The sequence below is a fragment of the Gorilla gorilla genome, chromosome 16 (assembly GCF_029281585.2).
Source record: "Gorilla gorilla gorilla isolate KB3781 chromosome 16, NHGRI_mGorGor1-v2.1_pri, whole genome shotgun sequence".
In the NCBI taxonomy this organism is placed as follows: domain Eukaryota; kingdom Metazoa; phylum Chordata; class Mammalia; order Primates; family Hominidae; genus Gorilla; species Gorilla gorilla.
This window is the reverse complement of record NC_073240.2, coordinates 73,482,553-73,601,061: the sequence shown is the minus strand read 5'-3', so window position 1 is coordinate 73,601,061 and position 118,509 is coordinate 73,482,553. Positions and strand designations below refer to the sequence as shown.

At 43.8% G+C, this 118,509-nt stretch overlaps 3 protein-coding genes and 1 long non-coding RNA gene across 14 annotated transcripts; 2 read left to right on the top strand and 2 right to left on the bottom strand.

Moving 5' to 3' along the window:
- Window positions 1-6,712: 6,712 nt before the first annotated feature.
- Window positions 6,713-12,616, top strand: LOC134757261 (uncharacterized). The gene is made up of 2 exons (XR_010131027.1): window positions 6,713-7,245; window positions 12,361-12,616. It is a non-coding gene; the product is annotated as an uncharacterized lncRNA (long non-coding RNA).
- Window positions 11,437-63,449, bottom strand: BBS4 (Bardet-Biedl syndrome 4). 7 transcript variants are annotated; one of them, XM_004056450.5, is made up of 16 exons: window positions 63,363-63,449; window positions 54,388-54,439; window positions 40,139-40,218; window positions 37,562-37,625; window positions 34,468-34,579; window positions 33,021-33,093; window positions 27,001-27,054; window positions 25,196-25,323; window positions 21,912-21,966; window positions 20,212-20,280; window positions 18,450-18,602; window positions 18,181-18,352; window positions 14,728-14,797; window positions 13,948-14,089; window positions 12,956-13,157; window positions 11,437-12,438 (listed from the first exon to the last, which is right to left on the bottom strand). In XM_004056450.5, exons 1-16 carry the CDS (start codon window positions 63,384-63,386, stop codon window positions 12,329-12,331), a joined length of 1,560 nt encoding a protein of 519 aa, XP_004056498.3. In that variant the 5' UTR covers window positions 63,387-63,449; the 3' UTR covers window positions 11,437-12,328. The 7 variants fall into 7 exon arrangements, with proteins under 7 accessions (XP_004056498.3, XP_004056499.3, XP_018866718.3 ...); XM_004056451.5 differs by having other exon boundaries at window positions 63,050-63,407; XM_019011173.4 differs by lacking the exon at window positions 63,363-63,449 and adding an exon at window positions 45,447-45,504 and having other exon boundaries at window positions 54,388-54,423.
- On the top strand, window positions 63,350-73,915 carry HIGD2B (HIG1 hypoxia inducible domain family member 2B). Of its 5 annotated transcripts, none has more exons than XR_004067390.3 (4): window positions 63,504-63,795; window positions 66,341-66,440; window positions 69,504-69,682; window positions 73,532-73,915. XR_004067390.3 is itself a non-coding variant. In XM_031002296.3 (4 exons), the coding sequence occupies exon 4, from the start codon at window positions 73,325-73,327 to the stop codon at window positions 73,643-73,645; it is 321 nt and encodes a 106-aa protein (XP_030858156.2). In that variant the 5' UTR covers window positions 63,504-63,795; window positions 66,341-66,440; window positions 69,504-69,682; window positions 73,312-73,324; the 3' UTR covers window positions 73,646-73,915. The 5 variants fall into 5 exon arrangements, 4 of the variants coding, with proteins under 4 accessions (XP_018866725.3, XP_030858156.2, XP_055219687.2 ...); XM_031002296.3 differs by having other exon boundaries at window positions 73,312-73,915; XM_019011180.4 differs by lacking the exons at window positions 63,504-63,795; window positions 66,341-66,440 and adding an exon at window positions 63,350-63,492 and having other exon boundaries at window positions 73,312-73,915.
- Window positions 73,916-83,232: 9,317 nt separating this feature from the next.
- Window positions 83,233-96,426, bottom strand: LOC101133389 (golgin subfamily A member 6C). The gene is given in 19 exon segments (XM_063698689.1): window positions 83,233-83,447; window positions 84,906-85,059; window positions 85,148-85,251; window positions 85,335-85,437; window positions 85,999-86,090; window positions 86,523-86,598; window positions 87,932-88,000; window positions 88,277-88,574; window positions 88,576-88,825; window positions 89,226-89,313; window positions 89,506-89,613; window positions 89,722-89,808; window positions 90,838-90,944; window positions 91,041-91,124; window positions 91,225-91,273; window positions 91,535-91,573; window positions 92,431-92,511; window positions 94,433-94,552; window positions 96,242-96,426. Coding segments are annotated over 19 exon segments (2,208 nt in total). The 5' UTR covers window positions 96,326-96,426.
- Window positions 96,427-118,509: the final 22,083 nt, after the last annotated feature.

The following is a 118,509-nucleotide window of genomic DNA, read 5'->3' as shown; positions in this document are numbered from 1 at the left end:
AACAGACAATTTCCTGGGTCTCTTTAGAACTATTTTAAATCACTGAAAAGCTACTTGTAATAATTTAACATTTTGTTTTCTTGTCTTTTTTTTTCTAAGGTGAAAATGTTTATATAGTGAAACTGCACAAATTTTAAGTGTGCCATTTGGTAAATTTGTTTTTGTGTTTTTGTTTTTGAGACAGAGTCTCGCTCTGTCGCCCAGGCTGGAGTACAATGGTGCAATCCCAGCTCATTGCAACCTCCACCTCCTGGGTTCAAGTGATTCAACTGCCTCAGCCTCCGGAGTAGCTGGGATTACAGGCACCTGCCACCACGCCCAGCTAAGTTTTTTGTATTACTAATAGAGATGGGGTTTCACCAGGTTACCCAGACTGGTCTTGAACTCCTGACCTCAGGTGATCCAGCCGCCTCGGCCTCCCAAAGTGCTAGGATTACAGGCATGAGCCACCACACCTGGCCTTTTTGTTTTTGAGACATAGAGTCTCGCTCTGTCACCCAGGCTGGAGTGCAGTGGCTCAGTCTCGGCTCACTGTAAATTCCACCTCCCAGGTTCAAGCGATTCTCCTGCCTCAGCCGCCCTAGTAGCTGGGATTACAGGTGCCTGCCACTAGACCCAGCTAATTTTTGTATTTTTTGTAGAGATGGGGTTTTACCATGTTGGCCAGGCTGGTCTCGAACTCCTGACCTCCGGTGATCTGACCGCCTTGGCCTCCCAAAGTGTTGGGATTACAGGCGTGAGCCACCACGCCCAGCCAGGTAAGTTTTGACAAATGCATATGCTTACCTAACCCAACTGGCTACCAAGATTCAAAATGGGCCAGGCGCGGTCTCTACTAAAAATACAAAAATTAGCTGGGTGTGGTGGTGGGTGCCTGTAATCCCAGCTACTGGGGAGGCTGAGACAAGAGAACTGCTTGAGCCCATGGGGCAGAGGTTGGAGTGAGCCAAGATCATGCACTTCTGCCTGGGCAACACAGCCAACTCTGTCTCAAAAAAAAAAAAAAAAAAAAAAGATTCAGAATGGACAGCCCCAAGCACATTGTCTGAGTTAGTCTTGATCTGCAAGGAGCAGCAAAAATGAAAAGTCTCCATCACCCTAGATAGTTCCTTCATGCCACTTCCAAGTCATCCCCACCGCATACCTCAAGCCCCAGAACAACCAGTTATTTTCCACCAGAAATCAGTTTTGCCTGTTTTCAGAATGCAACTTAAAAATGGAGCCATTCAGTATTTAGTCCTTTGTATAGAGCTTCTTCCATTTAGCATAGTATTTTTTAGAGTAATCCATGTTGCATGTAGTTGGTTGCTTTTTATAGCTAGATAGTACTCCACTGTGAGTACAGAGCATTCCACTTTGGAATTATTATGAATAAAGCTGCTGTCAACAAGTGTTTGTGTAGATGTACTGTCATTTCTCTTGGGTAAAGGCCTATAGGAGGGAAATGCTGGGTGAAAGGCCTTTTTTCCAAAATGGTTGGACCATTTACACTCCCTAAAACAGCATATGACATTTGTGGTTGCTTTTCTTCCCCACAACCATCTGGAGTTGTCATTGTTTAATTTTACCCATTTTGACAGGTATACAGTGGTATTTCAGCATGGATTCAATTTGTATTTCCCTAATGACATATGAGCACTTTTTCATGTGCTTATTGACTATTCATATATCTTTCTTTGTGAAGTGTCCAAATCTTTTGCCTTTTTCTCCCCCAGTTGAGATGTTTGCTTTGTGTATGTTGTTTGGGTTGTTAGGTTTTTTTGAGTAATAAGAGTTGCATCCAAAATATTTTGGATACAAGTCCTTTGTCAGATATGTTTTGTACTTTCTCCAAGTCTGTGGCTTGATATCCTTTTTCTTAATGTCTTAATGTTCTTCTCTATGCCCAAAGAAATATTGGACCATGCCTATGTCACAAATATAGTCTCACTTTGTATATAAAATGTGTAAGTTTTTATCATGTACAGCATGTTTTGAAATATGTATATATTACCTTTACAATAGCTGTAGGTATATAGCTATATTGAGCTAATTATGCATTGTCTCAGTTTTTTGTGGTGAGAACACTTGAAATCTTCTGTTGGCAATTTTCAATAACTTTTTCTTCTTTAAATTCTTTTGTATTGTATTTTTATATACTAGCAAATTTTCAATAATACATTAAGTAGAGTCACCGTGTTGTACATCTCCCCATCCCCTGCCCCTAGATTGCTTTTCCGTACAGCTATCCAGTCGTTCCAGTAACATTGGTTGAAAAGACTTTTCCCATTGCATTGCTTTGGTACCTTTATCAAAAATCAAATGACTGTATAACTGTAAGGTCTATGTATGCACTCACTTCTGTTTTATTGCTCTATTTGTCTGTCTATATGCCAGTGCTACATGAGCACTATTATAGTAAGTCTTGAAGTAAGGCAGTGTAAGTCTTCCAATTTTGGTTTTTTTCCATGATTGCTTTACATGTTCTTGGTCCTTTGTGTTTCCATAACATTTTAGAGCCAGCTTGTCAAGTCAATTTCTACCCCAAAACCTGCTGGGATTATGATAGGATCTATAGATGAATTTCGGAAGAATTTTTATCTTAACAGTGTTTAGTCGTACAATGCATGAACATGATATATATTTCTATAATGGCCTTCTGTTTCACACCAGTGCTTTTGCCGTTTTCAGAGTAGAGGTCTTACGTGTAGTCTGTTAAATTCCTAAGTATTTCATATCAATAGTATTTGACACTTTTGTGATTTTTTTATTTTCAAAATTGTTCCTTGTATATAAAAATACAATTGATTTTTGTACATTTACTGTATCTTGTGACCCTGCCAAATCCACTTGGGTGTAGTCACTTTTATTTTAATAATTTATTTTTAGGATTCCTTAGGATCTTCTACATAATCATGTCATCTGTAAAGAGTTTTATTTCTTCCTTTCTAGTCTTTATGCCTTTTTATTTCTTGCCTTATTGCACTGGCCAGAACTCTAGTCCAGTATAATGCTGAATAGAAGTGGTAAGAGCAAACATCTTTGCCTTGGTCCTGATCTTAGGGGCAAAGTAGTCAATATTTCACTAAATATGATATCCATTGCATTTTTTTCTCATGGATGCCCTTCATCAGGTTGAAGATGTTCCCATCTATTCTTTATTTGCTGAGAATTTTTATGATTTTGTTTTGTTTTTACTTTCTCAGGGGCTGAGAAGGGTATTGAAGTTTTAGGTTCATAGCAAAATTGAGAGGAAATACAGACACTTGCCATATACCAGCTGCCCCAACACATGCATAGCCTCTTCCCTCCCTATCAACATCTCCCACAAGAACATGTAAAGCAAACATCTCCCACATTTGTTACAACTGATGAATATATACGGACACATCTTTATCACCCAAAGTCCATAATTTACTTTTGGCTTCAGTCTTGTACATTCTGTGGCTTTGGACAGAGTCTCACTCTGTCACCCAGGCTGGAGCACAGTGGCACAATCTTGACTCACTGCAACTTCCATCTCCCGGGTTCAAGCCATTCTCCTGCCTCAGCCTCCTGAGTAACTGGAATTACAGGTGTGCGCCACCATGCCCGGCTAATTTTTGTATTTTTAGTAGAGACAGGGTTTTGCCACGTTGGCCCGGCTGGTCTGAAACTCCTGACCTCAGGTGATCTGCCCACCTCAGCCTCCCAAAGTGCTGGGATTACAGGCATGAGCCACCACACCTGGCCTGGACAAATATATTAATATAACAACATGCATCCACCACTATGGTATCATACAGGGTAATTTCACTGCCCTAACAACCCTCTGTGCTCTGTTCATCCTTCCCTCCCCACTAACGCCTGGCAACCACTGATCCGTTTGCTGTCTTATAGTTTTGCCTTTTCCAGAAGGCCATATTGTTGGAATCATGTGGGATGCAGCCATTTCAAATTGGTTCCTTTCTATAGTAATACGCACTTCAGTTTCCTACATGTCTTTTCATGGCTCATTTCTTTTTAGAATTTAGTAGTAGTCTTTTATCTGGATGTACCACAGTTTATTCATTCACCTATTGAAGGACATTTTGGTTGCCTCCAGGTTTTGGCAACTGTGAATAAAGCTGCTGTAAACATCCATGTGCAGGTTTTTGTGTGGACATACATTTCTAACTCCTTTGGGTAAACAGGAGTGTGATTGCTGAGTTCTAACATTAAAAGTATGTTTAGTTTTGTAAGAAGCTGCCAAACTGTCTTCCAAAGCGGTTATACTATTTTGCATTCCCAACATCGATAAATGACAGTCCATTGCTCAATATCCTCACCAGCATCTGGTGGTGTCAGTGTTCTGGATTTGGGCATTCTAATAGGTGTGTAGTGGTATCTCATTTTAATTTGCATTTCTCTGATGATATACGATGTGGAACATTTTTAAATATGTTTATTTGCCATCTGTGTATCTTTGGTGAGGTGAGGGGTTTTGGTCCATTTTCTAGTCAGGTTGGTTTTTTTGCTTTTAAGTCAGTTTCGCTGTTGCCCAGACTGGTGTGCAATGGTGCAATCTCCACTCACTGCAACCTCTGCCTCCTGGGTTCCAGCAATTCTTCTGCCTCAGCCTCCCAAGTAGCTGAGATTACAGGCATCATGCCTGGCTAATTTTTGTGTTTTTAGTAGAGACGTGGTTTCGCCACGTTGGCCAGGCTGGTCTCCAACTCCTGACCTCAAGAGATCCGCCCGCCTTAGCCTCCCAAAGTGCTGGGATTGCAGGCGTGAGCCATCGCGCCCAGCCTCAGGTTGTATTCTTAATGTAGAGTTTTTGAAGTTATTTGTATATTTTATGTAACAGTCCTTTATCATTTAAGAAACATGATGGGTTTTTTGTGTTTGTGTGTTTTAAGACAGGCTCTCGCTCCATCATCCAGGCTGGAGTGCAGTGACATGATCACAGATCATGGCTCAGTGCAGCCTCAACCTCTCAGGCTCAAGCGAGCCTCCTGCCTCAGCCTCTCAAGTAACTAGGATCACAAGATGTGCCACTACGCCCAGCTAATTTTTCTTTTAAATTTTTTTTGTAGGGATGGGGTCTCACCATGTTGCCTGGGCTGGTTTTGAACTCCTGGCTTCAAGTGATTCTTCTGCCTCCACCCCTCAAAGTACTGGGAATACAGGGGTGAGCCACCATGCCTGGCTATACTGGCTTTTTAAAAATTTATTTTTTTCTAGCTTGAGCAACAAAGTGAGACCCCCATCTCTTAAACAAAATTAGCTGGGCATGGTGGCGCATGCCTGTGATCCCGGCTACTTGGGAGTCTGAGGCAGGAGGAACACTTGAGTCCAGGACTTCGAGGGTGCAGTGAGCTGTTTGAACCACTGCACTCCAGGCTGGGCAACAGTGAGTCCTTATCTAAAAAAAAAAAAAAAATTATTAGGTGTGGTGGCTCATGCCTGTAATCCCAGCACTTTGGGAGGCCAAGGCAGGTGGATCACTTGAAGCCAGGAATTCGAGACCAGCCTGGCAAACATGGCGAAACTGCCCCCCCTCCCCTCCCCCAGAAAAAATACAGAAATTAGCTGGGCCTGATGGCTAACACCTGTAGTCCCAGCTACTCGGGATGCTGAGGTGGGAGAATCACTTGAACCCAGGAGACAGAGGTTGCAGTGAGCTGAGGTTGCACCACTGCACTCTGGCCTGCGCAACAGAGCAAGACTGTCTCAAAAAAAAAAAAAATTGCTTTTTTTCTGTTTCTACTAAAATCATGACTTTTCTCTTTTGTTAATGCATGTGAGTACTTTGGTTTTCAATAATGAACCAAGCTTAGGGTCCTGGGATAACTCCAACTTGGTCATGATTTACATATTCACCTTTTTATATATTGCTGGATTGATTCGCTAATATTCTGTTGAGGATTTTTGTACCTATGTTCATACAGGGTAATAGTCTATAGTTTTGTTGTTTTGTAATGTCTTTGGTCCAGTTTTGACATCAGGGTTATTGCTAGCCTGATATAAACAAGTTAAGTTCTCGCTCCTATTTTCTGCAAATTTTTGTAAGGTTGAATTTATTTTGCCCCATAAATGTTTGACAGAATTTACCAGTATAATCATCTGAGCCAGGAGTCTGCTTTCAAGGATTACTTTTGATTTACAAATTGTTTCTTTAGTAGGACTTAAGATTTTACATTTCATCTTGTTTCTGTTTTTGTTTTTTTTTTGTTTTTTTTTTTTTTTGAGACGAAGTCTTGCTCTGTCGCCCAGGCTGGAGTGCAGTGGCACGATCTTGGCTCACTGCAACCTCCGCCTCCCGGGTTCAAGCGATTCTCCTGCCTCAGCCTCTTGAGTAGCTGGGACTACAGGCGTGTGCCACTATGCCAGGCAGTATGTTGTATTTTTCAAAGATTTTTGTCTATTGCATTTGTCAGGTTTATTGTCATAAAACTGTTCATAACATTCCCTTTTTCATGTCTGCAGAATCTGTAATGTTATACCCGCTTTCATTCCTGATACTGGTAATTTGTCTTTTTCTTGATCAGTTTAGCTGGGGATTTTTTTTTTTTTCTTTTTCAGGAGAGAGGGTCTCATTCCATTGCCCAGGCTGGAGTGCAGTGGCACAATCGTGGCTCACTGCAGCCTCAATCTCCAGGGTTCGAGCAATCCTCCCACCTCAACCTCCCAAGTAGCTGGGACCACAGGTATGTGACACCGTGCCCTGCTAACTTATTCTTTATTTTTTAAATTATTTTGGAGAGACGTAGGTCTCACTATGTTACCCAGGCTGGTCTTGAACTCCTGGGCTCAAGCAATACTCCCCCTCCCAAAGTGCTGGGGTTACAGGCATGAGCTACCCACCGCACTCAGCTCTTTGTAGGGATTTATCATAAATTTTTTTTCCATAGAATTTGGGGCTTCTCAAATTTTTCTTTAATACTCGTTTGTTCCTTCTACTTACTTTGGGTTTATTTTTCTCTGCTTTTTCTAGCTTAAGGTGGAAACCTGTATCACTGATTTTCTCCTTTCTTCTGATAGAAGCATTTACAATTCTAAGTTTCCCTCTAAGCACTGCTTTTAGCTGAATCCTACACATTTTGTTTTCATTATCATTTAGTTCAAAGTATTTTTTTTCTTTTTTTCCCTTGATTTATGAGTTGCTGTGTGTGTGTAAGAGACAAGGTCACCCTCTGTTGTTCAGGCTGGAGTGCAGTGGTGCCATCATAGCTCACTGCAGCCTCAAACTCCTGGGCTCAAGCAATCCTGCTCCCTCAGCCTCCTGACTTGCTGGGACTACAGGTATGCACCAACACACCTGGCTAATTTTCATATTTTTAATAGAGATAGGGTTTCACCATGTTAGCCAGGGTGGTCTCAAACTCCTGGCCTCAAGTGATCTGCCTGCCTTGGCCTCCCAAAGTGCTGGGACTGCAGGCATGAGCCACAATTTCTTTACTCACTCATCAGTTGATGGGCACTTGGGCTGGTTCCATATTTTTGCAATTGCAAACTGTGCTGCTATAAACAAGCATGTGCAAGTATCTTTTTCATATAATGATTTATTTTCCTCTGGGTAAGATATCCAGGGGTGGTATTGCTGAATCAGGTGGTAGAACTACTTTTAGTTAAGGAATCTTCACAGTTTTCCATAGTGGTTATACTAGTTTACTTTCCCACCAACAGTGTGAAAGTGTTTCCTTTTCACCACATCCATGCCAACATCTATATTTTGATTTTTTGACTATGGCCATTCTTGTGGCAGTAAGGTGGTATCACATTGTGCTTATGATGTGCATTTCCCTGATCTTTAGCAATGTTGAGCATTTTTTCACATTTCTTGGCCATTTGTATATCTTTTGAGAATTGTCTGTTCATGTCCTTAGCCCACTTTTTGATGGGATTTTTTTTTTTTTTTTTTTTTTTTTGCTGATTTGAGTTCCTTGTAGATTCTGGATATTAGTCCTTCATCAGATGTATAGATTGCAGAAATTTTCTCCTACTCTGTGGGTTGTCTGTTTAGTCTGCTGATTATTTATTTTGTTGTGCAGAAGCTTTTTAGTTTAATTAAGTCCCATCTATTTATCTTTGTTTTTGTTTCGTTTGCTTTTGGGTTCTTTAGTCATGAAGTCTTTGCCTAGGCCAATGTCGAGAAGGATTTTTTTCAGTGTTATCTTCTAGAATTTTATGGTTTCAGGTCTTAGATTTAAGTGTTTGATCCATCTTGAGTTGATTTTTGTATAAGATGAGAGATGAGGATCCAGTTTCATTCTTCTATTTGTGGCTTGCCAATTATCCCAGCACCATTTGTTGAATAGGGTGTCCTTTCCCCACTTTTTTGTTTGCTTGCCGAAGATCAGTTGACTGTAAGTATTTGGTTTTATTTATGGGTTCTCTATTCTGTTCCATTGCTCTATATGCCTGATTTTATGCCAGTACCACACTGTTTTGGTGACTATGGCCTTGTAGTATAGTTCGAAGTCAGATAATGTGATGCCTCCAGATTTGTTCTTTTTACTTAGTCTTGCTTTGGCTATGCGGGCCCTTTTTTGGTTTCATATGAATTTTAGAATTGTTTTTTTCTAATTCTGTGAAGAATGATTTTGGTATTTTGATGGGAATTGCATTGAACCTCTAGATTGCTTTTGGCAGTATGGTCATTTTCACAATATTGATTCTACCCATACATGAGCATGGGATGTATTTCCATTTGTTTGCGTCATCTATGATTTCTTTCAGTGATGTTTTGTAGTTTTCCTTGTAGAGGTCTTTTACCTCCTTGGTTCAGTATATTCCTAAGTTTTTTTTTGTTTGTTTTTTGTTTTTTTGCAGCTATTGTAAAAGGGGTTGGGTTCTTGATTTCTCAGCTTGGTTGCTGTTGGCTATTATAGCAGGGCTACTGATTTATGTACTTTAATTTTGTATCCTGAAACTTTGCTGAATTGATTTACCAGTTCTAGGAGCTTTCTGGATGAGTCTTTAAGGTTTTCTAGGTATACAATCATGTCATCAGCAAACAGCGACAGTTTTACTTCTTCTTTACTGATCTGGATGCCCTTTCTTTCTCTTGTCTGATTGCTCTGGCTAGGACCATGTTCAGCTTTTCACAAACTATTTAGGATTCATTTTGTGTCCCACTACATAAAATATTAAAACCTTGCAACCATATATGCTTTATAGTTGTCATGTTATTTATGTATGTTCAGCCTCACACTGTGATATTTTTTCTTTGAACAATCATATGTATTTTTTTAAAGTTAAACCGAGAGAGTATTTTATATTTACCACTTGTTTACATTTGTTATTTGTGAAAGGATTGGTCCAACATGAACTACTAAGTCATTATCAGACAATAATGAATTTTCCTTGAAAACAAAAATCATTGCAGTGACACACTCCAAAGTGGTTTACTGTCTTTGGAATGCACAGTTTTGCCCAATATTATTCAGCAAGAAGGATACTTTTTTCTCATTGCTAGTTCATACTTCTACTTTCCTGCCTCTCTCTTTTAGTTTTCTAAAACCACATCCATAGCTGTGATTATGTTCTTGGTTTCATTTTCCTAATTCTGTTACAAATTCTGATGACATGAGCAACCAACCCCCATACTAGAAGTTAGAATTAGCTCCTATCTCACCAGAGTGAAAGAAAAATTGCAAATTCACATGCCCAAAAGACTGACCCTGCACACCCTAGTAGAGTTTATTTTTAAAAGAAAATCTAAGTCAAATTAATGTGGAAAGCATTGCTTCTTTACTGCTATCCCTGCAAGCAAAGCACCATCTTGCCCCCAAATGTGGAAAAACTCAAAAGCTCTGCTCTTGCATTCTCTGTTTCCACCATGCTATACTTAAAAAAGACTACCTTTTTACCCTTCTCTCCCCAAATATTAGAAGTTTCTCAGATCAGAGTAATGAATACAGTTCTGTCCTCTGAAAACCTCTTCCCTCTACATCAAAGCTTTCTGAAATAAAAGTAGTCCAATATCTACTCATTCAGTCTTCAAGTCCTTAAGTTTCTGTTGCCACCACTGCTTCATCAAAGATACATCACTGCTTGATGATTGATGGTTAAGAGCAAGAGCTCTGCATCCAGACCTGGATTAAAATCCTGGTCCTGCCACTTACCTTTGAAAATTTGTTTTGTCTCTCCTAACCTCAGCTTTCTCTTCTATAAAATGGGGATAACAGTACCTCTCTGTTGGAAGTGTTCAATGAGGCTGACCATTCTCTTCCCAAACCTTTCTTCGTTGGCTTCCCATAATACCACTCTCCTGGGTTTTTTTCTTGTATCATATGCTTTTTTGTGGGCTCTTCTGCTTCTCCCTCTAAATATTTATTTTCTTTCATTTGGTTGCCTGTCGTCTTATTCCTAGCTTTCCGTGGATGACTCCTTTCAAAACTATGGTTTTGATGATTCCTCAAATCTAAATTACTCTTGAATCTTAAAAAATTTTTTTTTGAGATGGGGTCTTGCTTTGTTTCCCAGGCTGGAGTGCAGTGGCATGATCATAGCTTACTGCCACCTCAAATTCCTAGGCTCAAGTGATCCTCTTGCCTCAGTCTCCCAAATAGCTGAAACTACAGGTGCGCACAACCACGCCTGGCTTTTTAATTTTTTGTAGACATGAGGTCTGAGCCATCTTGCCCAGGCCAGTCTCCAACTCCTGGGTTCAAGTGATCCTCTGGCTTTGGCCTCCCAAAGTGCTGGGATTACACGTGTGAGCCACCGTATCTGGCCTACTCCTGAATCTTTATCTTCAAACCAGGTTTCATTCCTGAAATCCAGCTATTCAGGTATCTGATGGATATCATCATTAGATATCTTAAACATCTAAAACTAGATTCCACAACCAACCCTCAACCCTAGTCCAATATTCCTTTACTCTCCCTGGTTATCTAAGCCCTGAAATGGGTACCCAATTATTAACCTGCCACATCCAATCAATCCCCAATTCCTGTGATATTAGCTCCTAAATCTCTCTTCCTCTTTTTTCACTAAGACTTTTCCAGTTTCAGAAAGTAACTAACTAGACCATTTCATTCTAATATACTAGACTCCGTGCTGATGTAGAAGTGTTCTCAATTGTTCAGGGTACAAATCTACGTTTGCCACATACCACCAGCTGAATGACAAAGGCATCACTTCTGATACTTTTTGACATACAAGAAATGAAGGGGGTCCTGCTCAGTTAGCTGCTTCTTCAATGTCAAAACAGACCCTGTAATAAAATAAGGAACTCCAACCGGTTTGGTAGTAGGTCAGTTTTCTATCTATCTATCTTTAAATTATGTATCTATCTATCTGTCTTTAAATTATGGTGATTAAAGGGCACTTTCAGTGCAAAATGGGGACTGGCCCTCAGTAAGCAAATTGCTGGCTTATCATGCATCAGGGTTGCTGCAGAGGCCATGCCTGTACCAAGCACGAACTTGGCCTTGAGGTTCCTCCTCCAATTTCAAAATAGGCACAGGTAAGGGAAGACCATGATCATAGGTTCTTTTAGGTTTTTATTATGATCTCTTGTTTTTATACCTGAATAACAATTTTCCCCAAAGGAATGATGATATGTAATCTTTATTCTAAAAAGGACACATAGTGTATTGATAGCATCTGGTCAGTGGTTATCAATCACTGACTATCTTCAATAACAATTACTCATCTAAGAAACTCTTCCTTTTTTCTTTAAAATCGTTGGTGCTGATCCAGACAAGCCCTGGGCTGCTGCTCCTCATACTGATTGATAGGATCTAGCTTCTAGACTGACCCCTCTCAAGAACAAAATACAGGGAGGGACTTGTTCTGGATTCTGTTTGGGCAAATGCAGCTGCAGTACTCAGCAGGCTGGGCCTCAACTTCCAGGGCTTTTGTTTTTTTTCTTTTAAATGTATACTATTAAAGTTGGATTATTAATCTAATATTTGTGTTTGCCTTGGGGACTAATAAACCTCACAACCTGAGGATCACCTCAGTTAAACCAAGGCTTTGTCATCACAGAGCTACTCAGCAGAGGTCTGTCTCAGCTGTTCCTTGAACTAAGGAAAGAGTCAGTCAGCTAGGAGAGAAAAGTCCTTTTGAAAGCAGACAGCATCATGTACCTTGCTGACTCAGCTACATACATAAAGCCTCAAGCCTTGCTGCCAGTTCTTAAAGGAACTGTGTTCTCTTTTCACTTTTCCTGGCTTATGGGGCAGTAGAGGGTTTCCGACCTCAAATGCCAATACCAGGTAGGTAGAAGGACCTTAGGCTCAACTGCTGGCTCCTCGTAATCATAACACACACTGTATTCTGTGGTGGGTGCCACTCTGCCTATGTCACGTCACCTTTCCTAATCCAGCACATCCTCGCCCAAGAAAACCCTATTTTGGGGTCATTCATTCTATTCTTATTTCTCTCTCATTTGTTCTGATGTTTCAGTTGGACTTGATTCCACCGCAGGCTCTGGCTCCAGAGGAAGAGATGGGGGCTTTGTGAACTGGGATGTTCCTCCAGCACCTAGTAACAAAATAAAAACTTGAATCCTCATGTTCCACAATTTCAGAAGAAATCATTCTTTTTTGCTGTTAGAGTTCAAGAGGAAACCCCATATTTTCTGGAACCAGTGGGACTGACCCATTAGCTATAAGGGAAGACTATAACTGAGAAATAAAGCAACAGTCAAGTTTGCCTTCAATGAGTCACTGAAAAATATTTAATTACGTGTCAACTTCTGATAAAGCAGTAAAAATTAAACATTGCATAACAGGATATACTTAATAACATATTGCTAAAATTGGAAAGACCAGTGTATAGACCATCCAACTAAGTCTGTGAGTAGCTGTTACCTACGACATAGCTCGCCTTAAGGAAACAAGTGCCAATTTAGCCACCCTGTGTTTTTTTTTCTCCCCTTGTGGCCAATACTACGTTGGACATATGAGTCTGAAGAGAACCTCACTGAAAGCTATAATCTCTTTGCTGACACATGTGGCTTGTACCTGCCAGATCTTCATGGAGCTCTGTATGGTCCTACCTGAGGGGAGCGTTCTGTATGCAGCTGCTGAAGACATTGCCTGTCCTAGAGCTTGATTAGAGCCCAGAGGCTGCTGGAAACTGGCAGGTTTGCTGGTTGAAGTGGTCTGGTGCTTTGATTTGGGATCTTTAACTGGTTTGGTCCAGACCAGTGCCTCCCCAACCTGGAGAGCAGCTCCCAACTTCTGAGCCATCTCCACCATCTTGTGTCCACAAAGGAAGTAAAAGAATCAAAAGCATGACTGTCAGAGACAAGCCAACCCGGTCTTTGGTCTTCGAGCTGGGGTTTTAGCTGAAATAGTGTCTGGTCGTACTAGCAGTTGAGGCAGGAAGTACTTATCAAACAGTAGAGAATACAGATTGCCTTTACTGGATGGCACGGTGGTTCACATAGGATCTCAAAACCCAACAATTCAAGCCTGGTGCATTACTGGGCCAAACAGTGCATTTCCTACAACAAGTGAAATAGGGCTGGGCACGTGATCACGAGGTCAAGAGATCGAGACCATCCTGGCCAACATGGTGAAACCCCATCTCTACTAAAAATACAAAAATTAGCTGGGCGTGGTGGCACGCACCTGTAGTCCCAGCTACTTGGAAGGCTGAGGCAGGAGAATTGCTTGAACCCGGGAGGCGGAGGTTGCAGTGAACTGAGATTGCGCCATTGCACTCCAGCCTGGGCAACAGAGCGAGATTCCGTCTCAAAAAAAAAAAAAAAAAAGTGGAATAGAAGGAAGCTACAGACAGACACAGACCTCAACTTTGATGAGTTGAATTAGCAATAACAACTCAGTAAGCCTGAATTTCCTTTTATTATTATCCTAGGAAAGTTTTTCTCAGGCTGTTATTAATTGATGAACTCATGCTGCTAGGAACATCAAAGCCAGAACAGCCATGAACGTGTAATACCTTGGATTTGAATGATTTGGGCTTGATTTTTAAAAGTCTCCCGAGAGCTTACTTATGACTCTTGGGAGCTAATAAAAGACATACCTCAGAGTCAAATTCCAGAGAGCTATTGTCCTTGAGTAGGCTGACTTTCTTCTCCATCTCCTGATATTGGGCCAGGGCGTTCTTCTTCTCGCCCTGGTTGTACAGCAGCACAGCATAATTCAGGTTTACTAAAGGGTTACACCTGTGGCAGACAGAGATTCTATAGAGCTGGGGGCTCTGCAACAAATGGTCATTTAGAGATCCTTCTCATTACACAAAAACAAAACAAAACTGGTTAAGTAGAGATTTCTCCATTATGCAACAAGGTAGGTACATACGTGCTAAGCAGACCTGTGGAGAAGAATCAAGGAGTTAATGGCCTAACAAGCAAAGCTGGTATTGGGACCAAATCTGGCATCTCAGCCCTCAACAGAGACTACCTAGGCCAGGGTTGAAAAAGGGATCTCTACCCTGCTGTCTAGAAGATGCCAGCGGAGTAAATCCTGGAAGAGTCAAGTTTTATCTTGAATTAAACAGCCCAGAGTCCCATCTGATAATCCAGCTAGCCCATAGCTATCAGCAACCCAAGCCCACTGCCAGTTCTGACATTCTCTAGCCTCCTGATTACTCAGTTTAGGACTGGAAACATTTTCTCAGAGTGTCAATTCCTGCTGAGCCACCACATACTTAGGAGACACATCCCTCCACACTGAGGTCTGCTATGTACTAATGCCATAGAGGAACAGCTGGGCTGACACAGGCAGCACCAATGCTATGGCACCACCTCATGGCTTTGGAGAGTCCAACCCCCGCCAGTACCATTCTCAACAAAGCGCATACTTATCCAGGTGGACTGCTTCTGCGTAGGCTCTCTTGGCATTCTCTATATCTTCCAGATTAGTCAGAGCCACTGCAACAAAGAAAGCACTGCAGCTGGAGAGCTCAGCTTAGAAGACAAAAGGAGTATTAAAGACTACCCCCAAAGTAAACTTCACCCTGTCAGCTCATGGCACCAGAGTTTACTAAGTCAGCTTAGATACCTGGTGCTATCTTCAACCATCTCTTCTACAGTCAATCAGTTGCCAGGTTCTATGCATCCTTTTTTTGCAGTTTCTTTTCTGACACTGCCCTTGTTCAGGCCCAAGTAGTTTCAGGCTTTCCATTTATTCCCCAGTGTCAAAGTCCCCACCTGCCTCCATTCCACTTTCCACAGCGCTGCCAGGTATCTCACTGCCTTACAAATCTGACCACATTACCATCCTACTTAGGAATCCTCACTGGCCCCCCACATCTATAACCATGATCTTTACACTTTCATTTAGCAGTAAAACACTCCCCCCACTTTTTAAAATCAGTATTTCCTTGACACCTAATATATAAAACAAAAACAGCTGCTCTGGAAGCCCTGCCCATTCCACCTCCCCACCAGCTATGCACTCACTCCTACCAGGCACCTAAGAGGAGATCTAGGAAAACAGCTGGACAAACATGGCCTCTAAGATAAAGTCCTTGCCCTGTACGCATGACCTCCATAATCTGACCCCAGAATATCTTTCCTGGCTCATCTCCCATCATATTCTCTAACACTAACCCCCACTAACAGCAAGGGACACTGCAGTTTCATGGCTGCATGCCTTTCTTCACAGTGGCTCCTCAGCCATTCTGTGCTATTCCATTCTAGCTTGTTCAGGATCCAGTTTGAATGCCATCTCTACTTTGTAAAGTTAGCATCGCTGTTATCTCTTACATCATGGCTGTTTACATTTCTATGTTCCATTAGAACCCAGCTATCTAAAGAAACTATCAACACAGTAAACAGACAACGTACAAAATGGGAGAAAATATTTGCAAATCATGCAGGTCTAATATCCAGGATCTATAAGGAACTTAAGCAAATTTACAAGACGAATACAATCCCATTAAAGTGGGCAAAGGACATAAACAGACACTTCAAAAGAAGACATACATGCAGCCAACAAGCATATGAAAAACTCAGTATCACTGATTAGAGAAATGCAAATTGAAACCACAGTGAGATAACCATCTCACACCAGTCAAAATGGCTATTATTAAAAACTCAAAATATAACATCCTGGTGAGGCTGCAGAGAAAAGGGAATGCTTATACACTGTTGATGGGAGTGTAAATTAGTTCAACCATTGTGGAAAGCAATGTGGCAATTCCCCAAAGAGCTAAAAATACAACTACCCTTCGACCCAGCAATCCCATTACTGGGTATATGCCCAAAGGAATATAAATCGTTCTGCCATAAAGACACATGCATGTGTGTGTTCAATGCAGCACTATTCACAATAGCAAAGATGTGAAATCAACCTAAATGCCCATCAATGGTAGACTGGATAAACAAAATGTAAATGTACACCATGGAATACGACACAGCCATACAAAAGAACAAGATTGTGTCCTTTGCAGCAACATAGATGGAGCTGGAGGCCACCATCCTTAGCAAATTAATAAAGGATAGAAAACCAAATCCTGCATGTTCTCACTATAAGAGCTAAATGATGAAACCACATGGAGACACAGAGGGAAACAGACACTGGAGCTTACTGGAGGAGGGGGAGGGCCAGAAAAAAATAACTATTGGGTACTAGGCTTAGTACCTGGGTGATGAAATAATCTGTACAACTAATCCCCATGACACACATGTGCCTGTGTAACAGGATGCACATGTACCCCTGAACCTAAAATAAAATTTAAAAAAAGAGAGAGATGGAGTCTCACTGTGTTGCCCAGGCTGTACTCCCAACTCCTGGGCTTAAGCAAACTTCCTGCTTTAGCCTCCCAAGTAGCCAGCACTACAGGTATGTACCATCACACCCCACTTTAGCCTTTTGATTCTGATGTTTTGACATCTGGGGCCTTACTGACCCTGGGGAGACTGTCCCTCCCACAGTCAGCTAATTCCTAGATATAACCCCTACAAGAGTGCCTTCTGTATGCAGACCAACCAATCCAGTGTTCATATTCTTAACTGCGTCCTTTACTGGGCCCTGACACTGGGCCAATATTCCCTAGTCCTAGTCACCCGAGGGTCAGGTACCAGACACCTAGAGACAGCCCTATAGCCCAGAGCCCACTGAAATTATCAAACTGGCCAATCCCCAACCTGGTTAACCTGCTTTCCCGGTCTTGCCCCAGGGAGGGCATTTCTACCCATGAAAACTACAATAAAGAATTGTGCCCACATTTACCCCTTGCTCCCTCTACCTCCTGATTGACCTGGTGCTTCCCCATGTGGCCCTGCATGGTGTAGCATGCCCTCCTTCTCAGGAATTGTAACAGACTATCTTTCCAGTGGCAGATGTCTTCTGATGTGTTGCCCATACCATATCTGAATAATAATAAAGCCTATGTTTTTTTTTTTAAAGTTATGTTTGTATTCAGGCAACCCTCAAATAACCACAATTGCTTTTGCAAGCTTTCTCTTTTAAATAAGAACCCACAGTAATGAACAAAAAGCCACTGGAAGACGACTGCCAAATGAGGACATGGAAATCTGCTTTGGGTCTTACATTTAGTAAGTAAACGTATATGGAGAAAAAAATTCCTAGGAAGACTAGTCAGTACTTTAAAATGGTTGTGCATAATTGTTAAAGTGTTTGATTAATTTTAACTTATTTTTATGATCAATTTTAGTATTTACATGGCATAAAATGGAGTTTCAGGAAAAGAATGGCATTCTATATAACATGCTCAGAAGAGATAAGGGTTTCAACATAAGGTAGCTTGACTTGGAAGTATCACCTAGGGGCCAATTATAGTAACAACAATATTGATAATAATAGACCAATTATATAACCACAGTAAAACCAACAGTTTTCAAAAATCAGTATTTCAACAAAACCAGTATTATTAATTGAGTGCTTAATCATGCAATCCTCACATCAGCCCTAGGTACATATAATAAGTAGTAGAGGCAGGACCCTACCTAAAACCCAAGCTCTTAACACTTGCTGTCTGGAACTTAGTTGGACTCAATATATACATAAATGAATTGTCAAGGCAAGAGGAAAAAATTGGTAAAAGGTGAACTAGGGATGATCTTTATTTAACCTGTTGGTCTCTGAGTGAAACTCCCCCAAGTTAGAAACAACCAAGTTCTTTTGTCATCTTTTTCTATTTCTTCAAGCTCCAGGACAGTAGTCCAGATTCCTATAGGATCTCTAAGGGAATGGCTCCTATGAGACAGCCACTGATCTTCTATGATTCTAATCCATTTTTCCCTCATTACAGATGGCAGAGAGAGTTTTCCACATAAATGTTTCTTACCTGCCAAGAGCATGTAGAGCTCCCCCATCTTTGGCTGGAAGTTGATGGCCGCACTGAGAAAATGAAAAGCTGATGCATACTGCTGCATGGTCAAATGGACAAGGCCCAAATTATACAGAATCTTCCAATCGAAGGGTGCCAAGTAGTTGGCTCGTTTCAGGCAGCTGATGGCCTATGAGAGAGAAGGGGCACTCAATGAGAAGGGCAAGCTAAACAGACCCAATAACCACATGTAGAAATGCAAACAAAGAACATGAGGGGATACTCACCGCCACATATTTCTTCTTGCCAAAGAAACACATTCCAATGTTATTCCAGAGTGGAGGACTTTCTGGAACAGCACAAGCCACAACTCTGTATTTGGTGAGGGCAACATCAAAGTCCCCGTGGGTCTGCATCATGCTGCCTGCTGCCAAGATGGCCTGAAAACATGGCACAGAGAAAGTCATTCAGTCATTCCCAAAAGGCTGTAGCAGTGAGGCAGCTTTCCTGAGTCTATACTCAGCAGGCCCATCAGCATAGATGGGACTGGAAAATTTCTTCCAGGGACATAAATATATCCAACCTATTGGGACAAATGTTCCTGAGGAATGTCCTTGCACCCTACACTGTGGCTCTCTGGCACAGCACAAAAAAAAAAAAAAAAAATGTTACTTGCTTTACCCATCTGTTTCCTACTTCTAGCCAGGAAAGTCAGTATTTCAGAATGAATACCAGAGCCCTTTAAGTAAAAACTTCTTTTAATCTGTTCTCTGCAGCCCCTATTTGGTATACCAAGTGTTCTAGATACCTGAAATACACCTGTATGTGGCTACTTAAGGTAAATTTCTTTCTACCATAGAACAGAGGGTGAGTCAGCTTTAGGCTTCATCAGCCCAGCCCTTTCATTTCTCTAAGGAAAGGTATCAAGGTGGGAGCTGACAGGCTAATGTTACTTCCTAAATCAGAATTCAGTTTGTATCCTTTAATAAACAGCTTGTCTTGCTGCATCTCCTCAATGATGTTCATCCATTTGATGCTATTCCTTCTCATTCCCAAAGTCACATCTAGAAAAATGTTGTAATATCAAATCATTAGGACTCTAGAAGTCATTTCAACATAATTATTGTTTCTTTTTAGAGACAGGGTCTCACTCTGTCACCCAGGCTGAAGTACAGTGGTGCCATCATAGCCCACTGTAGCCTCAAACTCCTGGGCTCAAGTGATCTTCCCTCTTCCACCTTCCGAGTGGCTAGGACTACAGGTGTGTGCCACCATGCCTGGATAATTTTTTTTGTAGAAATGGGTCTCACTATGTTGCCCAGCCTGGTCTTGAACTCCTGGCCTCAAGTGATCCTCCTGCCTTAGCATTCCAAAGTGCTGGGATTACAGGCATAAGCCACCATGCCCAGCAGATTGATTGATTGATTGATTGATTGATTGTTTTTTTTTTTTTTTGAGACGGAGTCTCGCTCTGTCACCCAGGCTGGAGTGCAGTGGCGCGCGATCTCAGCTCACTGCAAGCTCTGCCTCCCGGGTTCACGCCATTCTCCTGCCTCAGCCTCCCGAGGAGCTGGGACTACAGGCGCCCGCCACCACGCCCGGCTAATTTTTTTGTATTTTTAGTAGAGACGGGGTTTCACTGTGTTAGCCAGGATGGTCTCAATCTCCTGACCTCGTGATCTGCCCGCCTCAGCCTCCCAAAGTGCTGGGATTACAGGCGTGAGCCACCACGCCGGGCCGCAGATTTATTTTTGACAATAGTTGTGGAGGCATTGCTAATTTCCTAAGTAACACATAAGCTTTACTAGCACTATGATCTGCCTTCTGCAGGGGTTACACGTCTATTATAACAAATGTGCACTTTTAGAAGATAAGTAGAGCATACTTGACACTATTTTCAAATAAGAAGAGCCACCTTTTATTTATATTTTTTCTGTTTCTCAGGTATCCAAATTTAAGAAGCTATTCCTGTGCTTTCCAGGGTCAGATCACCTCTAGGAGCAGTGGGACCGTCTATATGAAGGCCAGAGCCTTCACAGCCTGTAATACCTTGTAGTTGGTAGGGTCATAAGTCAGTGCATTGCCAAGATGTTCAAATGCCTTCTGGTAAATGCCGAGCTTGGAAAAAAAGCAAACAAGACAATTTACATCAGCAAGGAGATGGCAGTTAAAAGAGTCTGGCCAGACCAGGCGTGGTGGCTAATGCCTATAATCCCAGCACTTTGGGAGGCTAAGGTGGGTGGATCACCTGAGGTCAGGAGTTCGAGACCAGCCTGACCAACATGGAGAAACCCCATCTCTACTAAAAATACAAAATTACCCAGACATGGTGGCACATGCCTGTAATCCCAGCTACTTGGGAGGCTGAGGCAGAAGAATCGCTTGAACCCAGGAGGCAGAGTTTGCAGTGAGCCGAGATCACGCCATTGCACTCCAGCCTAGGCAAAAAGAGTGAAACTCCGTCTCCAAAAAAAAAAAAAAAAAAAGTCTGGCCAACCTCACCCAGAACAGAAATGCTCTGGCTTTTTTCAGTTCTCTTGACTTTAAAAAAAAAAAAAAAAAAAAAAAAAAAAAAAAAAAAAGCAGCTACAGTTACCAGATAATAAAGAAAGAAAACTAAAAATCCCAGTCATGGTTTTCCTTCTATTTTTGTTAATTTGTCACCTGATAAGGTCAAAGTATCTATTTGATAAGAACCATCTCTGCCACACTAGTACTGTTCCACATTAATGCCTCTTGGCAGGAAATGAGCTGGGTATCCTCATCTCCCGTGGAGCCAACCTCCCAAGCCAAAGCCCAGGAAGACCCAGGGTTAAGCTCCTGATTCCTTTTAAAGAAAAATGAAATAGACATAAAGGCCACCACAGAGGCAGGGCTGGAGGCAGAATCAGCTGACCAAGGAACTTGGCAAATGTGTATATTGGGGAAGGGGGAAAAGCCCCTTGGATACCTGGGCCCTGGGTCCTCAGTCAGAGAATCAATGGAGCTAAAAGAATCCCATTCACATTCAGGAATGTTGAGGGGACAGAAAACTTCTTATTCTAGATAAAAGTATACTTTGCCTTCTCTCTTTCCAATAGGACTCTGGCTGGGAAGAAAGATCAAAAGAAATGGCTTTGCCCCAAAGCCCTAAGTGCTCACTTGTATCTGTTTCTCTCCTCACAACAAAATAACAGCCTCCAAGACCAGAGTTATTTCTCATATATGCTTTTTCCTGGATAGCAAAAGAATTTTTTTTTTTTTTCTGAGACAGGATCTGGCTCTGTCACCCAGGATGGAGGGCAGTGACTCAATCTCAGCTCACTGCAACCTCTGCCTTCCGAGTTCAAGCAATCTTCCCATCACAGCCTCCCAAGTAGCTGGGACTACAGAAGCATGCCACCATGCCTGGCTAATTTTTGTATTTTTTGTAGAGACAGGGTCTCACTATGTTACCCAGGCTGGTCTCCAACTCCTGAGCTCAAGCGATCCACCAGCCTCAGCCTCCCAAATTGCTGGGATTACAGGCATGAGACCACACCCAGCCTAGATAAGAATTATAATTGCACTAGGCTAAAACAGAATTGCTTCCAATTTAAATGCAGAAAATTAATTCCTTTAGCAAAGAGTATCAAATAGAGAGAGTGTAGTTCATGAACTTTATATGACCTTTAGTAAAATAAATATCAGAATGCAGGAAAACCACCATACACACAAACCCAAAACCATTTCTAACATCAGTGCATGAATGAGTACAGAGTTTTCATTACCTGTAAGTAGAGTAATCCTAAAGTTGTAAGAAGCTCTGTATTTTCTGGTGAGAACCTGCAACATAGAGATGCTCAGAGGGAAACAAGATGTAGATGAGAAACACGGAGACACATGCACGGTAATATGCCCTCGTGCAATACTTGACAGACCCCACTGAGCCTCTTCCTCCCCGTGGAAATACCTGAAGGCAATTTGGGAATTGCCATCAAAAGTAGATCATCTCAACCCTGGTGATAAGGAGAACTGCTCAGCAAGAAAAATGAGGCTTAGAATTCAGATTCCTTTCTTAGGGTAAAAGTCCTAAGAAAGAACCTATAGAATGTTGCATGACTGTCTTGGTCACACTGATAAAATTAAAGAACAATGCTTTATAAACCAAGTCAGCCTAGAACACACACAGTTTCACCAGTCCTCTCTTGTGGGATTTTTTTTCTATTCTCATTGTGCTCACAATGCCAGGCAGCATAATTTTCTATGTAATTTAGGATCCCAAGGCCCCTAATGCTGTTCTCTCCACTTAAACAAAGAGCTATACCAAGTAGCCAAACTAAACAAAATAAGGAAGATACATACCAATCCTAGGAAAGAAGGTGCTACTGACCTTTGGGAGTAAACACTGATGTAAGTAAAATACTCACATCAGGGATTGCCTGCTCAATCCCTCACTAGTATTTGTCTTTGTCACAAAACCAAGGCAACACTGAGTTGAGATGATCTGACCATAGGATCATCAGACAGTTTCAACAGTAAAACACCAAAGGGCTATGAACAATGTCTTCTGCTTCTAAGGAATGATATAGGGCACTGATTACCTATAGGAAGACCTGAACCAGAAGATGCAAAGCCCCAGCCAGGGGAGGCCTGAGCTGACCAAAAAGAGCTTTCTCAATTCAACTGGGAATCCGCCTTTCACTTTCTGCCATAATAAACAACCACTTTGATCACTTCCCTCCCCAAAGCCAGGTAACTTCTGTAATTCTAGCAATATCGGCTTCCCCACTACAACATGACTACTCTCTTCAAAGCAGTAGGTCATGAACAATGGTCTCTATCTTCTCAGTAAGGCTTCAGATTTTAGCTGTCCACATTTCTCCCTTAGGAAATTTAGTGACCAAAGTCCTTGATCAGTTACTGGAAGAATGTTCCCCTTGGGATTTATGTATGCTATTCTCAAAGAGCTAACCTCTAGAAGGCAGGGGTCAGGGATCAGGGCTACTACCTAGCACCACAGAGGCACTGAACATGTTACATGGCTCCTTACTACTTGCCCAAATATACAGCCTCTTGATGACAAAAGTCTCTTCTGTAGCTTAACAAACCAAGTGATTTTTCTGTTTTAGACACAAAATATGGTTGAAGAAAATTCAGAAAGCAGTGCTGTGACTGATATAACCAGAAAATTTACTACCATGGTAGAAGACAAAGATGATTAACAAATTAATAGAAATCTAAGTTTAGTTCAGAATCTAATTATTAGGAATAATAAGCCTTGAACCACAGACCAGACATTCTATTAAGGGACCAAACAAATGAGACAAAGCATTTTGCTATAGCTATCCCATTTAAAAGAAACAACACAAGGCCAGGCACAGTGGTTCACGCCTGCAATCCCAGCACTATGGGAGACCAAGGCAAGCAGATCACTTGAGGCCAGGAATTCGAGACCAGCCTGACCAACATGGTGAAACCCTGTCTCTGCTAAAAATACAAAAATTAGCCAGGGGTGGTGGCGTGCTCGTGCAGTCCCAGCTACTCAGGAGGCTGAGGCATGAGAATCGCTTGAACCCAGGAGGCAGAGGTTGCAGTGAGCCGAGATCGCGCCACTGCACTCACCCCTGGGCGACAGAGCGAGACTGTTGAAATAAATGAAAGAAAGGAAAGAAAGGAAGGAAGAAAGGAAGAAAAGAAAGAAAGAAAGAGAGAGAGAGAAAGAAAGAAAGAAAGAAAGAAAGAAAGAAAGAAAGAAAGAAAGAAAGAAAGAGAAAGAAAGATGGGAATGGGAGGGAGGGAAAGGAAGGAAAGAAAAGAGAGAAAAAGGAAGGAAGGGAGAGAGGGAGGGGAAAGGGGAAGGGAGATGGGAAAAGGGGAAAGGGGGAAGGGAAAGGAGGAAGGGGAAAGGGGGAAGGGGGATGGGGAAAGGGCGACGGGGAAAGGGGGATGGGGAAAGGGGGATGGGGAAAGAGGGATGGGGGAAGAGGGAAGGAGGAAGGGGAAGAGGAAGGGGGAAGGGGGAAAGGGAAAGGGGGAAGAGAAAAGGGGGAAGGGAAAACGGGGAAGGGGAAGGGAAAATGGGGAAGGGGGGAAAAAAGATACTGGTCTCATGCTAATAAGGCCAAATGTTTTGTTTTGTTTTGTTTTGTTTTTTACTGAATCAGGAGATTTCTGTCCCTAATAATATCTCTGAAAACAGAAGATCTGTTATTAACATATGATACCAAAATGGCAGACTGTCGGCCAACTCTTAAATCTGTTATTTCCTTCTTCTTGAGTGCATGTCTGCCCACCTCCCTTGTAACTATCATGTAGTTTTGAACCATGGAATGTAAACAGGAATGATGTGTGCAATTTCTGGGTCATTTAAAACTTATTACCAAGGCCAGGTGCAGTGGCTCACACCTGTAATTCCAGCACTTTGGAAGGCTTAGGCAGGAGGATCGCTTGAGCCCAGAAGTTTAAGACCAGCCTGGGCAACACAGCAAGACCCTGTCAACACAAACAGTTTTTTTTAAAATTAGCTGGGCATGGTGGCACATGCCTGTAGTCCCAACTACTTGGGAGGCTGAGGTAGGAAGATCGCTTTAGCCCAAGAGGTTGAGGCTGCAGTGAGCTGTGTTCTCCACTGCACTCCAGCCTGAGTGATGGTGTAAGATCATGTCTCTCTCTCTCTCTATATATATACAGCCAGATGCTTATTCCATGCTTAGCTTCCCAAACCATCTCCTTCCACCACAGCCTGGATGTGGATGTTACATTCAGCATCAACCATGCAGGTAAAGACAACAGCCTAAGGAATGGTGAGTTAATAAGGAAGAAACCTGGATCCCTGGCTGACCTTGTAGAATAGAGCTGCCCAGCTAACCTAAAGCAGCAGTCATCCTTATAGGTAAGAAAGAAACACAGTCTACCTTATTGAAGCCACTGGGAGCTCTTAAACTTCAGCTTAACCTTTAACTCATACAGTAAGTAATTAATCAAACATATTCACTCTTTTAGGCTTGGGAGTTCACATATCCACTCAATTTTTTTAGTTTCTCCCTGTTTTAAAGGAAACAGATACACTTACTCCACTGCTTTCTTGTAGACTTCAATGGCCTTGTCCAAGTCTCCCTCCAGCAAGTGGATCTTCCCCAGCATTATATAAGTCAGATCGTGCCTATTAAGATTCAGGGCATTGTGCAACTGGTCTTGTGCCTGACAAGTTTGACAAAATAAAGAAAACCAAATCACTACCACTGAACGAACTATACCTTTATATGGCTAATGTAAAGACACTTTCTGCTGTATTGACATAGGAACATCACATTTCAGCAAACAGCCCCCACTACCCAAAGACCAAAACATACCAAAACTGTCCTTGTTGAAAAGACAGCTGGCAACATGGGATATCTGCTTCTGGAGCCACTTTGAAGAATTTATACAAGACGATTCATCTTTCTGAATGTTTTCTGCCCGATATTCACACCTATGACTCATACTTCATAAGTCAAAAGGGCCATCATAGTACAGTGTAGAGTACTACACTAAACTAAATCCCAGCTGTAACACTGACCAAGTGCACAACCTTCCCTATGGTGGGCCCAGATTTCCCCACCAATGTGATGATAAATGAATAAATAGATTGTTCTCATTTATTCACCCAACTGCTTTCTGTTCTAGATGCTAAATATATTTGAGTTTATAAAACCAACTCCTTGCTCTGGAGGAGCTTACCTTCTCCTAGTAAACAAAAGGGCTTTGTTTAGTCATTCACAGATTCAACAAGCATTTATATAAATGCCAGGTATTGTATTTGCCTAGCCTGTTAGCTGTACAGTAAAATCTAAATATATTTCTTCTCAGCACAGATCCAACCAAAGACAAATCCTTCTTTTCCCCTGACTCAGAATAATCCTGTGAATAGAAATGTGCCTGTTTGAAATTGTCTCTGAAGAGAAAAATCTCCTAACCAAGTATATAAAACTATAGATCCATCTACAAAACCTAAGGGGCCCACTAAATGTATTTTATGTATATATATTGTTATCTCAGGAGAAAAGTTACTTTTACACCCCAACTGCTAATCTGCATATTTTTTTTCACACCAGTGTGGGATACTAGTTACACCAGTCTGCAAATTGACACAAACTAAACATTGTCAAATGGGTACTAACCAATTCAGATTCTCAGTCCTGGTGGCATTGGAGAAAGGAGAATAAAACTTCACAATCACTAACTGTGAGCTCTATGAAGGAAACTACCCAACGCTCTCATCACTAAGTTTTAGAGCTCTCAGTAATTTTGTCTACTCCTCAATTATGATATATACTTTTTCTTACCTGAGTACCAAATTTGAGGTAAGCTCAACTTGTCTTCTCTGATATAGGAGTCTATAGCTTAATCACAGTGAAATATAAATTCTCATCATGGAAAATAACTAAAAAATTAAAACTGAAAACTCAGAAATCAGATCCACTTAAAATTTAAAATTTATTTTCAATGACCCTAAAAACTAAGTTGCCGTCAGGGCATGGAGATAGCTCACATGGTCATGATCACACCTTTAAGACTTAAGGGTCCACTTTTTGATATGTATGTTTTATTAAGCATCTGTTTCTAAACTGGGAAATTTAACTGGAGGTAGAGAAAAAGAAGAAAGGAGAAAAACTGCCATTCCCTCATATTTCTAGAACTTTCCATGTTCTTATTACAAGCAGAAAACAACAGATGAATAACGACAAGTGAGAAAACAGAAAAAAATGTATAAAGGTACTTTCAATTTTCAGTTCCAAAAACCTCTGCAAGCACTAGGGATAATACCAAATGAGCAATGTAACAACTTCTGCAACAAGTGCACCCTCAGTGAAATCTATCACCACTTCTATAAATTACCTTGTTGAACTGCTTCAGGTATATGTAGCAAACTCCTAGGTTATGGCTGATCTCCTAGGCTCATAAAAAAGAAGGAAAACAACTCAGGTGTAATTCCACAGTAAGTATTAGAGTGAAACAACAGACATCTAGAGATTGTTATTGCTCGGCAAGGTTCAAACTTTAAACTATGCATTACAGTCAGCTTTTTATTAGAGTTCACACTCAAATATATTTAACTGTTAAAAATAAGTTCCTCAATATAAAAAAATGCAGATTATAAGAAATAAAAGCAGAATAAACAGGTGATCTTCCTGGATCTATGGGGAACCCTGGGGCACATACCCAGCCCATCCCCATACCTTTTTTCTTTAAGAGTTGCCCATCACCCATACCCTTTGCTCCTTCTTCTCAGGAGAGACTACCCACAGCCCCTGCTGAGAGGGCTGCTAGCCACACATTTCCGCCCTTAAGGCAACACAGTTGGATAGTGACACCTGACTCAACTGAAGTCCTTTCCCTAGGAATCTAGAATTGGAAGAGAACTAGTTAGTTACAAGTACTAAATTTACTAGGTGATGTGGACTTGAGGACTGACAGCGCCACCTGGAGTCTGCTGTGATGGAATACATGTAATTGGAGCCATCTGCAGAAGTCTAGAGCTGACATGGGAAAACTATGGTCCATGGGCCAAATCCATTCCCTGCCCTTTTTTATAAGTACAGATTCATTGGAACACAGACACAACTATTGTTTTTGTATGGCTCTTTTGCATCAGAACTGCAGAGTTAAGTCGTTGCAACAGAGTCTGTATGAAGCTATACAAATTAAAATATTTATTAACTGGCCCTTTACAAAAAAAGTTTGCCAACCTTTGATCTACAGAAAGAAAAGATGAAGCAGAAAAGGCAGAGTAGCTACCTTGGATGCTGATGCGTTCCAGTTCTGCTTCACTAAAAGACCAACCTGCATCTCTTGATACTGTTTTATGGACTCTCAAATTCCTTTATAATAAACCTCCCTTTATTTAAGGTAGCTTTGGAAAAGGAGAAAGCAAGGGTAAGGAAAATGCTCTTGGGAAACATAGTAAGAATTACCCTATTAGTAGTGGAGATGTGTCCCCGTCTGAGGAAACACGGACCCCCAGGCTCAGAGATAACAACTGATTTAATGTTTTCCAAGTCTCCAAAAATAGTAAAAACAACAAAACAGCAACCATTGGTTGAGCACCTACTAACATCAGGCTTTATGCCAGATGTTTTCATATACGTTACTTTAATTTTCAGCAAACCTGCAACATAGTTATAATCTTTCCAATTTTACAGATAAGGATATTGAAGCTCAGAGAGGTTGAGTAGATTACCTAACTTAAGACAGAGAGTATTGGGATTTTTTTTCTTTTTTAGTTCTATATCCTACGGAGAATTTCAATCACACGTAAGTGCAGACAGAATTAGGTACTAATCATCCTGTCCCAACAACCATCCAATCCACACCCCATCTACTCCCACAACTTTTGTAAGCAAATAACAGCCCAACGTTTTATCCACAAATGTTTCCGTATGTATTTCTAAAAGATAAGGCCTTTTTCTTAAACCTACCCACATCGTCATACTCGAAAAAAAGTAGTGACTGCTTGATATTAGATATTCAATTACGTTAAAATTTCCAATTATCTCACAAATGCCGCACATTTAAAAATTTTTTTTATTCAATCACAAATCATGTCCATATTATAGAACACTGGGATTTGAACTCAGGCCTGCTTCCAAAACTTGTATACTGCCAACTTTGTCATGCTATAAGAATGCATGCATGGAGAGAGACAAGGCAGAAATAAAGCCTTTCTTGTCCTTTAAATGTCCTGCTCTGCAGTAGGAATTGTCAAGGTAGGTAAGTAAATAGATGTCCTGAAGGCTAACCTCTGACCTTTTAAAATCTTTGACATAGATAGTTGAGAAGGCAGCAATATACCTTTAACAAACTAACTGCAAAAGAAATTTGGAAAGGGCAACAGAACAAATCAGAGTCAAATCCTATCTTTCAGGAGGTAAGGGAATCCAGCAGACATCCTGCAAAGGCAGTTGGTACAGTGGAAAAGATCACAGTCTTAAGACGAGGAATCTTAGATCATCCTAGATCACAGGTCTGAATTCCAGTTCTGGCTCAGCAACTACCTCACTGTAGCAACTTCCATCTTCCAAAGCCTTAGCTTCCTCACTTGTCAATGGGGGAAATTCTCCCTACTTAACAGAACTGTTCCAAAAGTCAACTAAGATAATGGCAGGAGGAATTACTATTCCCCTGTTGCAGCAAGACTGTGGAATACCCTGATGAGTCCAAGAAAGTAGGACTACAAGGTTGTTTCTTTTTTTTTTTTTTTTTTTTCTTTTTTTGAGACAGGGTCTTGCTCTGCTTTCCATGCTGAAGTGCAGTGACACAATCACAGTTCACCGCATCACTGCAGCCTCAACCTCCCGGGCTAACGTGATCCTCCTACCTTGGCCTCTAGAATAGCTACTAGGACTACAGGTGCACACGACCACTAATTTTTATTTTTTTTTCTAGAAACCGGGTCTCTATGTTGCCCAGGCTGGTCTCAGACTCCTGGGCTCAAGTGATCCTCCCCACTCAGCATCCTTTTAAAGTGCTGGTATTACAGGTATGAGCCACCATGCTCCAGCTACTATAAGGTTTTCTACAGGTACTTATGAAATATGTAGGGTAGGTAAGGGCTGTTAATAAAAGTAAAATTCAAAATCATTAAAATATTCTAAAAAGAAAATAAAAATGCCATGAAGGGGAAAATTTTAAAGAAAAATTTTAAAGTTAAAAAAAAAAAAAAGGTGGTGGCTCACACCTGTAGTCTCAGCACTTTGGGAGGCCAAGGTGGGCGGATCATGACGTCAGGAGTTCGAGACCAGCCTGACCAACATGGTGAAACCCCATCTCTACTAAAAATACAAAAATTAGCTGGGCATGGTGGTGGGTGCCTATAAATCCCAGCTACTCAGGAGGCTGAGGGAGGAGAATCGCTTAAACCCAGGAGGCAGAGGTTGCAGTGAGCCAAGATTGAGCCACTGCACTCTAGCCTAGGTGACAGAATGAGACTCTGTCTCAAAAAAAAAAAAAAAAAAAAAAAGAATGGCTGTTTTGTGAATGATCACATCTACTAGTAACAATGGGATGGTTATCCCAAGTGAGTCAGTAATACCAAATGAGCTCTTTCAACCAACTGGATAGATTAAGAAATACGTTCCATTCCCCCTGTGACCCTGAGCTCTCCTGCTTTACCTCTTCCCTATCTCCCTCTATGGGTTCTCTTCTTCTGCTCAGTCCTTCAAAATTGCTTTTTGATGGCTCACACCTGTAATCCCAGCACTCTGGGAAGTTAAAGCAGGAGGATCACTTGAGGACAGGAGCTTGAGACCAGCCTGGGCAACATGAGACCTCATTTCCACAAAATAAATTTAGCCAGGCATGGTGGCTTGCACCTGTAGCCCCAGCTACTCAGGAGGCAGAGGCAGGAGGATCACTTGAGCCCAGGAGTTGGAGGTTACAGTAAGCTATGATCACCCCACTATACTCCAGCCTAGGCAACCTTGTCTCTTAAAAAAAAAAAAAAAAAAAAAAAAGTTTAGAAAGTAAAAAACTGCTAGCATCCAGGGATGTTCCAGGGATTTATTGGTGGGCCCTGGCTCCTCCCTGGCCTGTATGGTGACCATTTGTGGCACTGGCCACCCCCATGATCCTGGCCCCCATAGAGAGTGCAGGGCTTCCTCCCTGCATTAAAGCAGTAACTTTTCCTGTGCTGTCTCAAACAGACAAAAAAAAAGTAAAAAACTCTTTTTTTCCAGGGTCCCATCCTCAGCTCATTGCAGGGTAATGTCAACCAATCTAATGGTTTCAATTACCACCTTTATGTTGCTGACTCCAGAATTCACATCTCTACTCCAAAACACTTGAGTTTCAGATTTCTATATCCAACCCTACTGGACACATCTCAATTTAGATATCCCCTCAGAACCTAAAACTTATCATATCCAAAATCCTCTGAAAGACAGGATTTAACTCTGATTTCTTACCATCACCTTCTTCCAAAACTTGCTCTTCTTCCTTCATTTCCTATTCTAGTTGAGTATCTTATAATCCAACAGTCCATCTTTGCATCTCCAGGGCATAGACCAGTGCTTGGCATATAGCAGACATACTCATTTTTTGAAAAACCGACTGAATGAAAAGTACATGAATTTTTCTTCATCTGTAGTTTCACTCTGGCTGTTAGCTATAACATACTCCATGGCATAAAGACTCAACTCAATCTTCCGACGTACAGAAGAAAAGCAACTGACAAATTGAACACACTTCAAAAATAATAGTGCCCCGTAAGAACTGCAAAGGAAATCCATGCTAATTCTCTGTACTAATAAATCTAGTTCTTCACTCACAGATATGAATGTCTCTCTGAGAATCACCAAATACTTGAAAAATACCAACAGCATAAAATAGAAGAACCAAAATGCAGAGAGGAAGAAAAAGATAATTCTGAGAAGCAGAAAAGAACTTCAAGAATCAGAGACATTGAAGAAAAGACAAGATTTTTGGAAATTAAAAATACAATAAAAGGAAATGAAATAAAAAATATTGGATGGATAGGGTATATAACAGAATACAAATAGCTAAAAACAAAAATGATGATATGGAAGATAAGACTGAATACATGTCCTGAACATATAATAAAATGACAAGGAGGGTCAGGCGTGGTGTCTCACACCTATAATCCCAACACTTTGGGAGGACAAGGCAGGTGAATCACCTGAGGTCAGGAGTTGGAGATCAGCCTAGCCAACATGGTGAAACCCCGTCTCTACCAAAAATACAAAAATTAGCCGGGCATGGTGGCAGGCGCCTGTAATCCCAGCTACTCGGGAGGCTGAGACAGGAGAATCACTTGAACCTGGAAGAAAGAGGTTGCAGTGAGCCGAGATCACGCCACTGCACTCCAGCCTGGGCGACAGAGTGAGCCTCTGTAACCCCCCCATCACACACAAAAAAAAGGACACAGAGGTAGAAAATGAGAGGCAAGTTAAGAGTTGTAGAGAATAGTTAGAGAACATGTCTCATAGAGAATGGAAAACAGTGTGGCAGATGCTGCTAGTTATCTACTTGCCTACTTGCTACCTACTCTTCTCTTTTTCCTTACTAAAAGAACCCTAATTTTGTTTAGAGTGGCAGTGTGACCAGATTAAAAACGACATTTAACCAGCCTTCCTTATAGAAGGGGAGCTGATATGACATAAGTGGAAGTCTGTGGGGGACTTCTGGGAAAGTTGTGCTTTCCCAGTACAGGCTCTGTCCTTTTCTCCTTGTTGCTTTCTCTTTCTCCCTCCCTAGAATGCAGATATGATGCTGGATGCAGCAGTCTTCTTGTAACCATGAGGAAAAACTCTCAGTCTTGACATCCTAGGACCACCAAATCAATGCCAGCAACTACTTACCTGGACATCTTGTTTCATGAGAATTAAAAAAAAACGAATTTGTAAAGCCAATGTTTAGTCAAATTTTCTGTTGCATTTACACACAATCCTCAATTGATACAAAGAGAAGGGGAGGGGAAAAATAAAGAACTACTCAAAGGCCCTGACCCAAAGAAAGGCAAGGGTCTTCAGAATGAAAGAGTCAACTGAATGTCACACAGATGGGGATGGGAAAAAGACATGAAACACAACTAGATGCCTATTGCTGATACTGTGGAATTCCAATGATGAAAAAAATACCCAAAGCTTCTAGGGGTCATCAACAAGAATCAGACTGGTAAGAGACTGCTCGTCAGCAAACTGCTAGAAAATCATGCAGCAATACCTGCAAAGTTATGAGGAAACATGGTTTTTGATCCTATACTTATACAAATCATGAATTAAGTATGAGGTTAAAATCAAGACATTTTTGGAATATAAGAATTCAGAAATAAGACAGCCAGATGATAAATGGAACTATTAGCAAGTTTACTAATAAGAAAGAACTGAAAGTTCTCTACTTACCCAATCTTTCTGGTTGAGTTTAGCTGCTTCATTATATACTTCAATGGCAGCTTTATGTTTTCCCAAAAGAAATCTGTAAAAGATATGTTTTCCATAATTATTACCTCAAAATTCTTAGAAGACTAACCCTACTAGTCCCACATTTTACTCATATTTCATCGAGCAGAGAATTCTAGAAGCCTTTTCTCTATGAGGTGGTTGTGCTGGTTTGGTCAGTGAAGCTGCTATACACTAACAGCAGAAGCTCTCTTAGTAGGGATTGCACTGGCAGCTGTTCCAAGGCCTTGGTCTCATTCTATACCAATTTTAGTGAAAGTCTTGTGGAATTTTTCTTCTACAATGTACTATAAATGCAGACCAAAAAAGAAATAAGCCTAATGATATATCATGTTAAGCAGTAACTACCATCATTTATCATCACCCATTAGGGACACGTCCTTTCCTTCCAAGACTAAGTCTCTTTCCTTGATATTGGATCCTGAGTTTAGAGAGAAACAGGGAAAACCAAGCTCTATGCAAAAACAACACAGGTGTGAATGGCAATGTGGCTAAGAAAGGGGAGATAGGAACTCCATGGAACAAAGGACTGAAAAGGGAGTACCTAGTAGTTTATAAACACTTGAGATTCTTTCCATCTAGGAATCTTTAGGACATTCACTCAACAAATAGAGATGCTCCTCAACTTATGATGGGGTTACATCCCAGTAAACCCATTGTAAATTGAAAATACTGTAATTCAAAAATGCATGTAATACATCTACTCTACCAGACATCATAGATAGCCTAGCCTATCTTAAGCATGCTCAGAACACTTACTCTGTTCCATGGAGTTCCTATCTCCACTTTCTTAACTACATTTGCTGACAGTTAGGCAAAACCATCTAACACAATGCCAACTTTATAATAAAATGCTGAATATCTCATGTAATTTACTGAATACTATACTGAAAATGAAAAACGGAATGGCTGTATGGATACTTGAAGTACAGTTTCTACTGAATACGTAACAATTTTACATCATTGTAAAGTTGAAAAATTATATAAGTTGAACCATCAGAAGTCAGGAACTCTCTGTCCTTACTAAAAACTTACTGTGTGACAAATACTAAGTGTTAGAAGAGTAGATGAGAAAAATTCCAAGGATTGCCAATAAGTTTAGAAGACTTAGGGTACAAGGTGTCTCTATTTACATGATAAACAATATCGGTCCCCCATCAAACTAGAATGCACAGTGTTTAAAATGCTTAGTTCCTTAACACTAGTTATCTCATTTTCTCAAATATCAAACTTAATCCATGCTCTTCAGAGTGAATCCCACTGTACCTATTAAACCATTCCCCACTTGTGTATCAGGCTGATGCAGCTGCCAGTAGCAGGCTGGACCTAGGAATGCATTTTACACTGTTCTCTGTGAGTGCCCTAGGGCCTCCAGGTTGCCAATACTCACAAAGATCTGGCCACCTGCTTGAGGTTATCAGCACTCTGAGGACTAAGAACTGCACATGTCTGGAAGAGTTCTAGGGATTCTTGGATATTTCCTTCTAGGCGAAATATCAATGCTGCCAAGAAACAGAAAATACAAAAAAAAGTAAAACCATGTTCTGGGAAGAATGGAGCCTGGGGTCAGAAAAATTGGAGAAGAGAAAACTGGGAAACCACATCGAGTAAATCCTTTGGACAACTGTATCCTTAAAACAATCAGATATGGCTTTGGACAGGCTGAAACAACAACCCAAACTGCTGACAAGCTCAACTGTCTTTTAGCAAGGTAGCTCAAACCTACCTACTTCTCTCTCTACTCCCAGGATCCATCACATAGATAATCAGTTCCTTTGCAAATTATCACACAAACTCTTCACATTAACAACATTTTGGGGCTTCCCCATCAGATGCTTCATTTATCATAATTTACTTCCAACTGATAGTTTTCAGAGCGAACCCCCAAATGGGGCAAATGAAATCAATACCTCAAATTCAACATGGAGATTCTGGCAAAGGATACAGTAACATTTAAGACTTCAGTTGTCAGTGTAACAACCAATTAGAACCAGAGGTTTTTCCTAGGCCTATGTTTTCAGAAGAATTTATCAGGCACTGAAAGTCTGATACTTGTGACATTGGGAATAAGAGCATTTTTTGCCATGATGTCCTAAATTTGTCAATATCTTAACAATTATGTCAGAAAATTATATGTTAATCTGAAGACTACAAATGCAATGAATGGTAAACAAAACCATTCATTTACACCCAAGAGTCAAAAAGAAAGTTCCTGGAAAAACTAAGAATGCTACTTATGCCACTAAAGAGGAAAATTTAAGTCAGTTGGCCAGGTGCAGTGGTTCATGCCTGTAATCCCAGCACTTTGGGAGGCCGAGGCAGGTGGATCACCTGAGGTCAGGAGTTCGAGACCAGCCTGGCCAACATGGCAAAACCTCATCTCTACTAAAAATACAAAAACTAGCTGGACATGATGGCATGTGCCTGTAATCCCAGCTAATAGGGGGGCTGAGGCAGGAGGATCGCTTGAACCTGGAAGGCAGAGGTTGCAGTGAGCTGGGATCGCGCCACTGCACTCCAGCCTGGGCAACACAGCAAGACTCCGTCTCAAAAAAAAAAAAAAAAAAAAGTAAGTGAGTGGTCCTTATCGGTTTCTAATGAGCTGAATTTATGCTCTGCTTTATCTTGTTTATTTCTAGGCTTCTTCCCCTCATCCAGATTCACCTTACAGAAATCCTCAAGCTCTTCTTCATCTCTTTTAGCTTGATTACAAGCAATCCTTCCAAAAGCATCTTTTGGCCCTGAAATCACTGTATTAGGCAGGAATCCTAAGCATCCATTCCAAAAAACACTAGCCAGAAACTAAAAAATGGGTAATCATAGCAATTTTTTAACATTACTAGTCATTTCTGAAGTCAAATCCAACACAGTAATTATATTCAGATTCCATAAAAAGATTAATACTGAATAAAACCTTTCTGGAACATTTAAACTCATGCACCTGTAATGACATTTTGGTCGACAGCTGTATAAATGATGATGATCACTTAAGATTATAATGAAGAGGAAAAATTCTTATCGCCCAGTGACGTCATAGCAATCAAAACAGTGCAATGCATTACTTACCTATCTGTAGTGATGCTGGTATAAACAAACCTACTGTGCTGCCAGTCACATAGAAGTACACCATATACAATTACATATATATAGAACTTAATACTTGATAATAAATGACTATATTACTGGTTTATGTATTTACTACGCTATACATTTTAATCTTTATTTTAGAGTGTACTCCTTCCACTTACTAAAAAAAAGAATAACTGCCTCAGGCAGATCCTTCAGGAGGTATTCCAGAAGGTATTCCTATTGTTATAGGAGATGACAGCTCCATGTATGTTATTGCCACTGAAGACCTTCCATAAGGAGGTGGAAGACAGTGATATTTATAATCTTGACTCAGTGTAGGCCTAGACCAGTGCGTGCGTGTGTGTGTGTGTGTGTGTGTCACAAAGACCTTAGATGGGTCACAAAGCTCTGAATGCCAAAAAAGACAGCAAGGACACATTCCGCATGTTAGTACTACCACTGTAGTAGTGTGTGTTTCTTAGTTTTTAACAAAAAAAGTTTAAAAGTAAAAAAATAAAAAGTTTTAAGAATAGCATAAAGGGCCGGGTGTCATAGCTCATGCCTATAATCCCAGCACTTTGAGAGGCTGAGGCAGGAGAACTGCTTGAGCCCAGGAGTTCAAGACCAGCCTGGGCAACAAAGTGAGGCTCTGTCTCTCTACCAAAAAAAAAAGAAAGAAAAAGAAAAAAGCTTATAGAATAAGGACCTAAAGAAACTATTTTTGTACAAATGTACAATGTTGTTGTGTGTTTTAAGTATTACCCCAAAAGAGCCAAAAAGTTTTAAAGTTTATAAAGTAAAAAGTTACAGTAAGCTAAAGTTAATTTATCATCGTAGAAAAAATATTTTTAAATAAATTTAGTGTAGGCTAAGTGTACAGTGTTTATAAAGTCTACATTAGTATACAACATAAAGTCTACATTAGTATACAATAATGTCCTAGACCTTCACATTCACTCACCACTAACTCACCCAGAGCAACTTCCAGTCCATCCATGGTAAGTACTCTATACAGGTATACTATTTTTTATCTTTTATACCATATTTTTACAGTACCTTTTCTATGTTTAGATACACTTACCACACTGTTTTACAACTGCCTACAGTATTCGGTATAACACCTGCTCATACAGGTTTGTAGTCTGGGAGCAACAGACTATATCATGTGTATAGTACACTATATCTATGCCTAAGTGTATAGTACACTATATCATCCATCTATGTTTGTGTAAGTACACTCCATGTAATGTTCACACAATGACAAAATTGCCTAACAACACATTTCTTAGAACATACCTCCATCGTTAAGTGGTGCATGACTGTACTTGAACTTGTTTCTTCAATTGCCTGCTCTTTTTCAAGAACCTAGGAAAAGTGTATTTCTCTAGCAAGAAGACAAGAAGTATGTGTCTTACCTTGGACATAGATAGCATATTCACACAATCCCTGAGTCTCCTGAAGCTGTTCTTTGATAACAGCCTGAAAGAGGGAGAAAAATGCTTCTGAGCAGTGGTTAAGTTTCTTCAGGTGTCTTTAAGAAAAAGTGGACATGGACAGGCCAGGTGCGGTGGCTCATGCTTGTAATCCCAAAACTTTGGGAGACCAAGGCAGGCAGATTATGAGGTCAGGAGTTCAAGATCAGCCTAACCAATATGGTAAAACCCCATCTCTACTAAAAATACAAAAATTAGCCGGGCAGTAGTGGTGCATGCCTGTAATCCCAGCTACTCAGGAGGCTGAGGAAGGAGAATCGCTTGAACCCAGGAGGCGGAGGTTGCAGTGAGCCAAGATAGCGCCACTGCACTCCAGCCTGGGCAACAGAGTGAGACTCTGTCTGAAAAAAAAAAAAAAAAAAAAAACAAATAGTAATGAAAAAGCAGACGTGGACAAGAATCATATGTAAAAAAACCTAGAGTATTAATAATGCCTAGTAAAGTACTAGTTCATTCAGTTTCTTAAAATTTCAACTCCCTTGTTATGATTACTTCTTCTAGAACAGGGATTTGCAAACTACAGGGCTTACAGGCCCTGTATATTTTTGTACAGCTCTCAAGCTAACAGTGGTTTTTATATTTCTAAAGGGTTATAAAAAATAAGATAACAAACATGATGTAGAGACTGTATGTGGCCTACAAACCCTAAAATATTGTTGGCCCATTACAGAAAAAGTTTGCCAACCCCTGTCTAAAATCTAACTAGGCAAGCTAAGAAAAGTGTGAAAAGATTTCCAAGTATTATCACAGATGAAAAAGAAAGAGAACCTTTCAAGCTTCATACTGGTGGCCAGGCGCGGTGGCTCACGCATGTAATCCCAGCACTTTGGGTGGCCGAAGCGGGCAGATCACCTGAGGTCGGGAGTTTGAGACCAGTCTGACCAACATGGAAAAACCCCATCTCTACTAAAAACACAAAAAATCAGCCAGGCGTGGTGGCACATGCCTGTAATCCCAGCTACTCAGGAGGCTGAGGCAGGACAATCGCTTGAACCCAGGAGGCGGAGGTTGTGGTGAGCCAAGGTCATGCCATTGCACTCCACCCTTGGCGACAAGAGCAAAACTCCATCTCAAAAAAAAAAAAAAAAAAAAAAAAAAAAAAAAAAGATTCATACTGGTATCTGCCTTCGGATCAGTGGTGTCAAAAAAAACTGGTATGGGCCGGGTGCAGTGGCTCACGCCTGTAATCCCAGCACTTTGGGAGGCTGAGGCAGGTGGATTACAAGGTCAGCAGTTTGAGACCAGCCTGACCAACATGGTGAAACTCCATCTCTACTAAAAATACAAAAAAAAAAAAAAATTAGTTGGGCGTGGTGGCGGGCACCTGTAATCCCAGCGACTTGGGAGGCTGAGGCAGGAGAATCACTTGAAACTGGAAAGCGGGGGTTGCAGTGAGCCAAGATTGCGCCACTGCACTCTAGCCTGGACAATAAGAGCAAAACTCTATTTACTGGGCAATAAGAGCAAAACTCTATTTTAAAAAAAAAAAAAAATGGTATGAATCTTTGTCATACCAGTATGAATTAGTTCTGTGCATTGCCATAGGTATAAATGCCATGGGTATAAATTAAAAACCTTAGATGGGTCACAAAGCTCTGGATACCAAAAAAGATGACACCAAGGATACATTCTGCATGTTAGTACTACCACTGTCTGCCTGCAAGTTTGTAACACATATGGTATGTCACCAAAGATACAGAGAAAGGGAAATACAAATGGTTTTTAAATATACACATGATGATCAACCTTGCAGTAAGAGAGAAATTAAAAAATAAAACTCAGGGCTGGGCACGGTGGCTCACGCCTGTAATCCCAGCACTTGGGAGGCCAAGGCGGGCAGCACAAGGTCAGGAGTTCGAGACCAGCCTGGCCAATATGGTGAAACCCCATCTCTACTAAAAATACAAAAAATTAGCTGGGCATGGTGACACTCATCTGTAGTCCCAGCTACTGGGGAGGCTGAGGCAGAAGAATTGCTTGAACCTGGGAGGCAAATGCTGCAATGAGCCAAGATCATGCCACTGCACTCCAGCCTAGGTGACAGTGAGACTCCATCTCAAAAAAAAAAAAAAAAAAGAACTCGACAAAATACCATTTTTCATCTATCCAAAGATAAAAAAGTTAGTATGCTGAGTTGAACATCTGCCTCCACCAGAAGACCAACATGTCCAAGAGAGTTGTTTGCTCTTGACATGAGAAGACACATGGAACACACCTAAACCTGACCCACAGCCTGCAGTCAAACCCAGCGAACCCATAGCTGATCTGAAAGCCCATGAGCAATTAATAAATATTTGTTTGTTGGGGTCCACTGAAATATTGAGGTTGTATGTTAAACATCACTACCATAGCAAAAGATAACCAGTGTATGAAGTATGGGGAAGAAGGAATTCATGTTTTATCACTGAGATATAAACTGCCACACTCTGTTTAGCAGGCACTGTTAGTTGCCTACCCAACATCCCGCCTCTCATTTTTATTATTATGGCAATTTCTTACCTTGCAGGCTTCATAATCTTTCCGGATATAATGAAGATGAATCAACCAGTTCTGCTTCTCCAAAATAGGAAACTCTGGAGCTAGGTAGCATATTTTGACAAAACAAACAACACAGTCATTAGATTTTCTCCTTTAGCACTGTCCTCATGTCTAAACTAACCATAAACATACTGCAATATCACATTAAAATTTTGATGCTACTGACTACAAGAATATATTATAGTGCATCAAAAATTTATAGACTATTAAACTAAGATACTTGTTCTACTACTACATGTTGAATACATATCTTGAGTTTTTGAAGCTTGTAATATCAGTTTCTCATCAAATAATGACTGGGACTGAAAAACATAAAATCATCCTTTGTCTCTTCTCAATCTCTCCTTCCCTGGTTATAGAAGGTGAACAGAAAGACTTTCTAAAGGAGATTGCAGGAATGTCACTAAGGAAATATATCAGGGGAACCTGCCCCCCCAATATTGCAACGTAGGTTCTTTCTATTTTCCACAAGTGTCGGCCGGCTGAGAAATAAGAGTACAAAGAGAGGAATTTCACAGCTGGGCCTCACATATATATCGGTAGGACCGTGATGCCCACCTGAGCTGCAAAATAAGCAAGTGTTTATTAAGGATTTCAAAAGGGGAGGGGGCCTAAGAACAGTGAGTAGGTCACAAAGATCACATGCCTCAAAGGGCAAAAAGGAGAATAAAGATCACATGCTTCTGAGGAAACAGGACAAGGGCAAAATCAGAAACTCCTGATAAGGGTCCAACAAAGATCACAAGGCAAAAGCAAAATTACTGATAAGAGTCTATGTTCAGCGGTGCACAAACTGTCTTGATAAACATCTTAAACAACAGAAAACAGGGTTTGAGAGCAGAGAACTGATCTGACCTCAAATTTACCAGGGTGGGGTTTTTTCCCCACCCTAATAAGCCTGAGGGTACTGCAGGAGACCAGGGTGTATTTCAGTCCTTATGTCAACAGCATAAGACAGACACGCCCTATAGACCTCCCCCCCAGGAATGCATTCCTTCTCCAGAGTATTATTAAAATTCCTTGCCAGGAAAAGAATTTAGCGATATCTTCCCTACTTGCATGTCCGTTTATAGGCTCTCTGCAAAGAAGAAAAATATGGCTCTATTTTGCCCAACCCCACAGGCAGTCAGACCTTATGGTTGTCTTCCCTTGTTCCCTAAAATCGCTGTTACTCTGTTCAAGGTGCACTGATTTCATATTGTTCAAACACACATTTTACAATCAATTTGTACAGTTAACACAATTATAGTGGCCCTGAGGTGAGGTACATCCTCAGCTTATGAAGATAACAGGATTAAGAGATTAAAGTAAGACAGGTGTAAGAAATTATAAGAATATTATTTGGGAACTGATAAGCGTCCATGAAATCATCACAATTTACGTTCCTCTGCCACAGCTCCAGCCGGTCCCTCCGTTTGGGGCCCCTGACTTCCCGCAACAGAAATATACATATGAGTTAATATCACTTCTGGCCAGGTGCAGTGGCTCACGCCTGTAATCCCAGCACTTTGGGAGGCCAAGGCGGGCAGATCACGAGGTCAGGAGATCGAGACCATCCTAGCAAACATGGTGAAACCCTGTCTCTACTAAAAATACAAAAAATTAGCTGGGCGTGGTAGCCCGCACCTGTAGTCCCAGCTACTTGGGAGGCTGAGGCAGGAGCATCACTTGAACCTGGGAGAAGGAGGTTACAGTGAGCCGAGATCGCGCCACTGCACTCCAGCCTGGTGAAAGAGTGAGACTCCGTCTCAAAAAAAAAAAAAAAAAAAATCACATCTGATGATCAGAGTACCACAAATATTTTAAATAGTTAAACACAATCTTTAGAAATAGCTCAAATGAGAACATTATGCTGTTGCCCAGAAATGAGAAGTCAACGATGAAAAAATCTAGTTGAGTCATTGAAAATGGCTCACAATACAGAAACCATAAAATGAGTTACCTGGCCACTGAAATCAGAAGTTTAAAATATGGTCAAATTCATTAAGAAATTACTTTTCTGTGGTAACAAGGAGTAGAAAGATCCAAATTAACCTAAGAATAGTGAAGATCTCAAGGAGGGAAGAGGGAAGAACAGAATTATGAAAAGACAGAAAGGAGACTTCAACTCTTTAATGCTTATTTCTCAAAAAAATAAAAAGCTTTAAAGTAAACATGACTAAATGTTTTTTTTATTAAGCCTAGCCAGTGAGTACATGTGTGTTTATATTATTTTTTGGGAATTTTAATATGTTGGAGACAGTCCTTTTTAAAAATGGAAAAGAGGCCAGATGTGGTGGCTCATGCCTATAATCCCAGCACTTTGGGAGACCGAGGAGGGCAGATCATTTGAGTCCAGGAGTTTGAGGTCAGCCTGGACAACATGGTGAAACCCCATCTCTACAAAAAAATACAAAAGTTAGCAGGGTGTGGTGGCGCATGCCTGACATCCCAGCTACTAGGGAGGCTTAGGCACCAGAATCACTTGAACCTGGTGCGGGGAGGTTGCAGTGAGCCGAGATCATGACACTGTACTCCAGCCTGGGCCAAAGAGCAAGATTCTGTCTCCAAAAAAAAAAAAAAGAAAGAAAAAAGGAAAAGAAAGGGAAGAGCATGGGGAAGAGAGGAAAATGACTGTAATCCATTTCTTGATGTTCTGCAACCTAAGGAGAAACAACCTAAAGAAAACCAAAAAACTTCTATGTCCATAATATGACAGGAAGAAAAAAAAAGCTTACTGTGACTCAGAGTTAATGTTGCCTGAACACAAAAATTAAAAGGTACAACCAGACACACTGGCTCACAACTGTAATCCCAGCGCTTTGGGAGGCTGAGGCAGGAGGATCGGTTGAGCCCAGAAATTTGATACCAGCCTGGGCAATACAGCAGGACCCTCATTTCAACAAAAAATTTAATTTTTTTTAAAAAATAAAAAAGAAGTAATGCTGCTCGTTGCTATCCAAGAATAGGGATTATCAATGGAATCTGTAAGAAGAAATTATAACAGAAAGTATGGATATGACTTTACATGCCAGGAACAAGAAAAAAAGTAAAATTTTAAGCAACTGACTCTTCATTTTCTGACTAACACATTTTCTTAGTAGAACCACCCTTCTAGTCGTCGGGGCTGATCTGAAATTCTTCTAAGACTTGTGTTTCCTTTCTTTTCTTCCCCTAGGCCTCACCAATGACCAGACCTTAGCCATTCACATTCTACTTAACCACTTCCAGAATCAAATCTCCTTTGAAAAAGCCACACGAGTCACCAAGCTTAAAGACATGTGAGTGTGTTAACTGCATAAAGTGCACCGTCATAAATAGTTCCAGGGTCCGGGGGCGGTGACTCACGCCTGTAATCCTAGCATTTTGGGAGGTCCACGCAGGTGGATCATGAGGTCAGGAGATCGAAACAATCCTGGCTAACACAATGAAACCAAGTCTCTACTAAAAATACAAAAAATTAGCCGGGAGTGGTGGCGGGCACCTATAATCCCAGCTACTCGGGAGGCTGAGGCAGAAGAATCGCTTGAACCCAGGAGGCAGGGGTTGCAGTGAGCCAAGATCACACCACTGCACTCCAGCCTGGGCGACAGAGCGAGACTCCATCTCAAAAATAAGTAAATAAATAAATAGTTCTGGGACAAGTAGCTTACTAAGTAATCTTGGACCAAGTCTCAACTGCATGACCCAGTCCTCTGTCACCTATCTACTAAAGGGAAAGAGTAAAAGAGAATGAGGCACTGAACCCTTTTGAGTTTATACTAAGTATTACAAACCTTAGATACTTAGTATAATATCACTAAGTAGTCTAAAAGAAAATTTATAAAATGTTAATTTTCAAGTCTTAGCTGTTATTAAAATCTCACAATAAAAGACAATCAGGGCTAGCTATAGTGGTTTACGCCTGTAACCCCAGCACTTTGGGAGGCCCAGGTGGACGGATCACTTGAGTCCAGCAGTTCAAGGCCAGCCTGGACAAACCCCACCTCTACAAAAAATACAAAAAAATTAGCCAGGAGTGGAGGCACAAGCCTGTAGTCCCAGCTACTCAGGAGGCTGAGTTAGGAGGATTGCTTGAGCCTGGGAGGCAGAGGTTGCAATGAACCATGATTGTGCACTGCACTCCAACCTGGGTGACAGAGTGAGACCCAGTCTCAAAAAAAAAAAAAAAAAAAAAGGACAAGCCACGTTTTGTGTTTCTTGAGTGAAAGCTGGAGAAAAAAGTGTTCAATTTGTAAGGTAGCTCAAGAACCCAAACGCTCATTAAATGGAACTCTAGGGATTAGAAAAAGGAAAATCCACCAAATCCAGTGCTGAAGGCCATTTCACACTCTTGGAGATGTAGCTGTCCGAAAGCTAATTTTCGTTCCATCAAATATTTTAGAGAACATTTCAGTGTACACAACTGTCCTATTACCAAATGTGTGACCTGGGAAATTTATAGTTTCCTCATCTGTAAAACCAAGACTCATTCATTCAACCAATATTCGCTGGGTACCTACCATGTTCCAGGCACTGTTCTAGGCACTGGGAATACAGCAGTGAACAAAACTGACTCCCTGATTTCATGGAGCTTATAATTGAGGGCAGGGGCTACTACCACACAGGACAGATAATAAAGTATGTTACACTTATGAGTGATATTTTTCTATGGAGAAAAATAAAGCAGGAAAGAGAAACAGTGCCGGGTGGGGGGTTTTACTTTTAAATAGAAGGGTCAGGAAATAAAATACTCATTCTCATAAAGTTGTGAGTATCGAATTACCTAATATATAAAGAGGTTCAAATAGTGCCTGGTACATAGTAGGCCTTAAAGAAATGTTACCTATTATTGTTGCTGTGTTTTTGCATTTTGTTTTGGTTTTGGTTTTTTTTTTTTTTTTTTTTTTTTTGAGATGGAGTCGAGTTCTGTCATAAAGGCCGGAGTGCAGTGGCGCGATCTTAGCTCACTGCAATCTCCACCTCCCAGATTCAAATGATTCTTATGACTCAGCCTACTGAGTAGCTGGGATTACAGGCACATGCCACTATGCTCAGCTAATTTTTGCATTTTTAGTAGAAATGGTGTTTTGCCATGTCCGCCAGGCTGGTCTTGAACTCCTGACCTCAAGTGATCCACCTGCCTCAGTCTCCCAAAGTGCTGGGATTACAGGTGTGGGCCACTGTGCTGGGCCTGTTGCTGTTATTTTTATTACCATTATTATCTACTTATCATCAAAGATGAAGGAATTCTGGATACCTCAGAAATCCCTAGAATCTATGAATCCTGAATTTACAATTAGAATTTTACCTGTAAATATATAAGTTGAATTTCTGGTATTCCAAATCATTGCTCACTCCAACTCCTCCTAAAAATGGAGATACTGGTTCTTATATGCTTTCACAGGTATTATGAGAATTACTAGTTGAAAGATCCTCCACAAAACATAAGCATGTAAATGCAGAGTAGAGTCTCCCCTATTTTGCAATAAAGCACAGTGATCATCTCCAATGCTACATTTCAGGAGCCTATGTTACCACAGAGGTCAGGTAGCCAGCTGACGAGATGAAGACAAGGTAATGGCTTTTAGTAAGTTATAAAAAAGACCTCATTCATATCCCAGTTGCCACACTACCCCTCCACCATCACCAAGACAGTGGGGGCAGAAGGCTGGCAACCTAGCAACAATACTCCCTTGCCACTTCTCTTGCCCCATTCTACTCTTTTGTAACATCTCTTCCCCTTCTTTCTCCCTTTAAGGATGCATCTGACATATTTTAAACAATTCCAGAAGTGAATAAACATGACAACTCAAGAATTCTCCCCTGTAGTTTGCCCTAGGTGCTAAATTCTCTTAGAAGAATTTCAAATTCTGCTTAGGCTCAAAAATCAAACCTTTACATGACACTTTGATTAATGCTAGGGATAGTATGCTAGCTATATAAGTACTAAGCAGAAAATTATTATGGTTCAGATTTTTCGTTGAAAAATTTACTAAATAACTAAGGCTTTTGTAAATACATTGCAAGTAAAGCCTTTAAAAAAAAAACTCATCAAAGAAAGGATTTCTTCCAGGACTAGCAGACATGTAGCACATAAAAGTTTTCACATGCAGAATTTCAATCTTGATTCAATACCAGCCTTCTATGGGGCCTAGGGCAAGTTATTTCACTTCTCTGGGCCTCCATTTATCCCCCCTATAATTTTCACCCGAAAATCCAAAGAATCTGAAAATAGTCATTCAATAAATGTTAATTTCCTCATGCCAAACAGGAATTATAACACTTTTCTACCTCAATAGGATATTTGGGGTATCAAAAGAGATAACAAATCTTGAAAAGAATATAAATGTAAGACATTTTCATTACTATCATTTTGAGCCCTGTATCAGTCAAAGGCTAACAAAACACCACTTGAGGATTTGAAACACAAGGACTTTAATGCAGAGAACAGGCAGTGGAAGAAATGAGAGGCCCAACAGGGAATGGTGAGACAAATCAGAAGTCTGCATGAGCAAAAAACCACTACAACTCTGAGGCCTGAAGGTCGGGGAGGGAAGCCCTGTCTTCTCTTTCCTCTTGCCTTCTAATCTCCTGCCAGTTCCTCCACTTGCTAATCCAGCCAGAAACTGCTGACACGGAAGCCTGGGAAGAAAAGGAGGCTGCAAGAGTCAGCTCCTCACTATACCAAAAAGAGAAGAGAAGGCAAGGAATGGATCTGAGGGCGAACAGACCCAGGATCAAGAGAAACATCTACTCTGTTCAGGTACATAAATGATGATGAAGGAAGAGGAAGAGACTGGGCTGAATCAGTATTGACTCAAGAATACATGCTAGAAGCTGGCCTTTAATTTTTTAATTATATTGCTGCTATTCAGTTTGTTTGCTTCTCATTAGCTTGAAATGAGGAAGAAAAAAGTCATATAAAAGATTAGCTAATTATGGTTTTACCTTATAGCTTAGATTATTTTATTTCCTCAAAGCAAAATTTAACAATTATATCCTTCTTAAGGGTGTGTGTGCATGTATCTCAAAGTTTTTCTCTCTTATTATTCCACTGAATATTCACATAAGGCCAGTGAGTTATGCAATTCAGAGAACATTCTCACATTATAAAGGAGGAAATTAAGGCCCTAAAGGTTAAGTAAATTGTCCACATTCAACAAGTAGTTAATGGAAGAGGCAGGACTATAACCCAGGTCTCCAAGGTGACCCATTAAACCAAGTTTCTGCCCAATCATAAAGGATTTTCTAATATTACAATGTAAATGTTTGGGCTGTCAATTAGACATAACTGAGCAACGCAACATTAATGATTTTAAAGCGGCCAGGCACAGTGGCTCACGCCTGTAATCCCAGCACTTTGGGAGGCCGAGGCAGGCAGATCACGAGGTCAAGAGATTGAGACCATCCTGGCCAACATGGTGAAACCCCATCTCTATTAAAAATACAAAAAAAAAAAAAAAATTAGCTGGGCCTGGTGGCACACACCTGTAGTCCCAGCTACTTGGGAGGCTGAGGCAGGAGAATTGCTTGAACCCGGGAGGCAAAGGTTGTGGTGAGCGGAAATCGCACCACTGCACTCCAGCCTGGCGACAGAGCAAGACTCCGTCTCAAAAAAATAATAATGATTTTAAAGCTTTTCTATTATTTTTTTTTAAAACCAGTGCTTTTCATATATCAAAGTAGGAAGACTTTCAAATGATTTTTAAAAATAACTAGTTGGTTTTCTTAAAAATACATACTTACAGTAAAACAAAATTCAAAGGGCACATAGGATACTAAACAAAAGACCCATTCCATTCCTATCCCTTACCAGAGGTGAAGCATTTCTTGAGTATTTTCAAGGAATTTCTATGCAAATATAAGCATATGAGCAAGTGTGTGCGTGTGTTTGTACACCTTTATTTTACACATGGGGATTATATTAACCGCATTTTAAAAATTGCTTGCTAGTATTTACTGAGCCTAAATATATCCTTCCTGGTGACCCTGAAAATCCTAAGTATGTATGTGTACCAAAAAACATGTACAAGACTCTTCATGGTGGCATTATTCATAATACATCACAATAAAAATATCCCAAATGTTCATCAAGTATAAAATGAATAGACTTAGGTAGAGCCCCATAATGGAATATATATAACAAGGAAGAAAACAACCAACCACTACTACATGCAACAACATAAATGAATCTCACAAACATAATTCTGAGCAAAGAAGTTAGATATTAAAAAGTACACACTGCATGATTCCATTTACATTAAATTCAAAAGCAGGCAAAACTGATCTAGAAGATAGAAGTTAAATACAAGTTACTACCTTTGGGAGGGGTGGTTAATGACTGGTAGGGAATAAGGAGGCGGCCTGGAGGGCACTGATAATATTCTATACCTTAATCCAGATGGCGATTACATGGGTATGTTTACTTTGTAAAAATTCACTGCACAGTACAATTATGATTTATGTATGTACTTTTCTGTATATATATTTCAATAGAAAGATATCAAAAATTACTGATTGAGCCAAATTAGACATTTTCTAAAACCAAAAAATTAATTTCTACAATATTAATGCAGAAAAGGGAGGGGACACACAACTCAGTCTGGGGTAAAGATCAAGATTTCCTAGACAAGACAGAGAAGGCATTAATAACAAAAGAAAAATAATAGTAAATTGGCCTTCATCAAAATTAAAACTTTTGATCATCAAAAGATACCTTAATAAAATGAAAGTAGTAAAACACAGGCTGGGGGGAAATATTTACCACATATATAACAGACAAAGGACTTACATTCAGAATATATTAAGAAGTCTCACAAATCAATAATAAGGAAAAATGAAATTTAAAAATAGGCAAAAAACTTGAGCAGGCACTACACAAAAGATATGACCAATAAGTATATGAAAAGGTGTTCAACATCACTAGTCATTAGTGTAATGCAAATTAAAATCACAATAAAACACAATACACCCACCAGCAAGTCTAATATGAAAAAGACTGATAGTAACAAATGTTGGCAAGAATGTAGCCAAACAGAATCCTCACACGTTGCTGGCGGTAGGGTAAAATTGTACAACCACTTTGGAAAATACTTTGGCAGTTTATTATAAAGTTAAAACAAACAGTTCACATATGACCAAGCAATTCCACTCCCTAGGCACTTATTCAAGTGAAAACTTGCACACACATGCACACACAAAAAAAAAACCAGTAAATAAATGTTCAGGCCGGGTGCAGTGGCTCATGCCTGTAATCCCAGCACTATGGGAGGCTGAGGCGGGCGGATCATGAGGTAAGGAATTCAAGACCAGCCTGGCTAATATGGTGAAATCCCGTCTCTACTAAAAATACAAAAATTAGCCGGGCATGGTGGCACACACCTATAGTCCCAGCTACTCAGGAGGCTGAAGCTGAAGAATCGATTGAACCCGGGAGGCGGAGGTTACAGTGAGCTGAGATCGCACCACTGCACTCCAGCCTGGGCAATAAAGCGAGACTCCATCTCTAAACAAATAAATGTTCATAGAAACTTTCACAGTACTCAAAAACTGGAAACATTGCAAATACTCACTAACAGGAGAATGGACAAACGGTGGTATATTCATGCAACTGAATACTAAACAGCATTTTTTAAATAAAAGAACTACTGATACATATAACAACATGGATGAATCTCCAAAACAACATGTTGTATGAAAACTGCCAAAAGCTAAATAGTAGATACTGTATGGCTCCCTTTGTGTGAAGTTCAAGCACAACTTATAGGAAAGTTCAAAATCAATTTATACAGGCAGAAATCAGAATGGTGGTTGCATCTGGTGAAGTGAAGCAGAAGACTTACTGGAAAAAGGCATGAGGAAACTTTCTAAGTGATAAAAATGTTTAATTTGATCTGATGATTACAGGAATATAAATATGTACATGAGTATACATATCTGTCAAAATTCAAGTGTGTACTTCAGATTTAAAGATTTACTAGCATTGAAATTAGAAATAATAGGGAAAAATTAGATATATACTACCTTCCATTTAAATTAGAAATTAACATTGTTCCTCAAAAATCAAACAGAATTGGGCCAGGCACGGTGGCTCACACCTGTAATCCCAGAACTTTGGGAGGCTTTGGGGTGGATCATGAAGTCAGGAGCTCGATACCAGTCTGGCCAACATAGTGAAACCCCGTTTCTACTAAAAAGACAAAAAATTTGCCAGGCATGGTGGTGGGCACCTGTAATACCAGCTACATGGGAAGCTGAGGCAAGAGAATCACTTGAACCTGGGAGGCAGAGGTTGCAGTGGAAAAAAAAAAAAAAAATGCTTAGCTCATCAATTTAATCAGTGGAGCGGTGGAGCAAAAGCCAGATTACAATAGACAAATAGACTCAGAGGTGAGGATACCAAGACAAGTAAGATAAACTATTCTTTCAGAAAGCTAATCAATGAAAGTCATTCACTATCACAGTAGAAATAGTGAGATTTGGTAACTACTTATCAAAGACTGTGACAGTGGTTTCATGTAGACTTTAGGGTGAATTAGGTAACAACTAAATTACCTTGTAACTCTATAATTCTGTATACACAAGAACCAAAATTAGCAAAAGGAAAAGATTAATGAAGTGAAGAGCATGTACAGCATCTACAAAATCAAAATCACGTCTGAGAACCAAATATATACACAGTAATTAGTCTGTAGAATAAATTATTATATACAGTACAGGAAATGACATTTCTAGAATATCTACAAAATTCCTCGTTTCTACAACTTTTAAATTCTTTAAGAATTACTGACATATAAAGACTCTAAGGAAAACAACCCAAATGCCCATCAACAAACAGATAAACAAAATGTGATATATACATACACTAGAATATTATTCAGCCTTAAAAAGTAATGAAATTCTGACACATGCTACAACATCAATGAATCTTGAAAATGCTGAGTGGAATAAGCCAGACAGAAAAGGGCAAATATTGTATGATTCACCTTACATGAAAAACCTAGAATAGTCAAATTCATAGATACAGAAAATAGAATGGAGATTACCAGGATCTGGGGAGGCAAGGGGATGTGGAGATTTATTGTTTAATGGGTACAGTGTTTCTGTTTGGAATGATGAAACACTTCTAGAAATGGACAGTGGTGATGGCTGCACAACTTTGTAAATGTACTTAATGCCACTGACTTACACACTTAAAAATGGTAAATTTTATATATATTTTACAATAATAAATTATTCTATTAAACAATTAGTCTAAAACCAGATATCAAGCTGAGATCAGGTTTTTTACATAGTGAGTATGTTGTCTCAGGTTGTGGACAAAACTCATCCTCAGCTATGGCCACCCCAAAATGGGTAAAGTTTTCAATGAAGACTCCTTTAAGGAAGAAAATAGACTCAAGCAGTAAATCAGTTCGCTCACCTCAATGATGGGTAAGATCTTCAGCTGAAAGCCAGAAGAAAGTCACCTAAGGTTGCATCATGGGGCAAAAGGAAGAGGACTTCAGTAGCCTCATGTAGCATATTATTTTCTCAGAACCACCAAGTAGTTCTGATCAACAATTTCATTGCCTGTTCTTGAAAAAGTCCTGATATATTTGGACAAAAATACCAAACAGAAATCTATTTATCCCTTCCACCGTTGGCAGTCATCACCCTCAAAACTAAAGAGTCAAACTTTGAGAGAATATGGACCTCTCAAGCTGAGGAGGAAAGGGTGAGGGAGAGGCACAACATCCCTTCTCAGTCAAAATGCCTCCAATTGCTACTTGTTCAAATAACGTCTCTCAGCTTGCTAATCCAACTTCTGTGTGAATTCTTTATGCACTTACCAACTTTCTGCCTTCTATTTCCAAGTATTACACTACTTAACCAGAGCAGTGGTTCTCAAGTGGGAACAATTTTGCCCCAGAAGGAATAACTGGCAACATCTGGAGACACTTTTGGTTGTTACAATTAAGTGCTACTGTCATCCACCAGGTAGAAGCCAGGGATGTTGTTAACCATCCGACAATATACAGGACAACTCCAACAAAGATTTATCTTGCTCAAAATATCATTCATGCCAAAGCTGAAAAAACCTGAACTAGAGGTTTAAAAAAAAGTCTAAGGATTTCACAGGAAAATGTGACAGCTTTTTATTCAAAGTACTACTTTTTTAATTTGTTAAAGTCCCGTTAATACTTAAGGATGATAGTTCTTCTGTTTTCTTAATACTTCCCTATATTGGGCTGGATGCAGTGGCTCATGCCTGTAATCCCAGTACTTTGGGGGGCCAAAGCAGGTGGATCACTTGAGGTCAGGAGTTCAAGACCAGCCTCGCCAACGTGGTGAAACCCCATCTGTACTAAAAATAAAAAAATTAGCCAGGCATGGTGGTTCATGCCGATAATCCCAGCTACTTGGGAGGCTGAGACAGCAGAATCACTTGAACCCAGGAGGTGGAGGTTGCAGTGAGCCGAGACTGCACCACTGCACTCCAGCCTGGGTGACAGAGCAAGCCTCCGCCTCAAAAACAAACAAACCAACAAACATTATATGAGGTTTAAAAGCCACTGAAAAATTTACATAACCCAGGTGCAATAGCTCATGCCTGTAATGCCAGTACTTCAGGAGGCCGAAGATGGAGTATCACTTGAAGCCAGGAGTTCAAAACCAGCCTGGGCAACAGAGCCAGACCCCCATTTCTACAAAAAAAAAAATATAAAAATTAGCCAGGCATGGCGGCATGCACCTGTAGACCCAGCTACTGGGGAAAACCATTTGAACCCAGGAGTTTCAGGTTGCAGTGAGCTATAATCACACCACTGCACTCTAGCTTGGGTGACACAGCGAGACCCTCTCTCTCAAAATAATAATAATGTATGATTCCATTTATTTGGCATTCCAAGAAAGGCAAAACTAGGAAGAAAGAAACAGATTAATGGCTGCCAGCAACTGGGAATGGAAGAAGTGGTTTACTACAAAGTAAAGGTGACTTTTGGGGGAGTAATTAAACTTTTATAACTTGATTATGGTGCTACTAGTGGTTACATGGCTAGTTTCATTTGTCGAAACTCAGAATTTGTACTAAAAAAAGGGAATTTTACTCTACGAAAATTATATGTTGATACCATTCAAAGACTGGCCAAAGCAAAACTAAAATAGCTAAATAAATAACTAAAACTAAAATATTATCAGGCAAAGTAGACTTCAAACAAGGAATATTATCAGAAATTGAAGAGGAATATTACATAATGACAAACGGATCAATTTGCCAAGAAATCAGACAATCCTAAATGTATATGCATCCAACAACAGATCTTCAAAATACACAAATCAAAAATTGATAGAACTGAAAGTAGAAACAAATCCACAATTACATTTGCACACTTCAACACTCTTCTATCACCCTTCCAATCAGTAACTACATCAGTAAGAATATGAATATCTGTAATTGTAAGTATATACAGAACACTATCAACCAACTTGACCTAATTGACATTTACAGAATGCTACATCCTACAAGAGCAGAATACACATTCTTTCCAAGTGTACATGGGACATGCACCAACACAGGCCACATTGTGGGCCATAAAACAAACCATATAAAGAATGTTCTCTACCCACAATAGAATTAAACTAGAAACCAACAAAGCAAAAAGATACCTGGAACTTCACAGAGTGGTTTTTCCAGAAGCAGAAAATTAGTACACACTTACGTAATAATCAAACCCCATTTAAATAATTTCCAGGTCAAACCAACCTCCTAATATCTAATAACTCTATTAAATAAAAGCTAGATGTGACAGAACATTTAGACTATTACTTCTTTTCCCAACACTCATTTTGAAATAATATAGAATAGATAAAAGAATCAACAAGAGAGAGAAATCTGGCCAGGCGCGGCGGCTCACGCCTGTAATCCCAACACTTTGGGAGGCCAAGGTGGGCAGATCACCTGAGGTCAGGAGTTCGAGACCAGCCTGGCAAACACAGTGAAACCTCATCTCTACTAAAACACAAAAGTTAGCCAGGTGTGGTGGCGTGCACCTGTAATCCCAGCTACTCGAGAGGCTGAGGCAGGAGAATTGCTTGAGCCCCAGAGGCAAAGGTTGCAGTGAGCCGAGACTGTGCTACTGCACTCCAGCCTGGGTGACAGTGAGACTCTGCCTCCAAAAAAATAAATAAATAAATAAATAAATAAATAAATAAATAAAAGAGAAATCTGTCTGTGCAAACATACACATACAATGAAACTGCATACAGACCTTTTTTCTGCCGGGGTTTTTGAGACTCAGTAGATACAGGAAATTGAGTTCTCTGAAATGAAATAAGTAGTCTATATTGAAGCACCACAATACAAACTTGCTAACTTAAAGAAGCATCCAAATAACAAGAATAATCAGTAGCTCACCAATTATGCAATTAATCCATTAAATCCATATTGTGATAGAGTTATTTTAAATGTGGTTTAAAAAACAAACGTCAAGTCATACTTTTGCTATCCAAACTATTAACAACGTATAATGCATATTTATAATATTTACAATGTGCATTTTTAATGTATAATTATAGTATATAGTAAAATGTGCATAAGAAATATACTCAGTTCTTAAACACCTCATATGAGTATTATACTTGATGCCATACTTCTCAGCAGCCAAACCAAAAAAGTGATCACTGTTTGATAAAAGGAAGCTTATGAGATCATCTACACAGAAACTGTCTAGCACTCAATTCTAAAAGGGAGATAGTTATTTTCCACTATAACCTCATAGAAAACCATCAAATGAATTTTTCTTTTATCAACTTCCTATGACATACCACAATATAAGCAAAAATAATGGCTCAAATTTTTCCAGATGTAATGAGAAACACCAATCCTTAGTTTCTGGATACTCAACAAATCCTGACCAGGTTAAATGAAAATAAATACATACTTAGATACATCATAACGAACTGCACCAGAGACAAGAAGAAGCTCTTAAAAGCAGCCAAACAAGAAAACATATCACCAGATTACCAACAAAGAAAGGACAGTTATTTGGGAGGCCGAGGCGAGAGGATCACTTGAGGTCAGGAGTTCAAGACCAGCCTGGACAACATGGTGAAACCCCGTCTCTACTAAATATACAAAAATTATCTCGGCATGGTGGCACGTGCCTATAGTCCCAGCTACTTGGGAGGCTGAGGCAGGAGAATGGCTTGAACTTGGGAAGCAGAGGTTGCAATGAGCCGAGATCGTACCATCGCCCCCCGGCCTGGGCGACAGAGCAAGACTCCGTCTCAAAAAAAAAAAAAAAAAAAAAAAAAGGCCAGACGCCGTGCCTCATGCCTGTAATTGCAGCACTTTGGGAGGCCAAGGCAGATGGATCACCTGAGGTTAAGAGTTCAACACCAGCCTGGCCAACATGGTGAAACCCCATCTCTACTAAAAATACAAAAATTAGCTGGGTGTGGTGGCAGGCACCTGTAATCCCAGCTACTTGGGAGGCTGAGGCAGGAAAATCGCTTGAACCCAGGAGGCAGAGGTTGCAGTGGGCCAAGATCACACCACTGCACTCCAGCTTGGGCGATAAGAGCAAAACTCCATTTCAAAAAAAAAAAGAAGAAAAAGAAAAACAAAAAAGACTGACAGCTGGCTCTTCAACAACTAAAAATGGAAGACAATATCACAATAAGACATCATAAGAATAATTACTCCAGTGTCAGGTACTAAGTAAAATGAATGTTAATTTAGACCAGAGGTCAGCAAACTATGGCCCACAGGTCAAATCCATCCTGTTTATTTGGTCTACAAGCTACGAATGATTTTTACATTTTTAAATGGTTAAAAAAATTCAAAAAATAATATTTTAACACATGAAAATTGAGTCAAATTTCAGTGTCTATAAACAAAATTTTGTCGGAACATACCCACACTCATGTTTACATAATGTCTATGGTTGCTTTTGTCCTACAACAGCATTGCTGAGTAGTTGTCACAGAGACTCCATGGCCCACAAAGCCCACGATATTTACTATCTGGCCCTTTACAAAAAAAGGTTTGCCAACACCTGATCTAGATTCTCTCACCCATCAAAACTAATTTTCAACAACAAAGGCAAATTTTTAAAACTTTCAGAATTTGAGAGTTTTTAGATTCTCACCAAATAAACTTTTAATGAAAATATATTAGGAAAAAGAAAAATAATCCCAGAAAAAAGGAGTGGAATAAGCAAAGGAATTGGTAAAATAAGCAAGTATTCTAAGCATCTACTGACTGAATAAAACAAACAAAAAGCATAATTTGTGGTGTTTAATTAAAATACATTAAGAACTACAAAACTAAACAACAATGGCATACATTTGCAGATGGCAATAGATGGTAGTAAAGCATTTGATGGTCCCTGTATTAGCAACATTTAGGCCTGGACTTACAGTAAACATGTATTTTTTAATTTCTTTGGTACTCATTAAAGGAAGGCAAAGTATAACTTCCAAGGAATGAAATAAGAGGAGCAGAAAGGGAGGGGTAACAGATGGAAATTCAGTTTTTTTAAAAAAAAGAAAGGAGGTAGAAAAAAATGCAATTCTCCAGTTTAAGACAGATAGATCAGCCAGGTGTGGTGGCTCACAGCTATAATCCCAGCACTTTGGGAGGCTGAGGCAGGAGGATCACATGAGCCTAGAAATTTGAGACCAGCCTGGGCAAAACAGCGAGACTCTGCCTCTATAAAAAAACTTTAGAAATTAGCCAGGCATAGTGGCAGGTGCCCTTAGTCCTAGCTACTCAGAAGGCTGAGGTGGGAGGATCTCTTAAGCCCAGGAAGCCGAGTTGCAGCAAGCCATGATTGGACCACTGCACTCCAGCCTGAGGAACAGGCTCAAAACAAACAAACAGCCAGGTGTGGTGGCTCACACCTCTAATCCCAGCACTTCGGTAGGCTGAGGCAGGCCGATTGCTTGAGTTCAGGAATTTAAGACCAGCCTGGGCAACATGACGAAACCCCGCCTCTACAGAATATACAAAAATTAGCTAAGTGTGGCCTGCGCCTGTGGTCCCAGCTACTCGGGAGGCTGAGGTGGAAGGATCACTTGAGCCCAGGAGGCAGAGGTTGCAGTGAGCCAAGATCACGCCACTGCACTCCAGCCTGGGTGACAGAGCAAGACTCTGTCTCAAAAAAAAAAAAAAAATTGCAATGTAAATTATCACATTAAGACATAATTTCATATCCACCATGACTGGTGGCAGAAGCATAAATTGTTACAACCACCATATAGTTTCCTGTAAGTAATAAAGTTACTCCATTACCTAGCAATCTATTTCTAGGAATACCTTAGAAAAACTCTTAGATATTGCATCAGAAGACCTACATAATAATGCTCAGGGCTAGGACTAAAGTGAGGCATGTGAAGAACCTAGGGTATAAACCTTAAGAAGGTACTTACTCTTACTCCATAAAATGTGAACCCTAAGCACCTCACTTACCTTTCCTTAGTCTTGGCCCTATTTATAGCAGCTTTTCTTCTTTTTTTAATTGAGACGAAGTCTCACTCTGCCAAGCTGAAGTGCAGTGGCGCAATCTCGGCTCACTGCAACCTCCGCCTCCTGGGTTCAAGTGATTCTCCCGCCTCAGCCTCCCGAGTAGCAGAGACTACAGGCGCGCAGCACCGCATCCTGCTAATTTTTGTATTTTTAGTAGAGACGGGGTTTCACCATGTTGGCCAGGATGGTCTCGATCTCTTGACCTCATGATCCGCAGCCTCGGCCTCCCAAAGTGCTAGGATTACAGGCGTAAGCCACCGCACCCAGCAGCAGCATTGTTTTTAATAACTAAAAACCAGAAATAATCCCGATCTCCATCTAGTGGAATGGATAAGTTAATTGACATACTTTACTACAATAGGATACTATACAGTGTTGAAATAATGAATAAACTGAAGGTTAATAACAAATTTTAAAAACTAATATATTAAGGATATATATGAACATATATGGTAAAACTATAAAAAATACAAAATATTAATATAAAATTGAAGAAACACTACATCTGATGCGGAGGAAGGAAAATGCAGTAGGAGAGAGGCATTTAGGAGGTTTCAAAGTTATTAATGACCCATTTCCTAACCTGTGCAGTAGGAACACAAGTTTCCATTATATTATCCTTTAAAGCATACATACGACATTTTAACCACTCTTTTACAGGTAGGATGTATTTCACAACAACAAAAATTAATCCTCAAAATAAAAGAGAATACTTATGTATTCAAGGCCAATTGCTTGAGTTCAGGAGTTTAAGACCAGCCTGGGCAACATGGCGAAACCCTGCCTCTACAAAATATACAAAAATTAGCCAAGCGTGGCCTGCACCTGTGGTCCCAGCTACTCGGGAGGTTGAGGTGGAAGGATCACTCGAGCCCAAATGAGGGGCTCATTTGGTTAATGATCTTGATTTAAAAATTCACAAAAATTTATAGAGACATTTCACCAAAGAGATACGGGTGGAAAATAAACATATAAAAAATCTTCAATATCATTATTCATGAAGGAAATACAAATTAAAACCACCATACACCATCACTACCCATCCACTACAATAGCTAAATAAAAACAAACTGACAAACCAAGTGTTGACGGGGATGTGGAAAAATCACAACCCTCATGCATTGCTCATGGAAATGTTAACTCGTATATAGCCTGCAGAAAAGTTAGGCAGATTTGTTTCTGGTTTTTTAAACAAATACTTAAACAATATAACCCAGCAATTCCATTGACACAGGAACCCTTCTGGAGTGATGGACATCTTTTAAAAGCAGCCTCTGATGACAGCTGTGCAACTATATAAATTTACTAAAACTGATCAAACTATGTATTTAAATTGAGTAAATTTTATGGTATGTGTATTATACCTCAACAAAACTGTTTTTTAAATGTTAACTCAATTTTTTAAAATCTAACTAGAATTTCTTAACTTTGGGGAATATATTACTAAAGAATGTTAAAGACTCAAAAAGCACCTTCAAAGGTCAGCAACCCTTCTTTCTGCACAAAGTAGAATTATTTTTTTGATGAGTCTTTTACTCAAGACTTTCCAGAACATTTTGAGATGGAAAGGATTCTATTAGCCCACTCAATCTCATTCATAGGATTTATATAGAACAAATTATTTTATTCTGTTATTTCTTCATTTTTATATAGTTTTATGATCATTTATTCATCCAACAAATATTCATGGAGCACCTGATACATAGGCACTATATCTGAGCCAGATCAACTAGTGTACTAATTTCTGTTTTCTGCTCTTATCAGTTTAATCCTTCAATTTACAGGATGACATATTTATCCAAATACATCAAATAATGGGAATCAGGGCATTATAAAAAAAATTTATAGGCCGGGTACAGTGGCTCGCCTGTAATCCCAGCACTTTGGGAGGCTGAGGCGGGCAGATCACAAGTTCAGGAGACTGAAACCATCCTGGCTAACACGGTGAAACCCCGTCTCTACTAAAAATACAAAAAATTAGCTGGGCGTGGTGGCAGGCGCCTGTAGTCCCAGCTACTCCGGAGGCTGAGGCAGGAGAATGGCGTGAACCCGGGAGGCGGAGGTTGCAGAGAGCCGAGATCGCGCCACTGCGCTCCAGCCTGGACGACAGAGCAAGACTCCGTCTCAAAATAAATAAATAATAAAAAAAAAATAATAAGATTTATAAGCACAAATCATGAAAGCCAGAGCTAGTTGCTCATTCATTTTTTGTTTTTGTTTTTTTCAGACAAAGTCTCACTCTGCCCCTGCTGGAGTCCAGTGGCATGATCATGGCTCACTGGAGCCTCAACTTCCCCCAGGCTCAGATGATCCTCCCCAGTAGCTGGGAAGACAGGCGCGTGCCACCACGTCTGGCTAATTTTTGTGTTTTTTGTAGAAATGGGGCTCCAACATGTTGCCCAGACTGGTCTCGAACCTCTGGACTCAAGTTATCCTCTCACCTCAGTTTCCACAAGTCTGGTATTACAGGCATGAGCCACCAAGTACAGCCTGTTTGCTCATTTTTTAAGAATTCTAAACTATACTGAAAATACAAATATCAGTCCTCAGTTTTCCTTCTAAGGAACTGGTAGCAATCCGTAAGTAATTTTGGTAGCATATTAGAATTTCTGTGTCCCACACTGGGCTAGTTTTACTCAGTTTTGATGGGGTGTCTTCTGGCCTCAAGGCCTTGACTGTAGACTTCTTAGATTTTTAGCTACACATTTCTTCAAAAATTCTCTGTGAGTTTTGAGTCTTTTCCTTTTCTCTCCTCCATATCCATATATCCTTATCTACGGATCTATATGTTTTCCTTTGTGTTATGAAATTAAGATCACATAATATACCCCACTTCACATCTACCTTTTATTTAAATGCACACCATGGAAGTCCCTCCAAGTCAATTAGTCGTAACATTCTCTTTTTTTTTTTTCTTTCTGAGTTTAGGAATGGAGGTTTAATAGGCAGAAGAAAGAAAGGAGAACAGCTTTCTCTAGTGAGAGAGAGGGGCTTCTGAGAGGAAAAGCAATTAGTTGTAACATTCTTTTTAATGACTGCATAATATTCCACAGTATGGAAATATCTGAAGTCATCAATTACCCTATTAATGGGCATTTAATTTGCTTCCAGCGTTTTGCCACTACGGATAGTACTACAACGAATGCCCTAGTACTACACGCTCATGTTTAACACTTTTTTCTGTGGGACACAGGTCTAGGAGTAGGATTACTGGGTTCTTTTAATTGTATTAAAAAATAAGGCAGGGGGCGATGGCTCACGCCTGTAATCCCAACACTTTGGGAGACTGAGGCGTGCAGATCACGAGGTCAGGAGTTCAAGACCAGCCTGGCCAACGTGGTGAAACCCCATCTCCACAAAAATACAAAAATTAGCCAGGCATGGTGGTGAGGGCCTGTAACCCCAGCTACTCGGGAGGCTGAGGCAGAAAAATCGCTTGAACCCGGGAGGCAGAGGTTCCACTGAGCTGAGATCACGCCACTGCACTCCAGGCAGGGCGACAAAGTGAGACTCCGTCTCAAAAAAAAAAAAAAGATAAAATACCACTTCCAAAAAGGACAGATATTCACATTTCCATGCATTGGTAACTTGAAAAGATGAAAATTACTATAAACGTAACACTACTAGCAATAAATTTGACAACAATGAAAAACAGTTAACTTCAGGCTTAATTGCTAAAGTCATATCAAAACAAAAGCTATTCTCTTTAAAACAGTATTAGACATTCAAATGTACATGACAATTCTGCCGTCACAGACTCAAGTTCATATTCTATTACACAAACACCTGTGATGAGCACTAGAGGATAAGCTATATTTGTAGCAATGTTATGTTACCCATTATCTTTTACACTTTAAGATTACGTAGAAGTATTTTCTTTTTTTTTTTTTTTTTTTTTTTTTTTGAGACGGAGTCTGGCTCTGTCACCCAGGCTGGAGTGGAAGTATTTTCTTTCCTATGTTTTTTAATATTTAAAACCCAGTAACATTAACCATGCTATTTACTTTTTTTTTTTTTTTCTGAGACGGAGTTTCGCTCTTGATGCCCAGGCTGCAGTGAAATGGCACGATCTCGGCTCACTGCAACCTCTGCCTCCTGGGTTCTAAGCGATTCTCCTGCCTCAGCCTCCCTAGTAGCTGGGATTACCGGCGCCCGCCACCACGTCCAGCTAATTTTTTGTATTTTTTTAGTAGGGACAGGGTTTCACTACGTTGGCCAGGCTGGTCTCGAACTCCTGACCTCAGGCGATCCACCCACCTCAGCCTCCCAAGGTGCTAGGATTACAGGCGTGAGCCACTGAGCCTGGCCTATTTAATTATTTTAAAATCTGTTTTTTCTTTCTTTTTTTTTGAGGAGTCTGTCTCTGTCGCTCAAGCTGGAGTGCAATGGCATGATCTCGGCTCACTGCAACCTCCGCCTCCGGGGTTCAAGCGATTCTCCTGCCTCAGCCTTCCAGGTACCTGGGATTACAGGCGAGCGCCACGATGCCCCGCTAATTTTTGTATTTTTAGTAGAGACGGGGTTTCACCATGTTGGCCAGGATGGTCTCAAACTCATGACCTCAAGTGATCCACCCATCTCGGCCTCCCAAAGTGCTGGGATTACAGGCGTGATGCACCGCATCCGGCCTAGCTATTTTAAATTTCTTAGCTTAATAAAAATGTTTCGGCCGGGCGTGGTGGCAGGCGCCTGTATTCTCAGCTAATCCGGAGGCTGAGGCAGGAGAATTGCTGGAACCTGGGAGGCGGAGGTTGCAGTGAGCCGAGATCGCGCCATTGCACTCCAGCCCGGGCTGACAACAGCGACACTCCGTCTCAAAAAAAAAAAAAAAAAAAGTTTCTGTCTTCAGAGTTTTCTAATTAGACTAGAATAATATGACTACTCTGCAAATGAGAGTAGAAAACAAACAAAAGGCCCTCTAACAATAACACTAACCTTGCTGCTTAGCCAAAACTAAGTTGTAAAACAGCCAAAGGCTGCTATTTGTACTGTTTTCCAGGGCGTTTTTCGAAAGACAATAAATTCCGAATACCTAAAATCATTCTAACAAATGGACAGAACAGGCTTTCAAACCCAACACTAAAGCAAGGTAAACAAAGCTTCACACTTGGCACTTTACCGAAATTAGATCCAATTATAGATATATGCCTCAAAAAATAGCGACTAGGTCATCCTGAATTCATCGGGTTCCTCTATATTAGCAGTTCTGTGGAGTGAACGCCCAACTCAGCCTTCAGATGAATTCCAAAACCGTACTTTCCTAAACTTAATCACCACAGAAAAAACACAGTCCCGCTCCACTGGCAGAAGGCAGTGACGCTGCAAGCTTCCAGGCAGTCGTCATGTTAAATTCCCAATTCACGGGATTAACAGAAACTGTCTACACAAGTGCTAGTCATTACCTTCCAAACCCCCGAGACAGAAAAAGATGGCACTACGGTAAGAGCCATTACTGGTGAAAAGTCTCCCTTCTCCGTCCAGCGCACCCCAAGAGGGACTACAGTCCTAGAACAGGACCTATGCTGCTAAGTATCCAGACTTGCCCCAGGCGACCAGTTCCCGGGACAGTAAAAAGGGGACCGTGTCGCCCCGCCCACCCTGAGCCGCTCGGCACCCAGCTCCGCCTCTCTCCAGGAACCGCTGCGTGGGACAAAAGCCACCCGCCAGCTTGCCTTGCCCTGCGGCCGGGCAACAAAAGAGAACCTCGGCGCTCACCGTCGCGACTCTCTCCTCAGCCATTTTAGCTCAGCCCACCGCTGCGCGGCCGGAAGTCGGCGGTTTCCCAGACGACGAGGCAAGCGGAAGTCGTAGGGCTGTGGAGGACTGTGAGGAGCCGGGGAAGGAAGTAAATCGCCGAGTGACCTAAGGAATCAGGGGGAGGATTAGGGTCTGCTCCACAGAAGGCTTACCTCTGAAAGAGTCGGGGAGGGAATGCGCAGTCACTCGCTGCCTTTGTCCCGAGAAGCCCCTAACACTCCTCGCCGTGGTCTGTACATGGTCTGTACCTCCGGCCGCGCTGGCTGGTAGGCCAGCCACCTGGGATGGCAGCCTAGTTCTCCCGCCACCTTGCCCTGCCATGACTCTAATCTGCATTTAATTCAGTCCTTCTTCCGGGAGACTCCGGCGGAGAATTTCATTCTCGCCTTAGGTACAAAACTCCCCGTTTCTTGGCTGTCACTATCGAACTGAGGTACTCACCTTATCAGCTTCCCACTCTTGTTTACTCCAGAGTTTGCAAACATGCTCCTGGTGGGCTGCATTTGAACCGCAGTCTTTTGATTGGAAATATTTAAAAGTTAGGAGATTTCACAAGAAATCGGCCATGGGATAAAGAGACGACAGTCGGCCTTTTCTGCAAGGCAGTGAAATAGATCTGAATAGCGGCTGCGACTGTAGATAAACATTTCTTCGCCTTTTTACCACAGTCTTCCCTTCCTAACATACTTAAGGCGTTCTCCATTACCTGTCTGGCCCCCGGTGCGGTGAATTAAATGTTTAGTGTTTCTAAACTAGGAAAACGTGTGGGCTTTGGAATCAAACATGAGTTCTGAATTTGACTACTGCATGACCTAAGCCCGTCGTTTCTTTGAGCCTCATTTATTAAAGTGCCGGGAGCTGTGTGATGAACAAAACGGAGGATCCCTGCACCTGAGCACTGACATTAGCCCCAATTCATACTTTTAAGTCTCGCCCTTGTAATTTAGACATAAAATCTGCCTCTCCCAATTCATTAACTGGGAAAGCATTTAAGACAAGTTTCTCCAGGCCTCTAAGAGAAGGAGAACCCCACTGACAATTAGAGTTACATAGAAGAAACAAGTACGGTAATATATCCAAATACAAGGGGAAAGGACAGCAATAGAATAACAGCTCTTCTAAGTATTTCAGTAACACTCTCTCTTTTAATCTTTATAACAATCCCATGAGACTGTTGGTCTCCCACTTTTTTCAGATAAATACTCTGCCTTTCATTTATTAAAAATAAAATTTTCCAGCTTGGCCAGCATGGTGAAACCCCGTCTCTACTAAAAATACAAAAAATTAGTCGGGCATGGTGGTGCCCGCCTGTAATCGCAGCTACTCGGGAGGCTGAGTCAGGAGAATCACTTGAACCCAAGCGGAAGAGGTTGCAGTGAGCTGAGATCGCATTTCTGTGCTCCAGCCTGGGCGATAGAGGGAGACTCCGTCTAAAAAACAAAAATTTGCTGGGCTCGGTGGCTCACGCCTGTAATCCCAGGACTTTGTGAGGCTGAGGTGGGCAGATCACCTGAGGTCAGGAGTTCAAGACCAGCCTGGCCAACATGGTGTAACCCTGTCTCTACTAAAAATACAAAAAATTATCCGGGCGTGGTGGCCGGCTCCTGTAATCCCAGCTACTAGGGAAGCTGAGGCAGGAGAATTGCTTGAACCCAGGAGGTGGAGGTTGCAGTGAGCCGAGATCATCCCATTGCACTTCAGCCTGGGCAACAAGAGCAAAACTCTGTCTCAAAAAAAATTTTTTTCAGAGGCAGTGGTCTCACTATTGATGTCCAGACTGGACTTGAACTCCTAGGCTCAAGTAATCCTCCTGAGGCAGGAAAATAGGGTCTGGAGGTAGGGAACATAAGGCCAATTCACACTTCAGCTATAACAGGTAATATTCTGTCCATAGGGCATAGGCCATAAATGTCTTTGTAACTTTACTTCATCTTCTCCATTTACATAAGGCATACCCGAAGTAACCATGGAATCCTCTGGGGTAATTTAAACTCCCCAAAATTCTGTAACGGAGCCACTGAACTTCTAAGCTCAGGCCCGCTCCCACACTGGAGTGTACTTTCATGTTCAGTAAATTCCTTGTCCCTTCCTTGCTTCGTTTGTGCATTTTGTCCAATTCTTTTTTCAAGATACCAAGAACCTGGACACCCTCCACCTTTAACACTTCCACCTCATCCTCTCAAGTAGCTAGGATTACAGGCACCAGTCACCATGCCTGGTGCTAAATTCTCCACCTTTCGGTGATTAATTAAACACCTTGCCTAAGTGAGCCGAGATCGTGCCACTGCACTCCAGCCTGGGAGACAGAGCAAGACTGTCTCAAAAAAAAAAAAAAAGATATAAAGATGAAAAATTATTCTTTTCTAATCCACAGTGCTTAGTTTTTTTGTTTTTGGGACAGGATCTCGCTCTGTTGCCCAGGCGGAAGTGCAATGGGACAATCACAGCTCACTGCAGCCTCTACCTCCCAGGCTCAAGTGATCCTCCCACCTCAGCCTCCTGAGTAGCTGGGACTACAGCTTCATGCCACCACACCCAGCTAATTTTTGTATCTTTTGTAGAGATGGGGTTTCATCATGTTACCTAGGCTGGTCTCAAGCTCATGAGCTCAAGCAATCCAGCCACCTTGGCCTCCCAAAGTGTGGAATTACAGGCGTGAGCCACCCTGCCCAACCCACGGCGCTTAGTTTCATGCAGTTTTTCAGTATTCCAGTCCTCTTCATGGGCAGGGTTACTATGCAACACTGGCAGTCTAGGAAGAAATCATTCCCAAGGATTAAAAAAAAAAAAAAAAAAAAAAAAAGAGGAATTGAAGCTAATATCTTCTGCCCTATTCTTTTTATCTTCTACCCTATTTTTTCTTTTAACACATATTCTTTTTGCCACTTTCAAAAGACTGATTCTCAATCTGACATGTCACTCCCTGTTCTCTTCAGTTACCCTTTAGTTCTGCTGATTTGGGGAATCCCCAACACTCCTCTACAGAGAATATACAACATCCAGAACAAAATTTTCCAAAGGCTTCTTCACTAAAGTGTAAGAAACTACTTTCATCTTTTCCTTCAAAGATGCAACAATTTATTTCAGGGACTAAATGTCCAAGGTCCCTTTAACCACCAGATCAAAAAACATTCTAGAGAAACTCCTCTATTATTTCCACCAAATGATAAAAAGTAGAAGCCATTACGTCTCCTTTTTCAGAGCAAAGAACTGCAGACTCAGGCCTAGTCCATTTACATGACTGTCTGGGGGTGCCTACTGCAGTCAGGAGGGCCAGGTGGCAGCTTGGTCAGCGGTGAATAGCGAATAGACTGCAGCATTCTCCTTATAAAGGATTTACCCCTCAATTCCAAACCTTTCCTCAAGGGATTAACAGAAAAGCCAGTAGATGGTGAAACTTAAGTGGCGAATGGATTACAAAGGCTAACTGGTATCTGTAGATGGCTATATGAACATGTAACTTGCAAATACAGAAGAATACATAGTTAAAGTGTTGTCTAGACATCTGGATGAAGTTTTCATTTTATTTTATTTTATCTTATTTTTAGGGAGAGTCTCGCTCTATCACCCAGGCTGGAGTGCAGTGGTGCGATCTCAGCTCACTGCAACCTCCAGGTTCAAGTGATTCTCATGCCTTGGCCTCCCAAGTAGCTGGGATTACAAGCATCAGCCACCACACCTGGCTAATTGTTGTATTTTTAGTAGAGACAGGATTTCACCATGTTGGCCGGGCTGGTCTCAAACTCCTGACCTCAAGTGATCTGCCTGCCTTGGCCTCCCAAAATGCCAGGATTACAGGCATGAGCCACCATGCCTAGTGTGGATGAAGTTTTAATAAGATATAATAATGTCCTTTATATCATAGGTGTGGAAGAAAAGGAAGAGGATGGGGAAATGAGAGAAGAGCATCTTTTCTGGGGGATTTTTAAAATACATATTTCTACACAATAAAGATTTGTTTTTCAAATAAATAAATTACTCTATAGCACTCTTATATACTGTCAGTTCAATAAGTTGTTAACATCTTTTGGAAGGCATCTGGCATTATAAATCCTTAAAAATGTGCATACCCTTTGATCAGTTCTATTTCTGAAATTATATGCTAAGGAAGCAATCAAGAAAACAAAGATTTATAAGAAGAGTATTTACTACACATTTACTTTGGATAATTAAAAATAATACTTTAAAACTGGAAAGAAAGCTGGGCCCAGTGACTCGCATCTATAATCCCAAGGCCCAGTGACTTGCGGCTATAATCAAGGTAGTGCCACACTCCTGCCTGGGCAACAGCACGAAACTCTGTCTCAATAATAATAATAATAATAATAATAATAATAATTTTAAAGGAGTCCAAGTGCGGTGGCTCATGCCTATAATCCCAGCACTTTGAGAGGCCAAGGCAGGCAGATGGATCCCTTCAGGTCCGGAGTTTGAGACCAGCCTGGCCAACCTGGCAAAACCTCATGTCTACTAAAAATACAAAAATTAGCAAGGTGTGGTGGCAGGCGCCTGTAATCCCAGCTACTCGGGAGGCTGAGGCAGGAGAATCACTTGAACCCAGGAGGTGGAGGTTGCAGTGAGATGAGATCGCGCCACCACTGCACTCCAGCCTGGGCGACAGAGCAAGACTTTGCCTCAAAAAAAAAAAAAAAAAAAAAAAAAAAAACCATTTTGGTTCAAGGTAACACAGGAAAACAAGATTTTCGTTCACTGGGGAGAATGTTTTGCTTGGAGAAAAAACTTCACGTTTATTTAGCTTATATGTTCCCTATGTATAATAAGGAGTCACTGAGGGTTTTAGGAAAGGAACAAATATCATAAAACCTAAGTTTTAATTATGTTTAGCTGTGCGGTTGTCTTGTGGGATCTAATACTCACTGAAAAAAGCGAGATGTGGCCACCTCCATGGATCCTGCCATGCCTACATGAGAGTTCTGACTCTATGCCTCCAAAGGAGGAAAACCAATACTGGATTTTCTGGAAAAGGAGCCTCTTATTTATTCTCCTGAGCTATAGAATTTATAAGGAACTATATACTGGAAATTACACCTGAAGGCTAGTCACAGGGAAGAAGAAGTCTACACTTCTGCTTGGAGAGTACAGGGCCACTGAGACTACTGGTCCACACTCCCTGGCAACTTCTCCTTTTCAGAATAATGCTGTCTGTGTGGTTTAGGTGTATCTCCCACTGAGTATCAACAGCAGAAGCTAAGTACTATCTAAGTCACATAAACAAGGCAGTAACAAGTGAACCAGACAGGCATCCCCACCTCAGACAGTCCCTTAGCTATTCCCATCCTGTCAGTCCACAGTATGACTCAAGTTGTACATCCCTGTCTCTATCTCAGGTCTCAGTCCTCAATACAGCACTTTTGTTTTTTTTGAGACAGAATTTCACTCTGTCACCCAGGCTGGAGTGCACGATCTCACTGCAACCTCCACCACCTGAGTTCAGGCAATTCTCGTGCCTCAGGCTCAGCCTCCTGAGTAGCTGGAATTACAGGCATCCGCCACCACGGCCAGCTAATTTTTTGTATTTTTAGTAGAGACAGGTTTTCGCCACGTTTGCCTGGCTGGTCTTGAACTCCTGAGCTCAGGTGGTCTGCCCACCTAAGCCTCCCAAAGTGCTGGAATTACAGGCGTGAGCCACCGCACCCAGCCCTTCATCTTTATATCTTGTGTGGATCAGGGTATCTCCTTTTTTTTGACCTCATTTATCATAGTGCATATCAGATTATATTTATTGATTGGTAAATACATAGATGAATTAGTACATGAAACAATAAATGATTATAATACACAGATATTAGATTGAAAAGTTATGAAAGATAAATTTTTTAAAATGTTCAGTTTATTCATGATCTCATTTTTCCTTCGAGTTTTAATAACAGAATTTTCTAAAAGGCATAAATGTATGCTGATGTGTGATATGTGTAGGATATCTGTTGAGATAAGAAGTCAGAATAGTTTTTGATCCATAAAACTTACTGTAGACAAGAACTTAAGTTTGTTATTTTTAAAGGTAAATCAGCTTCTAACTTCTTTATTTTGTTTAACCCTTTCTAACTTCTTTATTTTGTTTAACCACTTTTCCTCTAGCTACTGAGGTCAAACCTGAAACAGGCTGTAGACTCCACCAGCTGGGTAAGAATGGGAAGAAGATCAGAAAACCTAAACTTTGGTTGATGGACTATTTTGCCCAGGCAAAAGCAGGGAATCTATGAGGAATATGAAGACATTCGTCGGGAGAACTCTGTTGGCACTTTCCACTGTTCCATGTAAGTAGGAAACGTTTGGACCAGCAGTTGGTTACCAGGATGCTTCTGGCGGGCTCTGGCAACAGCTCCTTCCACCCCTCACTTGCTTAACAGAGACCCTTTCTTGTGTTAGGGAACATCACTCTCACATAAATGATGGTTTCTCGCATGCTGAAAGAGGTACTTTCTGCTTTGGTGCTTCTTGCTAACATCCTATGCTCTGAAATTTCTGAAGGTTTTTGGTACCAACAGGACAACCCTGTTGGACATTTTTTTATATATTTTCCCAAAATGCAAGTGTTTTTTAAAAAGGTAGGCTCAAAATAGGCTACTCCCTATTCCTGTTCTCAGTGTGAGCGCTGGTCTGTTCATTTGGGCAGTTTCTCCCCATAACATTTATGGTATAATATTACATCTTGAGGAGGGGTATCTGGTGCATTTAAAATAATCCATAGTTAGTAAGAGAGAAGAGTTGCCTCTTAGGAATTTAACCTCTTGAGATTTTCATTCTACCCAAATCCTATCACAAAACCATCTGGCTAGTTTATAATTCTGGCTCATAACTACTTAATAACTATATCCTTCCTTCCTTCCCTTCCTTCTTTCCTCTTCCCCTCTCTGCATCTTTTTCTTCTTTCTTTCTCTCTTTTTTTTTTTTTTTTTTTTTTGAGACACAGTTTTGCTCTTGTTGCCCAGGCTGGAGTGCAATGGCAGAATCTCAGCTCACTGCAACCTCTGCCTCCTTTGTTCAAGCGATTCTCCTGTCTCAGCCTCCCTAGTAGCTAGGGCTACATGAGTGTGCCACCACGCCCGGCTAATTTTTTGTATTTTTAGTAAAGATGAGGTTTCACCATGTTAGCGAGGCTGCTCTCAAACTCCTGATCTTAGGTGATCTGCCCACCTCGAAAGTCCTAGGATTACAGGCATGAGCCACTGCGCCTGGCTGCCCTCTTTCTTTCCTTCTTTCTTTTTTTTTCTTTTTTCTTTTCCCTCCTTCCTTCCTTCCTTTTCTTTTTCTTTCTTTTCTTTTCTATTTTTGAGACAAAGTCTCTTGCTCTGTCACCCAGGCTGAAATGCAGTGGCACAATCATGGCTCATTGTAGCCTCGAATTCCTAGGCTCAAGTGATCCTCCTACCTCAGACTCCTGAGTAGCTGGGACTACAGGCATGCGCCACCATGCTCAGCTAATTTTTTATTTTTTGTAGAGATGGGGTTTTGCCATATTGCCCAGGCTGGTCTCAAACTCCAAGGCTTAAGTGATCCTCCTGCCTTGACCTCCCAAAATGTTGGGATTACAGGCGCGAACCACTGCACCTGATCAGATTATTTCTCTTACCATGTTGCTCTAATTTCTCTATGTTTTAATTGGCTGCCCCCAGGAATCTCTTTTTCTCCAACTAGTGAGCTCCGTCTGTTGAAAATTATAGAAACTAGGGCTAGGCGTAGTGGCTCACGCCTCTAATCCCAGCACTTTGGGAGCACAAGGTAGGAGGATCACTTGTGTCCAGGAGTTTGAGACCAGCATGGGCAATATATCCAGACCCCATGTCTACAAACTTAAAATACAAAAAAATTAGCCAGGCATGGTGGCACACTCCTGCATTCCTAGCTACTTGGGAGGCTAAGGCAGGAGGATCACTTGAGCCCAGGACGTCAAGACCACAGTGAGTTTTGATCATGCCACCAAACTCCAGCCTGGGTGACAGAGTGAGAACCTGTCTAAAAAAAAAAGAAAAGAAAATTAGGGAAGCTGTTCTAGTGGATCCCAGGCTCATATTCCAACTTTACCAAAAATTCCCTCTGTGAGTGACACAAGTTATTTCCTTTCTCAGCACTTCAGTTTTCCTCTGTGTAATATGTGACTATTGGACTCTGATATTCACCAACCTTTGTAGCTTAAGTGTTTTAGAAATCCAGGATTCTGTGAGTACCTCTTCCCTCTTGTAACTCCTGTCCAGTGCAGTCAGTGTGCTCTGAATAAGATGCAGGGATAGAGTCTTTTAGCAAAGCAAAGAGGGAAAATAATGAGTTGAGGAAAATAATGACACAGGGAAAGTCAGAGAGAAGAGGCACTTGAGAAAGACGTCAATCAGAGCAAGAATGCAAAAGAAAATAAGAGGAGAAAAAGGGGACACAGACCATATATCAACAAGGAAAAGTATTCTTTTCTCCCATACAGCTCTGTTTCTTCCCTACCAGCTCCAGATCCCTATTTTTAATTTTTATTTACTTTTATATATTCTATTTATTATTTTATTTTTTTAATTTTTAGAGATACAGTCTTGCCCTGTCGCCCAGGCTGGAGTGCAGTGGCATGATCATGGCTCACTGCAGCCTCAACTTCTGGATGCTCAATTGATCCTCTTGCCTCAGCCTCTTGAGTAGTTGAGATCACAGGCATGCATTACCATGCCTGGCTAATTTTTTCATTTTTTATAGATACAGAATCTCGCTATATTGCCGAGGCTGGTCTCGAACTCCTAGGTTCAAGTGATCCTCTTGCCTCAGTTTTCCAAGGTGCTGGGATTATAGGTGTTAGCCACCATGCCCAGCTACCAGACCCCCTATTTACATGCAATCTCTTTCCCAAACAGAACATTATTCCCTTGCAGTCTTGCTGTTGTTGCCCACCCAGGCTGGAGGGCAGTGGTGTGATCTCAGCTCACTGCAACCTCCGCCTCCCGGATTCAAGCAATTCTCCTGCCTCAGCCTCTTGTGTAGCTCCTGAGTAGTGTGCCACCATGCCCGGCTAATTTTTGTATTTTTAGTAGAGATGGGCTTTCACCATGTTGCCCAGGCTGGTCTCAGACTCCTGGCCTCAAGTGATCTGCTTGCCTCGGCCTCCCAAAGTGCTGGGATTATAGGTGTGAGCCACCATGCCTGGCCTCTTCTTACTTTTTCTTATGAGATAATTGTAGATTCACCTGCAGTCGTAAGAAATAATAGACAGATCACATATACCCTTTCTACAGTTATCCCATGGTAACATCTTCCAAAACTATTGTGTAATATCACAGCCAGAATGTTAACATTGATACAGTCCACCAATCTGATTTAGACTTCCCCACTTTTACTTCATTTGTGTGTATTTAGTTCTGTGCAGTTTTGTCACACGTGTAGGTTTTCCTATCTGTCACCAGAGTCAAGATACAAAGAGTTCCATCGCCATAAGCCTCCCTGTCGTTACCCTTTAATAAACATATACCTCCTTCCCACCACCTCCCCATTCCTAACCCCTGCAGCCACTAATCTATTCTCCATTTCTATAATTTTGTCCTTTCCAAGTTGTTATATCAAATAACATTATATAAAACATGTAGGCTGGGCATGGTGGCTCACACCTGTAATCCCAGCACTTTGGCAGGCTAAGGCAGGCGGATCATGAGGTCAGGAGTTCGAGACCAGCCTGGCCAATATGGTGAAACCCCGTCTCTACTAAAAATATAAATATGAAAATTAGCCTGGCATGGTGGCATGTTCCTGTAATCCCAGCTACTTGGAAGGCTGAAGCAGGAGAATTGCTTTAACTGGGACCAGGGAGGCAGAGGTTTCAGTGAGCCAAGGTTGCACCACTGCACTCCAGCCTGGGCTACAGAGCAAGACTCCTTCTCAAAAAAAAAAAAAAAAAAAAAAGGATTTTCTCCTGCAGCTGTGGCCTAGGCATGGCGACTCTCGGCTTTGTGACTCCGGAGGCCCCCTTTGAATCATCAAAGCCCCCCATCTTTGAGGGGCTTAGCCCCACTGTTTACAGCAATCCAGAGGGTTTCAAGGAAAAGTTCCTTCGCAAGACCCGCGAGAATCCGGTGGTACCCATAGGTTTCCTGTGCGCGGCGGCCGTCCTTACCAACGGCCTCTACTGCTTCCACCAGGGCAACAGCCAATGTTCACGGCTTATGATGCACACCCAGATCGCCGCCCAGGTCTTCACCGTTGCAGCCATCTTGCTGGGTCTAGCTGCCACCGCTATGAAGTCTCCACCCTGAGCCCAGGGTCTTGAAAACTCTGCAGAAATCATTCCAAAACCCAGGAGCAACCACTGGCCCTACCATGGGACTTACTCTCTCCTCTCCTTTGAGAGGTCCCTGTGCCGTTGGGGGAGGAAGTGACCCTTCCTGTAACCGTAACTGAAAGATTTTTTCAAAAATCCCAGATTCTGTTGTTTGAATGTTACATACTTCTATTTGTGCCACATCTTCCCTCCACTCCCCTGCTTAATAAACTCTAAAAATAAAAAAAGTAAAAAATTATACACATACTGTATGTAATCTTTTAGGATTGCTTTTATGAGCTAGGCATATTTGTATGGGAAGGGGGAATTTTTATTTCTTTTTTGAGATGGGCTGCACTTGTCGCCCAGGCTGGAGTGCAACTTCGGCCCTGTTGCCCAGGCCGAAGTGCAATGGCACAATGTCGGCTCACTGCAACCTCTGCCTCCCAGATTCAAGCAATTCTCCTGCCTCAGTCTCCTGAGTAGCTGGGATTACAGATATGCGCCATCACGCCCGGCTAATTTTTTGTATCTTTGGTAGAGACGGGGTTTCACCATGTTGGCCAGGATGATCTCAAACTCCTGACCTCGTGATTAGCCTGCCTTGGCCTCCCAAAGTGCTGGGATTACAGGCATGAGCCACCGCACCTGGCCAGGAAATTTTTTAAGATACGGAAAAGTACAGAGCATGATCTTGCAAACAACTATGTTCCTACCACAGAATCAACACTGACTGTTGTTAATATTTTGTTATATTTGCTTCATTTTTTTAAAAAAAGGGAGAAAGGTCTCACTCTGTCACCCAGGCTGGAGTGCAGGTGCAGTGGCACTAGCATAGCTCACTGCAGCCTCGACATCCTGGGCTGACATGATTTTCTTGCCTTAGCCTCCCTAGTAGCTGGGACTAGAGGCACAGGCTACCATACCTGGCTAATTGTTTTAAAGTTTTTGTAGAGATGGAGTCTTGCTCGGTGGCCCAGGCTGGTCTCAAATTCCTGGGCTCAAATGATCCTCCCACCTTAGCCTCCCAAAGCACTAGGGTTACAGGCATGAGCTACTGTGACTGGCTGTCTTTTTCATTATTATTATATAAAGGAAAGAATGTATTATAAAGTTGAAATCCCTTCTAATCCTCATCCTTACTTCTATTAGTCATAAGCAGCTACTAGTATGAATATGGTCTCCTTCCTTCCTTCCCTCTTTCTTTCTTTGTTTCTTTCTCTCTCTCTCTCTCTCCTTCCTTCCTTCCTTCCTTCGTTCCTTCCTTCCTTCCTTTCTTTCTTCCTTTTTCAGACAGAGTTTTGTTCTTGTTGCCCAGGCTGGAGTGCAATGGCACGATCTCAGCTCACTGCAGCCACCACCTCCCAGGTTCAAGCTATTCTCCTGCCTCAGCCTCCCAAGTAGCTGGGATTACAGTCACTCATCACCATGCCCAGCTAATTTTTGTATTTTTAGTAGAGACGGGGTTTCACCATGTTGGCCAGGCTGGTCTTGAACTGCTGACCTCAGATGATCCACCCGCCTCGGCCTCCCAAAGTGCTGGGATTACAGGCATGAGCCACTGCATCCTGCCTGTCTGTGGTATATTATACTCTATACACTTTGATTTCTACTATTATTATTATTATTTTTGGGATGGAATTTACTTTTATTGCCCAGGATGGAGTGCAATGGCATGATCTCGGCTCACTGCAACCTCCGCCTCCTGAGTTCAAGCAATTCTCCTGCCTCAGCCTCCCAAGTAGATGCAATTACAGGCATGCGCCACCATGCCCGGCTAATTTTGCATTTTTAGTAGACATAGGGTTTCTCCATGTTGGTCAGGCTGGTCTCAAACTCCCAACCTCAGGTGATCCGCCCGCCTCAGCCTCCCAAAGTGCTGGGATTACAGGTGTGAGCCACCGCGCCTGGCCTGATTTCTATTATTTCACATAATTTTTACAACAAATCTGTAAAACGAGGTTTCCATTTACAGATCAGGAAACTAAGAGCCTTGAAATGATTTTCTCAGTGGTAGGTGGTAGTGGTAGGTTAGAACTGGCAAACAAGCTTATGGTTTGATGTTTACCCACTAGCACTACCTCCTTCAAAGCTGATCACAAATCATGATAGTGAAAGAAGCTTTGAAACTACGGATCTCTAACTCCCTTTTATACGACTGGAAGGGACCTTAATTAAGACCCTTCTATTTACAGAGGAGGAAACTGAAGCCCAGAGATACCAAGAGTTGGCCCAGGTCACACCTTGGTGATTGTGGAAGGACTAAGAGAGCAAGCCTGACTCTGACTCCCCGCCCTTTCTCCATCCCACCTCTTGCTGCCCCAGCCAGGAGGCTAGATCTGAGAATGCAGCCAGAAAAATCCCTCACTGAGAAATATTAAGACTAGAATGCTAAGAAGAAATGTTAACAGTTCCATAGAAAATGACAAAAAGCATGCATATATAATTTATGAAAAAAGAGAACAAAGTTTTTTTTGGAAAGTTTGACTTACCATTGCCAAGTAAGAACTGCAAATTAAAGGAAAAACCATTTGAACTCAGTTGACAATGACTTTTTTAAAGCTAATACTCATTGTTTTGAGGTGTGGGCTTTGCTGTATGACTGAAAGACACTCTTGTAGCTGGTAGAAGTAAAACTATTACAGTCTTTCAAGAAAGCAGTTGAGTATTGTGTATTTAAGACCTTAAAAATATTTAAGGCTTTGATCTAACAATCTAAATTCTAGGGAAGTTTTCAAAGATAATCAGGTATGTGGCCAAAGAATGTAACATGCAACATTATTTATAATATTGAAAAATTGATCATCTTATTATGTCCCAAGTAGAATGGTTTAATAAATCAGTGTAAATTTATATGATGTGACATTATGCAGCTGTTAAAATCATAGCTTGGAATATTATTTGATAACCTGGGAAAAGGCTTATGATATATTAGGTGAAAAGGAGATTTCAAAACTAAATAATCTGATTTTAAAATTATTAGTAGTAGTGCACTGAGAAACGGGTTGGAAGGGAATCAGTTAGAGGCTATCAATCATTTCTGGATAATCAGTCTTGGAACATGCCCTGCTCTTAATAAGGTGTGCACTTTTATTTGTTGCTCAAATAAGCAAATGAATAAATTGTGGGATGATGAATAATTTAAATTTTCTTCTCCATAGGTTTTGGAATTTCCCAAATTTTATGAGAATATTTTTATTATCATAAAAATTAACCGGGCAGGGTGCGGTGGCTCACGCCTGTAATCCTAGCACTTTGGGAGGCTGAGGTGGGTGGATTGCCTAAACTCAGGAGTTTGAGATCAGCCTGGGCCACACAGTCAAACCCCGTCTCTACTAAAATACAAAAAAAAATTAGCCGGGCGTGGCAGTGTACGCCTGTAGTCCCAGCTACTCGGGAGGCTGAGGCAGGAGAATTTCTTGAACCTGTGAGGCAGAGGTTGCAGTGAGCCAAGATTGCGTCACTGCACTCCAGCCTGGGCAACAGAGCAAGACTCCGTCTCAAAAAAAAAAAAAAATAGGCTGGGCACAGTGGCTCACGCCTGTAATCCCAGCACTTTGGGAGGCTGAGGCAGGTGGATCGCCTGAGGTTGAGAGTTCAAGACCAGCCTGATCAACATGAAGAAACCCTGTTATTTAAAAAATACAAAATTAGCCAGGCGTGGTGGTGCATGCCTGTAATCCTAGCTACTCAGGAGGCTGAGGCATGAGAATCGCTTGAACCCAGGAGGCGGAGGTTGCAGTGAGCTGAGATTGCACCATTGCACTCCAGCCTGGGCAACAAGAGTCAAACTCCGTCTCAAAAAAAAAAAAAAAAATATGAAAACTTACAGCATGTTGACACTAACTGAACAAGATAGAAAAAAAAAAACTAGTATTTTTGTTCAATATCCTTCATTTTTACCACTTTCCAAAAGTTTAGAATACTGAAACTCAATGTTGGCTTATTTGTAAAGCTGCCAAATCTTTTGTCATTTCTGGACGTCAGTTCCCTCCTTTGTAAATAGAAGGAATTCAATTAAGGTCTCTTCTAGCCTTAAAAAAAGTAGTTATAAATTCATTACTCCTCAGTGATCCTGGTTGATAGAATTCTCCCTTTATCAAAAGCCTCTGCTAAAGAGCACCCTCAAAGTTAAAGTCATTGTAAAAAACTCTCCCTGGTTTTGCAGAGACTTTTTTTGTTTTGCTGCATGACTTTCAGACAAGCACTAGACTTGTGTCATTTCCATATGAACAGACACGTTTTCCGGAGGGCAGGCTGTAGTTAGGGCTGTGTCTCTGCTACTGTGTCTCTGCATAACCCAACGGGCTTGCATGAGAATAGGACTTTTCATCTCATTTCCATTGGTTTCATACATTAAGCAAGTCAATTCACATGTGCTACAGGTCACAGTGGGAACTCTCCATGTAAGGCTATAAGTGGTTCAGCTCAACCCATTTCTTATTTCTGAAAACAATAAGCATGCAGCCTATGGCTGGAAGGCAATTGAGTTATATTTATAGAAGGGCAGCTTGATCTCTTTGCATGATATCCTGTCTTTAGAAAGTAAAAAATAAGTTGCTATGTGTCATCATCGCGTATAGGCAACTAGATGCAGAAATTTAAAAAGAACAGATCCTTTACTGAGACCCAAATACGTCCCTGACATCGCCCCTCCAAAGTGCACCACCTCCAGTGAGTCTCCCTGTCATGCCCAGCCAGTGGACAGTCAACCCCCACCATTCCTCCAGCACTCCCGTGGCCAATCATGGGGGTGCTGTGCTGGCAGCCTGTGGCCTGACATCTCTACCCGTCTTCCAGTCCCTCGTATGTCAGGGAATGTGTCCTCTGCTGGCTGTGTTCTTTTTGGAGCTCAGGGGAGGGAAAAGGCCAAGCCATTTCTAGGGTGCTGTTGGGAGCAGTGAAAAGGCCACACCCTTTTCAAGGGACACTTTTCCTGGAAAGCCCCTGGAGCTTAGCTGGCTGTTATCCTGTGAAGCTGGCTCTGGCCACTAGGGGCAGGGCCATGAACTCAGCCTCGAGGAGCCTGCAGGGCAGCCGGCACTCTGGAGGGACAGACAGAACAGGTCACCAGGTGCACTGGAGGGACAGACAGAACAGGCCACCCAGTGCAGACAGGAGAAGGAGGCAGGGGGACGGAATGGAAGACTCCTGGGGTGAATGGAAGTCAGTGCCCTTGGGTGCTAGTATCTGTCTTCCCGGCCACCGCTAGATCAGGCTTCTGAGCCTGTTGGCTGTCAGGGCCGGACTGTGCCCCATAGGCGCCATGGCAGTCCCCATGAAATCCACCAGGTGTCACTAGGCAGCATAAAGGTAACAGGCCTGGAAGGTCCCCAACAGCCCAGCTGGACATGCTTAGACGACTCTGGGGCTCCTCATTCAGTGGCACAAACTCCAGGACCCAGTGAGGGAAAAAGGAACACACCAGACTGAGCAGTATGGCTAAATCCATTTATTCCAAAATGAAAAGCAAAATAAACAGGAGTCGCATCACCAGGGAGCCATAACCCCATCCCCGCCTCCTTCCTCTGCCCCATGCTATCAATAAATAAGTTTCCCAGCCACAAATAATGATTAGAACCTCCTCCTCATATGCCAGCTCCAACCTCCGCTAGGTATGATACAGGGGGTGGCCCTACCCCCTGGAATATACAAAATGTTACACAGATACTATATGTACACTGGGGCCACCCCAGCAGCCCGTGCCCTCACCTGCTCTACAGTTAGCCCCACTGTCCCCGCCTCAGCTGCCTCTCTGAATAAGAAGATGGGAGCCCCCTGAGGGAAAAGTTGCTTTGGTGAGAGTAGGGAGGCCATCAGGCCTCCTCCAAACAAACCAACTCCACCAGCCTCTGGCTCTTAAATAACAATCATCATCATCCAGAAATTTAAGGACTCAGCCCTGGTCAAGGTGGCAAAGGGTCTGTTTGTCTCTCCCCATTAGACAGGGGTCTTGTCTTGCTACCCTAATGATAAAGGGATAGGAAGGGATGGTAGGGACATGGTGGCAGCAGAGACTCCAGCCCCACTTCTCCAGGCTTATGCTGACAGAGGCCTGCTTTTATCTATTTTTATTTATATCCCATGACTTATTTTTTAATCCCGTAACTTCTTTTTCATAATACTTTTTTTAAACTTTTCATAAAACTTTAAATACTTTTTTCACAACTTTTTTTGCCACGACTTTTCCACATTTTTTATCCCATAACTTTTTCATCCTACAACATTTTCTAAATCCCATAACTTCTTTTTAGTTTGTATTCTTTTAATAAACACACTTGCATAGTTAATTACAATTTTGTAAAAATAAACACTGATTATCTCATGCCAAGCGTGCCCAGCATTTGCACAGTCTCAATACCTCTAATACTATAGTTTTCAAGACACACAAAATTTTAAGGCAAAAACAGCACTTTGCAACAATTTAATGATTTATTACATTACAGTAGCATCACAGTAGCAGCCAATAATGCCACTTTAGGCAGCAGTGTTTCAGTATTTCCATTATACATTCTGTTTACAAGAATTCATAAACTGGTAAAAGTCATTCTAAGAAAACTTGGCAAATAAAGCCTTGCATTGGAATTGGCATTTCTTTCTCTACTTTTCCTTCCCCCAGTTTCTTTCTTTCAAACTACAGTATTCATATTTTAAAGTGTTTTAACTTATTTCAAAACATTAAGATAGCAGTTACATTTATGAATAGTTATATTCTTTTAAAATGACTCTTTAAGATAAAGTTTTAGAGAAACTATATTATGGATAGGGCTGATTTACATTTTCACATTTTCTAAATATCAGCTTTGGTTTTAGAACTGACTTTTTTTCATTTCTGGAAAACCTATCAGATTAAACAAATACTTTAAAAATGATTATATATTGCAATCTTTAAATAGGTTTTTAATTCTTTACTTCCTACAGAAATTCAAATTTATTCAGTTGAACCCACACTTTAAAATTCTATGTTTCTGATTAAACTCTACCCTTCTAATGTTGCCTTCTAAGCAAATTGAAAGCTGCCTTATACTGAATGAGGAAGAGAACAAATACTTGGCTGAATGAGGTATTGCAAAGGACCGCATGCACTTTGAAGAAAGACTTAAGTTATTGTCATATGATTTGCATTCTATTTAATTTTTCTTAAGTATATGACAGAACACCTACACAAAGAGTGGTGTTTCAGTTAATATAGTACATTCATTTTCCAGACTGACATTCAGCTTAAATATGCCAGTGTGTGATTTAACCCACAGGTACCTGATGAACACATTCTTGTCAGATTGGTTACAGGTGCTAAAGGCTATCTGAAGGTCATTCCTAGTCATTTATATTTATCAGGGTAAAAGTGAAGTGATTTGAACTATAAAAATACCTTTGAAATAATTTATCAATGTATTAGGTAAACCCAGTTTCAGAATTATAAAGAAAAACTGTTAGACCAAATAAGTTGGCTAATTAACAGTGATATGATTTCTAGCCCGAGGGTCTAAATTGGACTTAAACTGTCTTTAAACTGAACTCAAAGAATGCAAAAGTGGCAAGTTCAGAAAATAAAAGGCAAGAACAGGTCTTTAAGTCCATTTTAAACCCTCGGGCTAGAAATCATCCTACTGTTAATTAGCCACATTCGTTGGTCTAACAGTTTTTCTTTATAATTCTGAAACTGGGTTTATCTAATACATTGATAAATTCATACAATTTGGAAGAGTCAGTTGAAGTCACGAGGACTTAATATTTGCACTCTTTCAGTGAATGCAGGCACATCTGTTATTCCATCTGTAAAATCGTATTATTGCTCTCCTATTAATGTCATATGTATAAAAGTATCATGAGGATGCCAAATACTAAAAATGGAGATGGTCTAGTCACTAGAAATGCCCACCCCAGGGGGCGCACACGCATCTCTCCCTGCATCCTAATACTGTGACGTATTTTGGAACACAGACATTAGAACTTCATGAACTTTTAGCTGTTGATTCTTTCCCAAGCATCTTAAAGTTATGATTTAGGCAATGTATGACTGAAATAATTCACTCATCACGTATAGGCACATTAACATAAATATGGCACAAAATATGCCTCTAACTGAAACTGAGAGGTATAAAAACATCTTTCACTCTTTGTGAAGAACCCTGTGAGGAAACATAACTCTGTGATTGTATACACACTTTTCCTCATAATACTTGGACATTCACAAACATTAGATTGCACTGCGGCTTGTAAACATTTTAAGTTGCATAAACTTCACCTTGATTTTCATGTGTAGTATAATACTGTCTACTAAAACTCCTTTTTGTCTCAACTAAGTACTCTCACATATATTGGTTTATAATAATGGTTGTTATTATTTTTAAAGTGTTTTCCATTCAAAGAAAAGAAGTAAATTCCTATGTCAGAGTAACTAATGTGACTGAAGAATAGGTATTAGCCAGAGAGGTCTAGATGATAAAATCAATCTTCTAGCCTCAAAGAAGCTCCATGAACATAGAGGAAGGCCAAGTGTCACACAGCTTTCCTTCACTCGAATTCATTCTTGACTAGAGCCTGTATGCCTCTTCCAGGGACACTTAAACTCTTAAAGGATTTCTTATGATGTTCACTAAATACCTTAAGAAGAATGCCAACCAGTGCCCTTTTGTGTACTGGGACATATACTCATGTGATTAAAACAGGTAACATGAACTCTGACTTTAAAATGTATTGTAGATATAAATGCTCTAAGCTAGAAAAGGTTTTCCACATCCACAGTCAATGATGGGAGCCTTTCATTCCTCAGAAATAATCCCTTTTTAGGTCATCAAGAAAGGGTACAACTGCTGCAGCTCATGATGCAATATATTCATGAGCCCAGAGCACATACAAATCCTAAGGGAACTACCATAGTACAGCGCTCATCCTTGGCACCAGAACAAATGAAACACACTCTATCCTGCACACACCTGCCAGAGCAGGCCACTTTCCTCTTCTGTGAGATTTAAAAAGCTCCCCAAAATGTTATTACTCCCATCCCCAATACACAGAAAATAGGGGAAAGGCTGTTTCCAGTTCTCGGCCTTTAAACAACTCTAAATGTCAGTACTCACAGTGGCATATTACAAAGTAATAAACAGTGTGCAATTGAGGGCAAACCACATATTGAGCTAATGAAGAGCTCACTGTGGTTAGGATTCAATCAAACGTAATAGCAGAACGTAAGCACATTTTATCTGAATTCTGTAATGAATATACATGCTGCAATAACATTAAAAAAGCATGGCAGCCTGTTCCAAACCAGTAAGAATAGTTTTGTGCAAATAGTGGGTCTTTGTGTGTTTGAATTCCCACCACCTAAGGGCAAACTCGATATGCATACTAATGACCTACAATTATCAAATTAAAAACAAAAATGCTAAAGGATGCCAGAGTGAACATCAGGGAAAGACCAACTCTCCCTTAACTTTTTACAAATAAATTTAAACGGTAAATTAGAAACACAAATAAATGTGAGTGGCTCTAGCATTCAAATGGAGTAAATGAATTGTGTAGGAGATTAACCCCAAAACTTTTTGTTGTTGTTGTTGTTTTTAATTTCTTGACCAGCTCTTAGAAGATGATGATGTTTATCTCCCTGTTCTCGGCTGCCCAGTAAAAGAATGGCACGTGGGGTTTGCTGGGCAAGCCTGGGTGCTCCTGGGTGTCCTGCATTACAGGAGGCAGCTGCACGATCTGCTGTGCAGTGGGGTTGTCATGGGGAGAACCCTCCCTGGCCGCTCCTGGTGCAGGTTCCACGTTGTTGTACAGGCTCACTTCATAAAAATCTTCACCTTATGAAAAACCCACTTCATAAAAATCCCCATAATGTAAGTGGAATGATATTACCCTTCCTACCTGCTTGTTTTAGTTCCTTACCGATTCTTTTCCAGTCTTTTAGATCTAAAGTTCCTTGTTCTGGAAACCATGGGCAAAATTGTTCTATTATTTGAAATAGCTTGATTAGATTTTTTGTAGATACTTTAACTCCCCCTCTTTTTAAAAGAATTTTAATAAAGCTGAGATAAGAGGCATATTTACTTCTAGTTTTACTTTTAGTTTGCCCCATTATCACCCTAGCTTCTTCCGAGCGCACAAGCTTACCATAAGGCTGACTGTAGACGTACTCGGGATCTCTCCTCGACGTGTCCTCAATGACCACGCTCGAGCGTACCTTCACCCTAGAGAAAAGCCCCACGTTGGGCGCCAGATGAAGGGGTGGGTTGCCCCTCCACACCTGTGGGTGTTTCTCGTAAGGTGGAACGAGAGACTTAGGAAAGAAAAAGACACAGAGACAAAGTATAGAGAAAGAAATGAGGGGACCCGGGGAACCAGCGTTCAGCATATGGAGGATCCCGCCAGCCTCTGAGTTCCCTTAGTATTTATTGATCATTCGTGGGTGTTTCTCCGAGAGGGGGATGTGTCAGGGTCACAAGACAATAGTGGGGAGAGGGTCAGCAGACAAACACGTGAACAAAGGTCTTTGCATCATAGACAAGGTAAAGGATTAAGTGCTGTGCTTTTAGATATGCATACACATAAACATCTCAATGCTTTACAGAGCAGTATTGCTGCCCGCATGTCCCACCTCCAGCCCTAAGGCGTTTTTTCACTATCTCAGTAGATGGAACGTACAATCGGGTTTTATACCGAGACATTCCATTGCCCAGGGACAGGCAGGAGACAGATGCCTTCCTCTTGTCTCAACTGCAAGAGGCATGCCTTCCTCTTATACTAATCCTCCTCAGCACAGACCCTTTACGGGTGTCAGGCTGGGGGACGGTCAGGTCTTTCCCTTCCCACGAGGCCATATTTCAGACTATCACATGGGGAGAAACCTTGGACAATACCTGGCTTTCCTAGGCAGAGGTCCCTGCGGCCTTCCACAGTTTTTGTGTCCCTGGGTACTTGAGATTAGGGAGTGGTGATGACTCTTAAGGAGCGTGCTGCCTTCAAGCATCTGTTTAACAAAGCACATCTTGCACCGCCCTTAATCCATTTAACTCTGAGTTGACACAGCACATGTTTCAGAGAGCACAGGGTTGGGGGTAAGGTTATAGATTAACAGAATCTCAAGGCAGAAGAATTTTTCTTAGTACAGAACAAAATGGAGTCTCCTATGTCTACTTCTTTCTACACAGACACAGTAACAATCTGATCTCTCTTGCTTTTCCCCACAGGAGAGAGGGAGGCGGGGGTCTGAGCACAGTGCGAGCCTGCCCACCCTGCCTGAGAGCTCTACTCACCATCCTGCTCACCAGCAGCCCCAAGTTCCTGGGGGGCTGGGGGCCCTGGAGCGGGCTCATCAGCAGGGTTCTGGGCAGCGATGAGGAATTTGCCATGCCCCTCATGGTTGCCCACAAGGGGCAACACCAGCTCTTGCAGCTCCAGCAGCTTCACCTGAAGGGAGGGTGCTCAGCTCCCACCCTGGAGCCTGCACCAGCGCCCATGCCCACCCCCACCCCCGTAGAGATGTTGCACGCCCTACCTTCATCTCCTCCTCCTTCTGGGCCAGCCTGATGACATCCTCCATCTCCTGGTGCCGTGTGTTTGGCACTGCCCCCTGGCTTTCATATAAGGTGAAGGACTCTCCTGCGAGAGGACACAGCTCAGACACTAGGGTCCCTCCGATGGCCCTGCAGCTCCCCGTGCCCGTGCCCTGGCCTCCCACTCACTCATGCCATCTGTCACTCCAGAAGGCTGGACGAATCCAAGCTCTCGTCTCTCCACCTGCTCCGTCCCGTCCGCCTTCCCCTTCGGGAGGTCCATAAAGCTGCTCTGGAGCCAAAATAATGGGGTCACATCTCGGGAGTGACCTGTTCTGCCCCACCCCCACTTTTCTTGGCCCATGCCAGGACTCACTCACTTTCAGCTTCACCATGGCCTCCTTCAGAGCCCGGTAGCTCTCCCCACACACAAACTCACCCCCAGTCCCTGGGGCTGGGGCCTCTGCCTCTGGCTCCTTCCAGGCCAAGGCCACCAGATGAGCCAGGTGCAGGCAGCACAGCCTTCGCACCTTCCGCTGCCCACATAGCCGTGCCTGCTCCTCCTGGGAACTGGCTCCAGCGGAGTTGAAAAATGCCACTTGAAGGCAAGAGGTGAGTATTCTTGTAGGGGCATAGACAGAACAAATGAGGCAGGGAGGTGGAGCACAACCCCTTCCCTTGGGGCCTCAGAGAGTGCACCTGTTGGTCACAGGTGACAAGGTGTCTGACCACTGGCTCCTGGAAGGGGTGAGGGGCCAGAGAAATCAGAAGGCGGGAAAACCAAGATCATAAGGGGGTCTGGGAGGGACCACAGAGGAAGGTGGCAAAGCGGGGCAGGGAAAGTCAGGCTTACCATGGCCTCCCAGCACTCCAGGTCCTCTGGGATGTTTGGCATGGGCCAAGGCGCCTCCTCCTCCTCACTGTCCAGATGTTCTCCTCCATCTCCTGTAGGGAGGTGGCCAGAGGGGTCCTCAGACAACCCAACAAGGGAGGTACTGTGGGCCTACCTCTGTCCCCACCCTGACTGTGTAACCCTGAGCCAGCCTCTCCCCAGAGGGGAATGAGCTGCTGTTCTTTATTTTTCCTTTTAAGAACCAAGATCTTGTTATATTTCCCAGGCACAGTCCCACTACCGGTCGGTGTGGGAGTCCTGACCTGCTCCCTTTCTGATCTGGGCCCGTTCACTCATCTTTAGGCAACCTGGTGGCCCCCTGCTCCCAGGAGGTCACCATATTGATGCCGAACTTAGTGTGGACACCCGGTTGGCATAACTACCAGCTGTTCTAAAGGTCTCTTCCAACCCCTCAATCCTATGCTGCTAACAGTCCCCCCTTCCTCCTGGGGCTCTCTCCTCTTCCTCTGAGTGGTCTCCTGTACCTTCTCCAGGGAGAGCCATGAGGCTCAACTGGGTCTCCAGCTGTTGGTCCTGCTGGCTGGCAGCTTCTAGGTGCTCCTAAGGGGACAGGAAACAGAGTGAGAAGGCACGGAGGTTGCCAGGTCATCCCCCTCGGGGCCCCGTCCTCAGCAACTCCCTCCCCTGGGTCTCCCGCAACTTTTGGCAGGCCATCTCAGCCACCGCTTTGTCCCGAGCTTCCTGCTGCTGCAGCTGGTCCACGAGCTGGGTGTGCAGCAGTAACTGCCTGTGCAGCACCTCCTTCTCAGAGGTCAGCTGCTGATAGGTGGCCATGTACTGCTGCAGGTGACCCAGGTACTAGTCTCGCTGCTGCTGCAGACTCTGAGACTCTTGGCTCTTCAGCTCCACCTGCAGGAAGACCCTGGGCATGAGGGCACGTGGTGGCTGGCTTCCAGATTCTGGGCCCATTAATAGGGTAGCGAGGGCACTGTGGGGCTCTGTCACCTGCCCAGGACCCTGGTCCCTTGCTCCAGGTCTAAGAGGCTTCCTCTCTTGCCTAGAACCCCATACCTCCTTCCCCAGCCTCAAATCTCATGTCCTTCTTCCCACCATTCAAACTGTAGGCCACAGACTGGTGGAAAAGCAGAGGGAGCCAACCACCATCTGCTAAGTGTGCTACATGCCTAATGCTTTCCAGGTATTCTCTCATTCAATCCTCAGCACCTCTGCAAGGAAAATGCTAACTTCCTTTTGAAGTCACAGAAACAGAGACTTAGAGATGAACAGTAGTTGAATGGTGACCAGTGGAACCCAGGCCAGAATCCAGTTTGAATCTAAGGAGGCTTTTTTGTTTTGTTTTGAGACAGTGTCACTCTGTGGCCCAGGCTGGAGTGCAGTGGTGCAATCTCAGCTCACTGCAACCTCCACCACGTGGGCTCAAGCGATTCTCGTGCCTCAGCCTCCTGAGTAGCTGGGATTACAGGCATGCGCCACCGTGCCTGGCTAATTTTTTGTTGTTGTTGTTGTTGTAATTTTAGTAGAGGTGAGGTTTCGCCATGTTGGCCAGGCTGGTCTCAAACTCCTGACCTCAAGTGATTCTCCTGCCTCAGCTTCCCAAAGTGCTGGGATTACAGGTGCGAGCCACCGTGCCTGGATAAGGAGCCTCTTGTACCACTGTCTCTTCCCCTGTGACTGGGGGCTCCATGCCTCTAGCTGGGATGATGATGTCCCGATCTGGGAGGAGCCCAGGGCTACCCACCTCTAAAAGTCAGAGGGCAGGAAGCAAGAAACAGTCATAGAGCTGCACTGGAGGGTGCTGGGGTCACCTGCCTCCCAGCTGGAGCTGCCTTTGGCCTGGCACCTCCCCTCCCCAGAGGCTGGTGCCCGCCTCCCAGCCCTTCTTGGATGGGGTGGAGGTTACCATCTCCTTCACCTCGTCTAGCTTCTCCTGCAGCTCCTTTACTTGCTGCTCCAACTGCAGTGCACTCTTGTTCTCGTTGTTCTGGACAGAGAGAAGCAATCAGTGGCCATCCACTGCAGCTGGAGACACCAGACCTTGGTGTCTGCCTCCCATATCACCAGGAAGGGTGGAGGCAGGTTAGAAAAATCATCCCTTCTCTCCCACAGCCATCAGAGCAGAGCCTGATGAGCTGTAGCTCACAGGTTCCTTTAGAAGTACCATTTCATGTGAGGGCTACACTGGCCCATTTTACAGGTGGGGAAACAAAGGCCTGGAGGGATAGGGATGAGGGCAGGCTCCCCAGGTGGGGCAACCCACCAGATCCTCGAAGCCGCACTGTGGCTCGGCCAGCTGCTTGTCGAGCTTGTGGTTCTGGGAGAGCGCGAGCCTCTCCTCCTGCTTTTGTAGCCTCTCCTCCTTCTTCCACAGCCTCTCCTCCTGGTCCCACAGCCTCTTTTCCTGCTTTTGCAGCCTCTCCTCCTCCTTTCGCAGCCTCTCCTCCTGCTTTCGTAGCCTCTGCTCCTGCTTTCGTAGCCTCTGCTCCTGCTTTCGCAGCCTCTCACCCTGCTCCTGTAGCGTTTTCTGCTGCTCCCGAAGCCTCTCGTTTTGTTCACAGTCTCTCCAGCTCCCGCACCCTCTGCGCCTCCTGCTCTCGGATCATCTCCTCCTGCTCCTGGAGTTTCTCCTCCTGCTCCTGGAGTCTCTGCTTTTGTTCCTTGCTCAGGACACTCAAGGCCTGATTGTTTTCCACCTGGGATTGGAGCTTTCCCTCCAGACCTTCCACCTCCTGCCTCAGGTGTTCGGCCTCATCTTGTAGCTGTTCCACCACAGAGGTCACTGCTGGGGGCACCAGGGATAGGGGCTCAGCTGAGAAATGAAGCAGACAATAAGGGCCTCTGGATTCCCCAACCCCTCTACCCACACCCCCCTCAAAAAAAAAAAAAAACCTCCTCTTGATGCACAGCTCCTCTCAGGCTTCCCAAACTTGGCCTCACTGCTAATGATTCCTCGCACCCGATGGTAGCCAGTTTCCAAGCCACTTTCACATAGAGAGCACTGTGGGTGGCTGACAACGGGCACTCCTCCCTCTTTGCTGATGGGGACCCTGAGGCTCATGGAGATGACAAAACTTGCCGTCTCCTGGCACAGACCTCTTTCCCTCTGCCTCAAAGCCCTTCCACCCACCCACCTCCCTGGGGCATTCTAAGCCACCCCCACAGACCTCTGATGCCAGTCCTGCTCCCAGGTCACACCAGCCCCATCTTACCCATCTGGTATTTGAGTTCAGACAAGCTCCTCTCCAGCTCCTGTATCTGATGTATGTTGCACTTCTTCTCCTCCTTCAATGTTCGAGCCTGCCCAAAGCACAGGGGAAAGGGCCCTGCAGAGAGGGGCTGGTGGCTGGATAGGCTACCATCTCACTCTCTGTCCCCATCTCCACAAAGCCCAGACCCATGACCACCTCTGGCTGTACTATTCCCATTTTACAGATGCCCAGAAAGATCCAGTGACCTATCTAAAGTGGGGGCTGAAGGGTCAGACCTCACCTCCACCGACATTTTCCACATCCTCTCCTGCCACCGGGCCCTCTCTCCTTTTATGTGTTTAGCATATTCGTCTCGCTCTAGCTGGACTTGTTTTAGTGACTCTGTCACCTGCAAGAAATGGGCACAGAAGTTAGGAAGGGCTGTCACTGGTCCTCACCTGCTCCTGGCCACCTGGGGTCATCTTCCTTCCACATCCCTCCCTCTGCAAAGCCTCACCTGTGTCACGTGTGTGTTCAGCAGCACCCGCTCCTTTATGGTCTGCTGCAACCGCCACTGGAGGACCGCTTCACTGCAGCTCGAGGACTGGAGGGTGAAGAGTGAGAAGTTTCGATCTGGGGAGCCCAGGCAGTGCCCATTAAAAGGGCTAGGGCTAGGCTCAATATACAACTCAGTTAGTAAAGATCAAGGCATTTCCAAGCCCGTGGCCTGGTTATTAAAAGAACTCAGTTAAGTTGGAAGGGACAGGGAAAGAGATCGAATTTACAGCTGGCTAACAGAGGCCCAGAGAGATCAGATAATATTGCTATTGTTATTACTGTTATTACTACCACTGTTTGAACCGTTATGGAGTGCTTCACCAGGTTCCATGCTAGCAATCCCATTTAATCCTCACAACCACCATATGAGACAGTTACTAGGATTACTTCTATTCTGTAGATGAAAAACATCGAGTGTTCGAGGTTAAGTGCTTGCCTAAGATCACTTAGAGAGAGCTGGGATTTGAACATCCAGGTCTATCCTATTCTCTAAGCCCATTTTTCTTGCTGGGGGTGGGGGCACAGATAGGAAGGGGGAAATTAATCTTTTGTTCACTTTTTGAAAGGATGATACATTCATATAGTCCAAAACTCAGAAGGTACAGAAGGGAGGTGTCTCCCAGGCACCTTGTTACTCTCTCCTGAGTTTTTTATGAATGCTTGCAGACATGTTTTTGTATATTATCATAGTACACACACACACACGCACACACACACACCCCTTTCCTCTCTCTACAAAAATGGTAACATACTAAAGGTACTCTTCTGTACCTTCACAGAACAACTACCCAATACCCCACCTAGGACTTGGCCAAGGCCACAGCCAGGAAAGGGCAGGGCAGGCACTTGGCCTCTGAGCTCTGCATCCAGTGCTCACTCCCCACAGTACCCCCCAACTCACCCACAGCAGCTGACTCAGCCCCAGGCTGCCTCTAACAACCATACACAAAAGTAGTGAGAAATGACCATGCTGCCTTCTGGGCAGGACACTCCATCCTGCAGAAGGGACCTTTAGGCTCACTCCTCCATCTGGGAAGCCAGGCTGCCAGGGGATGGGGCAGCTGGTTGGACTCACCCTGTCCTCTTCCTGCTGCTGTGTAGACACAGCACAGAGAGACCGCTCCAATTCTTGAATACGCTGTAAGGAGTATTGCAGGCGGCCAGCCAGATCCTTGGACTCTTCTGTAATGAGAGAGGTTGAGATGGGGCCCAAAAGACTCCTCCTAAAGACCTGTCAAAGTGCCAGGTTGAAGGATGACGGGATGCCCAGATTCCCACCTTCGAAGTGTCGGGCAGCACGTTTAGTACGGTAAAGGGTGATCTTCAAGTCTGCCTTTTCCAATGTGAGGATGTTGATTGTCTGGAATTGAACGTTTGGGAGAAAAGCCAAGCAAGTGCTGAAAGAGAAGGAAAGAAACATTCTCCAGAGGACAGGAGAAAGCTCCCCACCTTCCACCCATCTCTAACTGCTCCATTTGTGCTTTGTGTATTTCATTGTTTGTTTTCTTTGCCTGTAGGAAGAGGAAGACAGAGCTCTTACCACAGGGAGGCAGAGATGGCACAGCAAGAGACATGCCCCCAGAATGCCACCAATGCCCCAGGACAGGCCCACCCATGGGACCAGGTTATCAGGGACCCTGTGGGGATGGGGTGGATTCTGAGGGGTGAGCCTTCTTCCCCAGGCTGGGAGTGGGCAAGATGAGACTGGCGCCTCTGCATCTGAGTGTCCCCCAAACCCAGCAGTCATGTTGTGAACAAAGAAATCACGTTACTTCTTCCAGCTGATGTTCCACTTGTTTCTTCTGCTGTTTCTGTGGGGAGAGTCAAATTCAGATGACTGAGAGTGGCCCCCTCAACTCTATTCCCCAGACCTGGAAGTGGTAGGCAGGGTCCAGGACTGGATTTTAAAGGCAACATTCTCAGAACCAATGGCAACACAAACTGGTCAACCCTCCTCAAGCTCCCAAGGACAGAGGATTTGGGTCTTTGTTGGTTTTTGCCCACAGCCACAGAACTCAAAGTCTGAATCTGGATTCTCTTGAAAGGACAGTAACATAAACCTCTAGAGAGGGAGTCTCAGGAAGGCCCACCCTTCTGCCAGCTTGTGATTTAGAAAGGTGCCTTCATTCAACAAACATTTACTGAACACATACGGGCCAGCTATGGTTCTTCACAGCAGATATAGGATGGAAAAGGACAGACAGGAGCCCTTGGCCCTCAGGTTTCCATTCTAGGGGCCTTTAAATCTCAGACTCTCAGAGCTAACAGAGAACTTTGATGCTCTACCTCCTCCAGAAACACAAGCCCAAGGAGGACAGGTGGCTTGTCCAGACTCAAAGCAAATTAGGGACTGAGTCAGGGCAGAAATACAGGGCCCCTGACAACCAGTCAGGCTAGCGCTTCCCTGAGAGGTGACAACCTCAGGGCGTGTGTGGCAAGGACTGGAGCAGGGGTGTCTGGAGAAGAGAGAGTCGGCAAAGAGGGCAGTGACAGAAGAGCCATGCTGCATGCTCCTTGCTCTGGGGTCCCTCCAGGTGAGGCCTGGGTGCTCCAGCTCCCCATTTGTCCTTGGCACCAGGGGCCCCCAGCCCCTTTCTTCAGGGCCCCAAGGGGAAACTAAAGCCCAGGATTGGCAGCATGGAATCAGGGGACCCCACTGGACTCTTACCAATGATTCTATGTTTTCATTGAGTTGATTGATTATCACGGAGCTTGACTCCAGGGCTACTGCTAGTTCTTGGTACTGGCTCTGAGGCACATGCAGAGAGGAGGAGTTGGAAGAGGATTGTGGGGAGAGGTAGAGAGAACAATCATTAGGGCTGGGGTGTGTGTGGGCTGTCTCAGCTGGCAGAGGGTCACCCAGCCCCCACTGTGAGAGGAGGTTGGAGGGCTGGCCTGCAGAGTCACTGCACCTCGGCCCAGGGCCTCTTACTTCCAGATCCTTCAGGGTAACAGATGATGCAGGAGTAATAAAAATGAGAAATTAAAAAAAACTTACATGGGAAATAGTTATGTATATGGAGAAAGTATAAAAACAGCAAGGAGCCGGGCACAGTGGCTCACACATGTAATCCCAGCAGTTCAGGAGGCTGAGGCAAGTGGATCACTTGAGGTCAGGAGATCAAGATCAGCCTGGCCGACATGGTGAAACTGCATCTCTACTAAAAATACAAAGATTAGCCAGGCGTAGTGGCAGGTGCCTGTAATCCCAGCTACTCAGGAGGCTAAGGCAAGAGAATCACTTGAACCCGGGAGGCAGAGGTTGTAGTGAGCCGAGATCGCACCACTCCCCTCCAGTCTGAGTGACAGAGTGAGACTCTGTCTCAAAAAAAAAAAAAAAAAAAAAAAAAGAGCCCAAATCCCACATGCCTGCTCTGTACGTTATTCCCAGATTACTTTTAAACTTTTAGGTCTCACCATTTCCAAGATGATAAAAGACGCAGGGAAGGAAAAAACCCAATCAATCAAGCAGGTGAAGAAGCAGACAGAAACAGGCTGAAGGTTAATGGCAGCAACATAAAACAAGGCAGAGGCCAAGCATCCCCCAAGCCAGAGAAGCCTCAGGGCCATGCACAGCTGGAGACAGCAAGCCAGAGAGGGCTCTTGGCACTGCCTCGCCTTCCACTTGTCCAATGGGGGAGCACTACCCCATTGGAGTGGTTAAGGTTGGACACCCGCACCTTCAGAATGTCCTGAATCTACAGGAGGTGACAAGGGAAAAACAAGGGCAGGGGGTGAAAGACAGAAGTGGCTTAGAGAGAAGCAAGAAAGTCAGGGTAGGAGGAAGATGTGGGTTCAGGAAAAGGAAACACTGAAGAAGAGCAGAGGAGATTAAAACCATGGCCTGTGCCATTCTTCCAAATGGCCACCTGCTGCCTTGCCAGGGGCAGGAACAAATAGATGGAAAAGTCCCCTGAGTGACGCAGTCACAGAGTGGAGTCAGCTGACCAATGAAGCTCTTAATATGCTCACTGGACCCCTCTCCTCAGGCCTAGGACATGGGCAACGAATCTGGTAGAGCTCCAGACCTCCACCTCCATTAAAAAAAACAGACTCCTGAGTAAGAGCTCACTTGAACTAAGGGGACTTCAGCTAAAAAACAAGTTTGAAAGACATTGATCTTATCCAGTATCATCTTACAGAGGAGGAAACTGAGGCCCAGTGGAAGAAGTGATTTTTCTGTGGTCACCCAGCAAGCTGGTGGCAAGTTAGACCTTCTCTTGCTCCTAGTGCCTTGGGCTCTCCTCACCACACCCTGGGCCCCCTTCAGTGACTCCTAGAGGGACAGCCTGATGGCAAGTGGCTGTACTCACTAGCCCAGCTTCCCCTTGAGAGTGGGGATCAGGAAAATCAAACAGCAATGACCATTTCCTGGGTATCCAGGGTGTTTACAGCAGGCCACATACTAGGGGTTAACATGAAAACAACAACAATAGGAATCTCATTTAAACTTCACAAATGGAAGTCAAACAATACTACCCCTATTTTACAGATGTGAAAAGAGAGGCCCAAAGAGCTCAAGCAACTTGCCATAAATCAGATCCCTAGCAGATGGAGAAGCAGGATTCAAACCCAGAATTCTTAACCAGTACCCAGCAATCTCAACAATTACCACCCTCTACTGCCCCTTGGGCCCCCTGTCCCCAGGAGCCTGGCCAGCCAAGACTCACGTCCCCAGGTGAGTGGCAACCACCAGAAGTGGTTGTCTCAGGGCTACTGTCAGTTTTTTTCTTTTTTGTCTTTGCTCCTGCTGGAACACCAGGGCTCTTCCTTTGCTGATATTCTTTTAGCTGTGGGAAAGAAGAGCAGTAATACTCATGAGAACTACCAGCCCTTACAGCCATACCCTCCTTACAGTTTTTGCAAAATACTCTTACACACCATCTGATTTAATGCCACCAACAACTGTACAAGGTGTTGTCACAATCACTTAGTGACTGAGACGGATGGATATTATGGCTAAAAAAAAAAGTGTGGGGGGGCAATAATGGAACTTAAACTCAGTCTTCTGACTCCAAGCTCTGGGGTTTTGCCATGAATCAGCAGCTGCTGGGGACCAAAACCAGACGCAGAGGTAGAAAAGTAAACATTACATAGACAGGAACTACATGCTGTGTGGTTCAGAGTCATACATCCTCACATGTCTGTTAGTGTGAAGAAGTGCACCAGTATCTCTCAAACTTTTATATCAATGTGTCCTCATGGCAGAAGGCAGCTTTTTTGTTAAATCTGGGAATTTATCAGAAAGAGGACAACCCAAGTCTCATTTCAGAGAGAAGTCTGGTATACTTTTAGAAACCTATGTGAGGGTCATCCCTAAGTACATTAATGTTTTTTCTCTCTCAAGAGAATCAAGGGAAACTGATGCTTTGGAAAGATCTCCCACATTTATCCTGTGGCACTCAATGTACCCTAAGTTGAGATGATATGAGGAAGATTCAAGCTGTCAAGTTCAGTTTCCCAAGATCTGTTCCACAGAAGATGAGCAAATCTCACTTCAGAGACCACTGACTGAAGGGCAGTCTGGTCCCAGAACCGTGGAGAATTAGAATATGAGGTGGAGAACTCGGAAAAAAATGTTAAAGTCTCTCTGGAGAGTAGAAGCCTGGGAGAAAACCAAACCAAACCCATTCTCCCATTACCACCCAGACATACTGTCAACGTTTTGAGCTCACAGGGGAAGTGTAGGCTTTTCACACTGTCGATGTCTATGTGAAGGGAGTAAGGCAGCCTGAAACCTCTTGCTCCTAGGTCCCATAGTCCCCATTTCCCTTCTAGCTGGAAATTTGTGCTGTGACCAGAGGAACCAGAAATGGGGTGAGAATGCTTAGGGGACTGGGTTATAAGATCAAAGGCCGGTCTTGCAGCAGTAATGACAGTTCCTAGGAGGACTGTGACATCACTACATTCCACTCCTCCTGGGGGTGGGGGAAACCTCATCAGTGCAATGGCTGAGTTGCCGATCCACGATGGGGGAAGGGGAACGTGGGGCTGGGACCCAGGTCCTTGGAGATGCCAGTCCAGAGAGCCCAGGGAGGTCGGGCTTGGGTCAGCAGGAGGGGAGAGCAGAGTCTGCTCAGGGAACCCCAGGAGTCACCAGCCCAAAGTCACCCCGGGATGACTGGCGATGCTGGGGGGTTGGGGCTGGGGGACCCAGGTCCTTGGAGAGGTGAGCCCAAAGAACCCAGGGAGGTTGGGCTTGGGGTGGCAGGACGTGAGGGCTGAATATGGAGCAGGTATCCCCAGTAGTCATCCGCCCAAAGTCACCGCAGGGTGATTGGCGAGGGCAGAGGCTCGGCTCCTTGCTGAAGGGGCGGGGCTGACTGACAAGACTTTGGTGGGGGGAGTCCAGAGGCGCCGGGGTAGGGGGGCCCAGCCTGGTGTGCCTCAGGAGTGGTATGGACTCTGGGAGTGGTCTTGTCATCAGAGGGGATCTCTGGCTAGGTTGGGTGGCCATGAACTTTTTCTTGGCTTTTTACCTTTTTCTTGGCTGCTGCCAATTTGTTCTGTCGAGTTTCTTCTGGCATCATGGGGTCGGGAGGGAGGTAGGGTTGGGGCCACATCAGCGAACACCTCCAGTCACCTACAAGGCTGCTGTGTGACTGAGCCAGAGGAGGCGTAACCAGGGCCACACTAGAATGCAGAATAGGGGGTGTGGCCTTAATGCTCCAATCCCATTGGTCAATGAGAAAGATGAAAGGGAAAGGAGGTGTGGCCAGGCAGCAGTGTGCCCAGAGGAACCTGTGACATCACAAGGAAAGCTGCCCATGCGACTGCTGTCCCTGCCCACTTGGGGAGAGGGGCGGGGCCTGCCTACTCCGGGAGAGGGGAGGGCTGGTTTTTGCTTTAAAATGTTAAAAATAAACTTTAAAAAATATATGTGTTTATACTTTATATATATGTGTGTCAGTGTGTGTGTGTCTACATGTTCCTCCTGAGCTGTCTTCATTATCCAGCTTCTATGCATGGTCTATGATTTTGGCCTACATTTTTTCATCTTCAGAGGGAGTATAAGAATTACCTGTATTACCCCAGTTAAGATACAAATCCTATAAAAATGGAAAATCCATAGCATGTTTGATGATTAATGAATGAAGTGGACTATATTATCCAACATTCTAATAAGGTAAAACAATCACAATGATTTCTCGGCTTTGGAAAAAACATTTCTCTTATTCTCCTACATTTTTAAGATTTTTTAAAAAACAAGAAACATGTCTAATATCTTTAAAAACACAAAGCTTTTGGGCCGGGTGTGGTGGCTCACACCTGTAATCCCAGTACTTTGGGAGGCCTAGGTGGGTGGATCACCTTAGGTCAGGAGTTCAAGACCAGCCTGGCCAACATGGTGAAACCCTGTCTCTACTTGAAATACAAAAACTAGCCAGGTATGGTGGTGGGTACCTGTAATCCCAGCTACTCGGGAGGCTGAGGCAGGAGAATCACTTGAACCCGGGAGGCGGAAGTTGCAGTGAGCCAAGGTCACGCCACTGCACTCCAGCCTGGGTGACAGACTGAGACTCCATCTCAAAAAAATAAAATAAAATAGTCAAAAATAAATAAAAACACAAAGCTTTCCATTTAATAAGCACTCAAAGCTCTTTACTGGTTTAAAGCAAATACAAGGCCTACTTTTCTAGAATCACCTGGCCTCTCTAAGCCTTGCAAATGAAACTGAATTTCTCACTTGATACTTGGCTATGACTTGCAATCATGAAAACCAAGAATTGTGTTATGTCACTGTGTATTGCTTGTTACCTGAATTCCACACGAGGCTGGGATCAAGGGTTGAATCTTTCATGATTTGCTCCATAACCTGTGAGCTTCCTTTCCCACACCAAACTAAGCTTTTTTCTAGAGTTCTACAATTTACAGTTAGTAGACAAGAGTGGTTCTCAAAAATGTAGCCTCTGGACTAGCAGCACCAGCAGAACCCGAGAACTTTTTATAAGTGCAAATTCTCAGGCCCCACCCTGGACCTGGTGAATCAGAAACTCTGGAGTAGGGCTCAGCAATCTGTGCTGCAGTCATCCCTCCAGGTGTTCAAGAACCTCTGGCATACGGCAGGTAGAAAAATGTGTTTCCTCTGTAGGTCCAAAGCCAGGGATACCATATGTTCTGTCTTGATATGAAACAATGACATGCAATTAAAAGACACAAGTCTCCTTCCTATTCCCACCCTCCATCCAATGTGTTTTATTTTTATGAGTTAAATAAGAAAACAAATGGCAATCAGAGATTCAGCCTAAAAAGTATGTTTACAAGTGTCAGTTCTCATCCAGCCTGATCTCACACAATACCATTTACACTCTCTTACCTCTCAAGTTTTTTAAAAAGTGTCTTCACAATGTAAGTCTCAGGCACACTAGCAGTTCTATAATAAAACACCAAGTAGATCAGAATGTCCAAACTTACTAGAGAAGAAAAGTGGAATCACTGGCTGTATTTTCAAGTTGCATTCAACAGGAAATGTAAGTTTTGAATTCTTTTCACCTTCACACTTCCAAGTGAATAGCATTACATCAGAATACTCCATTCTTCCAAAGCCTCTAGCCAGGCAAAGTTTTACTGTATTACTTCTTGCTTTCAATAGATATAAAGCAGAGTCCTGGTAGGCACATTTTGTATGCCTGCAAAGATGCAGAAGTAAACAGTTCCATCTATTCAATATTAAAACAAAAGTCCTGCAAACCTCGGATGGTGAGTGTAATATATCAGCACTAGCACGAAAGCCTCAAATATAAACAGATGCCAATATCACCACTAGCAAACAAAATGAGCTCTCGGCCAGGAGCAGTAGTTCACACCTGTAATCCAAACACTTTGGCAAGCCAAAGTGGGAGGATCACTTTAAGTCAGGAGTTCAAGACCAGCCTGGGCAGCATAGTGAATTTGCATCTCTACAAAAAATTTCAAAAATTAGCTGGGCGTGGTGGCACACACCTGTAGTCCTAGCTACTTGGGAGGCTGATGTATGAAAACTGCTTCAGCTCAGGAGTACGAGGCTGTGGTAGCTATGATCATGCCACTGCACTCCAGCCTGGGTGACAGAGCAAGACCTAGATAATTACAGTCTGTCCTGCTCCTGTTTATGTTAAAATGCTTTCAATCAGCAGGATAAAAATTAAGTGAAATGTGACTTGGGAGCTTGGCCAGAAAACAGGCAATGGAGAAACAGGCACTTCCCACAAGAATAAAAATGGCCAATAAGCACATAAAAAAGATTCAAGGCCGGGGCCGTGGCTCACGCCTGTAATCCCAGCACTTTAGGAGGCCGAGGTGGGTGGATCACCTGAGGTCAAGAGTTTGAGACGGGCCTGACCAACATGGTGAAATCCCATCTCTACTAAAAAATACAAAAATTAGCCAGGCATGGTGGTGGGCACCTGTAATCCCAGCTACTCGGGAAGCTGAGGCAGGAGAATCGCTTGAACCCAGGAGGCAGAGGTTGCAGTTATCCGAGATTGCACTGTTGCACACCAGCCTGGGCCATAGAGCAAGACTCCATCTCAAAAAAAAAAAAAAAAGTTCCAAAAGCACTAGAAACCAAAGAAATACAATGAAAACAATGAGATTTTCTCCTTAAATATCAGCAAAGAGGACAAATGGAAGGGGATACTGGAGCTCTGCCCCTGTTGGGAGTATAAACTGAACAAATTTTTCTGCAGGATAATTTGAAAATTTCTATTAAAAATCTTAAAACTATTTTATGTTATTTTTCTCCAGAAATTCTACTTCTATGACTTCAGCCCCAAAATGCTTGCTTGCGTCCATTAAAATATATATATAAGAAAATTTACTTCTGAGGTGGCAATGATTAACTTAATATACATCGAGCTTTTAAAAAGATGATGCCAAGGATATATTTATTGCCATAGAAATATGCCCAAAACATAGTGACAAAAGACTATATATTATGATTCTACTTTTTAAAATGTTCATATGCATAAAAAAATATAAAAAGCAACAAACCAGAATGCTTTCAGTGGCAAAATTAAAGACTTTTCTTCATATTTTGTCTTCCAAATTATTACAAAAAGAATGCAATTTTCTTTATAATCAGGGAGAAGTATTATTTTCATTTATTTACATATAAATTTCTTTTCTTTTCCTTATTTTTTCTAATGTATGTATCACATGTACCCTAAGAGCTTGAATCTCTACTTCTTGAGGTAAATCAGACCATTTCTGTCTCTATCAACTTGCCTTTTTTGGACATTTCAAATCAACAGAATTATACAATATGTGGTCACATGTCTGGCTTTTTACTTAGCTAAGGTTTTTGAGGTTGGTCCATGACATATAACAGGTTTTGGTTGTTTGTTCCTTTCATTACTGAGTAGAAGTCCATTGATGGATATATACCACATTTTGTCAGCAGAGAACATTTAAACTTTGCTTTCAACTTCCTATGGTCTAAATGAAACCCCTGGAACACAGGACTTACAGCGAAACCTGCTGTGCATGTCAAAATAACTACTTATCAGAACCAGCTTTGTCATCAGGAGCCTGAACTGCTGCAGAAATTTTTATCATTTTGCAACTTCCTTTTTACAAGCAGCTTTTGTGCTACTACACATCAGGACTTTTGAAGCATCTGATACATCCATCTAATAAGTATGAGCATGTGTCTGAGCGGACAAGTAAAACCATCTATGCTACACTGCATATTTTTTCCTCCCCCAGATTGGACCAGGGAATCTCTCAACTTTCTAGAGTATCCTGTCTCCATTGACAAAGCTGAACAGTATTAAAGATCCTGCTGCCTTTGTTAGGCAGATTTGGAAGGGAGGCCCAACAGCAAGGGTGGAGAGGAAAAAGAGAGGGGAGCTTGTGGAACAGGAAGCCCCCTGGGGTCTGCGCATGGCTCCCAGCTGTTGAGGATGTTGTGGATGGGGAAGTGCTGATGGTGTCCCGAGGCAAGCCTAGCACCTGCACTGGGCCCAGAAGGTCTTGACTTTGGCCCCTTACCCACGTTCCAGAAGTGTTTACAAGCTGGTTTTGCTTTTCTTCTTTTCCCAAACAATCATTACTTGGTAGTTAGTTATTAACCTTTCTTTGGGAGAGGGATGGGGCTTTAAAACTGAAGAACATAATTTTCATTAAAATATCAAAAATGGAAAAAAGTTACTTTGTAAACAATTTGCTAAACAAACCAAATGGCAGCTGTTGAGAACCTCAATAAAATGTTAAATACATTTGCTGCTGTTAGAAGAAATACAGAAAAAAAATTTTAAATAAAGAAAAAAATGCATTTGCTGGCAGTGGTACCATTTGCCCGAGGTTGGGTTGCTGTGTCATCATACTGTGGTGGGGGGTATATGTGGTGTATATGTGTGAAACTTTTCATCTCAGGATGGATCATAATGTGAGCTGCAGTTTTCCTTCCAAATAGGGTTACAAAGTAGTAAAACATGGGCTTGGAAGTGACAGACCTGAGTGAACCAGCCAAGCTTAAAGAAAACCCCAATAAAATTAACTTTTAATAATCCTGAGGTTGATTTTTGAAACAATAGATACAATGATTTACTCTTAAGCATCAGGTTATGATTGTGAATCAGTAATACATACTGTCTCGACCCTTTTCTTTTTTTATGGAAACAGGTTTCACCCAGAAAACCCCAAAACAGTGACTGTTTTTTTTTTTTTAAAGACAGGGTGTCACTCTGTCACCCAGGCTGCAGTGGAGTGGTGGATCTCAGCTCACTGCAGCCTTGACCTCCCACCTCAGCCTCCCGAGTAGCTGGGACCACAGGCACCACCGTGCCTGGCTAATTATTGTATTTTGTGTACAGACGGGGTTTTGCCATGTTGCCCAGGGTGGTCTCAAACTTCTAGGCTCGAGCCATTCACCCACTTCAGCCTCCCAAAGTGCTGCGTGTACAGGTGCGAGCCACTGTGCCCAACCTGCAGTGACTTTTTAAAACATAAGTTCAAGCATCTCTTCCTAACTCCTTTAATTGGAGGTATCTCTTCTCTCATTCTCCTCATCTTTGGTGTTCCCCCAGAGTTCACTGCTGTCTGGATGTACAACATATATTTCAAAGTCAAGGCTGGGCTGGGTGCAGTGGCTCACGCCTATAATCGCAGCAATTTGGGAGTCCAAGGCAGGCAGATCGCTTGAGTTCAGGCAAGGTAAGGCAGGCTCCCAAGGCAGAGACTGAGGCTGACCCCTGCAGCCCCCTACTGCAGGGGGGGAACACTGGGATAGGCAAGGGTCTTAACCTGGAAAGCCCCAGCAGTTCCTGTGACCATCGAGACACCATTGAGGCTTGGCGGTGGTGGAACCCAGGAATGGTCTTTGAACCCACCACCTGGAAGGGGAGCCAAGGATAGTCTTGGCCCAAAGGCTCCCCTACCTGCAGGCAGTGTGGAGGCCCAGTGAGCGGACCCCAGGAGCCCAGACCATGAGCTTACCTGGCCAAAGACAGCAGACAGCACCAAGACACCAAACAGGGCGGGTAGAAAGATCATCACATAGGGGTTGACTGTGGCGGCACCAGGTTCCTCTGTACTTCTGGAACACACAGGCCTCTCCTTCCTATCCCTGAAGTGCCCCTGTCCCTACCCCAGCACCCTGAAGACCAGCCCAATATATGCATTTGTCCTGGGTCAGCCCCACTGTCCAAGCAACTGCAATTTCTCACTAGAGAGCCAGGGCAGGGCAGGGTATAGGAGGGGTCCCTGGAAGATGCCCCCCAGAATGCCCTGATGCCTAAAACGTTCCCCATTGGGCCTTCTCAGGGAGGGAGGCTTAAGACAGCCTTGTTCTCTCCAGCTACCTCCATCACCACTGGAGCCCTTACAGGCGTCAGGGGAGAGAATTGGCTCACTGGAGCCAGGAACAGCATGGACACAGCCCTGGGGCTGAGGCTAAGTGGGCTCTGGGAGACCATCACTCTCTCTTCAAGCTTTGGTCTCCTGGCCCTCTACAAGCCAGGCTGTTTCAGGCTTTGCATGAGGCCTTGCACAGAGACAGAGTTGAAACACAGCTGGTGGACACAGTGGGCTTTAGGGAGGTGGCACATACCTGGGGGTGGGGGCTGGGTAACAGGGAAAGGAGGCCCTCAGGGTAGCATGGCCTGTCTGGAGGTGGCACAATGGGACCTGCACCACATGAGGACAGAGGTTCCACCTGGGAGAGTGGACCAGCCAGATGGCCACCAAGCTGGATGGCCACCGCCAGAGCCTGCAGGACAGCAGAGGGGGCTAGGAATGGACAGAGGACAGCTGAGGGGCAGGGAATGTGGGTTCCTCCATACAGACACATGAGTCTTCCCTAAGTGGGTCTTCCCCATGGGGGCGAGGGGGCATTCAAGACACACCTCCAGCCCACCTCAAACCATCTCAGGAGGCCACCACCAACTCACACAGGCCAGCTGCATTGTCACAGTGACCCCAGAACAGCACAGCCGTGTCCTTCAGATAAATAAATGGAGAGAGTGATGCATATCACAGCCAGGAGCTGGGACTCAGACCCAGGTCCAGCTGCAGTGCTGCCTCAGTGGCTCCACCTGCACTTCCTCCGGGACTCAGTTCCTGCTAACAAGTGAACACTTGAGTATGGGTGAAATAGGTGCTATTATCCCTTCTGGCTGCTGGGGAAAGGGAAGCAAGGCACAGATGACTTGCCCAAGGCCAACGTATCATGGCTGGTTCAACCCCATCTGTCTCGGCCAGCACATCCCCATGGCAGAGGCTTTACTGTGATCCAAACCTGGAAGGTGGCACTCCTTCCAATGTCCCACCCAGGGCACACAGCATGCAGCCCCATGTTTGGGGAGGTGACAGGGTGGGGAGGTGACAGTGTGGGAAACAATCTGGCTAGGCCAAGGCCTCATGGAGCCCAGGGTTCCCTAGGGCCAGGAGAGCTCTGGAGCCCACACCGACACCCATTGGAAACCTGGAATCTGCACCTGCAGGAGATCGGGAGAGGGGTTCGGCCTCCGATGCACCTGCAGCAAGGTGAGACAGGCACAGGTGGGCGCCCTGCTTCCAACCAGTGTCAGGTGGGCAGGAAGCAGATCTCCTGCCTGACCTTCCTCTCCTGCCTCCCCCAAGCAGAGGAGAAGGGGCAGCCGCCCATCAGGCCATTGCCCAGATTGAAGCCACTGAAGCTAGGTCCCAACAGGGGAGTGTGACCCCTGACTATCCCAGGCCCGGCCCAAGGCAGTCATGTCTCTGGTGAGGACCTGGTAGACAGATGTGATGCCCCCAAGTGGCTCTATAAACCTCTCGAGGATAATCAAGGAAATGGGCAAGAACATCATGCTCAGCCAAGAACCTGATAGGCACAAGGGGGACCAGGGCAGGTAAAAGTCAGTTTGGGTTCAGGCCTGGCCCCTGGAAGGATGGTGGATGAAGAGCCAGCCACGGTGAAAGGGAATGGATGGCCACAGGCTGGGTGGTCAGGACTGTCAGCTCCTGCAGCCCCTGCAGAACATCCGCCCAGGCCTGGCTCTGCGCTCAGCATTCTGCGTGGAGCCACAGGTGCCTGGACACCGACCTCAAGTAGGGATGGTGGTAGGAAAGGCACTTGTGGCCACATGTGGGCACCTAAGCATGGGACAGAGGGGTATCATGCCCCAAAGAAATCATAGAGGCCAAGAGCTTAAGCATATGTGACACCATCAATAAATCCCCTTGTCCTGGGTCACATCAATTAAGTCAGAGCCTACCCTGACCCTGAAGCTGCAGCTGTCTGGTTGAGACTCACAAAGAGATGTTAGTGCTGGGCAGGGGGCCTGGCCCAGCCTGCGATGTCCAGCAAAGCTGTGGGCTGGACAAGAATCTCTGAAGATTAGTCCAGGACAAGGACAGCTGTGTCTGGGCAGGGAGTGGGGGCAATGCCCAGGGGGCAGGAGACCTGAGGACCTTTAGGTAGGATGCCAGGTCAGGACGTGCAGAAAAGAAGGTGGCATGGCAGCATCCTGCCCGAGGCCAGGCTATAAACCTCGGGGCCGCCCTGTCTAGCCTAAACCATGCTGCCACCCAGATGCCATCCTTCAAATGTGAGGCAGGGCTGGGAGAGCCCCCAGACCCCTCATCCCTCCCACCCCAAGCTGGTTCCCATCCCTCACCAGAAGGAAAGTGAACTCTTCTATGGGACACAGCCTGACAGTTTCTCTATCACCTGGGGGAAGGGGCTGGGGGAAGGGGGAGCTGCAGCTGGGTGAGAAAGAACCCAGGTCCCACTCTTTCCCTACCTGACAGGTGACCTCAGGCAAGCTGCTTTCTTTGCCTGGGGCCAAGGAGAGTCATAGGGGAGGGGCCAGGTTAAGAGGGCTCCACCCTGGAGCCCAGAGCTATCCACAGGGAAAACCCCCCATCCTCCCAATTCTGCTCCCAGCTCATGCTTCTGGGATAACATCCTCCCCATCAGAGAGGCCGTGGGAGGCAGAGGCTGACCTTTGCTCCTTCAGGCCCCTCAGCGGGTTTGGGTCCACCTTCATCATGATCAGGGAGTGAGTCCCTGGGATCGCAAAGATGAGGGGCAGCTTCTTGGGCTCCAGGTGCTCCCAGGTAGACCCTGCAGGGCACCAGAGCTAGAAGGGTGTTAGGGAGGCTGGGTGCAGTGGCTCAGGCCTGTAATCTCAACACTTTGAAAGGCTGAGGTGGGCAGATCACGAGGTCAGGAGATCAAGACCATCCTGACTAACACAGTGAAACCCCATCTCTACTAAAACTACAAAAAATTAGCCGGGTGTGGTGGCATGCGCCTGTAGTTCCAGCTACTTGGGAGGCTGAGGCGGGAGAATCACTTGAACCCGGGAGGCAGAGGCTGAACAGTGCTAGGACCTGAGCTCTGCCTGGCCATGGTGACTCTGAGCCACGTAACCCTGCGTTAGTCTCAGTCTGTCACTGTGTCTCACGGGGGATGTCAGCATTACTTTTGGAGTCAAAGTAGGTAAGCCAGGGTAACCAGAGTTCCCTACAGGGACCAAGACCAAAGGATGCAGGGGCTGGGCCTATCCCAGAAGGTCAGGCTGGACGAGGGGCTCCATGAAGTTGGGGCAGCTGAGGTCCTGCCCTTCAGGTTACAGGCATCTGGATCCTGGTCTAGACCCTCATATGCCATCCAGAGACCCAACCCTAGGGACCCTACCCAGGCTGGTAGCAGAGAGTCAATCCTTGTACTCACCCCACCAAAAGCTCTGAAATGAGGGGGTCTGTGGGTGGGGGAAAGACTCTTCAGAAAAAGGTTCTCAGGGTCAGGGAAGGTTTGAGCTGGGCCTTCGGGCAGCCAGAGAGGCAGGTGACAGGTCTCCTCACAAAGCCTGCCAGAGAATGCAGGAGGGACACAGAGGTAGTGGTGGGAACATTCTGGAAGACAGCAGGCAGCCTCCCACTAACCGATGGGGCCGAGTGAGGTCAGGTCCACACACCAGGAGAAGTTGGTATCCACACACCATTGCACTTGGTTTCTTGTTTTAGAGACAGGGTCTTGTTCCGCTGCGCAGGCTGGATTGTGGTGGTGCAATCATAGCTCACTGCAGCCTTGACCTCCTGGGTTCATGCAATGTTCCCACCTCAGCCTCCTGAGTAGCTGGGACTACAGGCGCATGCCACCATGCCTAATTTTACTTTTTGTAGAGACAAGGTCTGGCTATGTTGCCCAGGCAGGTCTCAAGTGATCTTTCCACCTCAGCCTCCCAAAACACTGGGATTACAGGGACAAGCCAGTGCTCCTGGTCATGCTGGTGCATTTTGGCTGCCATGGTGCACAGGAGGTATGAGCTGGGGGGCAGAATCTGCTCCTGGACCTCTACCCAGGCCTGCACCCAGACTGACCCCTGGGCTGCAGGGAGCAGGTGTGGAGAGAACAGAGTGAGCAGAGCAGGCTAGCCAGTGATGGAGACCCAGGCTGGGACTAGGAGAGATAGGGCTCCAACCCTCGCCCTAGTGGCCCTGCCCAACCCCTTGGGGCCAAGATGACTTTCTAGGAAGCCAGGCATGGAGGCCAGCGTGCACCTGAATTGAGGACAGAAGACTGATGAGAGGGAGGGGGAGGCCTCTGACATAGTTTGGATACTTGTCCCATCCACATCTTGTATTGAAATGTGATCCCCAATGCTGGAGGTGGGGCCTGTAGTGTGAGGTGTTTGGGTCATGGTGGGGCATCCCTCATGAATGACTTAGTGCCCTCCCCATGGTAATGAGTGAGTTTTCTTATTTTTTTTTTTTTTTCTTTTTGAGACAGAGTCTCGCTCACGGCTCAGGCTGGAGGGCAGTGGTGCGATCTCAGCTCACTGCAACCTCCACCTCCCAGGTTCAAGTGATTCAATGAGTGAGTTTTCTACTAGTTCACAGGAGAGCTGGTTGTTTAAAAGAGACTGATGCCTCCTCTCTCTTGCTTCCTTTCTCACCATGCAACATGCCTGCTCCCTCTTTGCCTCCTGCCAGCAGTAAAAGCTTCCTGAGGCTTCACCAGATGCCTAGAGATGCTTCTACACCCTGCAGAAATGTGAGGCAAATAAATCTCCTTTAAAAGTTAACCAGTCTCAGGGCCGAGAACAGTGGGTTGTGCCTGTAATCACAGCACTTTTGGAGGCTGAGGTAGGTGAATCACTTGAGGTCAGGAGTTCAAGACCAGCCTGGCCAACCTGGTGAAACCCTGTCTCTACTAAAAATACAAAATTAGTCGGGCATGGTGGTGCATGCCTGTAATCCCAGCTACTTGGGAGGCTGAGGCATGAAAATTGCTTGAACCTGGGAGGCAGAGGTTGCAGTGAGCCAAGATCACACCATTGCACTCTAGCCTTGGTCACAAGAGCGAAACTCCGTCTCAAAACCCTGTTTCTACTTAAGATACAAAAAATTAGCCAGGCACAGTGATGCACGGCTGTAATTCCAGCTACTCGGGAGGCTGAGGCAGGAGAATAGCCTGAACCCAGGAGGCAGAGGTTGCGGTGACCTGAGATCTTGTCACTATACTCCAGCCTGGGCGACAGAGCTAGACTTCGTCTCAAAAATAAATAACCCAGTCTCAGGTATTCCTCTAGAGCAACGCAAAATGGGCTAATACAGCCTCCACGCTTGGTGCCCACTGGACCTGACACTCAGGGAAGGGCTGGTCTTGATTCTGCCATTAACAGCCAGACTATGACAGAGTTGTTCCCCTGCTCTGCCTCAGTTTGTCCTCTCTCAGTTGAGCAGAGCAGGGATAATTGCTTCTCACGTGGGCCACAGGACAAAACAAAGTCCTGAGTCCCACAGGAAGGTAGGTGGGCTATGTCCAAGGGAAGACAGACCTGAGGCAGTATTTTATGTTCCCAGGGTGGCAGAGGGACATAAAGAAGATGCCTCCTTTGTGGGCAAAGGAGAAGGGAAGATAAGCAGAGAAGTGCCAGACACCCGCCTCACCCCCACCTCCCCCCCCACACCAGTCCCATTCCCACTTAGCCTCCAACTCAGGCTGTACCATTCTCTTTACGGTCAGCATTGACAGCGTTGATGGAAGCTGACAGCTTGGATTCATCACGGACAGCACGTAGTGTAGGTGATGTGCAGGACGGAAGTGGAGAGGGGAGACGGGAGCCGTGGTGTCAGGTCTGGGGCTGCCAACATGGTACCTGCCCTGGCCGTGGACAGACCATGCTGGTCCTCCCTGCCAGATGTGGCCTCTAATTCTAAGGTCTCCGAGTTCCAGGCCAGGACTGGAGCCAGACTCCCCTTGGGGACAGGGGACACGGTCCACACAGACATCACTTGTGCTTTGGGCAAAGCCAGCTGGACAAATGAATGGGAGGGGCCCTGATGGAGGGTAAACTGGGCCTAGACTACTCAGACCTCCCTCTGGGACAGGACGGTCCCATCCTTCCAGTCAGACCCCTGAGCTGGAAGCCCACCCAGCCAGGGAGTGGGGAAGGGGTGGCCTGCAGTCTCCCTTGAGTCTGTAGCCCCTCTCACTGAAGGAAGCTCCATAAAGAAAGATGCAGAAACACCATGTGCTCCTCCCAGCTGCTGGCTGCTTCCTGGCGTGACCTCCAGGACCCTGGATGAGTCAAGATGGGGCTGCCAGCAGCTGGCGGCAGGGGGAAGCTGGGTCCCCAGGGTGGATGCCTAGCAGGAACATGAAGGCGTGGCAAGTGATGGGCCCTCAGGGCTGAGCCCCTTCTGCCCAGGGGGCCTTGGTGACATGCCTGCTGCTGAGCTCAGCCCAAGGAGTCAGGGCCTGGTGCCAAGTAGCCTCTCTGCCTGCAAAGACAGTCCTGGGATTGTTACCCCTCTGCCCAGGGCTCGAGTATCCAGGCTGGGGAAGGGCCAGCAGTCAGAAAGCAGGAGGCTGTGGGTGTGGGTCCCCTAGCAGTCAGGGGCCTTGGTGGACTAAGCCCCTATGAGGGGGATAAGAGGGAAGGGAGACTGAGCTCTACCTCCCACCCTGAGATCTGTGGTACCAGGCTCCAGAGGAGGCCCTGGGGGGAGACCAGCATGACAGGAACTGCTACGATGCCTTTGGGCACCTACTCTGCAGGGCTGGGCCAGCCGGAGGTTGGCATCAGAGGGGTAGGCCGGGCGCCACAAGAAATGAGGCTTCCTTTGGTAGAGCTGTGACCCTCTTCATCCTCTCCTGACCCCCAGCTGACCCTCGTCCTCAGATCTCTGCAGAACTTTGACCAAGCGGTGGTGGAGGAATTCCAGTGGGTCCGGGGTGGCCCTGGGTGACCCAGGGCTCTGACCAGGGTTCTGGGGTTGAGGGCAGGAGGCTGGAAGAGATGACCTACCCTAGTCCCCCAAGGCTGCCCAGGTCCCTGAAGTCTGTGATGATCGTCCCACCAGGCCAAACCCACTGACCACCAGAATGGCATGGGGGACTAGCGAAGGGTCTGCTAGGAAGAAAGGGCAAGGTCTGATCCTGTACATACACATCACAGAGCCCATGGATTCAGGAGACAGAGGGCCAGGTCCCATCTCTGCGGCTGCTTGGTATGTGACCATGGTTAAGTCGTCTCCCTGGACTCTCCATGCACTTTGCATGCTGCGTGCACCTTCTAGAATGAGTCTGGACCCTGGCTGGCCTCATACTGCATAGTCTGCAGACCCCATGTGCTTCTGCAAGGTGCTTTGCTTCTCCTCATAACAGCAGCACAGGCTGGGCACGTGCTCTGCGGGTAGAATGGAGTAGCTCTGGAGGTAGCATGTCGGGGCCTGGCTTGGGTTCCTGGCCCAGACAGGGCAGGTACACCTCAGGGTCACAGGGCCTGGCCCACTCTCTAGCAGCCCTTGGCCCACAGGCTACCCAGCTGCCCACCCACAACCTGTACCTTGGGGCAGCCCCAGCTGCTGCAGTTCACTGGCCAAGGATTTGCCATCGACACTGTGCTTGGCGGCACTGGAGAGGATGAAACTCAGCACTGCCACTGTGGCCTTCACATCACCTGACTCTGAGGGACCCGTGCGTGGGACAGGGGGTGTCACTGTGGGTCCAGCCACCTCCCAGTTGCCCTATTAACTTCAGCTCAAGGCCCCAAAGCCTCCTGGAGCCACGGGCACTGCTACTGCTCCACCAGGAGCTGGCAGAGGACAGGAAAGTGGGACTGTCAATGTCTTTCTTTCCCTCATGCTCCTCCACTAGGGAAGGCAGGTTAAGGATGCTGCTGGGAGGGGTGGGGGGGCCCCTCTGTACCAGGCACCAGGCCAAGGTCCCAGGGTTGCCTGGGGCCTGTGGGCTCAACAGGGTACTCACCAAACTTGGCATCAACCGTGAGCTTCAGGATCTTCTTATACTATGGGGAAAGGAGACCTTCAGGGAGTGCCAGGCCCCTGCTCACCAGCCCCTCACCCCCAGCCTGGATCCTGCAATAAGGCACAGACAGGCTGGAAAGAAGGAAGGGAGGTGCCCAGAGAGGTTGAGAGGCTGGTTCACCCATCTCCCTGGGCCTAGTGCAGAGTTTCAGGGCACTGGGGGCCATAAGGTCATGGGACAATGGGCTGCTGGGTCTTGTTCTCACATCAATCCCGTCCCAGTAGCTCCTTTAGTACCTGGCTGCAGAGCAGCCGCAAGTTCACAGAGGACTGGAAGGGAAGTCCTTACATCAGCCAGGCTGGCAAACCTCACCCCTCCTTCCTGGGGACAGGCTCAGAGATGCCAGCCACTGATCAAGGTCACAAAGCATGGTAGCACAGGCTGAGAGCACTGAGGCCCTAGCCCCAGAGAAACCTCACCATCCTCTACACCCACAATTCCCAGCCCAACACCCCTCCTCCACCCAGACTAGACCCTGTGCACTCAACCATCTTGGCCATCGTGCTGATCTCTGCCAGGACCCAGTCGAGACAGTCCAGATCACCACAGAAGCAGAACCTCTGCAAGGGAGGGAGGCAGGTAATCAGGCTGGAGGGAAGGCTGAGGTGTGGCCAGGATCCGTGTGTCTCCCACACTGCTGCCCAGCAGGGACCCCAGTCCCCGTCATAGATGGATACCCTCTGGCCACCTGTTCTCCTCTATCACCAGGCTGTTGAGTAAACTCTCTCCCTGACCCACCCTGCCACCAAACCCTGCTCTGAGGTCTACTGCAGGCATTCATCTGCTCAGCAAACATAAATCAAGTGCCTTCTCTGTGCTAGCTCCCACTCTAAGTGCTGGGGGTACAGCAGGGGACAAAACAAAGTGCTGGGCCTCACAGAGACAAGTGACCTCTCTCACCTCTTCCCCATACTCACACAACTCCAGCCACTCTGGCTTCCTTGCTGCTGCTCAGGGACACCAGCCTTTCTCCCGCCTCCATGCCTGCTGCACTTTGCGTGGCTTGCTATCCTTTATTTCTTTCCACTCTCTGCTCAAGTGACACTTCATCAGACCAGTCCTCCCTCCCCCATTTTTTTTTTTTTTAAGACAGAGTCTCACTCTGTTGCCCAGGCTGGAGAGCAATGGCACAATCTTAAGTCACTGCAACCTCCGCCTCCCAGGTTCAAGCAATTCTCCTGCCTCAGCCTCCCAAGTAGCTGGGACTACAGGCATGCACCATCACACCTGGCTTTTTTTTTATTTTTAGTAGAGACAGGGTTTCACCACGTTGGCCATGCTGATCTCGAACTCCTGACCTCAGGTCATCTGCACACCTCGGCCTCCCAAAGTGCTGGGATTACAGGCATGAGGCATTGCACCCTGGCAGGCCGGCCTTCCTTGATCATACTTCCTAAAATAGCCCCTCACACGAGGAAATTTTGGGGGCCGGTGGACATGTTCATTATCTTGATTGTGGTGATCCAAGAGCCAGGAAGATTTGGTCTTTACTTGTCCAGACTCATCTTTCCCTAACCTGCAGATGATACTCTCCCAGCTATGGGAAATGCATTCATTCCTGGGGAGCCATGCTCTCTCTCACCTGAAGTCTCTGCACATGCTGTTCCCTGTCTGAAGATACACGCCTCCCACCGTTGCCTCCCTACCCCTGGTACACAAACTGTACTTCAGCCAGCCAGCTCCTGCCATCCGCCTTTAAGTTTGAAGGCATCCTCAAGGAGCCCCCTTAACACTACACACAAGGCGCAGTTAGGTCTCTGCCCCTGGAGCCTTAACTATGACTCCAATTCAAGCCTCCGATTTTCCCTTCCCGCGGCAGCTCAAGTCCTCCCAGTGCCTAGCACACTTCACGGTATAAAACAGGCGCTTAGAATGTACGGATGGATGGACTGGGTGGATGGATGGATAAGTCTCAACCCCAAAACTACTACTTTCTGGGTCTGGAAAGAGCGGAGGGGCTTCCTAACAGTGTGGAAGAGTAAGACTGATTCTAGCACGTTCTTGTCCAAGTCCCACAGCAGGGCTGGGGAAGGGGGTGTCCTTGGGAGGTCCTCTTGTGGCTGGGGAAGACCTGAAAGGACTCCCAGCTCCAGACAAGCCCCACTTCCTGCCCCGGGAGGCAGGGACCCTTCCTTCCGCCAGGGAAGCAGGGGACTCTCAGCCGGCCGGCCTGCTCTGTCTTACCCGCGCCCCCGCCCCGCGACTCCGTTTCAGGAGCGAGGTGGCGATGGACTTTTCTCTACCAGACCCGCAGCCCTCACGCCCGCACACACTGTGTTTGCGGAGAGGCCAGCGCAGACAACCTCCCCCCATTTCCGGAGCCACTGGCGCCCCCTCATTCCCGCTCCAGCAACCCATGCCTGGCTTCACCCCTGGTGCCTCATCATTGCGCCCGGGAATTTCCTTTTCCGGTCGCGTGGGGTCGGGTGAGTCGACGATCACATGACTTGGACTAACGGCCTCTGGGAGGACGGGAGCTGTTCGAGTGAGGTTGAGAGTGGACCGAAGCCCACTGGAAGTGCCGGTCACGAAATGCTGGCGTCTCCTCCTCCGTCTTCCAGAATCCTTCCCTGGAAAAAACCAGCGCCAACCGCCCGTTTAACTAACAGTGGAAGTTATTTCATTTGTTTAAGTTAAAGGAGTAGGATCCCGGGAGCCGGGGGAATTCATGTCATTGCCACGTTTTCCACTGTTAAGCGAATAGCATTATACACAGCTGCGGGCTGTGGCAAAAGACATTTTAAAAACTATTGAAATCTACTACACATACAGAAAATTGTACCTATTAGAAATATAAAGCTTAATAAGGTTTCATCAACTGTAGACCTCACAGAACCAGCACCCAGATAAGGAAATAAACCAGATAACTTCTTTAACTGCATGGATATTTTATTTCATTTTGATGAATCGTCTAGGTGCCTAGCAAAAAGGGCTGTCATAATTAACATGCTCAGGAAAACTCCCCACAGCTTCAACAATAGATGCTTATCTTAATTTTTGCCAATCTGATGGGGAAAAAAAATCGGTTGCTTAGACTGCAATGGTAGTCTCCTTACTGATAGCTTTGAGCTAATGGGTAGTCTAGAACAACTACCCAATGTCAGTTTCTGACATTGATTTGAAGAGGCAAAAACAAAAAGACAAAACAACAAAAATACATTAGAGAATAGACTAATAACCAAAGAAGAAATTGAATACAGTCGTCCCTTAGTAACCTCAGGATATTGGTTCCAGGACCCCAGAGATACCAAAATTCACAGATGCTCAAGTCCCTGATATAATATGGCATAGTATTTGCATATAACCTATGCACATCCTTCCGTATACTTTAAATCATCTCTAGATTACTGTAATACCTAATACAACATAAATGCTTTGTAAATACCTATTATAAAGTATTTATAAATTTTTGTTTTTTATTGTTTTACTTTTTCCAAATATTTTTGATGCACAGTTGGTTAAATCCAAGGATATAGAACCCAAGGATACAGAGGGCTGATCATAGTTTAAGCTCTTCTCAATTCCATGCCTAACCCATGCACCAGGTGCAGCTGGTTTCATTGTTGCAGGCTTTCAAGTTTTCAAAAGACAGAGCTCATAACAAGTAAATTGCACTATAGAATAGAAAGAAATGGAAAGTGTCCCAATTCATGGTAAAATTGAACTCATTTCTGAAGAGTTCTTTTACAAATCATAAGCACTAGCCTGTTGAAAACAACAGTGTGTTAAGTTACTAGACCATCCTATACCATGTCAAAGAAAAATTTTAAGAACATAAGACCTGTAATCATAGCACTTTGGGAGGCCAAGGCCAGTGGATCACTTGAGCCCGGGAGTTCTGGACCAGCTTGGGCAACATAGGGAGACCCCAGTCTCTACAAAAAATTAGCCACTTGTGCTGGTGCACACGTGTCATCCCAGCTACCTAAGAGACTGAGGTCAGAGGATCTCTTGAGCCTGGGAGGTGGAGGCTGCAGTGAGCCATGATGGTGCCACTGTGCTCCATCCAGTCTGAACAACAGAAGACCATCTCAAAAAATAAAAAAGGAAAAAAAATGCTGGGTGCAGTGGCTCATGCCAGTAATCCTAGCACTTTGGGAGTCCTAGGCAGGCAGATCACCTGAGGTCAGGAGTTGGAGACCAGCCTGGCCAACATGGCAAGACCTGTCTCTACTAAAAATATATATATATTATATATAATATATAGTATATTAATATATATATAATATATAGTATATTAATATATATAATATATAGTATATTAATATATATATAATATATAGTATATTAATATATATATAATATATAGTATATTAATATATATATAATATAATATATATATAATCTATATATATATGGCAGGGCGTGGTGCCGGGTGCCTGTAATCCCAGCTACTTAGGAGGCTGAGGCACAAGAATCACTTGAACCTGGGAGGTGGAGGTTGCAGTGAGCCAAGATCGCACCACTGCATTCCAGCTTGGGTGACAGTGAGACTCCGTCTCAAAAAAAAAAAGATGTAAGAATGGCTCAACTTTTGTTTCATCCTATCAGTAGCTTAAAGAAGAGAAAAACTGATAGATTTGGAAAACCATTTTTTATTTAAAAAGAGAAAATAAAGAACAGATGAAAACTGTCTTAAGAGTATTTGAAAAACAAAACAGCAAATTTAACATCAGACACACAAAATATTTAAATTCAGAAATAAAGTTAAAGGTGGGTGGCGTGCCCTTTTAATGTCATGGTGGAGCATTGATTCATAGATATTTGTTTTACAATTAAAGATGATTTGACTGTTTAGAGCCGTGGTCCTCACACATTAGAGTGCATCATCACCACCTGCAGGGCTTGTGAAACCGGCTGCTGGGCCCCACACCAGAGTTTCTAACTCAATAGGACTGAGGTGGGGCCTAAGCATTGCATGTCTATGTTCCCAGGTGACGCTGATGCTTCCAATTTGAGACCATGCTTTGAAAACCACTAATGTAGGGAAATATACTAGAGAATACATTATGAATATACTTGAGAATATGTATATATGTTAACGCACAGATTTCTGTCCAGTAGAAAAAGATAATTCCCAAAGATGACAGTTTTATTCCCTATACGACTTTTTTTTTTTTGAGACAGAATCTTGCTGTATCACCCAGGCTGGAGTGCAGTGGCATGATCTCGGCTCACTGCAGCCTCTGCCTCCCGGGTTCAAGCGATTCTACTGCTTCAGCCTCTTGAGTAGCTGGGACTTCAGGTGCCCACCACCGTGCCTGGCTAATTTTTGTATTTTTAGTAGAGACAGGGTTTCACCATCTTGGCCAGGCTGATCTTGAACTCCTGACCTCAGGTAATCCGCCTGCCTCGGCCTCCCAAAGTGCTGGGATTACAGGCCTGAGCCACCACGCTCAGCCTCCCTACAGGATATTAACAAGTTTTGTCTCTATCTCAGAATGCATTTCGGAATGCCCTTCCTGGACCACTGCAGACACTGTCTCTCAAAACACTCCTTGAACTAGCTTCACCATGTTGCTGACTCCCTTGTAAATTAAGGAAAATATCTTATACATATTCTTTCATTATTTGTATGAAAGTCAAGCTTTTCATATTGTGAAAATTATACTTCAGGTTGGGTGCAGTGGCTCATGCCTGTAATCCCAGCACTTCTGGAGGCCGAAGTGGCGGGATCACTTGAGGCCAGGAGTTTGACACCAGCCTAGCCAACATGTCGAACCCCATGTGTACTAAAAAAAAAAAATTAAAATTAGCTGGGTGTGGTGGCACACACCTGTAGTTCCAGCTCATTGGGAGGCTGAGGCACAAGAATTGCTTGAACCTGGGAGGTGGAGGTTGCCATGAGCTGAGATCGTGCCACTGCACTCCAGCCAGAGCCAGAGCAAGACTCTGTCTCAAAGAAAAAAAAAAAAAAGAAAGAAAATTATACTTTGATACAGTATGCTAATATAAAGGGTATGATATGGTTTGGTTCTGTGTCCCCATCCAAATCTCACCTTGAATTGCAATAATCCCTATATGTCAAGGGTGGGACCAGGTGGAGATAATTGAATCATGGGGGCAGTTACTCCCATGCTGTTCTGATGATAGTGAGTGAGTTCTCACGAGATCTGATGGTTTTATTATGGGCTTTCCCCTTTGCTCGGCTCTCCTTCTCTCTCCTGCTGCCCTGTGAAGAGGTGTCTTCTGCCATAATTGTAAGTTTCCTGAGGCCTCCCCAGCCATACAGAACTGTGAGTCAACTTAAACATCTTTTCTTTGTCAATTACCCAGTTTTGGATATTTGTTCATAGCAGTGTGAGAATGGACTAATACAGCGTACTAATAACAGCCCAGACAGTAGTATACAGGTACTAGTATACTTTGATGCTAGAGGTATTCCCATTAAGGTCAGGAGCAGTATGTGCTATCATTACCATGATCTAACATTGTTCCAGAGGTTTTTAGGTCAGCAGTTCTCAACTGGAGGTGATTTTGCCTCCCTGGGGATATTTGACAATATCTGAAATCATTTTGGCTGTCACACTGAGGAGTGCTACTGGCATGTAGTAGGCGGAGGCTGGGGATGCTGCTAAACATCCTGCAAGGCACAAACAGCTCCATAACAAAGAATTATCCAGCCCAAAACATCAATGGTACTGCTGTTGAGAAACCCTAGTCTAGACAAATAAAACATGGGAAATCCATTAACATAAATGTGGGAAAATAATAAACTAGTATTTGCCAATGGCAGTCTAGCTAGGAGGTCCAAAAGAAGCACCTGAAGAACAGTTAGATTTTGCAGGGGCTGCATGGTGGCTCATGCCTGTAACCCCAGTGCATTGTGAGGTCGCATTGGGAGGATCTCTTGAGGCCAGGAGTAGTTCAAACCAGTCTGGGCAACATAGTGAGACTGCATCTCTACCAAAAATTAAAAAATTAGCCGGGTGTCATGGTGTGCTCTGAGAGTCCCAGCTGCTGAGGTGGGAGTATTGCTTGAGCCCGGGAATTGGAGGCTACGGTGAGCTGTGATCATGCCACTGTACTCAAAAAAAATTTTTTTTGAGACAGGGTTTTTCTCTGTTGCATAGGGGGTCTTGCTATGTTGCCCAGGCTGGTCTTGAACTCCTGGCCTCAAGCAGTCTTCCTGCCTCAGCCTCTGAAAGTGTTGAGATGACAGGCGTGAGCCACTCCCCCAGCCTTAGAAAATAAAAATAAAAAAATAAATTACAAGGTGTTATGTGGCCAGTAGAAAGATGTTGGAAAACAGTTGTGCATGTGACCCCACTATAACCAGTTATAAAAGTGTCAGGATTAAGAAATGCACTGTGTCTGGCTTTCCCAGGTTTAGGTTCCTGCTAAAAGAATGAGATGGATCTTTTCTGCCTCCGCTCCTCACCTCCCTGCAAGAACCAGGACTGTGCATTTTGATGGGCAGGCTCTTACCTCTGGCAGGCCACAGGGGGCATGCAGAGCCTTTCCGCGTGTGTTTTCTGGGCAATGGATAGAGATCTCCTCTCCAGGCCTTTGTTTAGGATATTTGGCCCATGGAGGAATGAGGGTGGAATCACCTGGGAGGGGCAGAGGCTTCGACTGGAAGGAGGAGTGACCTGAACTCCAGGTTCTGGGCCTACACTTTGTTCCCATGCAGCATCCCGTTAGTGGTGACTGGGACCTGGAAGTCAGGGGCCTTGGTGGCCAAGTGTTGGGTGGACAGGAGGAGCTGAGGGAGGTGAGGGGCATCTCTCCAGCACTGCCCCCCAGCCCATCCCCAAATCAATGCCCTCTGACGGCTCAGACACAGCCCTGGCCACTAGCAGTGCAGGTCAGGAAGGGCGAATGCAGTCAGCACGGATCTGCTCCATAGTCTCTGCCTCACTTCATCTCGGGTTGTGGGGAGTGAGTCCCCACAGCACTAATATGATATCCTGTCAGCTGAGAACATTCAGCTTGATTTAGAAAGATAAGGTGGGACATCTCTTGGGCATGGCATGTGGAGCAGTGCCATCCCTCTGTGGC

What these genes read in the sequence shown, in the direction of transcription:
- HIGD2B (XM_019011180.4), top strand. Translation starts at nt 73,325, where the DNA reads ATGGCGACTCTCGGCTTTGTGACTCCGGAGGCCCCCTTTGAATCATCA.
- BBS4 (XM_004056451.5), bottom strand. Translation starts at nt 63,097, where the DNA reads ATGGCTCTTACCGTAGTGCCATCTTTTTCTGTCTCGGGGGTTTGGAAG. An exon ending in AAAACCCCGGCAGAAAAAAG is followed by an intron (nt 40,219 to 54,387) that starts GTCTGTATGCAG and finishes TATGCTACCTAG; the next exon opens with CTCCAGAGTTTCCTATTTTG. An exon ending in TAGGATTACTCTACTTACAG is followed by an intron (nt 20,281 to 21,911) that starts GTAATGAAAACT and finishes TTTTTTTCCAAG; the next exon opens with CTCGGCATTTACCAGAAGGC.